At 38.9% G+C, this 144,179-nt stretch overlaps 3 protein-coding genes across 14 annotated transcripts; 2 read left to right on the top strand and 1 right to left on the bottom strand.

Moving 5' to 3' along the window:
• Positions 1-936: 936 nt before the first annotated feature.
• On the top strand, positions 937-35,054 carry CCDC80 (coiled-coil domain containing 80). The gene is made up of 8 exons (XM_059064244.2): positions 937-1,952; positions 2,357-4,254; positions 12,564-12,720; positions 22,602-22,738; positions 24,541-24,689; positions 30,764-30,867; positions 33,363-33,443; positions 34,549-35,054. The coding sequence occupies exons 2-8, from the start codon at positions 2,368-2,370 to the stop codon at positions 34,893-34,895; spliced, it is 2,862 nt and encodes a 953-aa protein (XP_058920227.1). The 5' UTR covers positions 937-1,952; positions 2,357-2,367; the 3' UTR covers positions 34,896-35,054.
• Positions 35,055-38,243: 3,189 nt separating this feature from the next.
• SLC35A5 (solute carrier family 35 member A5) lies at positions 38,244-66,258 on the bottom strand. Of its 12 annotated transcripts, XM_067034647.1 has the most exons (9): positions 66,097-66,183; positions 65,886-66,000; positions 64,925-65,073; positions 60,076-60,174; positions 58,562-58,695; positions 55,968-56,035; positions 49,468-50,248; positions 48,116-48,187; positions 38,246-40,906 (listed from the first exon to the last, which is right to left on the bottom strand). In XM_067034647.1, exons 3-8 carry the CDS (start codon positions 65,052-65,054, stop codon positions 48,119-48,121), a joined length of 1,281 nt encoding a protein of 426 aa, XP_066890748.1. In that variant the 5' UTR covers positions 65,055-65,073; positions 65,886-66,000; positions 66,097-66,183; the 3' UTR covers positions 38,246-40,906; positions 48,116-48,118. The 12 variants fall into 12 exon arrangements, with proteins under 12 accessions (XP_066890747.1, XP_066890748.1, XP_066890745.1 ...); XM_067034646.1 differs by having other exon boundaries at positions 38,244-40,906; positions 65,886-66,106; XM_067034644.1 differs by having other exon boundaries at positions 40,330-40,906; positions 65,730-66,152.
• Positions 65,825-96,363, top strand: ATG3 (autophagy related 3). Its single transcript, XM_059064495.2, has 12 exons — positions 65,825-66,698; positions 69,554-69,595; positions 73,210-73,259; positions 76,950-77,020; positions 78,370-78,477; positions 83,401-83,450; positions 85,506-85,587; positions 89,235-89,269; positions 89,515-89,670; positions 90,446-90,573; positions 92,597-92,665; positions 94,304-96,363. The coding sequence occupies exons 1-12, from the start codon at positions 66,627-66,629 to the stop codon at positions 94,383-94,385; spliced, it is 945 nt and encodes a 314-aa protein (XP_058920478.1). The 5' UTR covers positions 65,825-66,626; the 3' UTR covers positions 94,386-96,363.
• Positions 96,364-144,179: the final 47,816 nt, after the last annotated feature.

Genomic DNA, 144,179 nt, shown 5'->3' on the forward strand with positions numbered 1-144,179 from the left:
CCTGAAGCCCACCTTTGTTCTGGACTCACAAGTATCTGAGAAGGCTCCACAGGAGGACCTTCCTTCTTGGCACCGCTTGGTCTTCATGCTGTGGACTAAGAGCCTGACACTCAGCCCTTTACAGATCTTCAATTCAGTGCTGGGAGCTTATGTGAAGGAAAAGTCAATGACCAGTCGGAGATGGGACTGATCAAAGGGAGCAACCGGGGACCAGGTTTTATTCAGAGAGGGTAGCCATTAACATGGCCTAGCTTTCAAGGAACCTCCTGAAAACCTTGGCTCACCACTGTCCATGGCAGTTGATGCTGACTGAATGCACTTGGAGAGGCTGGAAGAAATATCTGTATAACCCAAGGCATCTTCCCTCCCAACGAAAAGCTGAATCCTCATGGCAGATCCAGGCGATGGATGCACAGAGCTGCCTCAGTATCTCCTTTGGAAACCCAATATGGCTATTTCTAAGGATTGCCTAAAGCCCTCTGGACACCTGAAGCCTCCAGAGAGCAAGACATTGTGACACACACACACACACGCACACACTCATGCACATACACTCGTGCCCTCTGAGGAAGCTCTTAACCTACCATCTCTAGCCAGAGCCCAGAATTGGAGGTCATAATGGCCTTTCCCTGTGTAATGGCTGCCCACAATCTCAGGGGAACAGCAGCCATTGCCTGCATTTCTAACCTTTTACCAGCTTCCTTTCATGCCAAGGAGAAACTAGGAACAAGAACACAGTAATATGATCCCCAGTTAGCATAAAATAAAAACAACCCAGCCATGTTTTCCATGGGCTTTTCCAACCTCAAACGAAATGCATAAAGCAGGGAGAAAGAGATAAAAATACACGCATGGAACTATAAATGTACATACTGTCTGTGTATGTACAGCCAATCATCCTGACGCAAATGAGTATCTGTCTCTAGGAAAACCAAGCAGTCAGATGTAGAAATCTGAGGATTTTCGCTTTCCGAAGTGCAGTCTGCGTACAGACAGGAAGGGATAGTGCCCTGATGACTCAGTGGGGAAGGGGTTAAGTCCTCAGCCATCCTGTTCTAAAGTGATTTATGATGATGTGCAGTGTTTCAAAACTCGTCCCCACCCCACCCCGCCACCCAACCCCAAAGAACAGCCCCTCTCTCTCCCCCAGTCCAGGCTCAGGCTCACCATGCTGAAATGGGAAGGAGGCGGTGTTTTGCTGATCTGTTAAATTCTTAGTGAAGTTTCCTTGATTTCCAGTGGCTGCTGTTGTTTGAGTTTGGTTTGGATCAAAACTGAGGTTATCCTGGCATTGCTGGGACTGAATCCAGGCAAGAGGAAGAAGAAAAAGGAGAAGGAAAAGAGGAGAGAAAAAGGTGGGAAGAAATAAAGGGAGGAGAGAAGCGTAAGGAAAAGAAAAAAGTCCTTTTTCAACATCACATTCCTGTGTTTTCCCTCAGCCTGGAAACTATATTAATCCCAGCGCTTTTACGCTTGGAAACAAAGGGACTAAGCCAGACTGTGGGGGAAAGGGTGATAAGAAGGATCCTGGAACTCGAAAAAGAGAAAGAGCGAGATTCAGAAATAGCTGGGGCTCCACTTTAAGGGGCGTCCAGTACTGTCGGCCGGGGGCATTGGCACACACAGACACACAAGCCTGAGCAGAAAGAAGCTGCAGACAAATGGAGATGCAAAGACTTAAAAGGACAGCTCCTTTCACCTCATTCTACTTGTCAAGAAGGTAAAAAGGCACAGCCAGAAAGAAAACAAGAAAGCTCAGCCCTCAGGTCCAGACAGGCGGTGGTCTGCGTGTGGCTTTGGGAGCTGGAGCTGCAGTACACCCCTTTGTATCGGACAGCCTTGCAAAGGAGAAAGAGAGTTGGGAGGAAAAGTATTTCATCTAGGAACTGTCCTGGGAGCACACTTCAGATTGCTTTTTAAAGCTTCTGCATTCCATCTCCATGAGCCACCATGTAAGTGTGTAATTCTGCCTGTCTTTGCTGTGTTTGTTTGTTTCTTTGTCGCTTATTTGAAGAAATGAAATGGGAATGTTGTCATAATTAATATGCTCAGTGTGCATTTTCTCTGGAGCATCAGACAGTCAGTTGAAACAGTGCAAGCATGTTGAATGGGTTTCCTGCTTAATATAACTGTCTCTGCTAAGCACTGACAAATTACAGGGACTTAAATGCAACAGGATCTCATCCGACTTTCCATTCCCTGACCTCCCTCCTTCTTCTCTAACCCCCCCTTCCCCTCCCCTTGGCCAAGATAAAGAGATAATGCCCAGCTCTGTTTGCAATTAAATGATTTTCTTTCTTTCTTTTTTTACTCTGCCCTCCCCTTTCTGTCTTTTGACCCTGCTGCCTCCCCACAGTGGATTGCACAATGACATGGAGAATGGGACCCAGTTTTACCATGCTACTGGCATTGTGGCTGGTGTGCGGATCAGAACCCCACGCGCATGCCATGAATAGAGGGAGCCGCGGAGGGCAGAAAGCACCTCCGGTTTCCCCCGTCAACAGAAGGCCAGCTCGGTTACTGAGGCACACGGGGAGGTCTCAGGGAATTGAGAGAAACACTCCGGAAGAACCAAACCTCCAGCCTCTCCAAAGAAGGAGGAGCATACCGGTCTTGAGAGTGGCTCATGCCTCGGCACCGTCAGCCTCCCTGGGTATCCACGGGGCCCCAGTGAGAACTGAGCGGAGACCAGCAGCCCGGAGCTCTCCCCGTGAGATGGTCCGAGATGAGGGGTCTTCAGCTCGGTCAAGAATGTTGCGCTTCCCGTCTGGCTCCAGCTCTCCCAACATCCTTGCCAGCTTTGCAGGGAAGAATAGGGTGTGGGTCATCTCGGCCCCCCACGCCTCGGAAGGCTACTACCGGCTCATGATGAGCCTGCTGAAGGACGACGTGTATTGTGAGCTGGCGGAAAGGCACATCCAGCAGATCGTGCTTTTCCACCAGGCAGGCGAGGAAGGAGGCAAGGTGCGGAGGATCACCACTGAGGGCCGGGTCCTGGAGCAGCCCCTGGACCCCAGCCTCATCCCAAAGCTGATGAGCTTCTTGAAGCTGGAGAAGGGCAAGTTTGGCATGGTGCTGTTGAAGAAGACGCTGCAGGTAGAGGAGCGCTACCCTTATCCGGTCAGGCTGGAGGCCATGTATGAGATCATCGACCAGGGCCCCATCCGCAGGATAGAGAAGATCAGGCAGAAGGGTTTTGTGCAAAAATGTAAGGCCTCCGGGGTAGAGGGCCAGGTGGTGGAGGAGGAGAACGATGGTAGAGAGGCAGGAAGGCCAGGCCTGAGCAGAGAGAAGGGGAAAAAGGAGCAGAGGAGACCACAAGTGCTGCCAACCAGAGAGAGTCGGCTAAAGGTGATGAGAAAATCGGCCACCGCTGCGGGGGCCCCTCCTCCACCGCCCACAACCCCACGGGCCACCACCCTGCCTCCTGTTGCAGCCACAGCAGTGCCTCGGGCCACCTCTCGGCTGGTGACGGTAACTGCAAGACCTACAACCCCCATGGGCTTTCCAACCACCCAGAGGCCCTGGACGCCCAGGGTGCACCCTTCCTCGGGGCATCACAGGGCCTCCGCAACAGCCGAGGTGGCCACTGCCAGGGGGCCCGTGGCCTCCAAGAACCTCTACCCTCCACCCAGGAAGGAGCAGCCCAGGGAGAGGCCGCAGACCGCCCGGAGGCCCAGCAAGGCCACCAGCCTCGAGCGCTTCACGGCTGCCCCCACCACCACCGTCTCCGAGCCCAGCACCAGGGCTGGCGCCGGCCGTTTCCAGGACAACCGCACGGACAGGTGGGAGTATGGCTCCCGGGACCCAAATGTGGGGCCGGGTCCTCACAAGCCAGCGAAGGGGAAACCTCCCCCAAAGAAAGCCCGGGACAAAATCCTTAGCCATGAGTACGAGGGTAAGTATGGCGTCAGCCGGCCGACCGCCTCTCAGCTGGAGGAGGAGTTGCAGGTGGGGAATGTTGCCCCCAAAAAAGCGAAGGAGTCTAAACAGCACGAAAAGCTTGAGAAACCCGAGAAGGAGAAGAAAAAGAGGGTGAAAAGTGAGAAAGCAGACAAGTTACTCAAGAGTGAAAAGCAAGTGAAGAAGGACAGGGCTGAGAAAAAGAGCAGGCAGGAGAAAGAGAACAAGAAGAAAAAGGCGGGGAGAACGGAGCAGGACGGGCACCTGAAACCCACAAAACACTTCGCTCAGAGTCCCAGGAAGTCGGTGACCGACCTGCTGGGGCCCTTGGAAGGCAAACGAAGACTCCTTGTAAGTAATCTTCTCCTTGGCATGGTTCTGTGGGCCGAGGCAGTGTTAGGGCTTGGTGTGTTATTTTTCTTTTTCTTTTTTTTTGCGGGCCTCTTACTGTTGTGGCCTCTCCCGTTGCGGAGCACAGGCTCCGGACGCGCAGGCTCAGCGGCCATGGCTCACGGGCTTAGTTGCTCCGCGGCATGTGGGACCTTCCCGGACCGGGGAACGAACCCGTGTCCCCTGCATTGGCAGGCGGATTCTCAACCACTGCGCCACCAGGGAAGCCCAGTGTGTTATTTTTCTAAAATCACATTGTTGGATGGCAGCCTGTGGCTGAACAGGTGCTATGTCAGGAAGATCATGAGGTTTGTCAAGGAAAGCCAGCCAGGCCAGTGGTTCCATTTGGTTAAGATATTCTATGAACCTCTATCCACACAGATCCGCGGCCCTAAGTACAGAATCAATGACTGGGGGATCTTAGCCATGAGCCCAGGGAAGAACCTGTACTCAGCTTCTTCCAAACCCATCAGACCCATTCCCACTTTACTGCTCTCTTCCACAGGACAGTGGAAAGATACACAGGAGGATACCACTGCCTTTTGCCAAGTGCAAAGAATAAAAGAAGAATAAAAGAATACCTAAAGTGGAATGCACTGGCCGTGGTCACAATTTAGGAGAAGCGTTTCTCTCTGCATGAGCTTAAAAACTAGAAGCATGTGTATGGGTAAATGGCAGGTGTCCTCCTTTCCCCCCTAATTAGGTATATATCAGCAGTTGGAAGACTCAAAGGGGAAAGTAGGGCAGCCTGGGTGGGGAGTGGGTATGACAGGAGTGGGGAAGGGTCCTTGCTGGTCTGCCCTCAAGAATATACTTTTAAAACCGGCTGGCTAAAATCTTCTCCCCTAAAGGCTGCCTCCCCACTGCTTTGCCACCATCCAAAGAATGATACCAGAACCTAGTCAGACCCAAGAGGGCTTTGGACAGGAATAAGCACCATCTTAAACGTACAGGCAATTCTCATCAGTGTAGAGAAAGGCTCCTCTTCTCTCAATGTCTTCTTGTCAAGAAGGGCACTAAAAAGGGGCTAGGGGCCCTTTTTTGCCACTAGCTTCTTTTTTTTTTTTTTTTTTTTTTTTGCGGTATGCGGGCCTCTCACTGTTGTGGCCTCTCCCGTTGCGGAGCACAGGCTCCGGACGCGCAGGCCCAGCGGCCATGGCTCACGGGCTTAGTTGCTCCGCGGCATGTGGGATCTTCCCGGACCGGGGCACGAACCCGTGTCTCCTGCATCAGCAGGCAGATTCTCAACCACTGCGCCACCAGGGAAGCCCTTTTTTTTTTTTTTTTTTTTTTTTTTGCCACTAGCTTCTTAATGTTACATTTTACTCCAGGCTGTCTAGGAGGAAAAGGGCATAATGCAGTTAATTCAGAGAAAAAGATCAGCAAGTTGATGTTGGGTAACCTGAGTCAGGAATAATTCTCTCAGCTAGCTGGGTGGAAGGGAGCTGTCCCATGCCATTGAGGAGAGCATCTATCCTGCTGAAGACACAAGGTGAGTCCATGCCCTGCATTCCTGCCACCGAAAGAGATGGCATCTCTTAGAGGGTCTTTTAGTTTTTCCAACTAAATTTGGATTAACGATCTGAGCAAAGTGACTCTGGTGTCCATGTATCTTTAGTGGTTTCACAAAGTTAAATGTGCATTTGAAATGCTATTCAGAGCAGAGTCCCTTGTGATGTTTATCATGGGTGGGGCATATCCCCAGATTCTCTTAGCTATTTCACCCATAGTGTGTGTATCAATGTATTAGAACAAAGCCTAAGTTTTGGTTGATTCTACAGGTTCGTGTGTGTGTGTGTGTGTGTGTGTGTGTGTGATGTGTGTGTCTTTTTACATATTTTTTGTATGTCGTTACCTCGTTTTTCACCAGAGCCTTAAAGTAACTATATAAACTGAGGTTAGCAGAGGATGGGCCGACTGTTAGAGTAGTTTAACAGCTGCTTGGTTATTCCCAGAGTACACAGGTTTCCAGTCAGAGCCAGAAGAATCACTGATTTCAGAGTAGAATTCTACCTAATACAGAAACTCTGGGGGCAAAGTGCTCTCTTTGGGGTATGGGAAAGCATTAGTAGTGTGCTCTATTGCTCTCTTCCTGAGTACCTGGGACTTTGTCCAGCCTACTAAAGCATATCACCCAACCCTGGCCATTTGGCCAGCAGGGCAGACATAGTGTTCCTCATGGACAGGTTTTAACCAGGGGGGAGATAATCATGGGTAAAATGTCAGGATTGTAATTGTGCACCCATCTGGCAAATACTTCCACCGCCCCTAGCTTGTCAGAAGAAAGGGGTTTTCATACTATATCCCTGATATTAGTCATGCTGTTCATTTCTCTCCCTTTCTCTCCACTCCCTTAGTCAGGGATTTGAAAGCCCAGCTGGGTCTTTTCTGCTTTTAACAGTATCCCTGATCATAAATTTCTAGCAAATGAAACTCAAACAACAGGTTCTGCTGATGTCATGTGAGGCAAAACAGAAACCAGCTGGGATTGCTCATGGCAGTGTTGCTCTTTGGGGTTGGACAGAGAACTGGGATTGTTATTAGAAAGAAAATACCAACAGGAGGCATTTCAGTCTTGCATTTCAGTCCCGCGTGTGCTCAGCTGATGATCATATCAGATCATATCAGAACTGTGTTCTCTGAAGAGTTAATGATGTCTAAAATAAGAATGGATTAGAAAAGACATGATAAAATAAACACAACATAAAGTCAAAAGATGGAGAGAAAAGTGTCTTTTTCACCAGACAGAGAGGAGACCAGTGTCTCTGGGTGAAAGATTTTGCTGGTGCCATTTATCTTTTTTCCATTCATTTTTCTTGTCAAGCATGGCTGATGTTATTCAGGAAGTTTCAGTGATTCAATTAATATTCATGAAGGCTCAGCAGCCTCCAAGCTGTTAAAGTACAGCTGACAACACAGCCCTCCAACTAGCCTCAACCTAACCCAGTGTGCTCAAACTGAAATGAGGTTTGCATTCCAAGAAATTGTGCTGGGCTTTTAGCTCACCTTTCCAGATTTTCAGTAACTTGGTGCCCAACTACAGTTAACCTACTGCTTTGCATTTATTTATATCATTCTTTAGATGTGAAAACATCACATAACTGCTACTTAACTACTTAGAGAAACACTGGAAGAGATGGTATAGGCTATGGTCAGGTGAACAGCATCCTAATCGTCTTCAAAAGGAGCTTCAGGTAGAGCCAGGTGTCCTATTCTTAGGCCAGAGCTCAAGCCTCCAAACCCTCTGCCTCTCAGCCTGTCAACTGAAAGGGGCACATCCTGCAAGGTGCTTTGCTGAGACTGTGGATTAATTTTTACAACAGTCCCATGAGGAAGGACCAATCAACTCCATTTACAGAGGAGGCAACAGAAGCTTAGACAAGTTGAGAAGTTTCCCAAGGTGTATAGCTAATACGCGACAAAGCCAGAATTAGAAGTGAGGTCTGTTTGATTTTTAAAACTGAGGGTCAAACAACTTCCCCGTTCTGCCTTCCCATGGGTGTGAGCTTATCATGGGCATATGCCATAAAGAGAAGGGGAAACTGAGAAATGAACCTGTTCATTAGTAATACGGATGTTTTAAAATTCATTTTCAACCTTGAATTACTCATATAAAGGGTGAGGTACACCAACTGTCAACGTTGTGTGTTGAGCACCAATGTAGAGTTTCTGTCTTTAATACCCAGCTAGTTCTTTGCACCTCAACTCACCGGCTTTCCACACAGTCAGTGGAGAACAGTAGATTGAATCCCAGTTAACCTAATCCCTCAGAGACTGGTTGGTGTTGCTTTGAGGATGACAACAGTGAGAATATAGATGAGCTGTTTATCCCTAAAACACTGGACTCCAGAGTGTAGCTGAAAAGCCATCATGTTGTGCCCTGAGATCTACCTACTTGTCAATGAGCAAAGAGGGCTCATCACGCCAAAGTACGTAGATTCAAGTTCAAGTTTAAGCATTCTTTGGCAACTGAATCTCCCGTAATTCAAGTACGTTCATACTTTTAACCTTACCTAAGAAATTTGGATATTGGGACAAGAATCTACTTATTTGGTTTAATTTTAGAAAAGGATATAAAGCTCCAGTTTATTAAGGCAGACTACCAGCTGGGATGCTATTTCTCAGAATCCTGTCCTAGTATTTTGAGCTTAACACAGTATTTGGAATAAGTTGAGACTTAAAATATCTTCCCCCTGACATCTTCACATTCCTGTTTGTGCCCTTTACTTATGCAACCTGGCTTCATTATACTCTGAGGCTGCTTGTGCCAACACACCAGTTGGAACAGAAACATAAAAAAGAACAACACAATTCTAAATTCACTTTACATGTCCTGATTTATCACCACCAAACTGAAAAGAGGCCAAGTGCCAGACAATAATGTTTACTGAGAAGTTCTAGAATGCTCTTTTTAGGAAGCGGGGACTGGATACCATTTTAAACACTGTTTGATAGAAAATGAATGGGACGTAGATGTCAACACACAGGCCAAGAGTCGCTGAAATACGTTTAGATGATCAGCCTCTTTTACTTTCTGTGCTGCAAACTCGAGGAGCAGATTGAACATAAGGGAGAGTGTCTTTACCAACGGTTCATGGGCTACATCTAGACTTTCATAACCAGGGAACCACTCCTCTGGCTGGAATGATCTGTGTAGCCTGAAGAACGTGGGCCAGAATTGTGCTTCTACTGTCTGCAGGGCAATGGTGGGGCTGGAGCTTCCGTGCCTTAAAGAATGGATCCTCTGGTTGGGGAGATATGACATAAACATAAAACAAAGTGGTAAAAGGAAATACATAAATTTCAGGTGAGCCGTGCAGACAATAAGAACAGTAATTAAAAGGAGAAAGTGAGCATTGTGGGCTAGAAGACATTTTAAGGAGGATGCTGCATTTGTAAAATGACTCAGATTCTGATAAGGTGGAAGGGTGGGGAGGACTTTCTGGGTGAGAAGGGTGACATGGGTGAAGGCAGAGTGAATTATTCAGAGGCAACATACATCTATGATGCTCTGGTGCACGCAGCCTGTATATATATTATATGTAATATATATACTAATGGGGCTTCCCTGGTGGCGCAGTGGTTGAGAGCCCGCCTGCCGATGCAGGGGACGCGGGTTCGTGCCCCGGTCCGGGAAGATCCCACATGCCGCAGAGCGGCTGGGCCCGTGAGCCATGGCCGCTGAGCCTGTGCGTCCGGAGCCCGTGCTCCGCAACGGGAGGGGCCGCAACAGTGAGAGGCCCGCGTACCGCAAAAAAAAAAAAAAAAAAAAAAAAAAAAAAAAAAAAAAAATATATATATATATATACTAATGTATATGCTTGATTCTCACTACTTTATGAGCTCATAGGGAAGTTGTTCCATAGTAAAGATGAGAAAACTAAGGTTCAGAATGTTAAGTGGCCTTGTTGAGGTTTCAGAATAGCCAGGGGTTGAACTAGGGCTAAAATGCAGGCCTTCCTACTTTGACTGCAATCACCCTTTCTCTGTGCCACTCTGTACAGATTCCTCTCATTTCACAATTTAGGCGGGTCTGGCTACAGGGTGAAGAGGTCATGTAAGGGAAGAGAAGGCCAGGTTGTGGAGGGCTGGAAGCTAGGAAGTGAGTCATGCTAAATGAATGTCACCTCACGGTGGGTTAAGGCTTCCTTGGGCAAAGGGCCTGAGGTGAAAGTAAACATCAGAGCCCTTTATTTATTTAAGTACAGTTCCCACTGGGTATCCAAGGCCTAAGGCTACTGTATTCAGAGATACATGGGAGAAGCTGCCAGGTAGGGGAGAATGAGGTTCTATTTGATTACATATTCTCTGAAATTCTCAATTATGCACAAGGGGGAGAAAAAGACCAAAGGGGGCTTTGAGGACTCTTAAAATCCTGTCATATCATGGTCTGTCCATGTACTGTAAGGGTCCATGAATGGAATGGAGTGTATGTATGGATTTGAAGTTACAGAGGCAGGTAATTATCAGTCATCTAGCATATATTCTAAATATGGGCCTATCCTTCTTTTAGAACAGGGAGTCCAGACTCATTACCAGTAAATCTTACCTTCGTTTTTTTACTCTTTTGTGTTCTCACCTAAACATTCATTTTATTTATTTTAAAATAGTGTATCTGTGAACAAGAAAAAGCCAGAAAGAAAATCCTAAAACATACCAACTAAAAACAAAACTCTTGGATATGGGCTACCATGAAAACCTAAAGAATTATTTTCAAATGTCATGTAGCTAATTAAAAAACTAACAAACAAAGCAAAAATACCATCACTATATCTTTTTATAGCCACCTTAAATCTTTTTTAAGGCTAAGTATGAATCAATGAATAAATAAGGGGAAATTTTATTATTTTCCTCTTGGGAAATTATTTTTGAAAACAAGCATTTCCTACTCGCCCTGTCCATCTGCAGAGGTATATAAACATAAAATCAAAAATAGATGAAATCATGTCTATTTAAGATAAATAACAATCTGAGAAAAACGAAACAAAACAAAACTTCATTCCGGAAAAACGTTTTTAATGTTCCACTCAAAAGCTATTGAACTCATTTTGATTTCCACGAGGGATAGTATCTCCTCAAGCACAGAGAATTCTTAGAAGGGAAAGTCTGCAGGCAGCAATAAACACATCTCTGACAGAGCAAAATAAACAGCAGGATGAGCTGGGACCAGATTTATTACCATTTTGATAAAGTATTCGATAAAGAGGTTAACAACATGGTGACTTTCCCTCTGCAAAATGCCAAGCTAATAGCCACAAACTTCAGAAATATTTTATAAGGTTAGATGGGTAAGTAGAAAAGTGGTTGACAAATTTGAATTGGTCAAATGAAAGAAACCGTATAGATGGTGGTCCAGTGGTTAGGACTCCATGCTTTCACTGCCAGTTCAATCCTGGCCTCTGAGCTAATGATGAGCCTGCAAAGGGTGAGTAGACAGTGTTTACTGCAGACATCAGCCTAGTGAGCTAATGGGGTTAGTAGAGAGGTCAACAAAGACCTGTTCATCATCAGCATAAAACTTCACATCCTTCCACTTCCAGGGTGAACAGCCCATGCCCACACACTCATGGATTGTGGTACACAGTTCTGGTTTCTGCTCAGGAAAAACCTGGTAAAATTGGAGAAAGCTCGGGAAAAGGCAGCAAAAACAATCACCAGAGTCAAAAGGCTTTTATTTCGGGTTCAATTAAAACACTGAGGCATTCTTAGGGAGAGGGTTCAAGAGGAGCCCTAAAAAAATAAGAGTATCCTCATTTTATCCAAAATAATGAAATATGTTTTCTCAGATAGCTGGTGACTAAAGCATCTCTTTCTATTGCTCTATCTTCTCTTTCCCCAGAAAAAGTCAGAGGTTCAAAGTGAGTGTGAGAGACACAGGGGCTAGGTGAAAAATACCAGTTTTGAACTGGAGAGAAGGCTGAACTGAAAGAGTAAAACCCATCCTGTTCGAGGACTCCAACATCAGACATCCACCACGAGCTCTATGCAGGCCCAGTGTGTGACAATGACTATATTCTGTGACAATACTGGGCCAAAAGGCTGTCCTAAAAATTATCTGCAAGGTTGCCTGATAAAAATTCTAAGCTATTGAATGTTCCATAGTGCCCAAGGCCTGTCTATGAAACTCAACCCCGTGAGACATGAAATAATAGTGGTAACCACTGAATTCATGAATGTCTGAGCAGCCAATTAAGATAATGAAGATCAAAATAGAGGAAGAAATGGGAATTCCCTGGCAGTCCAGGGGTTAGGACTCTGTGCTTCCACTGCAGGGGGCACGGGTTTAATCCCTGGTTGGCGAACTAAGATCCCTCATGCCGTGGGTGGTACAGCAAAAAAAAAAAAAAAAAAAAAAAAGAGAGAATACAGTCATTTAAAAAACAAATAAATAAAACATAAAACGAGAGATAGCATTTATTGAACAAATGTTGCATGCCAAGTATCATGTAATGCTTACATCAGCCTTGTGAAAGAAGCAGTCCTGTGCAGAGTTCACAAATGAGAAAACCAAGACACATGGAGACCAGTAATGAAGGCAAACAATAGTGGAAATGAATAGAAAACTCTAAGCTGTCTGGAGTCATTAAAAAAAGGCCTTTCCAAATGTTCTCTTTTGGCCTTAATTATACTATCTATTCAACAAAACAATCTAGTTTCTTCGTTTAGGTGTCAGTCACTACCAACCCTCTTCCAAATCATCCCTTTGGCTTTTGCCTCTGTGTGAAACTATCACCGTGAGTTAATATTTTCTTGCTTTCACCCTCCTCCAGCTGATCACCGCTCCCAAGGCTGAGAACAATATGTATGTGCAGCAGCGAGATGAGTATCTGGAAAGTTTCTGCAAGATGGCCACCAGGAAAGTCTCCGTGATCACCATCTTTGGCCCTGTCAACAACAGCACCATGAAAATCGACCACTTCCAGCTAGGTTCTCTGAAACACTTTATAATAATTATTGCTTTTCTCTCAGCTAAGGTGGGTCACACCTTATGGGAGAGGTCGGTGGGGAATCAAAAGGAAAATTCAGGTTTCAAGAGGGCTCTTTGCTTGTGGTAACAAAGGTCAGTCTGCCTAATTACTGATATGTAGCCATTCTGAGTGGTTCTGGTTTAAGTTTTGGGCACTTTAAAATGAAAAATATGCAACAACTCTATGGTTTGAAAGTCAGTAAGATGGAGGAAAATGGGAGAAGTAATAATACTGTGTGTTGGGGCAGCCAGAGAGGTATCCTGACACTTTCTTCTGGATCCTGAGTCTTCCTTCCTGTGAGCAGCACCATATGATATTCCTGCAGCCTTTATGCTGCAGGCGACTCCCTCACAGATGGGGTTCCTGCAGACCCTTGGGGGTCCTTGACTCTGGCCAGGCTTGGGGGGAATGAGCCAGGGCTGAGAGAAGCTGTGAAGCTAAATGAAAAATCACTGGAAATACAGACTGAATGGCGGCCATGTCCTTTTGGAAAGCAAAGGGATTTGGCTGAATGTAGAGTTTTCACAATTTTTCATACTAATGATGCGTGTGAGGCGTACAGCTCAGCGTTGGGCAGCTGAGGTCTAACTCACTGCGTTCTCATGGGAACATGGCAAGACTTACTGTGAGTAGTTATGCCTCATGGTCAGAAGCCCCACCTCTAACCCACCCAGTTTCTTTTATAACCATTACATCTCTAGAGCTTTATTTTTTAAAAAGAAACGTTTTTTTCGTGCATGATTTCTCTACTTTTGTTTATTGTTGTTTCAACTATAATGAAAAGCCTTCTTCTTGTACCATTTGCGTATCCTGCATATTTTTCATAAAACATATTTCATCTGAAAGCATATAAAACATATTTTTTCCATTAGTTAACTTTTGTTTTTCTGGCCACACCGTGGCATGTGGGATCTTAGTTCCCTGACTGGGGATCGAACCCACGCTCCCTGCAGTGGAAGTGCGGAGTCTTAACCACCGGACCACCAGGGAAGTCCCTCCGTTAGTTAACATTTAACTTCATTACATGTAACATGTTACCTCACATATTTTTCTGTCATGTCATCTTGGTATCATTGAACACATATCAGTCATAATTATGTCATGATAATGTCAACTTGATTTTAATATAGTCTAGCTTTCTGAATCATATTTTTTATTGTGGTAAAAACACTCAGCATGAGATCTATCCTCTTAACTAATTTTTAAGTGCACAATACAGTATTGTTTAGTATAGGTACAGTGTTGGCCAGCAGGTCTCCCAAATTTATTTGGGTTTGAAGTTTCAGTTATGCATTCTCTATTTTTATTAGCTCACTTTTCCCTGAGATAGTTCTAAAGGAAAATAAATAGCATTCTTTCCAATGTCCTCTCATAAATCATTGTGGATCAGTGATTGGTTTGTGGACATTTATCTCTGTGCTGTATGTATGTCTGGGAGGGAGAACAGAGAGAGAGAGAGAGAGAGAGAGAGAGAGTGTGTCCTTACCAACAATAACAATAATCATACAAACAAAAGACACAAAAGAAGTTCTAGAGTTAAATAAAGAGGTTCAAATCCACGGTCACAATGTATTTGTTGTGTGACTTTGGGCAAGTTACTTCCTAAGTCTCAACTTAGAACATAGTTATATACATTTCACAGGTGATGGTGAGGATTTAATAGAAATTATATGTAATTACCTGTCACATAAAATGTACTACTATTGTGGTCATCACCACCATTTGATCTGGCAGGCATCTGGAGATCAATGAGCTGTCACAGGGACTAGAGCACGTATAATTGAAAAATACTTGTAATTGCTTTCTGCTAATTACACAGGATTGACAGGGACCCCTCACAACTGCTTCTCAGAGTCAGGCTGCATTACTACTCTTGGTGACAAAACTGAAGCCCAAGAGGGACCTCCCTAATGGTCCTGTGGCTAAGACTCCACACTCCCAATGCAGGGGGCCTGGGTTCGATCCCTGGTCAGGGAACTAGATCTCGCGTGCTTGCCGCAACTAAAGATTCTGCATGCCACAACTAACGCTCCCACATGCTGCAACAAAGATCCCGTGTGCCGCAACTAAGGCCTGGCACAGCCACAATAAATAAATAAATATTAAAAGAAAAAAATTTTTAAATGGTATATTAAAAAAAAAACAACTGAAGCCCAAGAGACTAATACTTCAAAGCCACATATTCTGTGGTTAACTGGGAGTCAACCATTGGCTTCCTGGATTTTCAAATTGTAGCATGAGCCAGTGAGCTTGGTTATAATCCAGATGTCTAGAGAGGAAGTAGGTATTCAATCCAGTACAGAAACATGCTGGCTGGTGATGAAAGCCTTCCTCCACCAGGTGTTCCCAGTGTCAGATATGTTATGTACCAACTCACACAAAGAATTATCATTCCTCATTTCAGAGAAGTTTGGAAAAATCATTATATCTTCCACCTCAACCTCTACATGGTCCTAACTCTTACAAGCATTTGGTGCTGCCTTGGCAAAATTTTAACATTAATCCTGCTGTCTTTTAGACATCTGGATTGAATATGAACTGTAGAGGACTGAGATTTTCTTTTCTGCCTTATTGGAAATCAGGTATTGTGATTTGGGTGTTTGCCACTTACTGAATGGCAGCTTGGACATGATTTGGGGGCCTTTTATTTTGTTCCTCATCTAATTCCTGGAAGGCCTTTCTCTCCTTGTGTCATGTCCCAGGTTACCCTTATGGGAAAGGCTGTAGTACTTTCAGCCAAGACTGGGAGTCAGCCATGGGAAAACAGGAGTTGGCATGTGCCATGGTCTCAGTGAACCAATCTTCAGCCTTGACCGATTTTCAGCTGGAAATCTATCAGATGGCCTTACTTTCCTCAAAATAAATCAAGCACTCTCTACTCTTCCAGTCTTTTACTGGTCCTTAAAAGCAGAGGCCCACATCCAACTACAGTGTGGGCTGTACTCATCAGCTGGCCTGTCTTGCCAAATGTATTTGAGTTATAGATGATGGACCTACAAACACCAGGAAACTTACTTTAAGGTTTCAGTCATTATTCATTCTTAAGCAAATTCCAATGCAGAATAAGCCCATCTGGTTTTGCCAGCCCAGAGTATATTATACGTGAGGGTTTAGAATGACCTAACACAAAAAGAAAATAAAAATTAAAAAAAAAACCCAAACCAAAAGACGAAAAATAGAATGACCTAACACATAAAGGTATTCTTAATTGTTAGAGATATTTAAAGTATCAATCAAAGATAGGAATATTGGTATCTATGTTAAGAGAATGAATTATAGACAGAGTTTGTCAGGTGGGAAGGAGTTCCTAGCTAAAGGCATTTTATTGCAGAATGAAAAGAGAAGTGGGAGGAAAGCACAGTAGGCATGTATATATATATATATATTTATGTGCTTAGCAAAATGTAGAGATGAAAAATATTTTGACACTGATATTGATCACCAAATTTGAAGAGTTAGAACACAGGACATTTTTATGGGCAAAGGCAGTTTTTTGATAGTTTCTTTTGAAAGAAGAAAAAAAGGGAGGTGGAAGAGTTGATGGAAGTTTAATGTGGCAACAAGGAGAGACAGTGTTGATTCCTTATTCATGTGAGTAGAGAATTCCTAGGTGAATCTCTAACACAACTTTCCTAAGTGAGACTGATAGAATACATTTCAGCCTAAAATACTCTACCTTCGATCCTGTTGAAGAGAATTGTTCTTTATGGACAGCCTCACAACCATCAGGATCCATAACAATGCAGAAATGCTGCTTTCCCACAGGAGCACCTGAAAAATTGACCCTTTGCCCCAATTCCTCCTTTCTTCAGTGGTGACTATGCCCGGCAGCTGCCTTCTCTAGACCCTGCCACCCTGTGCCGGGAGACAAGGCTGGATGAGTGATCAGATTTCCAGACACTGCCTGTGGTCTCCCTCTCTGTTTATTCAGTCTTTGATTATCAATCACTCCGTGCCCTAGAGGCTGGAGAAGCTGCCCCCTAACTTGTCCAGTCATCCCATTCAACATCAAGTGTATCAGTGTCAAGATCAACCCCTGCAAGCAAGGGGTGAAAAACACCTGATAAGTCAAGTGTATAAAACAAGTGCTTGAAGAATGTGGTAGAGGAATAAGCTCTTCCAATTGAAGTCATCACAGTACTGTATGTTATCACAGAATTTTGAAAAGGAGGGGCCTTGAAACTGAGTAGATTTTTTTGATAGATGATGACTCTATCATCGGTACTTCTTGTTTTTATTCTTTTTTTTTAAACAAATGATACATGTTTTGGATTCCAAAGTCAAAGCTACATAAAAAGGCATACACAGACAAGTCTTACACCCGTTCCTGACCCTTTACCTTATTATTCTCTGCCCCCATAGGAATATTTATGATTCCTTGTTTATCCATTTAATGCTTGTTTGTGCAAACACAAATAAATATAAATACCTATATACCTTTTCTCTCTCTTTTTTTTTTTAAACAGGAAACTGTTTTATTACCTTGGCTAGGAAAGACCTTTTTTTTTTAAATTGAAGTATAGTTGATTTACAAAGTTGTGTTAGTTCCAGGTATACAACATAGTGAATATATATATATATATAAATATATTCTTTTTTCAGATTCTTTTCCATTATAGGTTATTACAAGATACTGAATATAGTTCCCTGTGCTACAAAGTAGTTTCTTTTTGTTTTCCCCTTCTTTTTTATACAAACCATAGTATACTATATACACTACTTTGCATTTTGCTTCTTTCATTTAAATATATTTCCTGGAGATCTTTTCTTATGAGTACATAGAGATCTTCCTCATTCTTCATTAAGCCATTGTGAGATTCTACCACAGGTTCTTTTTCCATTAGCCTTGATGGACATTTGGATTGCTTTCAGTATATTGTTTTTATAAACAATTTCAGAATTAACCTGTACACAAGTCACTCCATGTATGTGGGTATATCTTTACAATAGATTCTGAGAAGTAAGATTGTTGGGCCAAACAGAAAGTGTATCTAGTTTTGGTAGATATCACCAAATTTCTCTCCATACAAGTTGTATCATATTGCAGTCCCACCAGAAAAGTGTAAGAACGTATATCTCCCCAAACCTCTTTAATTGACTGTGCGATCAAACTTGTGAATGTTTTTAGGGAATGCAGTGTGTGAAAAATGGTATCTTAGTGTGATATAGTGTTAGGCTGCATTTCTCTTTTTATGAGTATGATCGAAGATATTTTCATATGTTTCAGGAACATTTATGCTTTGTTTTTAGTGTCCTTTGCTTATTTTTCTATTGTGTTGTTGGTCTTTTTAATCTCAGTTTATACGCATTCTTTATAAAACAGAAGGAAAATTCAGACTCCCTGGTCCTCTCCCCACTCCAAGATGCTGACCCAGTTTGGGGATGGGGTCCAGAAATCTGTTTTTAAAATGTTGCTCAAGTGATTCTGATTTGCAGCTATGTTTGGTCTAGAGCAGAAGGTTGGGTGTAGGATAGAAGGGAAGAGAGGGCTGGAAATATAGATTGGCACCCGATTTTAGAGGATTTCAAATACCAGGACAAAGAATTCAAACTTTATTTGGTAAACCATGTGAAGTCACTAAACATTTCTAAATATATTTTTCAAATAAATTTTAAATAACTTTTAAGGTTTAGTAGTCAGTCTGTAGGACAGAAAAGCACCTGGCAGGACACATTCCCCATAGACAAGACAAATTGGCAAATTGGTCTTTCTAGACAATTGAGACAATTGATTAAGGCAGAGGAATAGTGCCCCCCGGGGAGCATGAACCAGATAGATCTGGATTCAAGGATTGTAATTTTAACATGCACTCCAGGTTCATGATGAAGGTAGACGGTGACTCATACTTTGAAAAACTGCAAGAGGAAATTGGGAACTTCTGAAGCAATGGGAGAGCTGAAGTGGTCCCAGGACATTGGAGGAATGGCCTGAACTTAGGGATGAGAAGAAGGAAGAGGAGAAACCATGGATGTCACAGAGATGCAGCAGTCACAGAGGGAGGCTTCAGATACAATGCCTGGCACACAGTTGGTGTTTAATAAGTTGTAATTGGAGCTGAATTTTTCTGCAGTGTCATTGCTGTCTATAGTCAGACATGGAAGAACAAATACATGAAGAAACTTACTATTACCTGAAGATGACTGACTTGGAGTTGGAGTTCTTAAAGGGTGGGAAACTAGGCAGGTGTTTCTCTTCTAGGGCCAGTCCTCATCAGCACACAGCAGAGTTCATCCTCCCTTCTGTCCCTCCTCAAAAATCTTAGGTCCAGGGGCAGGTTGTGTGGAATGACCAATTCCTACCAAATGGGCTTGGATCTGTGAATCATTTTAGGTGGATCAGGACCATATGGACAATTTATAGGATGTGTTCTAAAGGATGTTTGCTTTAAGCCCTGCCACCCTTGAGGAGGACTAGAGATCTTTGGCAGAACTTGGATAAATTTAATAAGAAGCTGCCAAATTTATGTTGCTTTTCCAGACTGAAGAGAACCTCTTGTTTACCCAGACCTGATTTAGACAGAATGCAGAGCGTAACAGAGACCTGTGACAGGAGTAGGCAGCTGGAGACGGGAACTGGCCTCACGCTTACCCTCCTCAGAATTCAGCCAGAGGTAGACTCTGTCTTGCTCTAGAGTTGTCCCCATCCCAGTTGGATCCAGTGTTCGTCAGGCCTTTCATTGTTTTTCTTTGGCAGATTCTCTCAGCACAAACATTTCTTAGGGATGTAGATCTTTCTGTAGGCTGGAAGTGCAAAATGTTTTATCATTTTTAGTTTGATCAAATCATTTCAGAAAATATTCTAGTTGAAGGGAGAATTCAGACCATGAAGTTGGGTTTTTTTTTTTTCCCTCCATATCTTAGTAAAATAAAACTTGGTTTACATCTTGGTCTTGGGTCATCTCTATCCTTGAGTGTGATGCATTTTGTGAAAGTAGGGAGAGGACTGGATGGGAGTGAGGTCATGTTACCTGAGTCCTAACCTGCAGTCTGTTATTAACTAGCAATGTGAACTTGAGCAGATTGCTCCCTTCATGGTGTCTGTGATAGATTGGTTCTCTGGGAAACAGACTCTGAGATTTGCATGCAAGAGGTTAATGGGGAGTATTCTCAGGAATAATACCTATGACGGGTGAGGGATACAAAGTGACAGAGAGAGAATCTGAATGCAATTGGCCCTTCAGCGTTGTTCACTTTGAGGCAAGGGGGCAGCTGTTATATCTACTCCCTCCCACCCCTGCAGCAACCACTGAATGTGGGCTGTCTCTTTGTAAGGGTGTGATTTGAGGAAAGGCAGCACTTTTCTAAGGAGAGCAGTTTTCAGAGAGGGATTCAGCTGCTAACATTCACAACACCTTTAGTCCTGAAGGTAGGATCTGGCCAGCACTGCAGTTTCCACTGCAGTCCTTGGTTTCATCTTCAGTAATGTGACTGGGTTGGGCCAGATAATGTCTGTAGCAGTTATCTATTGCCACAATAAGGCTATGTAATAAAGACCCACACACCTTGGTGGCATACGACATTAAATAGTCATTGAGTCACAAGCCTGAAAGGTTCAGCTGATTTAGGCTTGGCTTGGCTAGGCTTGCCCATGTGTTTTCAGTCAGCTGCCTATTGGTTAGGTGGTTCTGCGGACCTTGGCTGGGCTTGCACACATGTTAGGGGTCAACTGGCTGTCAGTTGACCTGGGATAGCCCTGGCTGGGGTGAGACCAGAGTAACTTGGCTTGACTTATCCTCTACAAGGCTAGTATGGATGTAGTCTCATGGAAATAGCAGAAGCAGCAGGAATCCCAAATGTGCAGGCCCATTTCTAGCCTCCATTTGTGTCACTTATGTGAACACTGGCTAACCCTGACTGAAGCAAGATATATAGATGAGCTCAGAATCAAGAGGTAGGACACTTCAACCCATACACCATAACAGGGAGCTACAGCTACTGGGCAAAGTGTAAGTATAGGGAAGGGTGGAGAATTGAGACCATTTCTGAAATCCACTACAGTCTCCAATTTCCTTTCATCTCAGCCATTCAATGGTTTTTGTGACTTTATCTGTTAGGTAGATATAAATGTTCTTATTCTGATTCTACTTAGGAACTTGAACTCTGTCCAAGTTACTTATCTCTGAATTCAGCATCCAGCACAGAATCAGCTTAGGACACTGGCAGCAAATATTTTGTTCAATGAACAAAAGCAAAAATGAATGTATGTTATGGATTAAAAATAGCAATTCCTAGGTTCAAGATAAAATCTGGTTTGTAAAGTCTTAGAATCAGAACATTAGCTGTTGAGGACATTTACAAATCAGTTTTTTAATGGTTTCCTTCATTATTATTATTCTTGTTGTTATTAATCACAAAGTAAAATATGCTCCTTGTTAAAATTTAAATAATATAGACTTACATGGAGTAAACAGTGAAATTTTCTACCTCACCTCCTCCCACTCCCCAGAGGCAACCATTTTTATCAGCTGTATGTTCTTCTGGACTTTTTCTTATGCATATTCCCATATGGATGTATTATGTTTTCTTTTGCTTTATTTCCTTTTAAGAATAACATCATACTATGCATTTTATTCTGCAAGTTGCTGTTTTTATTCAATGAGCTATACTAAACAAAAACCAACTATATGAACCTAATAATTCTTTTAAATTAATTTATATTTTATTAATGATAGCATTCTCTCCCTTCTCATTATGATCTGCTTGGGAGAATGAAGCTTTTTGTTTATATACTTTCAACAATCCTAATCAAATAAACCAAAGTAACACTTAAATTGTAATTGTCCCCTTTATATCAATAAAAGAGTAATAGTCTGTGGTACTCAGCTGTATAACCTCTGTATCTGCAAAACTGTGTGTTTTTCTACTGTAGTACTATTCATTGAGTAGCAGTATTGATAATAACTGATAGATTCCCTTCTGTAATAGATCTGTTATCACATATTTTCTAACTTTAACTTTTGCACATTTTTTCAAAATACAGGGGATTATTTTGCAGATAAAAATTTTAATAGGGTTGAGGGAAACACTGTGACCTGTATGGGAGAGAAAAAGTAAATAAAGCTGTCCTATCCTTTCCAAAATGCTTTCCAGACATAGTAATTTGCCACGTTCATACTTCCCATTAACCCAGTAGCACCTTTAGGAACCATTCTGAATTCTAATATTCGTTTTCAGGGCTTGATATTTGAAAAAAATACCTCACACTAAAAACTTCCATAAATTCAGTAACATTTTACTTAAAATTGTATTCACTTACAAAATTATATTATGAATAGCTTGACTTTTTTTTGGAGCCAAATGACCAGGTTTGAACATAGGCTTTTTATTTTTCTCTATTGCAATGACATAGTTCATTCACTGAGTCCCAAAGTGATTCTCTAAGTGGGAGGAACAGACACTGATTTTAGACTTAAACAAATACCTAAAACTAAAATAAAATTTTAAATGAAATAAAACTTAACCAAAGAATCTGGGTCTGGTTCCCTGGTGAGTTAGGGTGATGACTCATCCCCAGAATGAGTTGGCAATCTTCTTCCAGAGATGACTCAGCAGCTTCACTCTCACGTTGCTCCTTCTGATTCACTATGACCAGGGTGGGCAGAGATGGCGGTTTGATCATCTTTGGAAGAGTGATTTTCAAAATGAGTTTATTCACTTGTTTCTGTATTTATTTGTTCACTTTGGAAACGCTTGTTCAAACAAAATGTTAGTCAAATGTGTGCAACTAACGAAAACTCTTTTAATTAACTTGGGATGAAGGCTCAGTGCCTCCACCCTTTGGTTTCCCACTGATTTCTGTTTTGTCACATCCATATTTATTCACATTTCATTTGCCTTAAGATAATGAGAAACCTATGCGTGTTGTGGATGATGAGGACTTGGTAGACCAACCTCTTATCAGCGAGCTAAGGAAGGAGTATGGAATGACCTACAATGACTTCTTCATGGTGCTCACCGATGTGGACCTGAGAGTCAAGGTATGGGTTCCTGTTTTGGATGATGCAGTGACATTCCTTAAGATAGCAACTCAATTTTTTGTCAATGAGTCTATTAGACATATGACTAAGCACAAGTTATTTCATAAATGGGAAGGTTTTGTTTTGTTTTGTTTTTTTGCGGTACGCGGTCCTCTCACTGTCGCGGCCTCTCCCGTTGCGGAGCACAGGCTCCGGACGCACAGGCTCAGCAGCCATGGCTCACGGGCCCAGCCGCTCCAGGGCATGTGGGATCTTCCCAGACCAGGACACGAACCTGTGTTCCCTGCATCGGCAGGTGGACTCTCAACCACTGCGCCACCAGGGGGAAGGTTTTGAAATGGTCCAAATAGTTCCCATTGTCCTGTAGAATTTGTGTCTAGAAATGTGGTCTATGGAAAATATTGGATTGGACGACCACCTATGGCCCAGCTACTTGACTCAGATTAAATTCTTCTGTAACATCAAAGTCATGCATTCACCAGACAATTGTTCAATAGCTATGATGTTTATCACCAGCCAGGCCCTGGTGATAAAAAGTAAAGAGTATTTAGCTTCTGTTTTCAGAAAACCCAGATTTAACATAGGCCTACTTTGAAAGGGCCTGGAAGTTTACCTCCTGATCCAACATGGGCAAGACAGTAGGGTTTTACACCTACTTTCTTCCTATAATAAGGACAGAGATTCTGAACCCTGAAACACTGTGCCATGTAGTCATAATCATATTAACAATAATAACTAACTTTATTGAGTGCTTTCATTATGTCAAGCACTCACCTCAGATGTTTACAATCCTTGTCTCAAACCTCTAAGATAAATAGCAAATATTATCATTGTTTCACAGAGGACAAATAGAGACCCAGAGTAGTTAAGTAACTCGCCCAAGTTCACCCACTTAGTGTTGGACTTCATACCCACGCAGGTTGACTCCAGAGCCAATGCTTACATAAAAATCTTTTTGAAAAAAAGCTGCCTGGGCTATTAGAATAGCTGATTCAACCTGCAGTATTTTTCTGGATCTGGAGAGAGATTCCCTTCAATAATTCATTCCACATTTGTGTTGTGCCACCTCTAATGTGAGAGGTTGGACTAGATGATCCCCAAGGTCTCGGCCAGCTTTCACATTCCATGATTTACTAAATTCCCATTGAGGGCACTTATGCTGATCAGCCAGCCCTCAAATCCACCCCAGGTTGCTGTTCTAAGTCCAGACAGCTTTGATGCAGGAAACTGAATTTCATTATCCCCAAAAAAGTTAGATCCAGCTTTTTTTTCTGAGAATACATAAGCAAACATGACCTAATTTTAAGTAATGCTTGCTCAATAAAATAGTCTCTGGGAATCACAAAGAGTTTATGTAGATTTCTGATGACCACAAAGCAGGCCTCCTTCTGGTGGAAAATTACCCTTATTGCTTAGGTCAGATACTCTAACATGTTATTCCATTTGTTTTCTTGTGTTTAGTACAGTGTTTCTGACCTTCTCTCCAGTTGTATAGTGAAGAGGAACCAGCTTAGTCCCAGAGGTAGTGAGCCTAGAATATGTGTGGTGAGGAAGGCATGGACCCTTCCCAGTTAAAAGAGTGAAGTTAAGACCTTCATGGAAGGTAAAGGCTTTTGTTTCGTGGATTTAAAACCTCAAAAAATCAGCAGAGGTACTACTGCAGGAGAGAATTTATAAATCAAAGAGCCCTCCAGGCTCTGATTTCCCCGGAGCCACCCTGAATTCTCTCAAGCTCTCTATCCTCTGGACATAGGGAAGAAACACCTTTATACATTATATACTTTTTATTTTTCCTTCAACAGCAATATTATGAGGTGCCTATAGCAATGAAGTCTGTGTTCGATGTGATTGATACCTTCCAGTCCCGAATCAAAGACATGGAAAAGCAGAAGAAGGAGGGCATTGTTTGCAAGGAAGACAAGAAGCAGTCACTGGAGAGCTTCCTATCCAGGTACATCACCTTTGGAGACCCCGAGGAGGCAGACAGGAGAGTGTTCTGAGTGAGCTAATGAAAACCCCAGAGAAACACAGAGCAGACGTGTGTGCAGAGTGACCTTCCCTGTGAGACGTCTCTCCTCTTCACGGCACTCTAGCCACCAGGCTTAGTCTTGTCCTTTTGGAAGTTGCTCTGGTTGCAGGGCTGGCTGGGGTCAGCTCCAAGCTTGAGTGTTAATTTGGTGGCTTTGGATAGGTCTTTTCTTTTATTCTGCCCTTTTTATTTTTTTTTATTTTTTGGCACAGATACAGAATTCTGAACTTCTGTGAGGGTTAGTTTATTTAGTCAGTCAATTTGGAGGGCTTTGTATACTGTACTTTTATTTTACATATTTATTGGGCCCTTTCTAGTTCCAAACAGGATTTGGAACACTGCTTGATTTTCTGCTTCCTTCCAACTCTGCAGAGAACAAAAGCTCCACTAAGACCTCAAAAGGAGAAATCCTCTTGCCAGCTCCCTGATTCCTTGGGGAGTATGGTTTATTGACAACCATTATAGGGAAACTCTAGTACATACACAAAAAAGAGTGTAAAAAAAATCACTCTACTTTTCCCCTTCTCCATCCCTTCCCTCAGTTGGATGAAAATTCTACAAATCCTTGGGACCTTAAGAGGTGTAAGGATGCAGAAATTTCACCTAAGCACCAATAATTCTGTGATTAGGAAATGGATAATCTGAATTCCTCTAGATACAGGAAGCTTGGGTCTTTTAAGAGATAACAACATGATGTGTAAAGAGCATAGGACTTGCCATTCATCCAAATTTTCAGTTTACAATTTTCTAGGTATGTTGCCCCTATGCTTCCAATTAACCCTATCTTAAAAATCTCTCACCCATGAGAATAATGACAGCAAGTAGCCCTACTTCCACTCCAGGGTTGCTGTAATCACCTTTTGTGCCAAGCACTTCTTCTTCCCTCCTGAGTTGAATCTTCACAACAATCCCATGATCTAAATACTATAACTACTGTCTTGCTGCAGACAAGACAACTCAGGCTAATGGAGATTAAATAACTTTCATCACTGAGCTAGTGTCAGTTCTAGAACTTAGTGGCCCCAGGATAATCTGGTTCCCAAAGTCCACACTCTTATCTAAACTCGTTTTGAAAATATAATGTGAATTATTTTTAGTGTGAACCCAGAGGCCCAGAGTTTGAAGTGAAGAAAGATACTCCTAAAACCACAGGATTTCAGAGCTGAAAGGAACCCAAGATTCTGCCTTCATCCAAATTTTCAGTACAGTGCAAATACCTGGAGTGGAGATGAAAGGTGCATGCCTCCCTAAGGACATAAAACTCATTCAGTCTTCAGGCCACTCTCCTGGCTGAGAAAGGGCTCTAGGGCTCTACTGGGCCGATGGCTTCTTGTCCAATCCTGGGGGCTCTGAAATATTAACTTTTAGTTCAAGGTCATCCTTCTAGATGGCAGTGATTTAGAAGATTGAGGATAAGAGCTTGCTGTTGTCCTTGAGGTATTTTCTTCCCCTCCCCTTCCCTTTCCTTCCCTTCTTTTTATTTCTTTTACCGTTCTCTCCTTTTTTAGGCAGAAAAGATTCTTTAGAAGTTTACTTTTGATTTTAACCAATAGTGTTAAAATATATCCAAGTTATAAATTCAAGACCTTAGTTTTCTCTTAAACTTTTAAGTTAGGCTTTTAAATCTTATCATTTTATTTATAACCTGGCAAATTTTAACTATCACTCTTAAGGGGCTTTGAATAATGTTTAATCTCACTTATGAACTCAGTAATTAAACAATGTCATTATGCCAAACAGCCATTTTACATTTCATATATTTCTTTCAATTCCTTGAAATAATCAAAGCCTTTCTGAGTACTTAAATGAGCCATAAGTTTAATAAGTTAATCTTGTAAATACAGTGAATCTAAAGTTTTCTCAGATGTTCTAATAACTGTATATGCTTAGTAAGATTTCAACCTAAAACTATACATCTAAACCAAACACTCAATTACACATTCTAGTTTGGAGTTTCAAGGCTATCATTTTAAGCCAAATTCTCTTAAGTTTCACAAGAACATAAATTATATAAAGAAAATCAGAAATGTATATTATTACTACGATTTTGATTCTTGGCAAACTTCCTCTTCTTAATTCTAAATCTTCTAGGGCTGAAAGAGGCATACCCACTGAACCAACCCATTAAACTCACATAGCCTGATCTCTAAAGCAGTAACCATCCAGTTCATTGATATTATTTATAACCAAGGATTTAGGCCAGCCATGAGACCTACAACTACAGACATTCTGAGGGCTTATTCTCACCATTTCCAGGCAGAGGGTCTTTTTATAATCATAGTGTCATGGGTTTCAAAACTTGAAAGGGATAACTGACATTATCTCACTTTTGTTCGCTCACAAAGCTTGCAGTGCTCATTCAAGTTGATCACTGATTTGAATTTGTATTTTTTTGATTCTTAAGACATTACACATATTTTGCATCTAAAGTCTTTTGAACTGGATAGGGCCCTACATAATGTAAATCTATTTTTCTTCTAATGTTAGAGCCTTGTGAGCTCTTATATTTACTGCTATTTCAGGAACATACATCTTTTATGGATATTCAGAATGGCATATGATTATAAGTTAGATGTCCTATGGCTATCTATGACCTGTGGTCATGGCATCATCGTGCTGACAATTATCACTGATCTTAAAAATTAAAGTAGAATAGTGTGTTACTAAAGGCATGAGTAACACAGCCCTGAAGTTGATTCCTGGTTTCTCCACTTATTAGCTGTGTGACCTTGGGCTAATTGCTTAATCTCTTTGGGCTTTAGTTTTTTCATTTGCAAAATGGGCATAATAAATTTATCTATTCTTAAGATTGTTGTGAAACGTAAATTTGATACTAAAGGTAATGAGCTAGAACCTAGCACAAAGCAAGTAATCAATAAATGGTGGTTATTAGTAGTATTCGGGCCATTTATTCAGGTCCTAGTTAGAGAACTTTGTCATCAAAGGAGAGCTAAGAGGAGATTTAATAAACACCTTCAAAACTGAAACCCAGGCAAAGAGAACTGAAAAAAAAATTTTTTTCTACCTAGCTGTTCTATAAATAAAGGAGTATCCAAATGGGAATTTTCCTTCATATTTGCTGAGCTGTTGGTGCGTCTATACAGCCTGGTTTCAGCTGACCAGACTCTGAAGCCAGTCTAGTTTTTAGTGATACTCATATGGTTCAGGCTACAATTAACTTTCTCTGAGACAGAAGCCCTAAAGAGTGGGCAAATGCACACTAATTTGGAAATGCCAGTTAAAAGAAGCAAACACATGCATAAGTTGTAGACTTTCTATTTACTGACAAAGTAAAGTGACGGAAAAACAATTTGTCCAAAATAAGGATCTGGGCCACATTCATATCTCTTGTTACTTCCCACAGAAGTTAGTTCCATTAACATTTGTCCTTCAGTGCTGGGAGCTGGGGCCTTGTATCTTAATGTAAAGGTCTGTGGGATAAAGAATCATCACTTAGGGGAAATGACCTTCTCTTGATTGTGTCTGGGACAGGGAGTCTCAGATCCCATCCTTCTCCAGTCTGACAGCATTCAGTGGTGCACACAGGTAAACAAGCCAAAATAGACCTCACCCAAAATAGCTCCCTCCAGGATACCCTGAAGCTCTGTGTGAGGCCAGGAAGGCTGGCCTGCTTTGGGTGCTGGCTGGGGTACCGGTGCTGGTCTGGCATGCCTCCTAAGGAAGCGGGGAAGATACAGGAGACCCTTTTCGTGATCCGAGAGCAGTCACTGTTCCGTTTCCCAGGAAACCTCAGACAGTCTCAGACTCTCCTCTCCCCTGCTTTATGCAAATACATTCATCTTCCTATCCTCAGTGGAGATTTTAGTTTTTCTTTCCCTTTGAAGAAAAACAAGCAGAGGAAGCTAATGTAATGTCACAGCAAGCAGTTCTTGGCGAGCCTTGCTACAGGCACCCATTCAGAGGTTGTATTTCATCAGACTATCATTTTCTCTCATTCATCCAAACCGCTATTCCCCTAAGAGGCCATTTTCTTTGGGACTGAAAACTCTCCTGTTCACTGTGAGGCTTGAAGGGGCACAGGGAGAGAAGCCATGAATAAAATCAACTGGCTTCCGGCTCCATGAGTGCACTGACATCCCGCAGTCACCAGCACTGAGGGCAGAAAGCAAAAAACCCTTCTCCAGTGAAGGTGGAATTTGAGACAAATGCATGCAGCGGCCCCTTGGATGCACACCCTCTCTCCTTCCTATCCTCTTAGGGACCCTGACGCGCCAGCCAAGCATCAGCACCTCTGAGGGGGTAGACTAGGGAAAGCACTGCACCAGGAGTCAGAGAAATCTGTATTTTGGTACCACCTCTTAGATTTACTAGTTAGGCAAGTTGCCTCACTTCTCTAAGCCTCGTTTTGTTATCTGTAAAATGGGGAAAACAAGTCATGCCCTCACTGAACTCTAGTGAAGATCACATATTGTATAGGTAAAAGTGAGCTATAAAGTGATACACAAACATAAGGATTAAATCGGTTGTTGTATGACATCATGATAGATAATGTCCAAGATCTGTTAATGGGGAAATGGACATTATCCATCTGTAGGACAAAGTTCTAAATCAAGAAGCCTGCAGATTAAGACATGATCTATATCCGTGCCATCACATGCCTAACTTACATTGATGGGTTTTAGAGTTTAATTCTTATAACACCTCTTTGAGGTAGAAGCTCTTTTTGATTCTAGAGCTAAGGAAAAACAGAGTGACATGCTCAAGGAACCCAAAAAAGTGGCAGTGACAAAATGTGGACCAAGCTTCCTGGCTGTAAGACAAAAACTCTTTCCACTGCCCTGCCGTGTTGGAGCTGTAAGAGCAGAAACAAGTTTATCATATAATCTAAAATCCTATGGCTCTAGGTTTAGCCCCATTCTACTTCATAGGTGTACTCTGTAAGTGGTGGTTCTTACTATGATGATAGGGTACATTTTATTTTATTTTATTTTTTTTGCGGTACACGGGCCTCTCACTGTTGTGGCCTCTCCCGTTGCGGAGCACAGGCTCTGGACGCACAGGCTCAGCGGCCATGGCTCACGGGCCCAGCCACTCCGCGGCATGTGGGATCCTCCCGGACCGGGGCACAAACCCACATCCCCTGCATCGGCAGGCGGACTCTCAACCACTGCGCCACCAGGGAAGCCCAAGGGTACATTTTAGAACTAGCATTTGCCTCTGGAAGAGCCACTGGCTATTGAGGAAGGTACACAGGGCTTTGTTTTCCCAGGAACCCTCCTTGAACCTTTAAGACACTTTCCTATTTTCCTTCTTCCTGTCACTATCATCTACTTAAAATTTAGTTCTTTTTTTCCATACTATTTCCTGTCCATATATTCACTGCTCCCTGCCCCACCCCAAAACCCTAGGGAACTCTACCAGAACCTGAGTTTTCTTCAGTTATTTTCTGATTCCCTTATTTCTGTTGCTACAAGTTAACATACAATATTGGCTAGTTTTCATTGTATCTGAGAGCTCCGTCTCTCCCTAAGTTACCTCATCAGGCATGGGGACCAGACTCATGCCTGATGACCAGACTCATGCCTGACACATCACGCCGATGTCACAGTAGGCAGACGGTGAAGGTACAAAAGAAAAAGTGCGAGAAATGTGGTAATACAGTTTAATATTAGGCTTTGAGGAGCTATGAAATATTTCTAAGGGTCACTGTTTTTTATTCTGGGCACAGGAAAAAAATGACAGCCGAAGTTACTCTGCGTTTTCACACTGGCCTCTTTTTTTTTTTTTTTTTTTGCGGTACGCAGGCCTCTCACTGTTGTGGCCTCTCCCGTTGCGGGGCACAGGCTCCGGACGCGCAGGCCCAGCGGCCATGGCTCACGGGCCCAGCCGCTCCGCGGCATGTGGGATCTTCCCGGACCGGGGCACGAACCTGCGTCCCCTCCATCGGCAGGCGGACTCTCAACCACTGCGCCACCAGGGAAGCCCTGGCCTCTATTGTTTGAAGCAGCAATTGTGGCCTTCTGCTTCTTTTCCAGGTTCCGATGGAGGAGGCGGTTGCTAGTGATCTCAGCACCTAATGATGAAGACTGGGCCTATTCACAGCAGCTCTCTGCCCTCAGTGGTCAGGCATGCAATTTTGGTGAGTGGGAAGCCTCACTGACTTGCTTGTCTTAAAGCATCACTGCTTTCCCATACCACTCTCTTCCTGGTCAGTTCTAAAATGGAACATTAGGTCATCCAAATATTCCCCAGTCCAGACTGTAGATTCCTAGACACTTACTCAGTTATACTGAGGATAAAGTTGCTTTCAGACTGGAATCTTAGTCAACTGGAGTCTGTTTTTCTTTTTTCTTTTTTCTCAATATTCTGCCCTCTCAGGTTCTTCATTAAAGTGTATGAAAATACCTGCTGCTTTACTTTAAGTGATCTGTATTATGTTGTCTTCTTGTTTGCTTTTTAAAAACTTGTCTCAAGATCAAAAAACTCAGGTATTACCATTTACTTAGGTAATAATTAGGTACCAACATTGTGTACTCCTCCATAGATTAAATAGCTTTTGTAAAACAGGAATGGCTTTGGGAATTAATGAATGAATTGAAGCACACTGTACTATATTGCCATTCCCTTAGAAAGGATTTTGATCTATAACTGGGCACCAGGAAGACAGCAAGATCTGTTCAACAGAACCTTATGCTTTAAGACAAGCAGGTCAAAGAGAAATGCAGTTTATTATTACTACCATTATTTGCAGTAAATTGCTCAGTGTTTTGAAAACTAATGTATGCTTTTTTTTACCAAACATTATTATCCTAGTAGTCAGAAAGAGCTAGTATCATTTTGAATATGGACATATAGAAAGGAAAGGAAATGCATAATACACAGAACTTATTACTAAGTTCTGTTTTGAACCAACGAGATAATAGCAATTTCAAAAGTGAAAGAGATGATAGCAATTTCAAAAGTGGAAATCACAACTGAAGTCTCATGTAAGATACACCTCTGCAAAGGAAGAATTTTGAGAGAGTCATTAGAGGGGGGAAGAGTGGCTAGGAGGCCACAGATTAAAAAATTCATAATCGGAACATAGATGAATCTGTATTATTTCAATACTTCTATTAGGAAGAAGAATCATTTATTAGTTATAAAACTGTGTTTGATTTATAAAAGGTGGTGTGGTGGTATAAGTCTTATAAAACATTACCAGAGCCTGGGCCCTTGCTATGACCCAGTACCTGAACATTATAAATACATTTCAGTTTTAAGATGTGAAATAATAACTCAAAAGAAGGCAGAAAATGAGACCATAACAGTAAAAACAATTAGAATATTTGTGAATTTTTATTTATACTCCTATTAACAAGGTTAATGCTTTAAGAACTTATATCAATATATGTAAAGAAGATTTGATTGTGTCAGTATTCTTACGCAAAATTTAAATTATGTATAGCCACCAATAGTGCTGGGTAAGACAGAAGTTTTTAGAGCAGTTAATGACCCTCCACAATAAGAATAGAAACAAAATCATGGTTTGCTAATTTTCTAAAGATGTCTTTGCAGTAGCTATTAGGTGATGTTTCATTTTGAATCTCTGCACAGAGCCCAAGTCAAACACTTTTGCAGTAGACAGGAAATGTGAACAAGTCATGTTTTTAAGGAATAATTAAATTCATGATCTTCCCTTTTGAAAACATGACTCAACAACATGTAGAACAGAAATGCTTCACTTCTCTGGGAGAAGAGTAAAGGCCACCAAGTTTTTTTGTAATAGCATTTTGCCTGGATTTCAGCTCTTCCTTAGAAGAGCCCTCCATGGTGGCTTTCAGTTTTCTCCCCTGGATAGTCAACACCGTCAACATTCATATTTAGTTCCAAGTTACTACCATGACTAGGCTTGGATTTTGTCTAAAACCACGAAATCTGAATAGGATGAATCTAGAGCCTCCTTGTCCTCCTGTGTTCTTTCTCCTGAATCTTTTCATATGCGCTTCATCTTCAAAAGAATTCCAACCAGCTACCAAGGCATGACCTTCTTTCCTTTCCTGAAACTTTAGCTGAGGCTGGGAAGCAAGCTGTGCCTGCTGTGCTACCCCTTTGAGTCTTCTAAAAAAGTGCTAAGAACCTGCCCTTTAAACTGACAAACTTTTCTTTGAGGAAGCCAGAATGATTTCTTAAACAATCACAACGGCTAGGGTCTGTAGTCTTTTCTTTGAGAGAAAATTAAATTATCCATGCAAGCTGTTATAACTTTAGGCGTGACTTTTTTCCAGAACACTAATCAGCTTAGATCATCTTAGATATTTTAAAGTTCTGATGGCTTCATTTTTGTTTTGTCATTTAGTAGAGTGAGAATCACAGTTTAAAAGCAAATTCTTCTATTTCAATCTGCAAAAACAAAACAAAACCAGACTACATCTGACCCTGTTGTTAATCCTAAAATCTGCAATTAGTCTTTTTTCAAGATTTTATAAGTATTTAAATATATTTTTAATGAAAAATCTTTAAAATTGAATTATTTTACCTAATCAGGTTATGTTTTATATTCTTTTTAAACTTAGAGATTTTTAATTCTCAGACATCCAGTCTTTGGAAGTGAAAGAAGACTTACAGATTCTACGGTTTTCTTTTTTCTCTTAGGTCTGCGCCACATAACTGTTCTGAAGCTTTTAGGTGTTGGAGAGGAAGTAGGGGGAGTTTTAGAACTGTTCCCGATTAATGGTAAAGTGTTGTTACTTTAAAACAGTATAAACTACTGATAAGTTCAGTTAAATTATGTTAATTTATATGTAAGCAGTTGGTATACCCCTCAGGTTAAGAAAGGTCACAAAATCCTCCCTCCTCATGTTTGCCCGTGTGTGTGTGTGTGTGTGTGTGTGTGTGTGTGTGTGTGTGTGTGTGTACACACAGGATGCATGTAGAAGAAGGGGAAGGAGAGCACAATCACTAATATTGTTTTTACTAAAAATATCATAAGTGACAGCAAAAATATCCATTTTTTTAACTGAAATAAGTAATTCTTTTTTGTCTGCATGGGGCTTTATTGGTTTACAAAGCATTTTCATCTATGTTATCTCATTTAATTCTCAAAATAGTTTTATGAGGCACAAAGGTCATATCTCACTGATTCCCTTGCAACAGATGAGGACATATACTAAAAGGCTCAGAGAAGCTGAAAGAAAATGACGGTGACTAAAAGTTTCAGAAAGTAAACCCAGTCCTTCCATCCAAGATCAAGCACTTTACCTGAGATAATGTGTATAAATCCCTGGCACGGTGCTGGACAGAGCAGATACCCAGAAAGTATCAGTGCCCTTCTCCCTTCCCTTTCTTCTTTTCACTAATGCTAATAGTTTAAATATATTCCCAGCTGGTAGATAATTGGTATTTTTCACCTTTGACAGTGAAATAAGAGTTTTGTTATAAAGACAACAGCATCAAAAGTAAAACTGTAACCGCAAAGAAGAAACTAAGCTAATTGGAAGTAAACCTAGAAATATAAACAATATAATCTTTGTTAGTGACAAATTTTTAAGCAGTTGATCTTGCCAGGATTAAATTAAGGGACTGGTTTTATACTTTGTAATATTCCTATAAGGAGACATTATGTGCCCCAAAGTTTGATACACTAATAATGTTGTAGAACAGCAGGGACATTTCTTTGCTAGTAGAAAAAACAAGCAGACTTTTTAAATTGGATTTTTGAGCTGAAGAGAAGAGACTCCTGGGTCCTCTCTCTCTTCTCACAGTGGTTTCTTCTCACTTTGATGCTTTCCTGAGTGCTGCCTCTTCAAATCCGCTAACAACTTTTCTAATCCTACTCTAGGGAGCTCTGTTGTGGAGCGAGAAGACGTACCAGCCCATTTGGTGAAAGACATACGTAACTATTTTCAAGTGAGCCCAGAGTACTTCTCCATGCTTCTAGTTGGAAAAGATGGAAATGTGAAATCCTGGTATCCTTCCCCAATGTGGTCCATGGTGATAGTGTACGATTTAATTGATTCGATGCAACTCCGGAGACAGGAAATGGCTATTCAGCAGTCACTGGGGATGCGCTGCCCAGAAGATGAGTATGCAGGCTATGGTTACCATAGTTACCATCAAGGATACCAGGATGGTTACCAGGATGACTACCGTCATCATGAGAGTTACCACCATGGATACCCTTACTGAACAGAAATATGTAACCTTAGGCCCAGCCAGTTTCCCCTGCAGCTGTTGAAGCCACATGTGGCCAGCTATGTAAAGGAGAGTTCTTCCACACTGCCTACATTCCCTGCCTTTTTCTTTCAGTGTTCTTCCAAGATTAAATAAATAGCAAACTTTTGCCTACTCATGAGTTGTTACTGAAGCCTTAAATCATAAAGATGTTTAAAAGAATTGTTTGTCTAACTGGAGAGGATCTGGTGCTGAATAATGTTATTGAAAATGGATATTTTCCTTTTCTTAATACAGTGGACGTGATTGGGAATACAGTATTCTATAGCATAAGTATTTATACCTCTCTTTTTAGTATTTTTAATGGGTAAGTGAAAACCATGACTGTTAAAGAAAATTAAAGATCACAGCACAGATATTTTCAGATGAACATCTGAGCAGATGGGACAGAGCAGATAGCTTCTTAACCCTTTGTGAAATGTTAGTCTAAAAATGATTAAGACAGCTCTGCTCTATACCGTGAATTTCTTTCCTGAAGTTTGATACTACAGGAGTCCAGTGATATTGGCTACCAAAGCCAGGGCAAGTACCAAACTCAGCTTTGTTATCATAGCCACTTCCTGCCCTGTTTCTGTTAACTTTTAGTGTCCTTTCAGGGAAAAGGAACTTCTAAATCACCACCAGAATCTGGCTGTGCAGCTAGAGGTGCTACTTTCAGAGTTCTATCAGGTACCATGGAATTCCCAGCATGGGAAACCTTGACTCTTTACGTTTGACTCCCTAATGGGCCCATTATCATACTGGCACCTTGTAAAATAAAATTACAAAGGAGATTATTTTTAGGGGTTCTTTTTGTTTTCAAAGGAAAATGTTACGAAATTAACAGTGGATAAAATTGTAACTGGATTGCAGAATATAATCCTTGTCTTTGAAATAGAGCATTTATTTTTTACATATGGCATATAAACTAAATATTCTCCCTTCCTCTCTCCCTCTTTCCCTTCCTTCCTTCTTTCCTACTTTTCTTTTTTTTTCAGCAAAGACCAAGTAATATTAACTAATATGTATGAGCTTGCCCTAAGGTGATCAGATTCCCCAGCGTTTGGCATCCAGACAGTGCCAGCCTCTATCAGTAATAGGGATGCTTATTTTTTGTCACTGTTATTAACAACTAATTCTCCAAATAGTCTTGAAATTGGTTATTAACTCTAGTGAGCCTAGATATTAATAACTGCATTCAGGCCACATGTGAATACTACTGGCATTTAACTTATCTGTGCCTATTTGTACAAGTTTGTCTTTACATCATCTGAACTTTGTTATAATTATAGTAAAAGTGGAATTTGTACCTCAATGAACCTGAGGAATCACTTGTTTTGTCCCTATTCTCTATGAAGAACATTCATTCTTACCTGTTTTACAGGTAACTGAGGTCCAGAAAGTACAAGTGACTTCAGAACACAGTTTTCTTATTATATAAACTATGCTCCCACCCGACCCCTCTCCCATGGTGGAGAGCTTTCCTCCTCTCTCCTTCTAGAACAATCTGTACCAGCTGCCTGAAGGGTGAAGGTGCAAGAACCAGGTTGATGTGCATTGCTCTTACATTTTTGCCAAGGTGAAGCACAGCTTAAAATTGCCAATAAGAATGGTTTTCTTTTTTTTTTTTTCTTTTTTTTTTGCAGTACGCGGGCCTCTCACTGTTGTGGCCTCTCCCGTTGCGGAGCACAGGCTCCGGACGCGCAGGCTCAGCGGCCATGGCTCATGGGCCCAGCCGCTCCGCGGCATGTGGGATCTTCCCGGACCGGGGCATGAACCCGTGTCCCCTACATCAGCAGGCAGACTCTCAACCACTGCGCCACCAGGGAAGCCCAAGAATGGTTTTCTTTATGATTGTTTCTGAAATTACATAGGGACAATTTCTAAGGGCCCCAAATTGTCTCAATTTCAGGAAATATAATAATGAGGGAGTTTCATCTCCCAAGGAAACTAGGTAGGGATAATAGAAACTTTACTTATAGAATAATATGAATAAGGTTCTAGTTCCTACACCCAAAGAAAGACAACACTTTTTCATAACCTGAGGTTACTTTTTCAAGAATTCTTCTGGTTTCAGTGACACTGAGATGATCATTAGCAAATGCATTTGAAGACTCTTTCCTCTAATGAGTAGATGCAGAAGTCGTGTATAATCATTTGGGGGACTGTAGTATAAGCCATAGCTCAGCAAAAGGACACATTCAGAGGAAGATGTTTTTGGTAATGTCCTCAAATTCTATAATCTGGAAAAATACAGAGTAAATCTCAGCAAATGGGAGGACTGGAGAATTAGGTAACCTGAATCTCTGTCTTCCAGGGGTATAGATCAGGTCGTTTGAAATCTGAGTATTGTTTTTTTCCTATAAAAGCATTTCCTTCCCAAAACAGCAACAACAAAAGGTAAGAAATAAATAAAATATAGTTTCTGAGAAAGTTTATGGTATTTAGAAAGAAAAGCACCCAGCTGAGTTAGGAAAATCTGGAAACCTCTGTAAAGGACACAGCTTCACCAAAGTTGCTGGTTGTCATAATTTCCTTCCATGAATTTCCAAGAATTGGTTTCCACTAGAGAAATCCCAGGGCTCTAAGGTGAATATTAATTCAGCAGAGAGATCCTTCTCCTGCCTGCTACAGAGGCTGGTGGCCCACACGCAGCAGAGTCGGTGGAGCCCACTGGTCTCATTTTCTGGATTATAGTTAATAATGAAACTCACACCTTCTCAACTCGTAGAGCCTTGAGGATAAAAATAGCTCAGGACCAGGGTGAATGATGGCCTCAGCTGACCCTGATTGATGATCTCAGTGCTCAGCACTGTAGGGAGATTCCAGAAAAGGAGAAGCCTCTTGAAAAGAACCTCTGTCCATTTCTGTGCCACCACGAATTCCCCTTTCCCTGCTGAGGAATCCTTTCTGCTCCATGGTTGCTCCGTACTTGATGGTTTGGTGTGTGTGGACAGAGGGTGTGGTTGGTGAGTACTCTTAACTCCAAGTGAAGCTCAGTTAAAATGCTAACTACTTCTCTTCAGTTCTCTCAGAGTTGGTGCAAAGCCCCTAATGCCAGACTTTCCTCTTCATTTTGTACGCTTATTAGTTATTAAGAACTCAAGAATCAAGGTTGGAGTGGTGCTTCCTGATGGCCTCAACCTGTCGATAGTGATGCTATCAGCCAGGAACGCCCAGGGGCACTCACCTGGGCCTGTATTACAGACATTTCCCCATAAGAACCAATGTTGTGGCTGGACTGGCCTTTGTGGCTCTTATTATGATTGCAAAGTGCACTTCAGCAACAACTATGTTGATGAAGAATTAATCAATAGCCGATCTAAGAAAGAAATGGAAATTTTTATTCGAGCCAACCTGAGGATTATAACCTGGGAGACAGTCTTTCAGAAAGCTCTGAGGTTTGTTCTACCAATTAGAGGTCAAAGCTCAGTTACATACTTTTTTTTGAGACAAATGGTTATTCATCATTTGACAGTTTACAGATCAATATGTACAAGATGAGTAGTGGGTCATGGGTCATAGTGGCCCCTTACGAAGTTAAGAAGGAATGTTATCTCCTAAGGAGGTCTGGTTAGTGCGAATGCATAATACACACTAAAGGGGAGGGAGGAGGCCCAAACAGGCAAAGAAGAATTTTAAGTTTTTCTCATCTTGCCATAAAATATGAATTTTATTTCATCAACCATCAGGAAACTTTGTAAAAAAACAAGATTTATTATTCACAGGTCCTGGAGGATATACACAGCAAGGCTGCAGGTAGAGAGCAGAGACCTGGGGTTCTGCCTGTATTGGGGTTGAGGGTGAGGTGCCTAGGGTTTCACAGGTTTACTTTTTATTGGTGAATTTAAACCTAAGAGTGGGAATTTAGGCACATGAAGGGAAAAGTAGGGTCACTCAAGGGTCAGTTATGTAGGTCACCCAGGGCTTTCCAACAGGGGAACTTCATGGGGGTTGCTGGATCTTTAGGTAGTTGTGTAGCTGGCAACATGTTTATTTGAGATGGATCCTTTGACATGGATGCCTTAACAATCAAAAGATTAATGTTAAGCATTTACCTTATTCTCAGAAAAGCTAATTGCCTGGCACTTACACAGAAGGTGATGAAGCGCAAAGAGCGAGTTGTAACAGAATTCGATGGGTGTTTTAAAAGGGCCACTGGACTTGGGAAAACTACTGGTCCTTGCCCTGGCCCGAGATGAGTCACTTTACCTCTGGGACTCAGCTTCTTATCTCCAAATGAGAGAGTGGGACTAGACATTTAAGTTTCTTCTAACTCTGTGACATTTATGAATCTTTCTTGGTCTTTAGGGAGTACAATGCTAAGCTCAGAGAAGCTCAGAGATTTCCTATGATCCAATCAATGTTAATTCTCAGAAAGCCCAGATTTTGTAGTTCAGAATCCAGTTCCAAATTGTTATGGGAATTGGGAAAGGTATTAAGAAACTTCACTGAAGTCTTACCAGCACAGTACTGCTGCTGTGGCTGTGATCCAAAGCGGTCATCACCTCTAACACACAGAAACCCTCATCATCACCTTAACAGCCAGGCTGGCGCTTCCAAGGAATTCAGGCTGGCAAGGACTGTGAGCTTCCTGAACATTTAAGGAGTCCCTTAATGTGGTCTCCAAATTAGGAAATTTGTGTTGCAGCATATGCTTGTGCTTCAACACAAATTTCCTAATTTGGGGACCAAATGCATCACCTGAAGCTTGGAAACTGGGCAGTCCCTGGGCAGACTTCAGAGACCTTAAATATTAGTACTTCCTTCTAGAAAGCAAAAGAATGGTCCTCCACCCTCCACTCCATGGGTTGATACATGTGCCAAGGAGGCTGGGTGAAGGGGTGGGGTGATTTTAAACAGCTAAAACTGACCCTGGGCAACATTTTCTTTGGCTTTCCTCCTCCCCCATAAGCATCCCTTTCCTCTCTCCTGGCCCTTTTCTCCTTTCCCTGGCCCCTCTCTCATGAACCATTCTGGCTCACAGATGACTACAACTGATTAGGTATAACTGATATGGTAAAGGTACCACCCTTTCTAAGGACATCTGCAGTGCAAAAGGAGATCCTTGAAGAAGGGCCATAGGGAACAGCTTGGCAAACCATTTCTGAAACATTGCTAATCCCTGGAAGCAAGCCTCACTTTCCTTCCCAAAAATGTTAGAGAAAGAGTAAATTCCTCCTGTGGATTTCACCATCATTCTGTCTGTCTCCTTTAGTCCTCTTTTCTATCTCTGGCTTGCTTCTTTTTGTGAATACTCTTTAGAGAGCCAAATTAGAACAGGGTAGGCAGAGGCAGGAATATACCCAAATTTGGCAAGACTTGATCAAGAATGGCTGAAAGCCTTGAGGTGTGAAGAGAACCATCTAGTCATTCCAGGTCTTAATCCAAGATACTCATTTTCAAGTTATGCTCGTTATATGATGATTCCAACATTTATTGTATTTATATTATTTTCTATGTACTTTGCTAGAAACCAGTAATACAAAACTGACATCTTCCAGTACAGATTAGTAGAGAACAGCCATGTACACAGTCAATTATAAGATAGTATATATAATCAATGATGGGGGGAGAGGTATAAAGAAGGGACCAGGGAGATATAAGTGATGATAGTTCTTCAATCTTTTGGAGACTACAATTATTACATTGCTCTTCCTGTCAGCCTCGACATGATTTGAGCAAGTACCTCATATTGACTCCACTATCACCATAGTCAATGGCTTTTGGATACTCACAGTGTAGGCACTTCTTCTTCTGGGAACTTCTTACCTCTCCCAAATTTAAGAAGTTGTCTGGGGCTTCCCTGGTGGTGCAGTGGTTGGGAGTCCGCCTGCCGATGCAGGGGACGCGGGTTTGTGTCCTGGTCTGGGAAGATCCCACACGCCGCGGAGCGGCTACGCCCATGAGCCATGGCCGCTGAGCCTGCGCATCCGGAGCCCGTGCTCCACAACGGGAGAGGCCACAACAGTGAGAGGCCCCGCATACTGCAAAAAAAAAATAAAAAAGTTATCTGGATGTCCATGAAAGGATGGTGGCACTAATATACATTCATTCATAAACACTACCCCCTCCCTGAAATAAACTGAAATGAACAATAAGCATGAATTTATAGAAGAAAACTTCATCAAGATTGAAACTAGGGAACAGCTTTAATCTCAAAGCATGAACTTCGAGTAATGTGTGTCTACTTACTATCCCCAACTTGGGGAAATTGAGCACTAGGAAAGATAAGAAATACACTTGTAGTCTATTGCTCAGGCAAGGATCAGCCGGAGCTGAGAGGCCAAAGTTAAGTGACATGGCTATGCCCTGCCCTTCTTTCCCCCTAACTTCCTAATTGGAGGAAGGAGGTTTGGAGATAAGGTTATATATATGCAGGATGCAGCTGGTTTACAGCTAGACTGGGAAAAGCTCTATCTCTGGGGACAGGATGGTATCTTTTTCGACTCTTGGCCAAACTAAGGGCAGTGGGGTTTATGATGTGCTGTTTAAAGTTTGAAACTTCCCCGGGGATCCCCAGGGTTAATTTCTTTAATGATGGTTTCCAACTGGCCTAATAGATTACGTAAACCTGACTAATTAGCTGGCTAGAGAGGCCACGAAAATCCTGGGAAATTCTACTTTGAGCTCTCCCGACGTCAAGATTCCTCCCACAGATCTTGGTAGTTCCAGCTGGAGACAGTGGAGACAGTGCGGTCTCTGTGTAATAAGGACCCTGGGGAGCTCAGGCTTCGGCTCTCTTGGAACCCCAGTGTCTACACTCTCCTTTTCTTGCAGCACCATGTCCTTCGCCCTTAAATAAAAAGTCCTACGTGAGTGTCCTCTGTGGAGTCTGGTGAGTCCTTTCAAATATATGAACGTGGGAAATCTTTGCAGCAGGGCAGTGTGTATAAATTTTACATACAAAAACTTACAAAGTATGACACGTTAAAATATTTTATACAATATGTTAAGTGTAACATATTAAATGTAAGAATATATACAAATATTATATAATTATATATAAGTATACAGTATAAAAATTCTAGTAGCAAATTTCACAGTTGTAGAGAAAGTGTGTGCTGCTTTCAAGGCACTTCACTTAGCCTGACTTCTTACCAAAGCAGGGGGCTCAGTCTCAAACAGAGGAACAAACTAAAAGTCAAGTGATACCCTCTCCTCACAACAGAAGACAGTACTACCCCTATCTCTATGGAACTGGCACTCAAAGCAGGCATTTCAACCGAGATAGAGGAAAAGTACACACCCAGAAAGTTCCCTCGTTGCAATTTTCTATGGTCCTGCTTCCCTTCCACCTTCTTAAAACAGCTTCTAGCTTTAACACAACTTCAAAGATGCCATTCAGAGTCCAGGTAAAGAGCAATTGGGTAAGGGAGATTTCACCTACACCATTTTGTGGGCAATACTGGGACTGATTAAAATTTTGTTTAAAGATGAGTACACAGAAATCTTAAAGATCTATACAAAGGCATCCATGCACCCACGCTTAGAAATCAGCTCACCTACAAAAATGGGGAAAAAATGCATATATGCATACACACACACCTAGACATACATACACACATACATACATACATATGTAATAGAGCAGGGAAACAACTTTTTGGCAACACTAAATGATAAAAAAGGAGATTTCTAAATGGAAAAAAAAAGGTGACTTAAGAATTATTTTTCAGACAAGCCATTATTTATATTAAATAGCTATAGGAAGTAATAAAAATGCAAAACCTCTGAACAATAATATGACTCGAGAAAACCTGCAGTAAGTAGTTATTAGACACCAAAAAATATTAAAACCTCAGGAAGTGTATCAGTCGAAAACACTTTCGGAAGAGAAAAATCTATTTTAAGACAGCTCCCAGCTGAGAGATGAACTGGCATTTAAAGTTATGAATAAACAAATTATGTCATGAATGAATAAAGTTTAATTAGCTGTGATAATTGGGAATACAAACTAAAAGGCAAACTATTAATTCTTGAAGGAAAAGGTGCATAATAAAACATTTTTAAAAGAACTTCCAAATTTCATCATATCCATGACAACATCAACTCTAAGAGACACCACTATTTCATGTCCTGCTAAGAAACACACTCAATTAAACATATTACTTTCTTGTCATTTAGAATTTTCATTTTATATCTCTTTTTAAAGAGGTTTTAAAGACTTTGCATTTGACATGTAGCATTTTCTGATTACATAAAAAGGGAAACTTTAAGTTAAATAAATTAAGCTATTTCTAGAATATCTTCACATTTTGAGCCAGAATCTCTTGAATCACTTTTGACGCAGTCGTAGATGTCTGAGGTTTTCCAGGCAGATAGTTCCCTGCACCACTGGGAGACGTGATTATGATGAAGCATTTTAAGAGAGTTTCTCTGCTGTCTCCAGGGTCTTCTTCCAAGCTATTGACACTCATTCTGTAAAATTTGATGCTGGCATGTTCTTGATCTTACCAGGAGGTACCAATGAAAGATTTTCAGACAACAACCAGAACTCTTATCCTCTCCTCAAATGGCTTTTAAGTGGTTTGTTGACTGAAACATCAAGAAGTTGTATGCACGTGCCAAATGCCTGCATGTGCAGGTAAAGACAATTTCATTACTGCCAGGAGGCAGCAGCTATATTAACATGCCATTGCTTAACACACCCCAATTTCAGAGATGGTAATATGAAAACATGAGTCCTAGAAGAGACGAAATACAGCGTAGCAGACCTAGATAAAATTCTCAGAGCTTATTAAGAAAAACGAGGAGTTGGGAGGAAATATAATAACTTAAGTTCCTCATCTTTCAATGAAAGGAGTCAATGACCATATTTTAATTTTTGAGGTTGAAACAATTATAAATAAGGTTCTATGTTTGCTTTTAAAAATGCAGAAGTAACTAGTAGCAGTGAAACAGACTAGAAATGCAAGTTGAACAAATCTAAAATATGACTAGAAACTTTCAAACTGGTTCAAAATATCAAACCACCATCAACTTTCTCAAAAAAGTTTTTACACAAAAGGATGAGCCAAACTACAATAATAAATTCAATAAAAATATGCAAATAACAACAGTAAGAGCACAGATCTCATTTTCCAACCAAGTGTATAAAAACTAGAAATTAACAAAAGTATGAATAAAATCCTCAATGACACTACTCTTGAATCGAAACAGAATTAGAAAAAATAACAATGATAATGCAATCTTTTAAAGTCTTTGGGGATTGGCCTGGAATCTACTTACTCCAAGGAATTTTTCTACTAGTTATAAACACGTTCATTAACAAGCAAGAAAGAAAACAAATACATTTGAAGAAGATGAAAAAAGAACAAACTTAAGTAAAACAGAACATAATTTTAATAAAGTAAAAATTAGAAACTGCTCACTAACCGATTTTTTAAAAAACCAAGAGACACCATTCATACACAAAATCAAAAATGAGAAAGAAAACAGAACTATCGTAAGAGAAGAAATAAGTGAAAGAATTATGAGCACAATACACAAATTCCTGTGCAAATAAATATGAAAATCTGGATGGTTAATTTTTTAGCAAAATATTGAATATAAATGATCAAGAGTGAATCAAGAAGAGGAGGAAGAAACAAAGAATGTTGTAGGGAAAAAAGTACTCCTCAATAAAGTGCCAAGCCTAAGCAATTTTATTTGTGAGTTCTTTCAAAGCTTCAGGGAACACATAAAGCTGACGTTTTTAAAATCTTTCCAGGGCATCGCGGCCAATGGGAGTTGGCAGCCTCACGCACACCACATCCGTATGGGATTGTTAGGGCCATGGGTTGATAAATCCCAGCAGGATTAAATGCATTACCAGCATTGTCAGCAGGTTTCAGTTATCTTGGCAGAGACAGGATGGTGCTTGAAGCAAGTAAAGTAGCAAGTGAGGACAGAAGTTCTGCAGATCTGTTAGGGAGTTTATTGTGATTCCATTTGAGCAAAATATCACCTTCTCACTAAATTCCTATTTGAATTGAAAATTTACTGCTTTTATAGCTTTATACTTTAATTGTAAATTTGTTTTGGTTTTCATATAAAAACTATAAGAAGTTTACACTTTATGTTCATATGCATTTAAATTACAGTAAAGTGAAAAAAAGGTCAATACTGGTCTATGAGAGGTTTTTTTTCCTTTAAAGGAAGGATATATATTACTCAGTTTTAGAAAGTCTGCTCTCGGCTTTAGAGAAGGAAAACCACTCTGTCCTTTGGGTTTGACTTTCTCTGCCCCTTCAGCATACTAGAATGGTAAGAGTTCGCAGGAAAAATCAGGACTTAAGTAAAAGGAGAAGTTGCCAAGGAGGACCTGGGCTGTGTCTGGTCAAGGTTGGGCCTGTACAAGAGCAAAAGGTTTCCCTGCAGCCCCACATAGTCTAACCCAGGTCACCGGCAACAGGGCTTCCACATGGGGATTCAGATGCAAAAAGCCTTAGAGTTATAAACAAAGTAACTCTGCCCTGAGTCTCCTCTGCATATGGACCTTGAAAACCTATGGCAGCAGGACACAGTTGGCCAAGCATTTGGGATCTGCGTCTAAGTCATCTTTCCCTCTATAACCAACAGCCACATCCTGCTTCCCCTCAGGATTAGGCACATTGCAGGATAGAAGTTTGACCCTAGGACCAGTGACAGAGCTGGAATCAGGTCACTGTAGGCCATACTTGTGGTCCAGCACATTAGTTGTAGGTCAAAACTGCTTAGAATCTAAAAATAGGAAGGGACTTTAGAAATCACTTAGTCCAATTTCTATACCAATGATGGAATCTCTTCTAAAACATAATGCTGATACAATCTCTCCTTAACACTTCAGTGATCGAGAATTTACTACTACTCTCTATTACTCTTCAGGAAGGCCTTCTCCATTATTGGAAAGTATCATTTGTTAGGAGAGTCTTCCTTATAAGGGAAGTTAACCATCACCCTATAACTTGTTCTTTAGAACAGGAAAGAAGTCTACTTCTTTTTCCACAAGACACTCGTTCTCCCCAGATGATGCACTTGATCCAAAAGCATCTAAGATGATAGGATATGGTTTCTAGACCTCTCACCTTCCAGTTACTCTATTAAAACAGTAACACCTACAAAATACAGCTGTCCCTTGGTATCTGTGGGGGATTTATTCCAGGACCCACTGCGAACCAAAATCTGAGGATGCTCATGTCCCACAGCTGGCCCTCCATATCTGCAGTTACACATCCGAGGATTCAACCAACCGGTGATTGTATAGGACTGTATTTATTGAAAAAAAATGCATATAAGTGGACCCGTACAGGTCAAACCTGTGTTGAGGGGTCAACTGTACTCCAGTGCATCCACACCAGAACTTCACATTTTAGTCCCAGCTCCTTCCCTCTCTCTACTTAATTTGTAAATTAACATGAGTAAACCTTCCTTTGGGCAATAAATGCTTTCCTGAAAAGGAGGGTGAAAAAGCAACTGTAAATGAGAAAATCAATCTCCATGAATTAGTGGGATCTGCTATTTAATATATCCCATAGGCAATACCTTCACAAGTAATACTGTTGCAACTTTATGTGTTTCGTAAGTATGTTTTGTATGCTGTATTTCCTAAAAGTGAGGTCTTCCTATAGCTGATTTTCTTTACCTTAAAATGAATTGCCATAATAAAGTAATCTTCCTGTTTCACATTACTCTGATGGAACACCTATGATAAGGTAAAGTTTTGCTATCCTCAGAAGTCAAGATCTACTGAAAAAGAGACAGTTTTAAAAGTTCTTTTGAAATTACGGTTTGAAATTAAAAATACTCTGCATTCCACCTCATATAACAAAGTGGCAACACAAGGTAAGTGTTTAATAGTTATTTTATTTATAAATTTCCACCAACTCTTGCCATTCATATTGTTCCGGATATCACAGTTGGATTATGTAATAGTATTATCTTATATTTATCGGTATGAAAATTAGGGGAAAGAAGAGATGTACAGACTGCATGAAAACGACAACTTAAAGCTCACCTTTACAGTGAGCTATTAGCTGAAGCCAACAGTTGTCCTATCACCATCCAGCTATATGGCCTTGGGCAAGTCATTTCTGTTTTCTCATTTTTAAATTATCTTTCACCTGACTTCTCTACCTCATAGACTCAACTGGATGCATGCAAAAATACCTCAAAAAATACCATGCAGTTTAAGGGTGAAATATGGTTACTATAAAGTGCTTTATTTATTACTGGCCTTCCTCTTTTTAGAGTAATACTATTCATATTTCAATAAAAGTCATTTGTTTGCAAAGTGACTCTTTTAAAAGAACTCTTCGGCAATAGTCTTACTGACAACCTGGCATGATTCTGAAGCCTGTGTCTCAAACTTTAGGAACAGAGTATGATATAAAGATATAAAATAGTCATAAGTTCTACTTAATAACTAATAAAAGTGGCTTATTAGTTCTCCAAAATAGAATAATCCAAGAGTCACGTGGTCAAATCGAAGAGAAAAAAACCCAACATGGCTGGTTTAAGTGATGTAAAATACAAGTGATAACTGTGGGGACTGGAAACCAACTTTCACCTAAACTGAAGCTTATTTGTGTAGAAAGACATTGAAAGACAACCACTAAAAATAAGATTTCCTACAAATTCCTAAAAATTAAAATTGAGATTTTTGTTGAACATTTGCTTCTTTGGCAAAACATTTAGCACAGACTACACTACTCTCAAATCAATGTTGTGGCTGGTTATTAAGGTCCTTCAACCAAATTTTTAGAGTCTCATTGCTTTTTAATTACAAAATGACTATCTCCATGGCCTCAAAATTCAAGGGTCAACCTAGGTGATATTTATAATGATAAAAAAGGGAAGACTATGGCATGCACAGTAGAACTACACAATTCTGAATATCTGGCAAACTGATTTCTATTTGTATATTTATAGGGTACAGCTAACATGATTATTACAAGTTTTCTGGAATGGAGGAACAAGGAAAATAATCTGCAAATATATCTTGACCTACTAAGTACCAGGCCATTAATGCAGTCTCCATACTATTATTCTTACATCAGTTCCTTAGAACTTTTAGCCTTTGGGTACTCTAAGGAATTATTTAAGGAGCAGTTAGATATATGCAAAGAGTTTTATGCTTTAGAAATGTTCTTGGTTTATCAAAGTGGAAAGATAAATATCACACATGCTGAAAATGTGAAAATAAGGTTTGTGAGAGCTGCCAACTATTTGGGTACCAGTTAGAAAGTATCTTCATCTGATTCAATATCATTCTTCGGTTTGGTAAGTCTCTCCAGTTCTTCTCCATCCTAAAAGGAAACATGAAATCAGTAATTAATTAGGATAAAACTAGAAATGTTCCATTTTTAAGGATTACTAAGGAGAAACCTTAGTAACAAATCATGGATTTTATTTAATTAAACTATAATCTTGTTAAATGAAATTAAATAAACAAGTTCTTGGAAAGTTAACCGCAGGCATATAATGAGATAAAAAATTGGAATGCACTTCAGTACATTTGAATTTCAAAGTTAACAAGAGCAAAGTAAGGAGCGGCCTCTGCTGGTCTTGGAGGGAAATGACTAAAGGCTGCAGAAATAGGTATAAACTAGGCCTTGTTACCTACATTGATTTTCTTTTACCTAAAAAAGTAGGGCAAGCAGTGTCATTAGACTGTTGGAAAAGAATACAGGATTTCTAAATCTATATTCTAACTGAGATCAGAGCAGGCTTCTAATTTTTTCATCTTAAGAATCTGCTGTAAATATCATCACTTCAGAGGCATTACTGAGGGAAGCTCTGCCATGAACTCTAATAATAGGTTAACTTTCCCGAAGAGTAAAATGTTCATTGTGTGAACTATCTCATATTTTGCGTGTTCCTGAAAACTTTAAATTTAAACCTAGATAATGGCCTCCATTTCATGTTTTATTTAAATATATATCTCCTAACTTGAGCCTCCAAGAGATCACTATGCATTTGCAGCGATGCTTTTGGGAACCTTGGGAACCACCATCTTACCGAGATAAACAAGGTTGCCCTTCTGGCACACTCTGGTTTATGAATAACTGCAGGGAAAACAAAGAAGCCAGGCTTTTGACTTATATTTAATAAGACTTACTAATGTCAAAGATCAACTTTTCTTACGAATGAAGCTTGTTTCCCCAACTACAGTGGAGTGGAAAGAGTAATGAATGGATTAGGAGTCAGACCTCATGGGTTTGGTACCAGTTCTTTCACTTACTATCTGTAACCCAGTTAGCCTCTATGAGTCTGTTTCTTCACTTGTAAAACTAGGAGACTAGACAAGATAACCTGTGATGCATCTTCTGGTTCTGTGACTGTAATATTCTATGACACAACTAATGCATGAAGTCCTTGAGACTGTGATTTATACTTTTTCTCAACCCCTGAGAGCATTATCCTGAGCCCTTATACATAAGGAGTCCAACAAATGTTTGTTGAATGATAAGTCACAGAGATCCAATATGCCCTGTGACAAATCAGCACTGATCTATTTCTTTTCTTGTATAACTACACTTTGAATTTGAGAAGAACAGGCAAAAATGCAGCATCCTCACAAACTTACCCCACTGGAGCGCTCCCAAAGACTGCCACTTAGATCTCGGATCCTTTCTTGCCTAGGTGCGTATTCCAGACCTTGAGGCTTGCTGGCATTATAAATAAATATGGAGAGAAGAACTGATGGGGCTTCTAAGAAAAACTCCAGGGAGGGCCTGAAGTCAAAGACCAAGACAGACACCGTTGTGATGATGACAGTGGTGACCTGGGCCATCAAGACATGGAACATGTTATCCAGGAACTTCAGAATAAAGGCCACCGAGAGGCCCTGGAATGCAGTTACAAAAATAAGGGCTACTGAAAATGCATTGTGGCCATAAAAAAACCCACAGTTCTTAACCTGATCACGGTTGCTACTCTGAAGGCCCAGGGTCAGCCCATTAAAAAGAATGCCAAAGAAATACAGTTTGCTGTTCTGTACAAAGATGCTTTCAGTGAGCTGGTTCCCTTCCTTCAGTATCTTTTCATTATAGATATTGGCCATCGAAGAAATAAAACACTGGACTATAATAAGAACATGGCCCAAGCCAAGACGGATATGACTGAAAACCCTGGCCGTGGTATTCCACTGAGCTTCAGAAAAAGTCCACTCCTTTGCTGTGCAATTGTCTTTTCTGGAGCACTCACTTCTGAAAAGAAGACAGGAATTGGATGGGCTGAAGAAGGCATCGTGATGAAATCCATGTCCTGCCAGGTTATGCTGTGAGGTCTCAGTCCCAGAAGTGAGGGCCACAATAGACAAAAGTAAAATCAGGAGGGAAGCCCACTGTATCCAGTTTAGATGCCTCCTGTTCAAAGATGAAAAAAGAGATTTTAATACTAGTCTTTTTTTCCTCCTCCCCTATCAACTGTGTCTACTGAAAACTCAATCACTTGAGTACTGGGTTGCATGAACCATACTGTTTTTGCCAGCATTCCCCACAACTGAAGTTCAAAGGAGACCTGTTAGGGTGTGTCTGCTTCTTGAACTTATTTTTTATCTGCTTTTATAGTAGCTGTCCCTTAAGGCCATTCAGTCATTTCTCCTCATTGTAAGTTTCCTTTTAACCTATAGGTTTAACTAAGCCTCCTTTCTACCTTGGGAGCTGATCTTGGTTGTTTGGTACGATCACTTTTTAATCTCACGATAAAGTAAGTTATAGCAGGGATTCTCAATCTAGTTTCCATGAACCAGAAAAAATATGATGAGCTTCTGATATCTGTGAATTCTTGCAGTGTGTGCCAGATCTTCTACATAGGTGAATTCCTGGCCTTCCCCACCCCCACCAGGTGATCCTTGAAAGATCTGTCAAATTTTCAAAGGTATTCATGACCCAGAAATGATTTAAGGAGGAAGCTAGTTCCCAGATTCATGGCCTGATCATAAAATATTATACAGCAAACTGTTTGATAAGGCAAGGAAAAAAATATTTTCAGTGTTTCAGTTGATGAAGTCCTAACAATGCTTTCTTTCTTAATTTATTTTGCCTAACAACAAACTTTTCAGATATGGAGGATGTGATGATTATTATTCCATTTTGCAAATTCATGCAGTTCAACAGACATTTAATAAGCAGCAACTATGTGCCAGGCATGCTGGAAAGAGAAAAAAGACTTGGTGTCCATCCTCAAAGAATTTACACTTTAATAGGGAGTGAGCCATGGAACTAAATGATGACAATATAATGTGTGACATATGATACACAGAACAATTGGGGTACACTGAGGAACAACACCTGAGTCTGGAAATAGAGTCAGGTATTGCTTCGAAGAGGAAATGACACTTAGGCTGAAAGATGAAAAATAAATTGAAGTTTCTCATGTGAAAAGGGAGTCGGCAATATACCCAGGAAGAGGCAAGAGTCTATACAAAGGCTACAAGAAGGTACATTGACTAAGGAAAGAGGGGTATGGGACTCAGGTGGGGGCATCCAGGGAGGCTTCTGGGGGGGACAACATCTTCAAGTTTGAAGATCGATTAGTCAGGTGGAGAAGAGGCACACCAAGAACAGAGAGTAACATGAGCAAAGGGAGATGTGTAAAGCAACAGGTGAGAACTGAAGTTGTAAGAAATGTGGAGCCTTTGTTGAGCACCTACAATGGGTCAGGCAGTTTCTGTTCTAGGGGAGAAAATGGTTCTCAGAGGTTGACTGACTTCTCTAAGGTCATGTATTTATGAAAGAGGAAGGAAGGAGTCTGAGCCATGGTTTTGTAAGTTCTCCTTCTGGACCAATGCACCTCTTAAGTATAATTCTGAGTTCCCATGATGCCTGTACAGGAATATGTGTCTGATTTCACCAATGCTTCTATAGAGCTTCATGCTGTGAAACTGCTAACTGCACAGATAGCACACACAGACAGCAGCACACCTGTGCTCCCTATATGTCTTCTTGTGTACACACTTTCACATAACCAGATCTAACATGCATTGATGAGACCAACATAGCCCTATAGTCCATGAGGTCAGAAACTGTCAGCTAGTCACATACATTTCGGAAGGTGCGGGTGGTACACATTTAGTAGTAGAAAGCAAATGGAATGGAAACCGAAAAGACAGAGATGAAAAATGGGTGCTCAATTTATAAAAATCATTATATAACCAAGTACTGTACGTCAAGATAAATGAGGCAATGATATACTCTACAGGTCCCTTAGAAGTTTTCAATTCTGACGGCTACAGATTTTCCACTAATATTGACATGGAGAAAAAAGAATCCAAGGAAATAAAGCCTTAAATAAGCTAACCAGTACCTACTGCAAATAATTACTCATTCAAGATAATGTTCTAGGAAGGTAAAAATTATTAAGGATTAGGGTGAAAATAGATTTTCAGCAAAGAAAATAAAACAATAAATCATCCTATAAAGTCAGTTGTGGATCTGCACTCTTATAAATGATGACTGATTAGGCACGAACGAGCTTGCTCCTTACGGTTTAGGTGATGCAACAGTAGAAACTCACTTAACCTCTCCACTGCCCCAGTAAAACATTCAGATTGATGCGCAGAGCTGAATGCCTCTGGCTGGAAGGCTGCTGAACCTGAAGGCCTCTGCTCCCAAGTGAACTGTTTGCTCACAAAGAGTCTCTGTTCCAAACCTTGTTTTTGCCAGGTGACCTCATTATTGTAATTATATATTTTAATGATTACAGAAATCATAAGTTATGAGTGAATGAAAAGGATTGCTGTTTTCATGAAAACTAAGTTGAATGCTTTGGGAGGATTAAAGGCAAATCTCAAGACAAAAAAACTGCCTTTGAATTAGGTACAGGTAAGTTAGTTTAAGCTTAGGGAATGAATAATAAAAATCCAGAAGAATCTACTTTAAAAATATATTTAAGGCTTGCTCCATTATAAAGAAATTGAAACCAGAAACCACAGATGATGTGTAATGAATGTAGGTTCAAGCAAGAGAGAAGCCAAAGAACTCCAATCAGCAAAGCCCACACGTATGCAAAGGAAAGGTCTTAGGCTCTTCATCAAAAGAATTATGAATCGACACTTACATACCTTAAGTTAAATTGTCTTAAGTATATATATTTTTTAAATGACATCCCTACTTGAGTTTTCCTAGTAACTCAACAATTAGGTTCAAATTGTGTCAGATAAGAGCATTTCTACCATATCTGGTGGTAAACCAAGGCAGAGCAAGAAAATATTTAAGTGGAAAGACATAACTTTTTTCAAGAAATCATGCATCATACCTTTCTAAATAGCACAGAGAGTGACCAGGGGCAGATTTATCATGGGAAATTATAAATATTTATCAAGTGAATGAATGGTTTTGGAGAAATGCTTGTTATTACTGAGTGGCACTTTTATTTCTTCTGCTGGTTCAGAAAGTAAAGTTCACCGTAACTTCTAAGACATCCAACGTTATGTTTCAAAATGTGTTTTTAAATAATTTTTTCCCTTCCCTTTGAAGAAATCAGAGAAACTTATATACATTCTTTAGGTAAATATAAGTGCTGGTCTTCGTTTTGCTCTCTAATCTCCCAAATCTCAATGTTCAGGCTGACATTATTATTCCCTAAAGCCTAGCAAACAAGATTATACAACTTTGCCAAGCCTTAAGAGCAAACCAATAGGGCTTAGAGGCATGCCTGCCACATTTTCACTTTGAACCAGTAACTCTACTTCAAGAAGGAAACCTATGCATTCACATGGGGTTTAGAATAAGACATTTGAATGGTGATACTTTTCACTTTTTCTCACTTTCAAATTCTTACAAGAGAGTTTTACATTAGTCACTGGACTCATTTTTTTCTACCTGTATAGCCTTATATCCTTTACCTGTATGGGAAAGGTATTTGATGGCTCTGCTAGTCAAGTATAAGACAAGAGCTTTGATATTCTAAATGAGTTATTTATGGCAAACAAATTAAGAACTTGTGATAGAACTCAAGCTATTCTTAGGTCAAAATTTGATTGCCACGGGCAAAAGACCATCAAATAACTCACAAAGAGTAGATTAAATAGGGAAAAACTAACTAACAACATACACTACCACCAACAAAAAGATCAAAATAGAACAAAGTTGATTTTAAAACATAGTAATAGGTAATACTTAAAAGGCATTCCCATAAAAGACATTATTAGATTTATTATCACGTTTTAGCTCCACTATTTACAGTAGCTTCAAGTGCTGATTTGTGAATTAGTCAAAGACCCATTCTGGGAACTAAGCGCTTGCGGAAATAATCAAAATGGAGTGATTTTACTGTTTCTTTAATCTAAAGAACTTCTAAGGATTCAAAACAGAGTGGTATTAACAACAAAGCAAACACATGCCTGAGAATCAATATTACTGCTTTGAATATTAAGAGGTAAAATATGTAAAAAAAAAAAACAGTTTGAACTGTAGTTCATAACGTTGTTCGCCCCTCTGCCCCCAGCCTATCTACCTAGACTCCCTCTTCTACAGCCAAAGGGAGCTGCCCGAGGGCTGCAAAATGCTTAGTGTCTCTGGGTTCCAGGCACAGACTCAGCCTAACTGCACCTATCTCATGGGGTCATTGTGGGGTTAAGTCGAAATAGGGTAGAAAGGCCCTGAGGAGACCTTAGTGTTTTCCAGTCATTGGTGGAGAGCCTCCCCACGCAGCTGCCCGCATGGCCGTCGGGCCACCCTGGGCAGCGCTTTTCCAAGTGCCCCTCACCTTGGCCCACAGCCCTGCTCGTGCTCTGGGGTCACTAAAAAAAACAGAACAACCACCTCTGGGCATAGCTAGAGCTACTGGCCAATTTCAAGTCAGGAAATACATATCTTTAAACTTCTCTTTGGTAAATTCGGTTATTAACTTAATTTTGACATAATACTTATGTATTATATAATAACTTAAGTATAATACCATGTGTACTCATAAACTGTCACTTAACAGGAAAAAAAAAATTTTTTTACTCAAAAAAAAAGGTAAAAAAAACAGCCCCAAACAAAACAAAAAAATTACATGTTTTTGAGACCATCGCTCCGCTATTAACAGTATTATTTTATTGTGTGTCAGAGCCAACAATTATTCCTTTATGGAAGTACATCCCTAATTTTATCACAGGAATCAATATAAAAATATTATTGCTTACATATGTTTTCTCAGAAGCCAACTTTTATCCTACAAAGTGACTTTCGTGCTGATTTTAAAGACTTGAAAATGTTCTTTTGGATTAGCATTTTTTAACTTGCCAGTTCAATTAAATTATTCTCACAATTCATATCAGTACCAAGCCCTTCATCCTTCTGTACACATCAATTATGAAAACACACTATGACATAGCACATTGAGAAACAAATTAAAAAGAGAATGTGAATGTAAAATTAAAATAAAAACAATCACAACAAATATAACAAAAAGTTAATTTTATTTTCATCATCATCATCATTAAATAACAAATTAAACTGGAGTTAAGTACCCAGATCCTGTAATCACCTTAGGACATTCTGGCCTTTGCTTTGCAGCAGAGCCTATCTGGACTAAAAATGTTTATTTTATTCAAACATTCTCCTGGAGATGAATTAGTGATAGCACTTGGAAAGTTTAATAAGTTCACTCTTATTAATTGTAATTTTAACTAGATTCCTCATGCAAATCCTCTGCCAGTTAAAGCTTAAATCACGTAGTCATCTCAAGGAGTTTAATAAGGAATTTGCCACTTTTTATCACCTCCAAACTCCAAATAACAAATATATTAATCTTACGAACTTCCTGGTTCCCTACAGAGAATACAGAGAATCTGCAAAAAAAAAAAAAAGCTAATGAATTCTTTGTTGAAAATCTGGCACTAAAAATTAAAATAAAAAAAAAAACCAATCATCTCTTTTTTTTGAGATGCTAAGAAAAAACATTTCAAACATTGAATCGCAGAGGATTTAGACAGGCTAACACTGCAGCTGCTTTCCAGATGGGTTAAACAACTTGCCCAACACACAAAGCAAATTAGGAATAAAATCCCGGCCTTGGGATTCAGAGGGTATATCATCTGAAACAAGGTGGTGCCATTTTAAAGTATGATATATGCTTTCACAACAAGTTACTTACTTCAGCACTATCCTGAATAGAAGAGCTGTTGTTATAATGCTAAAATTTGAGAAGATAACAGCCATGGCCTAGAAAGAAAGAGAAGATAGAGTTACAATCCAAGCAAAGCACTGACCTCAGAAATCTCCCAGCTTGGTGCAAGTTCACCTGACAAAAAAAGCTTTTTGGTCAAAACCCAGAGGGGTTATTAGGGCAGCTACTTCACTAGAGGATTAAATTCTATTTTTATTGCTTGTTAAACTTACGTAGATATGATCAAATTATTGTACAGGCTTTGAAAATGTGTTGAAACTCAGCAAATGCCTGTGTAGTAATCTTTATGTGCAGATCTGGAAATACTTATAAACTCTATAGGTTTAGGTCCAGAAATAATGGTTACAATGATTATAAAGCATACTTTTTCAAGCTCTCAGAGACTTAACACTGAGTCTGTGGGTAGAGAGAAAGCAAGTACTGATAGGCCCATTTATACATTAAGAAGATGGAGGTATAGGTTTTTAAGCGTTTTTAATGCTCTAGGAATTAAATCAATTTACCTGGTTGAACTGTAGTGATTCAATACCAGTGATTCACTACCAAACTTATATTCGACAGTCCTTCGGATTTATTCACATTGTTCTAAACACTTAGAAAGGTGTTAGCCAGATTTTATTTAGGTTTGTTTTTGTGAATTTAGTTAAATTTCATATGAGAATATTAATCTGAACAGATATACATTTTGGCCCAGAAAATATGAAATTTATCACTGCCCCCATAATTGGATCTGACAATAATTTCTAAAAACAAATCCTACTGCCTTCTTCCTTGTTGTCACTTTAAATTGACCAAACCCTAAAGAGTATCCACAATCTTATACAACCAGCAAACACGACTAATATGCAGCTGAATTAAAGAAATAAGAGTAAAATCCAATAACTAGCAAAAATTCCAAGAATACAATATTGCTCTTTTTCTACTGAATTTTTATGGGAACCAATATTTTAAGGTTTTCTTTGCAGACGAATGCTTGTGAACCCCTGGTTAGGAGACAAGTAAGAGGAGATAAGTAAAGTATGTGGCTGGTTAAGAGTGGGGAAGTGGCAGCTCTGATCAATCACAGTTATAGCACTGCAAACGTATCTAACAAAACAGCCTGCTGGCCTGGGGAATTGTGTCCACTCTGTCCAGGCAATAGTATAGAATAAATAAAATATCACAGCTCTTTGCCCCCAAACTTCCATGCATCTCTATTTAATTCTTTCCAACTAGGCTTGGGCATAGCACTACACAGAATATGTATGCCAAGTAATTTATTTTGTAGTATCTGTGGTTGTACACAATCAGGAAGGAAGAGCAAAGCAATAAGCTGTAAGAACAGGAAGTTGCACTCCTGCTTTGGTACTAGGGATTTAGCAAAGGGATATAAATTTAGAGCTAGTCTGTTGGATACAAATAAAACACAACAAATATAAACTTATTGAATGTGAATAATTATGTTGTTGGGAGGAATTCTCAGATCTGAAAAACAAAGTGAAAGAATTTAAGAGAGGACACATTTTAAATGGAATGAACTTTTACTAATAAAATGGACCACAGAGCTGAAAGCAACTTCAGGTGATCCCCTGGCCCAGGTCCTTGCCTTTGGGCTGGTATGGTAACACTATTCTATTGTACAGAGCAGTTTGGCCTTGCCTGGTTTTAAACTTTTCAATTGTACAAAAGAATCAAACTCCTGTTTTCTACCTCAGTGCCCTCTTGATCCCTCCTTTTCATCCCACTTCCATACTGATTTGGCTATACTTAAGAGGCTTCAAATAGAGGACTAGTGTCAACAGAAATTCTATTTATGATCAAAATGCCTGAACTTGCTCTTTAAAGAAAATTAAAACACATTTTCTTAAATGTGGCAACAGAAACCTTCATTTTATAAAGAAAATATAGAGGGGAAAATATACACGTGATCCAAACTGAGTAATAGGTAAAAACAGAAGACCAAACTTTAATTCTGATTACTAACAGCTCTCTAAATTGGCAGAGGGGATGCCAGGAGAGATGAGAAGTATACCTAGTATTACCAGTTATGGATAGCATTTAGACTGGGAGGATATTATCTCTATCCTTAAAGAACTTGGTTAAATGACAGGACTAACAAAACGAAAATTATATCAAAAGAATATATATACACCACATTAAAACAAGTGTAAGAAAGAGCGGTACACTGAGTGTATAATTTTCTGAGTTAATCATGGGAGTCTGCTTGAAGGTCCTGGATGTTGAGATTAATATTAGAGGTGGGTGACCACAGGATGGCTCAGAAAATAGGCAGACTGGTTAAGGTTACACAGAGAGAGATGGCTCTAGATCCAGTGGTCAGGAAGCAGCTCCCACAGATCAGTCAGCACAGTTTAATAGTTATCTTTCACAGCAGGAGAGTCTGGCAAGTGGATTGGTAAGTCAGTGCTCAGATGATTCTGCTCAAACCTCAGGAAGGCCAGTGAGGCAATGAGAAACTAACAGTGCCAAGGAAAACAATTTTTTTAAAAAAGAGAAAGGTTAGCTCCAGGATTCATTTCTCTGTCTTTTCAATGCTGTCTTCTTTGTCATTATTTACTTACAGGCTGAAGATAGGAAAGGACACAGAAGACAATCAAATTATCCAGGAAATAAAGAAAGGCAGGAATGGACCACTTCATGAAATTAGAGAATTCCTTCCAGGAACCACATCTCAAGTTTCTATTTCGATGATCTTCTAAAGAAAGAAATACCGCAATAAATATATGAGCTTGATGAGAATGTACGTATTTTTAGAGAAAGTAAATTGTATTTAATTTCTGATATAATTCTTTAAAAGAGACTTAATGAACGTGCTTTCATAAGTGACTATTAGCCTTGAGAAATCAAGGACTACACAAGATTCCATTACGGTCTTTCTTCACCCCACCACCGTGCCCATCTCTGACAACAGCAACACTTTAGGAATACTGATTTTCTTAGTCCCTGCTAACTTGAGATAGACGTATTACTGAAGAAGGCAACTCAGGACACACTTATGTTCTCTCTTACTACTCTTGAGCATAAAGCCAAGAGAGATCAACAAGCTAAAATAAGTGGAACAAAAAATGTAGCATTCATGCTGGGATTTTTTTTTTCCCGGGGCCGGTGCGGTGGTGCTGCGGTGGGTGAGGGAATCAGGAAAGGGAGATACTAAATGAAAGTTTATATACAGGGGAGTAGAGAAAATTAACTTTTACTCATCCTAGTATGAGCTATTCTCCTATCTCTAGGTTTACAAAAACTTAAGGAGGTACTATAATGGAGAATATAAAATAAAATGAAAAGATAGAAAACAATTTAAGTCTAACCCCTGTAAATACTTCATAAATTTCATGAGATTAAGAAATATATTCCACTAACTAGAAACTCTGCAAAGATTGAAACCTCTGAGAATGAAAAGACATCTTTTTGAGCTGGCCCTTTAATAGTGTAAATTCTATGTCTACCTCATGTGGGAAGGTGGATCAAAGTAGTAGAGAGAGCTAAGGTTCAATAACTGGAGAATTAATAGCCACAGAAGGGTACATACTTTTGATGCGAGGACGGATACGTACCCTTATTTGATACTATTTGTATGCTTATTTGATACTATTTGATAGATGATGAAACTGGAGCTCAGAAAAGTAAAATAATCTGCCCTAGAATACAGTCTCTCTGACTCCAAAGCACTATGCTGTCCCCCTAAAGGCAATGGGGACTGTTTTGCAGTATGCTACATATCACGTCAGACAGCAGTGATTTAGATAATCCTGAAATTTGAATAAAAACTAACTCATTGTGTGACCCACCACAGGAACAAGTCAAGAGGCAGCACAGTGGACGGGATGCTAGGACGTGTGGGTTGGAGTCCAGGCTCTGCCCCCTCCTACCCAGCACCACATTAACACTTACTACTTACTATCCGAGTCTGCTCCTCGCCTGCAAAACATGAGTAATCATATTTCTATTTATATCTTAGTATCCTCATATATAAAATTAATGGGCTAGGCTAACTGATATAAAATGTTCCTTTCAGTTCTAAAATTTTTTGATTCTGTGATTTTTAACCAGTATATAGTACCATTTCAAGACTCACCTTTCTTTAGAACCCAGAATGACACAAGCACACAGAAAACCAGCTTCACCAGTTCTGAGCACACATTCACAGTAGTTGGAAGATAATCATATTTGTTCTCTGAAATGTAACAGAAATGATTTTTAATTATAAATTTTGCTCTATATAATGCTTACATACAGTAAATAATTTAGAGCTGTTTCTAAACTTAAAAGTTGGAGCTTTAATACTGGTTATATTAAACTTCATCCAGTTGGTTTTGGCTCTTTTGGATTTTTGAATCAATTCACCTGATGTATTAGCTATCCTTACCTCATTGAGCGTTTTATTATCCTTGAAATTGAGAGATATGCCTCTTATGTTTTCCTTCAAGTTCCTGAAAAATGTGTTGAGGAGGCTAGCGCTATAGGCGAAGAAAGCTTTGTGGCATGGCGTTAGAGACTACCTTCTAAGTTGGCCATTAACTAACAATCGGGGCCTGACTAATCAAACAGCTATCAATCTAGGTGGCTGAATTATTACCCAGCTCATGATTCCTCTTGTGTGACTTGTCTGCCTTGCTTAAATCAAGGTACACTCTGTCAGTGATATTCCCTTAACTCAGAGTTTTCCTATCTGTTTCATACCATGGTACACATGGAAAATAATATTTGTTAGGCACTCTGGGACAAACAGTATGTTGTGGCAACTGAAGAAGCGGCTTGAGGCAAGAGGCAACTGGCCCAGGGCTCTTCAGTGGACAAACACACTGACACATCCAAACCCACTGACCAATCAGGAAGCTATATCCCAACCTAAAAGTCAATCTAATTAGGAAATGAGGTTTGGTTCGTATATCTTGACTTAGCTGTTATTTCTCTCCTTTTTCTAAATGCTTACAAACAATTTGCTCTATGATTTTGCCAAGGACAAACATAAATTTTATTAGTTACTACTCTGAGGAATGCATTTTCTCAAAAATATTTGCTTGTTTCCCTTGGTTGTCATATGAAAAACCGAAACTGGCCAAGTACAAAGGAAAAAAGCTAACTCAACATTCTTGCTCCCCAGAACACTCTTTCTTCCTCTTTTCTGTGGTTTTCCCTGACCTTCACAACCTATGCATAACCAATCCTTTATTCATCCCCGATCCTGTAGCACTAGTGTAAACAGATAGGGTAGGGGGTCTCCGGAGAAAGAGAACCAGGCGTGGCTTTCTGGACATAAGAGAAGTCATTTTTGGCCTAAGCCATCTTGTGACTTAAGCCTGGCCATAATGCTTGTCCTTGAACAGGTCTCAGTAATTAAGGATCTTAAGGGTACAAAAGAATGCAGGAAAAAACTGTTATCCAGCAAGAGAAGTGACAATAGCAAAGATAATGTATCAGTTGTAAAGACTCCTAGTTCAGTTTCAATGGTAAAGATGAGCCTGCAGTGCTCAACCACCAGATCAACTAGAACTGGATGATGATGTTGACCTTTTCTGACCCTCCTGACTTCAATCAACTAAAGCTGGATTCTGTCAACCACCCAAGCCCCTTCATAAAATGCATGTACCCTTTAGCTTAAAACTTCCCCAATTTTGCTGTTTGGGAAGACACTGCTTTGGGAAAGCTCCCTGGTGTTCTCCTTACTTGTTACAAGTAATAATATGTCCTTCCTTCTCCCGATCTTTGTCTTGGTTGTGTCTTTTGGCTCAACACCTACCAAGAGGTGAACCCAGTTTTTGGGTAACACTATCTATAAACCTCTATAACAGTACTTGTAACATTGTATTATAGTTATTTTTTATGTTGTATGTCTTACCCTTAAAATGTAAGCTTTGGGGCTTCCCTGGTGGCACAGTGGTTAAGAATCTGCCTGCCAATGCAGGGGACACGGGTTCGAGCCCTGGTCCGGGAAGATCCCACATGCCGCTGAGCAACTAAGCCCGTGCACCACAACTACTGAGCCCGCACACCACAACTACTGAAGCCCGCACACCTAGAGCCCGTGCTCCGCAACAAGAGAAGCCACCGCAATGAGAAACCCATGCACCGCAACGAAGAGTAGCCCCCGCTCGCTGCAACTAGAGAAAGCCCGCGCACAGCAACGAAGACCCAACACAGCCAAAAATAAAAACAAACAAACAAATTAAATAAATAAATTTTTAAAAGTAAGCTTCTTACAAGACAGGGATCATGTCTTGTAAGACATCCTAAACCTGGCAGTTAAGTGTTCTGCACTTAAGTAGGCACTTAATTGCCTGTTAAACTTTCTCCATCATTCAAAGCTTAGTTAAAAACATCTCTTCCTCCCTTTTCTGAGCTCAAAGCTATACTGAAATCACATGCCATTATCCTCCAACAATACTTTGCTTTACTTTCTAGCATGATACACATGAGCAAACGTGCACGCACACAAATGGGGGGGACTTCATATCACAACTTTCAAACTCTTGTCACTGCTCTTTAACTCATTCTTGCTTTTCATCATTTTTGTTTTTCTCCTTGCATTTCTCTCATGGTTGATCCCAAATTGTATCACAGCATCATGTGTGACCTCTCTCCACTCTTCTGCCCACACTCCAACCTTATCTATGCCACATTCATCCTTATTGGTTTCCCTTCACTCCCAGAGAGAGGAGCCATGGCCCCACTCTTCATCCATTCTCCCCATTAAAACCTTCCCTTCTCTTCAGAGGCTCTGCTCCAACAATTATTTCCTCGGGCTTCAGTATATCTCCTTTATCTTTCAATTAACTGGCTTCCTCTCCTTTCCTACAAATATGTTCAAAACTCCAACCGAAAAAATAAAATATAAGATCCTCCCTCTCCAGCTACCATACCTCCTCCTAATCTCCATAAAAGTGTCAATATTCATTATCTCCACTGTACTCACTTTCCACTCAGATCTTGCCCCAAGCAGTTTGGTTTCTGATCCCATCACAGTACTCCAACTACCTAGTTCCTGAGATTACCAAACATCTTCTAATTACTAATTCCAAAGAGTGGGTTTTAATCCTTATCTTATCCTCATGTTGCAATTTCCTCCCAGTCAAACTCCCTTCTGTAAGTCATGTGCATTTAGTTCTTTCATCTCTCTAATTCCTTGTTAATGTCCTTCTGAGTGTCAGCACTCCTGTTAAATGCTGGCATTCCTTGGAGTTCTATCCTTGGCTCTTTGTTATTTTCTCATTTTGTGTGGTTACCCTGAATGAGCCCTCCGCTCCTTGGGTTTTAAATGTCAATTTAATATAAATGTTTCCAAATCTGTATTCTGGAACATTTAATGCTCACTAAACATATCCATATGAATAACTATCTTTTATTTATTCATACACTTAACTGGCATTTCCTTGACATGTGTGAAGTGCTAAACACCACAGAATACAGCAGTAAACAAGGACACAGCTCCTGGCCTCATGGAAGGTACAAGAGCTAAAACTGTTAATTTCTCTGAGCTCTGTCCAACCTGCTCTTCCTTCCTTAGTCTCCATCTCAGTTGAGAACATCATTGATCTACCCAGCATCCAAACCAGAAACCTCTGAACTATCCAATACTTCATCTCCTTTAATCTCCACATTCCACACATTCTCCAGGTCTTGTCTTTTCTATGTTTAGAATATTTCTTGAATCTATCCTTTCTTCTCTATTCCTACTTCCAAAGCCTTGGTTAGTTTTCATCATCTGTGGCTTGAATTTGTAATAACCCCCTAACTGGCTACTTCTCTTTCCCTTTAGTCCATTCTCCATCCAGCTACCATAATAGTCTTTCTCATCTTACCCTGCCGTTTATATTCCTCCAAGTATTCCTTGAACCCCAGATTGTAGGGCCTAGAGAATAAAGTCCCAGATGCTTAGCATGACATATAAAGTCCTCAGCTCTCTGATGATTACTGCCCTCTCTGGCCAAGCACTCCTTCCCCCCTCATCCAAGTCCTTAAAACTTTTTGCTCAGTAATTCAGAACTACACATTCTCACAATCTATCCTGCTTTTTTAATACATCTGTTCATTTTTACAGGCTGTTGCTTCTGTTTTGAATACCTCTGCCCACCTTGTCTTCTTGTGGATCAACTGTCACCTTATCAGGGAAGTGTTCCCTGACTGCTTCATGCTCTCCCAGACAGAATATATCACTTTCTACATAAAACTACCTCTGTATCTTTGGTATAGAACTGCACTTATTATACTGTATTTTCATGATGCACTTACATGTATTTCTCTTCTAATCAACTGTGAATTCTTGAGAATAAAGCCTATATCTTATGCACTTTGAACCCTGCTAGTAATATCTAGCCCAGCGCCTGGCAGAGAAATGTTAACTGAAAAAGAGACTTATGTACACATCTGACTCCCCAGGCAGACCATTAACGATCATGATGTCATGATTTTACGTGTACTCAATAACTAGTGAGAGGTTCTCAACACAGTTTTGTGGAATTAAACTGTTTGAATACAAATTATTACATTAAGAATAATAAAAGATTTCCTGAGTATGTATGTATCAAAGTTAATAACCTGTACTGCTCCATTGATAATGTACTTAAAATAGTACCTCACAAACGCCAGGTGACCAAATATAGCTCCTATTTCAAATTAAGTTATAATATATATTGCTATAGGCCTAGAAACCCTGTTGATTAAACCACCAGTCAGATGTTATGATCTGTTCTGCAAAGGTTTTGATCCTGTACTTGACTGACCCAAATTTCACTCAGCATCAAAAATTTTTCTTGGTAAGGAATGAAAGTTTAAAGAACCAAATTTAAACATGCTTTATCACTGACATGAAGCAGAGTACTTTTAAGGATATTATCCCCATCTTATATACAAGGGAAACTAAATACAAGAAAGATAAAGTGTGATTAGATGGCAGTGCTCCATACATATTCCAAATCTTAACTTACCTTCATTGGCTGAATATTTTACAAGTAGGATTCGACTGGAGCTTAAAGCAATGAATATGGCCCCCAGCAGGAATGTATACATTGCTGAAGAGGAGCTTAACACGGGATGACCACAATAATTGCTTTCCATTCCACTGTTTTTTAATTGCCTTAAAAAGAAGAACAAGTTCATGAGCAACCCTGCTGGCAGATTAAGCATAATGCAAATACCACTTCTTTGTGAAGAAAAGAAAAGGAATTTTTTAGATGTTTGGTTATGCCTATACCCAAAGCAAAAAAGTTGGGGAGTACAAAAGAAACTATGGTTAAAAGAAAGGAAAGAGTCAAAATTTGATAGGAGGGGGAACTCTAGAGATTGAAAAGGCAAGAGCCAGGTTAGAAGTGCTGCCAAAGGTAGGACATTTTAGGACCGCAGGATTCTGCAGAAAAGCAATTCTTTTAACTTTCATTCTTATGAGCAACTTTGCTCTAGAAGATAATTTCATATTTGTATTTTTCTCCTCAGTAGCAGTTTTCCCATAGAAGGAAGAAAAAGAGCTTGATGGGAAAGATTTCGTTACAATAATGACCGAAATAGAAATATCTGAAACAGTGTTAATTTATACTGAACTACCGTTGGAACTATAAGACGACTTAGAAATCAATGACTCTAAGGCCCTCTTTTGATATGTTAAGACCATTAAACTCCAGGTCGGGTAACAACGCAAAGCAACCCAGAGTAAGGATAGTGCACAGTGCCTGGGGTATTGGTGAGAGATGGGCTGGAAATACCAATGCCCACAGCCCAAGTGGGGCGTAAACCTACCAAGGCCAAAGAAACACCTCCCCTTCTCGGGAAGAGCAGCTTTCCTTCCACGATCTAGGAACGCCTTCTTGTCACACATGCGCAGGAGGCATCTCGTCTGGGGCGCCCTCCCCTCAAACGCACGCGCACTTCTTTATCCCGGGGGGGCGCGGTTACCTCGGTCCCTTGGAAGAGCTTCTAGTGGAAGAGCGTACATCCTAAAGCTGAGACAGTAACTGTCTAGGTCCGCAGCAGCAGCAGCGGTAGCTTTTAGGGTCCATACGCGGAGAATCTATGGGAGAAAAAGAAAGGCGAATAAGCCTTTGGACCCGACCTTCCTATTCCGGAACAAAAAGCACAGTAACGACCCGACTGGGAAAAAGCGGACCTGGCGCCCACTGCGCAGGCGTGCTCACTGTTACGCTTCCGGCGGGAGGGGAGAAGCGACCCGATCCCGCCCCAGCGCGGCCTTTCTCGCGTCACGTGCCCGGAGACTCCTGTGTCACGTGAGGCCCAGGTGGCGGCGGAGCTACGGCGAGAGAGCGAGAGTAAGAAGCGGAAGCCGGAAGGGGCGCGAGTGAAGGCTGGCAGAGAAGACTCCTCCCGAGAGGGCGAGGGGTGCGCGTGCGCCCTCTTCTTCCAGCGCAGACCCGCCGCCCTCGCTCGCGGCCAGGTGACAGCTGGGCCCGGCCTGCTGCGCGCTGCCTGGGGCGCGAGGAGCGCGCGCCCTGCCCTTGCGCGCCGTGCCGGCCGCCCCTCCCCCTCGTCCCGTCCCTCCCGTCGCGTCCCGTCCCCTCGGGTGCAGCAGGCCGGTGCTGAGGCGAGTCGGCGGCAGCAGGGACATTTTCTGACTCCCGACCACTGTCCCGGCTGCCCTTTCCTCTCCGACGCGGGGCCGGCCGCTACTCCGGCCCCAGGATGCAGAATGTGATTAACACGGTGAAGGGAAAGGCACTGGAAGTGGCTGAGTACCTGACCCCGGTCCTCAAGGTAAGCCGGGCTTGCCGGGGGCTGTCAGGCTCACGCTTGGCTCTGCAGGGACCGAGGACCGCACGCCGGGGGAGTCATGGTGTTGTCCGGTGGGGAGCGGTGTAGGAAGCTGGCAAGGGTGGTACGCGGGAAAAGGTGCAGCCCCCTCCTGCGTTCTTATCTAGCTGTTCTCTAGGGTAAACTTGGAGCGACGCTCTGTGCGTACTTCACCCGCCAGAACTCAGCTCGTCCGGGTACATCGGGTTGGAACGTAGTCCGCAGCTAAGTGGGTTTCAGAAAATTAAATCCTAACATTGGAAGTCTTTTTAACTTTTTAAACAAGAGTTTTGCTTATTTTAAAGAAATGAATCAGTGTTTGGTACTAAAGTGACATGTTCCTTTTTTTGTTTCAAATTTCGTAGTAAGTCTTTTAATTAGGAGTTTGAAATAGTAAGTTGTGAATGAGGTCGCAGCTTATTAGATTTCAGTGGAACAAGGTGAAATTTGCAACATTATTTCTTCCAGTACCGTTGAACCCAGTTTACAGGCAAAACCCCCTTTCTCAAGTTTTAAAATAGCTGAAACTAGTTCATCTTGGACGTCAGTGATAACACGGAGCACCTTGACCCTTCTAGATACATAATTTTTTTTACATTGGCAATAACAGCATTTTTAAACTAAAAATTGTGACACATTAGCTTTTACAGCAGTGACTGACTTTCTTATTTTCAAAGATAAATTTCTAGAATTGAATTCGAGTTTTTCTTTTATAACCCTTTATGGTAAGTTTTTTGTTATTGTATCTTTATTTTTCCTTTCTGAAAAGCGAGCAGTGATAGTAAGTGAATAGCGATTTCTTGCTTAAGTGTTTTTTTTTTTCTTTAAGCTTTTATTAAAATTTTACAAATCTTAGTGTGGGATGAAATATCCATGGAAATGTTTGTTCCTCTCTATTCAAGAAGTTACTCTGGTGTTCTAAGAAGATTTTACTTTTCTCCCTTTCCATGACAAAGCGAAATATTAGTCCTATAGTTTTTAAATACTTATTTCTAAGAATGGTTTTAAAATGATATCTTGTTGGGCCAAGTTAAAAAAAAAGTTTATAAATGAGAACTCGAACACTTGCTACGCTTACATTTGTTTACTGTGAAACCCATCATAATTAAGATTATTCAGTCAACTTTGAAAATAATTTTTTTGACATTTGAATCGAATGATTCTTTTGCATATTATGTCATCTTATCAGAAACGTCTAACTTACTAGGCATACAGCATTTAAATAATACACAATTATTAAAACTTTTTAGTTTCAGGGAGATAGCAAGAGAAAAAAACCTCCCAAATAAAATATAAAACTGCTATTTTGAACTTATAGGATTATGTATTGAGAAAGCATTCTACTTGTTCACCAAACTGAAAGGATGTGTTAGCTTGTTAGTATGTATTTTTAGTAATAAGGAAAGCAGAATTAATGACCCTATCCTTGATCTTCCCTGTGTACACTGTTGGTTTTACAGAGTGAATTCTTAGTGGTATGCGGGCCTCTCACTGTTGTGGCCTCTCCTGTTGCGGAGCACAGGCTCCAGACGCGCAGGCTCAGCGGCCACGGCTCACGGGCCCAGCCGCTGCGCGGCATGTGGGATCTTCCCAGACCAGGGCACGAACCCGCGTCCCCTGCATCGGCAGGCGGACTCTCAAGCACTGCGCCACCAGGGAAGCCCTACAGAGTGAATTCTTGTAGTTTCCTACTAGACATGGGAAGGCAAGGAGAAAAAGCTAAATCCCTGAGATATAGATGATGATTTATCCCAACGAGTAAAAATTAAGAAAAATCATGGTTTGGAAGGCACATGTATAGTAAAAGCCAAAGTCCTTACAATGATCTTCAAGCCTATACTTGTTTGGCAGAGGGTCCTTACTACTGGCTTTTAAGCAAAAGCCCTTGTTCACTTTTGCTTAAAAGCCAGTCGGACCTCTATGTTATCCATCAAGCACTCTCTTGCCTTGGGTTTTGCATTTGCTCTTCCTTCTGCCTGAAATGCTCTTCCCCCAGACAGCCTTGTGGCTGGTTCCTTTCCTTAAGGTCTCTACTCTATAGTCACCCATCAGTGCGTTCTTTGTTCTCTTACCATCCTATTTTAAATAACCATCTCTCTCCCTCCACCCCTGACCAGTTTCCTCTCTGCCCCATTTTTCTCTTTGATATTGATGACCAGTTGGCTTTTCTCCCTGAACTAGAGTTTAAACTTCTTATGAGGACAAGGAGGGGTATGGTCTATTTTATTCATTCTGTGTCCCTATTACCTTAAATAGTGCTTGGCATATAGTAGTTATTTGGTATTTTTTGAATCAATAATGTTCATAAATGAATCTTCATTTTTGTAGATTTCTACCACAATTTGGTAAGTAACATCCTTGCTTTAGAGGAGAGAATATTGTATAATATCTTGGTGGAGATGAGAATAATGGGAAAGTATTAAATGATTTAGGACTTCTAGATTTGGTTTCTAATGTTACTCAAATGAGACATTGGCTGAATTGTAATATATGTAAACATCTTTAAGACATTGTTCTGTAAAATAATATTTCGTCATTTCACAAAATTATTTTGAGGTTTAATGTTTGTATAAATCTTTGAATGTTTTTCCAAAGAACTTTGCTCTAATATAGCACTGATCACATTATATTGTGATTATTTTCATGTCAGTTTCCTCTGTTATACTTACATATTCCTTGCGGTCAGGTACCAGTGACAGATTGTTTTTTTGCACATGCTCCATTACCTAGATGGGTACCAGGCAAATAGTTGCCCACAAACATTTTTCAGTTGAAAGTGATAGATAGTGTAATACTGTTATTCTTTTTACTTTCTTTAGGAATCAAAGTTTAAGGAAACAGGTGTTATCACCCCAGAAGAGGTGAGTATTGAAGATAACAGTATAAACCTATTATATTCTACAATTACATAAAACTGGGTGGCTTTTGTGTTTTATAAGAAAACATCTTGAAATTTAATCTTGATTTGAGTAAAATTAGATCCTGTTGACTATATTAGCAATTTTGTAATTGTAATTACAATTTTGTAATAATAATTACAATAATAGCAATTTCTATTTGCCATAAAAGAAAATGTAACTTCCCTCTCTGTCATTTCTCGTATTTTTCTGTAGTTTCTCTTTATTTAGAGATGAGGGTGGGAGAGGAAATGGAAAAGATTCCTATGGTGACTTATCCTTCACTCATATTTGTATTATATTGAGCTGTGCCGTGGACTCTGGTGTTTGTTGTCTTGCTTCTTTCTACCCCAAACATGAGTTTTCATGGCTTTCCATTTGGAAACTTTGTCTCAATGCTTGGATATTAAGTTTTCTATCAGTATTCAGCTTAAATATTTTATTGCTACATATTTAACATTGATTTTTTTTCCCACCATTCTTTCACTTTTTCTACTAACCAGACAATGATGAATCTGCTTAACGCTGAAACAAATGGCTCTTTTATAGGCCAGTTGTGTTTTATTGAACTTTTAATATAGAATTATGTTTTGAGGAATCATTTTACTTGTTCACTAAATCTGTATAATAAAAGTATTGTCTTTCCTTTAGGTAGTTTATTTTGTTGTCTTTAGAGAAATGCATTCTGGTCTAAAAATCCTTTTGGACTCCAGTTTTATGAATAGTTAAGGTTACATCAGACTTATTTTTTAGTCTTAATGAATGGCATATAATTTATTTAAGCTTCACCTTTAACTCTCATTAAAAGTACCAGTCATTGGCAATGGAACTTTATTGAAATGAGTCATGTTGTACCATCTGGTTGTAAATTCCAAGACCTCAAGCCAAGGAATTAACTGATATTTTAGTTTTCAATTGTAATGGAATCTCTTCAGTCCCAAATCCTTGTAAGTTCAAAGGATGGTGTGCTTAACTGACAGTTTTATCTAAAATTGTCTTTATGTTTAGTGAAAACAGAATAGTATGGATAAAACCTAGAAGACCTGCCTTCTAGACCCATTTCTCTAATTTCTCTTATTCTGACTCAGGCAAATCAATTAATCTCTCTAGGCACAGGCCTCATGTTTCCTCATCTTTAAGATGAGGGATTTTGACTCGACATTCTCTAAAGAACCCAGTCTGCCTTAGGCGTCATGAGTTTAATACTTTGAATGCCAAATAAAACTAAATTTTGAGCTTAAGGATATCATTAATGTTCTTGAAACTCAGTATCTAAAATAAAGAGCAGAGATGAAAGTGTGCTGCTTTTCTTGTACTCTTCGGCTTTATCTCCTCTATGTGAAAATGGCTAATTGGTAAATAGATGGTTGGATTTAGAGATACAAGTCTGTGGTTATTGAATAGAATTAAGCAAACCATTTTAAAACAGCTACTAATCCTACAATGAATAACTCTTACACTTAATTGTATCTGAAGTGATTTATGAATTTCCCCATGTTTAAACAAATGCAAGGCAAAAACTAGCTCAGCTGGGTACCAACCACATAATGCTGAATTGAGATAGAGTGCAATTTTGGGATTTAATTAGATTAGAATGAGTCTAGAGGAAGAAAACCAGAAGACAAAATGCTTTGGATCAGTACTCTACTGAGTTGATCTATTCATTTGTTTTCTCTTAATGTTTCTGGGCTTCTGGCTGTCAGCCTCTAACTATCTTTTTGTTTTCATTGAGAGGTGTGAAAGTATTGTGTTTAAAAGTAAGGACAGGCATTATCTAATATGGTACTGTATGACTAAAAATACTTTAATATGCAACATGTGTATGACTTGAGTAAATAGAGTACTAGTAATAGAGGATAGCTTGAAGAATAAAGTTGCTCATCAGAATGTTAATATTGATTCTACCTTGTTAAAGTTATTCAGTCTTATCCAATATTTAATCACTAAGAGAAGGCTATTGTAAGCAGTATCGAGAATTTAGAAACTTGAATCTTTCGTTTGAACATAGGAAGCATGTAATAGTAATAATGGCCACTGCTAATGAGAGCAGATATATACATGTACTAAATATCATTAGTAGCATAGCAATTCTATGTTCTTTTATATTTTTCCTTATCTTCTAGTGTTTTTGTTATTTTTTCAATGGATGCCAGCAGGGGTGCTGGGGAATAAAATATTAGAGTCTTGTGATCTTAAGGCCGTATCATTAAAGAATTTTTAAGTTTTTAATTCTTCGTTTTGCTTGCATTTTGTTAAATTAATACTTTTTTGGTGATGATGAATTAGTTCCCAATAGCTGTAGAGTTATGCAGCATCTGGTTGCAAAGACCCAAAATCCTTAAAACCTGGGGGAGAGGGTATTGCTTTCATTTGGGTTTTTGTCTTTACCTAGTCCCTTTAAGTAGTAAAGAAATTATTTAAATAAAAGAACAGAAACATTTTATAAAGTTACTGTTGGGAGTATGCTGCTAAATCTTATCTTGTTAATCTATCTTCTTAAAAGAAGTTACTGTCAGAATTCTTATTTTATAGAGTTTTATTCTCTCAAAGCAGAATATCATACATAGACATACTTTTCTCAGAAAGACATTAGAAGGTTAAATATAATTTTTTGCTGTGTAATAAACCCATGAACAATACATGATTTAAAGTTAGAGCTGTTGTGAAATAGTAATTGGGGAAGTATGTGTGCATATAGCTTGAGTTGGGACACTGCAGTTATGTTTAACAGACTTTCATTTTCTGCTCTCAAGAATAAGCAGGATTTCTGTCTTGCGATAAGATCAGTCCATGCTCATGTATAATGGAAATTCTCAGAAGATTAAACCCTTTATTCCTGAGTCTGTTTTTCATTTCTGAAGAAAAACAACAATTTGTACAATGTTCAGCCTGCCCAGAAAGTCCAAGATGTGTTAGAGGATTCAATTTCTTAATTGTCTTGGTGTTTTCTGATTCAATCCAAAAGCTTCTAACTTTTTCCCCATTGTTTGCCAGTACATTTCTCACTTTTATTAATGATTCCTTTAATAGTGTGAAAAAGCTTTCAAAATTAGATGTTACTTAAATCTTTTTTAAATGAGGAAGAAAAACTGTGTGCACTGTGATGTAATAAACTATTCTTACATCATAGACCTGTAGTTATTTAGTAATTTTTTCAAAGATTTTCATTGACTTTTCAACCATTAGCAAGAATCACTCTACATTTTATTCATCCATAAAGTGGTTTTTGGCATTTTAAAATCCTGTTGTGTTACCCTTATTCATTTCATGGTACTGTATACTTTTGGCATTATCTAAATCCAGTGATTACAATTGAATAAAAAAATTAACAGCACTCAATATTTTTTCTTCCAAAATTAATTTACATTTTCATGGATGTTAAAAATTTTGTAGTTTTAGTAAATACTCAAAAATAAATCTTTAGGCTGGTAGAGCAAGTTGGTGCTGTTTGCATTTTAATTGATTATTTTGAATCAAGGTTACACAGGATGATCCCTTTGGTATTTTGCCACCTTACATTCAATGATGTTCAATTTTTCTTTTTTCCTTTTTTCATATTTCTTCTAAATCTTCAATAGTTTGTGGCAGCTGGAGATCACTTAGTCCACCACTGTCCAACATGGCAATGGTAAGTACTCTTGAGTGAGGAACAGAAAGTTTATAAAAGGTGTGATTTCATCATTTTGGCAGTTTACAAAATAGATTAGTGCATGAAAATTAGAATGACCTGTTTAACCCTCCTCTAGTAGATTTTTCTATTAAATAGTGCTCCAGTGTTGCTAAAGTAAAATAAATGAAGAAAAACTGAACATTATGCCTGTTTTGTTTTGCTCTGTTAGCACAAAAGATGGAGATTTTTGAGATAAATGCCTTACTTCCTTTACCAGTATTCCATTTCTTTATAGTGTCTAAGTCTGTTCTTGTGGTGGGTCTTTAAAAAATAATTTTCAGAAGTTTAATAACTTTGTTTAGCTTTTTTTTCTGTTCATAAGCATAATATTTAACATCTTTATTGGAGTATAATTGCTTTACAGTGTTGTGTTAGTTTCTGCTGTGTAACAGAGTGAATCAGCTGTATGTATACATATATCCCCATATCCCCTCCCTCTTGCGTCTCCCTCCCATCGTCCCTATCTCACCCCTCTAGGTGGTCACGAAGCACCGAGCTGATTTCCCTGTGCTACACAGCTGCTTCCCACTAGCTATCTGTTTTACATTTGGTAGTGTATATATGTCAGTGCTACTCTCTCACTTTGTCCCAGCTTACCCTTCCTCCTCCCCATGTCCTCAAGTCCATTCTCTACGTCTGCGTCTTTATTCCTGTCCTGCCCCTAGGTTCATGAGAACCTTTTTTTTTTAGATTCCATATATATGTGTTAGCATACGGTATTTGTTTTTCTCTTTCTGACTGACTTCACTCTGTATGACAGACTCTGGGTCCATCCACCTCACTACAAATAGCTCAATTTCATTTCTTTTTATGGCTGAGTAATATTCTGTTGTATATATGTGCCACATCTTTATCCATTCATCTGTCGATGGACAGTTAAGTTGCTTCCATGTCCTAGCTATTGTAAATAGAGCTACAGCGAACATTGTGGTACATGACTCTTCTTGAATTATGGTTTTCTCAGGGTATATGTCCAGTAGTGGAATTGCTGGGTCATATGGTAGTTGTATTTTTAGTTTTTTAAGGAACCTGATTAGCTTATTTTTCAAATTAAAATGTATTGAATTTTTTTATGACATTAATAAATGCAGAGTTTTGCAGAATTGTATGGTTCTTTATCATAAGACCTTCTATAAGGTTCAAAAGTTTCTCCCCTTTTTAGGAATGAGCTCAAAAGTTGAGAGATTCATGTTACCAAATAAGGTCTTAATTGGAAATCTACTTGTAACAGACTTTTCAAATTTTTATTTTCCTCATTAACTTTTCTTTTAATTATAAAGTAATTTAAGCAACTAGCAGTTCTCGTAATGTGTTTTTTAAATATCTGAATAATAACAGAATGTTTTAAAACAAATTCAGTTTCATTACTTTGAGTACTTAGGATAACAGCAACTGGCAGTAGCTGCAAAACTGATCCCAATACTGGCAGACTATTTTAATTAGGCTAGATTTGTTTGGAATTATCATCTTGTTTGGATATGAGTGGTTCAACTTGTTACATCCTGTTTTTCCCCTCAGTGACACTTTTTCAATTGTAGTTGAAAGGTGGAGTTTTGATTTGGGAGCAGGGGTTCTAGAATTAACAAGATTCTAATTGATAATGTTTTCCTTAATATCTAAAGAGCTTAAATAATTAAACTATTTAAAATCACAGTTAGAATTCTCTTTCATCTGTGGCCTATTCTATTACCCTTAATTTTTTTTTTTTTTAACAAGTCCTTGCCCCTCTGTGAGTTTCATGATTCTGTCCCCTCTTTGGGGACCGTGGGCCTTTTGGGATCTGTAAAATAATAAAATGGGTTCCTGGACTGTTTTCAATATTTCAAAAAGTCAAAGAGAAACTGCATTTGTGTCATGAAGCCTTTGGCCAGTGCCCAACCTGCCCTTAATTTTTATGCTTAACACATATCCAAAATAGTTCTTACTGCTTTTGATCAATTGCTCTTTATCTTGTAGAACATTGTTTTTTATGTACCAAGGAAGGCCAAAATGTCAGGTTCATTTATTTTTATGTCCTTGTCTTTCCTATGTGTATTTCTGTTCCATGTTTTAAATTATGTTCATATCATAGAAGCTCTCTGATTTTAGACTTTTTTCCTCCCTAATTGTTAAAACTATATTTAGCTGTGTTGTGGTCTACAATATATATGTATATTTCAAGTCATATAGATATATAAAATTTAAGGTAATAGTCATTTTATGGAAAAAGAACTAAATAAGGATTTTCTTCAATACATGTATGATAGATATACATTTTCTTTATTCAGATTTCTTTGTTGAAGCCCTTAGTAGTCTAGTTAGTTTAGTTATATAATTTATAGTATTGTTATAGGGATTGGTATATATGGACAGGATCTTCTTTTAGCAGGTAGTAGTTTATAGTTCCATTTCATAAATTGTGATGGTTTAAATAATTTTATTGTAACTTAGAACTCGTTATATCACACTCCAACGTCTATACTTCTGGCTAAATTGTTGGGGCCAAAGGAACAATTCATTTTAAATTAATGCTAGAAACAGACCATTTCTATGCTATACGTTCATGTTTACAGGTGCCATCATGACTATTATATTATCTTCCCGCAGAACTTGAGGCATTACCATGATGTTGTTGAATTTGACACTTGGAAATGGCCTAAAGATACTAGAAGCCTGCCAAATGGTTTTAGGACATTTCCTGGCTTTATCTTATGCTCAAATCTATGGTTTGAAGTTTAGACTGAAGCTTAACATGGCAGCGGAACTCAAAATTTATGCTCATTTATATTTGTGACAGTTACAACACATCCCTCTAGCTCTGACCAATTCCCCTAGGTGACCCACAGAAGAATCTTTGAACAAATTTCTTAGTGAGATTTTCCATAGTAGCCCCCCAAAATCAAATAGCTGGCTCTGACCCACAGAGGGAGCAGTGTTCAAGAGCAGGAGCCCTAGAGTCACTTGGCTCCATCCTGGCTCCTCTACCTTCTGGTTTTGTGACTGCGGGCAGCCTGACTTCTTTAAGCTTTTGTTTACTTACTTTTAAAATGGGAATATAAATATTACTCACTTTTTAGATATCTGAGGATTATATAAAAATACTGCGTGTTAGAGTTCTAGGTCCTATACTTAATAAGCACTCAATAAAAGGATATTTTGTTTTGTTACAACCATTATTATTCTCAACATTATCATCTAGTGATTCAAAGGATCTTTTATCTCTTAGTTCCAATTTTAATACAGTGGTAGGAATGTGGACTTGTGAACCACCTACTTTGTTATGTAATGTCATGGAGCTATTTTTCTGCCTCCTCTTCGTCTTCAGATGAGCAGTACTTTAAGATTAAAAATCTGAATGAGATTATATTTGGCTAGAGGCAAACACAATAGTTGCATAATATAGTTCTGTATTATTCTACCTTTTTGTCTAATATTTAATCCAAATTCTTTTGGTCTGTCTACATTTCTTGGTACATTTCACTTACAATAAATATTGCTGTGCTCTTCATTGCCGTGACATATGTCACTTATGGCATCCTTCCCAAACCAATCCTAAAATAGTTTTCTCAGGGGTGTGGATTGTGTAGTGTTGAGATTAACATGTGATATCTTCTGTCTTTGTCTTTTAAAATATTTTTTGTATTTTGGTGCTTTTCACCCTTTTTAAAGGGCTACAGGGGAGGAATTGAAAGTGAAGGCTTACCTACCATCAGGCAAACAATTTTTGGTCACCAAAAATGGTAAGAATTATGTTGTATGTATTAGTTAATTTTGCGCAAAGAGTTATATTTTTAAAAACACCTTAGAACTTGCTGATCTTAATTCATGCCTAAAGTGGTACTTGCAGCTTCCCTCAGACAGAAATTTGGAAATTTAATGAAACTCTGGATTTTCTATGGGTAGAGTATTTTTTCCATACTTGATTTTATCTCCTTCCTTTTTGTTATTTCTTTTTGCCAAAAAAGTCTAGTTTTAAGATATGAAGGAAAAGAGCTGTAAGCAAAATTGGACTTTTTTCTCATTGGACTTTTTAAGCAGACTTCATAATCATAATCTTTTTAGCTATTTTAATCATCTTTAGACTTAAATTTTTCATGGAAAGTATAACTGATACTATCTTTGACATCTAAAATCTCAAAGCTAGAGGTTTTATTGTCCATTGTGTCATTGAAAGATTGCCTATAGGCACAAAAATGTTTCTGAAACAGGTATTTATGAAGTTAATGAAGTTATTTATGAAGCTAATTTGAAAACAACATCAAAAGGTTGTTACAGTCCCTATCTAATCACATAACAGTACATTGATTTCTATTCTAATTTGCTCACTCATTATAGGAAAGGAAAAACGTGTACAAAACATCAGTTCTTTATTTCCTACAGTATGTTTTTTGATAGGATTGGTCATCTTGCTTATTTAAAAAAAATCAGGAGATTAATAGCATTTTGTTGACCCCATGTCGTAATGTTGTTACCTTATAATTTTTCAATTTTATAGGCTTATATGAATTATAATACCTGTTAATCGATGCATTTGCTATATGAAAAACTTGGCACCAATTTGTGTAAGAGAGTAAAGTTTAGCAGGTTAGTGAACTTTAAACTGGTTTATGCATTATGAATAGCTGGAGCTTAAATATGAATTACATGTTGAAAGTTACTTCAGCATTGCAAACCAGAGGTCACCTCTACCACCTCCGAGTATGACAGGTGGTGCTTCCATGTTCTGAGAATAAAACTGTTAAAATAGTATATTATTCATTAGCCTGAGGTTGAACAATGTCATCTCTGACTTCAGCTTTGTTGATGTTCACAGATCATCAGGGTAGAGAATATATAGAACACTCCCAGTAGAGCCTTTGTATTTGTCTTCTAACAAAGCTATTTAGGGAAAGATAAGTGTGGTCAAATAATTTTGTCTGTGGGTTGAATGTAACTCTTAAATTAAGTACTCCTATTAGAAGTAAAATATAATATTTACCTAATATTTTGGTGGCAGAAATATATTTTATGGTGTAAACTTTCTTTTTTTTTAATGGATTTATAGGAAGCAGATTACGTACTAGTAACTGTTTTTGCCATTTTTTTATAGTGCCATGCTATAAGCGGTGCAAACAGATGGAATATTCAGATGAATTGGAAGCTATCATTGAAGAAGATGATGGTGATGGGGGATGGGTAGATACTTATCATAATACAGGTAAGAGGAGAATAGAATGGCATGTATTTAGTTTAAATTGTTTTAAACTCCTTTACAATCTTTTATAACAGCCTTGATATTTAAAAAAAAGGCTACATAAAGGCATATTATGACTTAGTTTTAATAAAGAAAATATGTTCTGAGTTTAAATCTAGGATACTAAAAACAAGGTTTCTCCCTCTAACTCCTAGAGAGTAGGAGGTATATCAAATGTAGTGCTAGAGCAGGGTTTCCCAGTCTTAGTACTATAAGCATTTTGGGCAGGATAGTTCTTTGTCATAGTGTTTTCTGTGCATTGTAGAATGTTTAGTGGTATCTCTGGGCTCTACCCACTAGATGCCTGTCACAACCTCCCAGTCGTGACAAGAAAAGCCTCTAGACATTGCCAAATATTCTGCGAGGGGCAAAATTGCTACTCTCAGTTGATACTCACTGCATTAGTCAGAGGGCTAAATAATCTGCACAGGAAAAAGTACCTCATTAAGTCTGTTTTTCCTCTTCTCTGAATAAAAGATACTGCCATCATTTCCTTATGATGATATAGAAACACATTTAGGAATTGAGCTCCTTGATTTGAAGCTCTTTTGTTCCTTAATGAGTTGAATGTTGTTTTGTCAAGGCCTAGAGAAAATAGATTGAACAACTTCTTAAAATAATTTCAAAAATCATCCTCTTTTCTTCACTGAGTAGTGCTGTTGGAATTTTTTTTTTTTTTTTTTTCTTTTCCCCCTGGATCTTTCCAAAATCTTTTAGCTGCTCTGCTTTAGTCTTCATATGACTGGGAGATGTGAGTAGCATATCTGTAGGAAATTGCCTGTTGACTGAATAGAGCCATTGGTTATAGCACTGTATTTCTGATATCAAGTTAGTGAGTTTCTCAAGTTGTCTAGTTGTATTGTATTCCATAACCCCTACCCCAAAATCCAGGTACATATTTACAAAGGCATTCATCACAGAGATAAGCAGGTGCCAGAATGATTGGATTGACAGAAATCTATTACAGAAATTCTACAACTAAAGAAATGTTTGCCATGTTGACAGAAGACAAGTAGCATCATTTTCTTACATAGAAAGCAACATAGTATTATACTTCAGTTAATTTGGTGTACATAAATTCTAAGTAATGTTTATGAAAGATACCCTTAGAATTTTAGGTTTAAACTATATTCTGATTGGCTTAAAGCAGTGCTTCCAGCTGACTCACAAGGCTAGGTGCCTGGTTCTTTATTCACCTCAGTTACCTTTGCTTCATCACTGCTTTTCTTCTCTCAGGTTTCTTTTATTTCTGTTAGCTCTTGTATTAGTCATGGTTCTCCAGAGAAAGCATGGATATAGATATAGACAGGTTTGTTTTGAGGAATTGGCTTACGTGATTGTGGAAGCTAACAATTCTGAAATGTACAGGTCAGGCCAGCCAGCAGCCTGAAGACTCAGGGAACAGTTGATTGCTGCAGCTGCAGTCTAAGGGCACTCTGGAGGTGGAATTAATTCTTCTTGGGCACCCAGTCTTTTTCTCTTAAGGCCTTCGACTGATTGAATGAGGCTCACCCACATTATGGAGGGTAATCTGCTTTACTCTAAGTATACTGATTTAAATGTTAAGCACATCTAAAAAATACCTTCACAGCAACATCTAGACTGCTGTTTGATCAAACTATGGGACACAATAACCTACCCAAGTTGAGTTGACATATGAAATTAACCATCACAGCCTTATAGAGTATTACCTTCATTAGAATTATTTGAGCTTTCTTTTTCTTTGCCAGTATGTCCTACTTTTAGGAGAGTCTGATTTAATGAGATACTACTACATTATATTTAAACAGATTGAAGAGGTTTATTTTCTTTTGTTTCTATGTAGTAGATTCAGTGAATTGTTTTGTAATAGCAATTTATTATGTTAATATTTGGGCTTTACTGTTATAAAATAATCATACCTATTATAAAATAATTTCTAGAAAAACTACTGTGAAGTAAAAGTTTTATGCTAGAGCTGTGGATTGTGACATTTTCCATTTGTGAAAATGAGTCATCCTTTGGTTTGGATATATTGAACAGATATATCAAAGCTTTAGAAGATTAACAAAGGAGCAAAGCATATTTTGTGTTTAGGGTTTTTTTTTCTTTAATATTTCCCATCCTTGTTGAACTATTTAATTGAGAACACTGATGGGTATTTTGAATTAGAAATATTATTTAACTGACTTATGATTCTTCCATCTGCTTAATGTCACTTTCATTGAGATAAGTAGGTTCCAAGGTAGTTGCTTAATGAGGTGCACTGGACAGAGCATTGAACCAAAAAGGTGTAGGTTGAGTCCCAGATTATTCATGTAACTGTCTGTGAGATTCATGCAAATTACTTTCTTTTGCTGGAGACTTCATTTCTTTATAGGGAGAAATCATTACCTTATAGAATAGTGTTTGTAAGGATTATATAAGATATAGAAACAGTAAAATAGAAAGTCCCATATAAACCTGATATGCTATTACTACCTCTGAATGTCCTGGATTTCTGAAGCAAATAGCATATATTTTTTTAATTTTTAAAAATTAATTTATTTAATTTATTTTATTTTTGGCTGTGTTGGGTCTTTGTTGCTGCATGTGGGCTTTCTCTAGTTGTGGCAAGCAGGGCCTACTCTTTGTTGCAGTGCACGGGCTTCTCATTGTGGTGGCTCCTCTTGTTGCAGAGCAGGGGCTCTAGGCACGTGGACTTCAATAGTTGTGGCATGTGGACTCAGTAGTTGTGGCTCACGGGCTTAGTTGCTCCACGGCATGTGGGATTTTCCCGGACCAGGGCTCGAACCCATATCCCCTGCATTGGCAGGCAGATTCTTAGCCACTGTGCCACAAGGGAAGCCCCTAAAGAGCATATTTAGTATAACCAGTATCTTGTTGAAAAAATTTCATTGCAGGTTTAAATGTAAATACTGGGTTGGCCAAAAAGAGCCTTCGGTTTTTAAATAAAAATAAAAGACACATTTTTCATTTTCACCAAGAACTTTACTGAACAACGTATTCACCCTTCTCTTCCACTACCTTCTGCCATTTTTCAGGCAACTTCATAATTCCATCTTCCCAAAACGTTATATCTTTTTGAGCAAAGAACTGTTCCAGGTGCCTTTTATAGTCTTCCAGGGAATTGAAATTTTTCCACTAAGAGAATTTTGTAAAGACTGAAATCAATGGAAATTCAAAGGTGCAATGTCTGGTGAATAAGGCAGATGAATCAGAACTTCCCAGCCAAGCTGTAACAGTGTTTGCCTGGTCATCAAAGAAACATGTGGTCTTGTGTTATCCTGATGGAAGATTATGTGTTTTCTGTTGACTAATTCTGGACGCTTTTCACTGAGTGCTGCTTTCAGTTCATCTAATTGGGAGCATTACTTGTTGGAATTAATCGTTTGGTTTTCCAGAAGGTGCTCATAATAGAGGACTCCCTTCCAATCCCACTATATACACATCACCTTCTTTGGATGAAGACCGCTTTTGGTGTGGTTGGTGGCGGTTCATTTCGCTTGCCCCACAGTCTTTTCCATTCCACGTTATTGTACAGTATCCACTTTTCACTACTCATCACAGCTTGTTTTAAAAACTGAACGTTTTCATTATGTTTCAGTACAGAATCACATGTGGAAATACAGTCAAGAAGGTTTTTTCCAGGGACTTCGCAGTGGTTAAGAATCCACCTACCATTGCAGGGGACTTGGGTTCGATCCCTGGTCCAGAAAGATCCCACATGACGCGGAGCAACTAAACCCATGCGCCGCAACTACGGAGACTGCGCTCCAGAACCCACGTGCCACGACTCTGAAACCCGCGTGCTCTAGGGCCCCCGTGCCGCAATTACTGAAGCCCGTGCACCTAGAGCCCATGCTCCATAAGAGAAGCCAACGCAATGAGAAGCCCGCACACCACAAGGAAGAGTAGCCTCTGCTTGCCGCAACTAGAGGAAAAAAAAGCCCACACACAGCAACAAAGACCCAATGCAGCCAAAAAAAAAAAAGATTTTTCTGCTTATCTTATGTGGAACCCAAACATCAAAGTGATTAACATAACCAAGCTGTTGCAAATGATTTTCAACGCTTGATTTGGATATTTCGCATATGTTGGCTCTCTCCCACGTGGTATAACGTTGATTGTTCTCAGTCAGTGTCTTGAATTGATCGGTATCAACTTCAACTGGTCTACCTGATCGTGGAGCATTGTCCAGAGAGAAATCTCCAGCACGAAACTTCACAAACCACTTTTGACATGTTCGATCAGTCACAGCACCTTCTCCATACACTACACAAATCTTTTGCATTTCTGTTATGTTTTTACCTTTCTTGAAATAATAAAGCATAATATGCCGAAAATGTTGCTTTTTTTCTTCCATCCTCAACAGTAACATGGCTACACAAAAATTCACCAATTTTGATGGGTTTTTTTTTTTAATGCATACTGATATGACAGCTGTCACATACAATCTAACAAAATTGTTTGGAATGAAGTTAAAGATAACTAAGTGCTATTAGAGCCATCTTATGTCAAAAACCGAATGAACCTTTTGACCAACCCAGTATGACTCCTGTAATCTCTTAATCTGTTCATTTTTCTGAGGATAAATATTTATTTAGATAGACTCACAGAAGGAAAGTAAATAAGTGACGAATAGTAAATGAGGAATGATAGAGTAGGCTAATTTATGGTAAAATATTAAATTGGTATTTAAAATGTTTTATTTTTAATGTGAAAGGTGCCTTTGGGATTATTTATTCCTATTAGAGTTCATTTGTAAAAGTTCTGCTAACATTGCCTCCTCATTTCAAAGAACTTTGAGAATTTAGGTAATATTAAGTATTTTTATATTTCTTAAATCAGGTAAATGGAGGATGTTTACAACTTAATTTTAGTTATATTCTGCTGAATTTTAAACAGGTATTGGAGGAATAACCGAAGCAGTTAAGGAGATTACACTGGAAAGCAAGGTACTGGTTGTTTGCTTATGTTTCTAAATTCAGTGACCTAGTTATTTGCATGTATATTTATTTTGAGATTATTCATATCATTTTTATGCAAGCTCTAATTATTTATTATCAAGCTCTTAAATTCCATTTATTTTATTCCCTCTCATTTTTCTACATCAACATACCAAAACACTGCTGTTTCCCAGTGCTTCTCTTTTCTTTAATCTGTCAAATGGTTAAGAAGAACATTTTTTGATATTGTAACTGGTTAAAATCTACAAATTTTTTTTGCTAATTGGGAAGATTTCTAGACCATTTTAAAAGAAACGGCTTTTTAAAGTATAAGTAGCAAATGGTCTTCAAGTGGAGGTTTTGAGGGGATTTATTTACCTGCTGATCAGTAGCTGCTGATGGTATCGTGTTTAAATTTGTAGTTTAAACATTAAGTAATTTACTCATTTCTTCTGTAGTTTCTTAATTTACTGCTAATTTGAGGGATTCTTGGGGTTTTTTTTGTTTTATTTTTTGTTTTGAAAATTTAAAGGAAACTTTAGTTTATGTCATCCAGAATTAACATTTTAGATGAGTGGAAGCTAAATGGGATTTATTGTACAGTTTATTTGAAGGAAGGGTAAAAATATATAATTGGGTAGAAATTTTCCTCTTGAAAGTTTTCAGTTAATTTAGACTATCTGTATTACATTAGCTTTTCCATTTCTAAAGAAAGAATGATTACATTTGTCTTCATATTTTTGATACAGTTGTTTGAAATAATATTAAAAAAATATGACATGCCTTCACCCTTATCTTTTCTTAACTATTTTGTTCACAGTCAGATCTCTTAGAGGATAGAATATTTGGACAGAATAATTGTGTTCCTTTTGTCCTTATGAAACATTCAACTACAACAGTTCCTAGTTTAAATACTCTTCTTTATGTGTTTTTGTCATTTGGATCTTTTGGGATTTGTTACTGGGGCTTAACAGAAGGTGTGAGAAACCAAAACAATATTTTTTTTCTCTGTGTACAATTTTATGCTTGCTAGGGATTTAAGGTTCAGTTCATTAGTCTGAGAATTCATCCTTTTGAAGTTTTACTTTTTGGAGAATTTGAATGATAAAGGAAAAATTACATAAATGGCTTTGCTGCTTCAGAAGCTCTTGTTTACTCCAGCCATTAGTATGTATGCTTCAGACTTTGGGAATGATAAATGGCAGAGGAGTGTGGATAGCATTGTTTGATAGGTTTATGGTAATTCTTTTAAGAATTTTTAATAAATGCAATAATGGTTAATATGGTACTTTGTATCCCACTTAACATTCTTATGTCCTAGTAAAGGTTGAATATTTAGAATAATTTACAACTAGAATATATCTTCCCTGTCACTTCCTGTTTAATGTAGAATTTACATGATTATTTATAATTTAGTGTTTAGAATACTTGCTATCCAGAGTAAAATTATAAATTAGGTGACACTAAATGTCCAATTTTTTTACCTACTATGACTGCAGATTTTTAGAATATTAATTTTGTGAAAATGATAATTGTATATTAGGCTTGGCTTTGGTTAGCATTTCATTCTAGTGCAAATATAGTTAAGAACTGAAATCCTATGTGTTCTAATGACTATAATTGCTTAATTCAGTCAGGAATGTTAACAGATTAGAGAATATGATATTTATTTATAATAATAAATTTAACTTATAAATGTATTGTAATTTATAGATATATAGTTTTTTCTCCTTTAAGTGTGTAAGTTAACTTTGAATTGGTTTTCTAATACTAATGAATTGCTTAACTAGAAGTATTGTTTTGTTGGAAGTGCAACTGGCGACTTTTTTAAATGACTTGGTACTTCTATGATAGTTTTATATTTTTCAGTCACAGCACTTAGTACATCACTCTTAAACATTGGCTTATGGGTTTGTCATCTGAAGGAGGAGTTTCTTGAGCATAAGAAATATCTTATCACTCTTATTTTTACAGTGGTTAGTTAGCACTGTGCTGGTGTATGGGTGCTCGGTATTTGAACTAATGAACATATTTAAGTGACTTTAAATATAATCAATTTCAAAGGACAGTATAAAACTCCAAGATTGCTCAGCATTATGTGAGGAGGAGGAAGAGGAAGATGAAGGAGAAGCTGCAGATATGGAAGGTATTCGTGTTCTGGATTTGCTTTAATCACAATAGAATATTGCTTTTAGAATTTATGTAACTGATGTGAGTTAAGAATTCTACTCCATTATGTTCTAAATTTAACATTTAACAGCCTAGAGAGGATTTGTTTAGTTTAAATTTAATCAGCACAGAACTTACCTTGGTCTTGGACTCCTCTACTTCACCCAGAGCATAGCCATGATAGCATTATTTCTGCTGAGATCAGTACTGATCATAAATCTTTAATGCTGGGTACAGCCATAAGACACAGATTCTTAAGCTAATTCTTAAATTCTTTCAGAACAGAACAAAATTTGTTCTGGCATTTAGTATTTTCTTTTTCCCTTTTGATAACATCTTACTACTAAAACCTTATGATAGTGATTCTTAATGGGCCCTTTTGAACTACATGGAATCCCCCAACTGCTCCCTGAAAATCTGAAGTGCCTTCCTAGGATTGCTAGCTGAGACTCACTGCATTAGTGAATCATTGTTACAAGAGGATTGAAACCCACTGTACTAACAGAACACAGTAATACAGGTCTAAAAGTATACTGCTATTCAAAGCTTCCTATTTCATTAGCATGATAATCTTTAATACAGGTGAAACCTCAGATATTTAAAATTAGATGAAGGAATTGCTGTCATCAGGACAACCTCTCTGTTAAATCCAATCTGTCTTTATTATACTTACCTTCTTTGCATTATTTATTTGATTCTGTTAACCATTTCCTCCTCTTTTTTTTCCTCCCTGATTTTTGGACACAGGATTTTCCTCCTCTTTCCTTGACTGTTTCTTTTAAGTCATCTTGCTGGGCTCTTTTACTTCTGCTTCACTGTTAAATGTTACTATTTCATGGGGTTTCACTTTTTTTTTTTTCTGCTAACTCCCAGGTAGATTTTTATCTACTCTTATGACTTCTGTAATTGAATACTGTGGTCTGGCACAGAATTGTTTACAACAGGAAAAATTGTGTATAAATTACATTAGATTCCCTATGAGAGTTTATGAATATGTGTATGTATATAGAGAGGGTTAGTTGGAAAAAGGAAGAGGATATAAAAAAGACAGGGCAGATATTTTGGAGGCTGTAAAGTGGCTAAATCCCCCCAATACATAGGATTTAGTGAGAGAGAATGCAAAAGTAGAAGGTAGTGTCAGTAGGGTTGAAGCACCATAATGGCAAGTGGTGTTCAATGATGAGGAGGTGACGGCATAGCCTAATCAACCAGAGTAGCCTTTACTTAAAAGTACCTTTTTCAGTTTTGTTTCCTAAATTACTTTTGAGTTTCTGTGAAACCTAGCTGTATATCTGTTCCTGAATTCTAGTAAGAGCCTTGTCCTTATTTCCACTGTGTACTCCTATTCTTTGCGGAAATCCAAATGAGTTACTTGTAACTGAAATTGCTCACAGCAACCTCATATACCATTTCTGTGCTCAAGACATCCATGTCTAAACCCCCAACCCAGATCTCCTGAACTTCACATCTACTTGTTTAGTTTCATTTCTACGTGGATGTCTCATAACTGTCAGAACCACCTTCTTGTACAAATCCTCTTTCTGGGTTCCATTTGTCTCTGAATGGCATACAGTTGTTCCGGTTGGAGTGGGGAACCTTATGAATAAAGCACTGTTTTTAGAGTACAAGCTGTGGGACTGCCTTAAATATCTGGCAGCCTTTTAGTATGTTACATTTCCCTTGAATAGAGTTAAAGAAACAATTGCTATATATGGAATTTTGCTTAAAAACAGTGTTGTTGGTATCTAAAATAACAGTTTTCATCCATCATTCATCAAATATTTATCGAGCAATACAGTATCTATGTATCAGATACTGTATTTGGTGCTGGAGATAAAGCAGTAGACATGATCTCATGGAGCTAATATTTGATTTAGGGGACACAGACAAAAAACAGTAGATAAGCAAATCATATACTGTCTTAGATGGTTATAAGTGTTAGGGAGAAAAATAAAGGTGGGAGGAGATAGGGAGTCGTGTAGTACGATGAGTGTTGTAATTTTTAAATAGGTTAGTCAAGGAAGAACCTCATTGAGGATATGCCTTTTAAGTAAAGCCTGACAGGAAGTGAATGGACAAGCTATTTGGATATCTGAGGAAGAGTGGAAAGGCCCTGAAGTGGGAGCATGTGTGGCTTGTATAAAATACTGCAAGGAGGCTCCTATGTCTAGAGAGGAGAGAGGGGAGAGTAATAAGGCATGGAGTCAGAGAGGTAACCCAGGGACCAGATCGTGTAGGGCCCTGCCTTTAACTCAGAGTGAGACAAAAAGCCATTAGAGGGTTTTTCTAAGTAGAGGAACAACTGAGAATGAGATTTAACATCTCAACAGAATCACTGTGACTGCAGTGTTGAGAATAGAGTGAGGGGATAGGGACAACAGTTAGGTGGCTATTTTGATAATCTAGGCAAGAAATGACTGTGACATGGTCTCGAGTAGGAATTGGAAGTGATGAGAAACTGCAGCTTCTGTACGGGTTTTTTTTTTTTTTTTTTTTTTTTTTTTTGCGGTACGCGGGCCTCTCTGTGTCGTGGTTGCTCCCATTGCGGAGCAAAGGCTCCGGACGCGCAGGCTCAGCGGCCATGGCTCACGGGCCTAGCTGCTCCGCGGCATGTGGGATTTTCCCGGACCAGGGCACGAACCTGTGTCCCCTGCATCGGCAGGCGGATTCTCAACCACTGCGCCACCAGGGAAGCCCTGGACATATTTTTGAGGGTAGGGCTGAAAAAAGATTTGTTGCTGGATTGGATGTGACATGAGGGGGAGAGAGAGTACTCAAGTGTGATTCCAAGGTTTTTGACCCAAACGTCTGGAAAGATGTCATTATTGAGATGAGGAAAACTGTAGGAGTGAATGGCTTTGGAGGGGGAGTCAGGAGCTCAGTTTTTGACATGTGATATTTGCTCTGCTCCTTAGTCATTCATTGGAGTCATAAGTAAACAATTAGGTATCCATGTTTGCAGTCAGGGAATAAATTTAAGAGTCATCAGCATTTAAAGCCATTGGGACTAGATCAAATCATCAGTGGAGTAAGTGTGGATAAAGAAGAGACAAGTTCCAAAAACTTGAGCCCGTAGTTACTGTAGATGATGAAGGGGCACCAGCATAGGAGATAGTGAAGGATAAGCTCATGAGGTGGGAGGAAAGCCGGAAAATGTAGTATCTTAAAGGCTGAGGAAAGAAAACGTTCCAAGGAAGAGGGAATAAATCATGCCAGATGTTCCTGAGAGGTCAATAAAGTTGAAAACTGGGGATTTACCACTGGATTCAGCCAAGTGGAAGTCAGTGATAACTTTAACAAGCACGTTTTTATGCAATTCTATAAATAGTCTTGTTGTACCCTATGGAGTCACCTAGGGCTCTACAGTATTATTGTGCCAGTTGGTATTAGTAATAGACTGTTGTAGCACAGACCAAGCCTTAAGCCTGCTAACTTTCTCTGGCTTTGTCAGGTAAAGTGTCTGCTGCTTTAGAAGTATAGAATTAGCTCCCTCATGTTTATTCAATATCTTCAGTCAGAACAAAAGCAAAAACCCAGGTTTTGAATGATACTCTGAAGTAATATGTAATTTGGTTAAGGAAATTACTTCAAAGTTGATTAATCTTTTGTTGCCTTTTTAAACAGAATATGAAGAGAGTGGATTGTTGGAAACAGATGAGGTTTGTAAATTAAGTTTTTTCTTTAGTTAATTTTTAATGAGTAAACTTGGGGATTAGTGTTCTTAATATCTTGATCTATCAAATGAGTTTTTAATATGTGTACATTGTTTACAGTATATAACAGTTTTAAATTTTGTTATATCTGCTGTTGAATAAAAAATATATGAGATGGGAAAAATAGATTTTCTAAAACATGACATTCATAGTGATTTTAATGGTTGTAAATTTTTCTCCACTATTACCAGGCTACTCTAGATACAAGGAAACTAGTAGAAGCTTGTAAAGCTAAAACTGATGCTGGAGGTGAAGATGCTATTTTGCAAACCAGAACTTATGACCTTTACATCACTTATGATAAATATTACCAGACACCACGACTATGGTTGTTCGGCTATGATGAGGTAAAAATAAAGAAAAACATTTTAATGTAAATATTTTAAATTTTTGTGTTGAATTCTTTTGTCATTAGGCCCATGGATATATACTTTTGCCTTTTAAATTTTACAAATCATTTGTTTCATAATTTTGTGATAAATGTTAAGTTTGATTCTTATTTTGAAGAAACTGTGAATTATTCATTGTAACAACACCACTGCTAAGGATTAAACAGAAATAATCTGTTACATTTATTTCTTGGTCCCTGAGCTTATTTCTCCCTTCAGAATGTGAGGAAAATTGAAGTTGGTTTGTTGTATTAAATTTTGTTTGGGATTATATCTATTGGATATATAGACATTTGCAGAATGATCATATTGCATGTAGTTTTTTTTCCTTAAGAATTTCACTTAATTGAATTAAAGGGTAACTGAAATAAAATTAACTTGTTTAACCTGTCATTCTAATGACTATAAATGGGAAACAAGAAAGTAAAACAAAATTGGCCTAAAGTTTGTTATAAAGTTATAAAATGTTTTGATAGCCATGAACCTGCCTTTTTGTGAGATCTTTTCTGTATTAGATGGTGGCTGATGTCACATAGTCTTGATAGACAGACTCTCTCCTCCCTCCCTCCCTACTTGGTGTAAACAAATCCTTTGCCCAAAATAATCTGGTGATTTTAAATAGTATAGAATTCAGAACTGCAAGTGATGTGGGAGGTGGGGATAAGTATAAACCCTGAAGTTTAGGCCTAAAAGTTTTTAAACAGTAATTTCAAAGCACTTCTTATGGTTTTAGCAACGGCAGCCTTTAACAGTTGAGCACATGTATGAAGACATCAGTCAAGATCACGTGAAGAAAACAGTGACCATTGAAAATCACCCTCATCTTCCACCACCTCCTATGTGTTCAGTTCACCCATGCAGGTGTGTCTGTGTGTGTGTGTGTGTGTACTTCATGGATTTACTACTTGGGAGTCCGTATAAACATGGTGGCCGAACAGAAAAAATTTACTTAATAAAATTCTCTTTTGTCTTCCTTAGGAATGTTTTTGTGCTTAAATAATATATAAGACAAAGAAAAAAAAACCTTACCAATTTCCTTTAAGTTTAAATTCATTAAGAATAATTTTTGTCCTTTGTGTGTGTTTAGTTATAGTATAGATCTTTGTGATTTCACTCCTGTTATTAGCTCCAAGAATACTTTGGAAGATCCTTTTTAGATTAAAAAATACTAATCATTTAGACATGGTTTGCTCTATTGTGATACATCTTTCTGCGAACGTGCAATGTAAAGTTAACCTTGGGCTTTTTTTTCTAGGTGACCTATTTATCTCCTTTTATTGGTTAGTGAAGGGAGATGTATGTAGAATTTCTATTCCTTTACTTTTCAATTAAGAGGTTTTCAGCCCTACCAAATCAAGTACATTTTATAATTTGGGATTTCTTTGTATTAATGTATTTTCACAGGGCCAAATAAGTGAAACTGAACCTATATATATGATCTGTTTAGAATTTTCCTTAAAAAAAAAGTTACATGCTAAATTCTTTCAGTTATTTCTAATGGGTAACTTCTACAAATCATTGAGCAATTTTGGTAACAGTATTTTTCAGATAAAAACTCTTGATATTCCATTGACTAATTAGAGGCAACAGTCTTGTTTTTAAAAATCCTTTAATATTTTCTTCTCATTTTTAACAACCTTTTTATTCCAAAAATCTATCCCATAGGAAGTCTAGTTCATTTTTCAAGTTTATGTATGTTAAGAGTGTTAATAATGCTAACTATGAAAAGTATTTCAAGAGTCATTAGTTTAAAACTAAAACTATCTAAAATTATCTAATCTAAAAGGTTTTCAATTTTGAGAGTTATTTTTTTGGTTCCTCTTACGGCTTGAGAGTTTAGGACAGAGCTTATCAAACTGAGGCAGGTCTCATTCTGAAGTATAAACTTTACTCAGTGGGAAAAAGAGATAAGTAATTTAACTGGTGATGTTAAACAGTTTAGTAAATGACCGTATTATGGAATACAACGTAAATAAGGCAAAAAAAAAGCTGGGGGCCTGTAAAATGAGACTTCAAGGGCATTTTAGGCCTTGCCCTTGGCTGCCTCAGATTATGTCTTCATATTCTCAGGGCCAATACATTTATTCTCATCTTCTAAGTTGACTGCCTCTTTCATAAAAGTTGTACTCATAAAAATTGAAGTGGTGTTATTTAAGCCAGCATATGTGTAAAAGTTCATTTCTTTTGTATAGTGCCCTTTTCTCAATTATATGCTCAGGCAATTACTTTGATGCCACCTTTTTCTATAGCATAGGAGATTCACCAGTTGGCCACAAGAAAATTAGTGGAAAACTTCAGATAAATATTCTTCTTTATATAAAGCCAAAAAAAATTTTCTAAATAGAATCAGATAATTTTAATCTAAAAAAATATATATATAAACCTCTTAACTCTGACCAGTTGGCTTTTCTTTAACTCAGTTTTGGTTTACTCTCTGTTAAACATTTAAAGAGTCAAAATCACAGCCTTATAAATATCTTTGTGTTTTTCTTAGCCAGCCGTTACCATGTAGCTTTTTTGAATTTGCCTGTTTAGATTCTTTTTTGTTTCTCAGAGCAGGAAGCCCTTGCTCTGTATTTATGCCCTGGCATGATTTCCCTTTCTCTGATTTTCTGCCCTACCCCCCTTCCACCCCCATTATAGGAAAGCTAACTAGTCCCATTGTGTTCATTTGTGACTACCATGGCTACAATAAAACTGTCTGCATGACTCAACAATCTGGCTTGTTGGGGAGTGGGGAGGAGAATATTTTACAATAGTACTGTTATATATTAAAATGAATTCACAGACTGTAATAACGTAGGTTTCTTCGCAAACAAAACCTTTCTTTTCCTACTTTGATCCAGTTGATCTATACTAAAAAGATGTGTTCTTTTGCTTTTAGGCATGCTGAGGTGATGAAGAAAATCATTGAGACTGTTGCAGAAGGAGGGGGAGAACTTGGTGTTCATATGTATCCTTACCTGTGTATGCGACTAGAAGCAAATTGCTTCTGGGATTTTTTTCCCCCCTTTTTGGGAAATTTAGTATAAACTTTAAGGCACAGTAGTATAACTTATTTTAGCCCCGCATATCTGGAAGTCTTAGTGGGAGTCATTAATTTATTTAGAAAATGTTACATTGTGATAGTTCTGGCCTTGTTCAGTTGATAAGCACATTTCCCTGTGTGCACCAGTTAGCTAGCTCTGCCTTGTTACAGAGCTTCAGAGCAATATGTACTTCTAGGTAGCAGCTTGCCAAGTGCTTTTGTTTGTTGAGGCAGTGGCTGAGAGTATGCAATTCCACAACTGTGAACTCTTTATGGAAAAGAAACTCAAAGTGCTTGATCTGTTGATGAAAGATGAATAACCTGTGAATTAAAGGATAACACGTGAATATCTTTTCAAGTATATTTCTGATTTAACATGTTATCAAAAACGTACTTTTCTATCAGGTAAAAGTAAATTAGGTTTTGTCAGTCTGAGGTCTCTGTGAAGCAAAGAAAGAATTCAGATTAAATAAATAGGTTAATTAAAAAGTAAAGCACCTGAAATCTATTTCAGGTAGTCTTTAAATATAGTATTTTCATTTTTCTCCAGATAAGAGCACCTCTTTATTTCTCTGGAGTTGACAAGAGGAATTAAGTAAACTACTGGATCCTGAAATACATGTACCCATAGCATGAATTCATCAAAAGCAGTCAAGAGTTAATGATTTAAATACCAAATAGCTTGAATTAGTTTGATGCTAGATTGACATTCGACTTGGTGGTTCCTGCCACTCAGTGTTAGATGTAGACTGAGGGGTCACCACTGTCTTGGAACTACAGATAACCTAAGCATTGCTAATAGAATGTGTGCCTCAGAGAAACATTGGGCTGATTTGATGCTGAAACAAACCAAGAACTTTTGGTCCAAACCAGAATTACTCTTAAAATTCTATTATGCATAATTTGAGCATTTATCTGTGTTTTGGAAGCTGTGTAGCAACTTGGAAGACTCTATATAATTCATAATTGTCATCAATTCCCCTGAGAAAAATTAATCTCTTAATGTTTCTAAGTGCAGTGGAACATAGAAAAAAATTCAGGAATTTATTAAAGACAGTCCAGTATAGCAGATTTATTAAAGACTATTCCAGTATAGTATATGGCAAGTACATACACTAACCAAGAATCATTCCTTATGGAGGGTTTTTACTTATTTTTCGTTCTTTTCCTTCAGTATTTTTATATTCTTTACACTGTCTCATTTTCTAACATACTCTAGCAAACTTATAGGCAATGAAATGACCATCTCCCACTCATTTAAACATGTACAACCTTGTCCTTATTTTTATATTAAAGTATTTGGTCTAATATGAACTTGTACTCATTAAAAAGTCTTACATGCAAATATTAAATGCGGCCGGGTCAGTCATTCTTATAGAGAGCCTCATGTTGAATAGACACCAATTGCATGAATGAATTTTTTTAATATAATATACTTGATTTAAGATTTTATCTTCTGTATTTTTTCTGAGGAGTTATTGCTTAATAAAATGGATATTTACAATGTTAGCTTAAATCATAGAACTATTTACCAATCTGTTTTCCTTAGCTAAAGACCTTTAGGTATCTTCTAATTTTCTTGAAATTTGTACAAGCTGTCATTCCAACAATAGAATATGACTACACAAGACACTTCACAATGTAACAAAGAGAGCATAGAATCTATCCAAATTATTGGTTCTGATTTTTAAAGAATTAACCCATAGATGTGACCATTGACCATATTCACCAATATGTACAATTTCTCTAATAAAGAGAATTATACGTTTATGCATTAAATAAAAAGTTCCTCTACCAGCCTTATTTGTTTAATAAAAATGAGTGTAAAGAGACCGTTTTTCTTGCTTCTTACCAAAAGATGATAATCTTTAAGTGTAGAAGTATCTCATACAGAATGATGATAAGAGTATTTTTGTTTCACACTTGAGAAGGTATATAAATGTGTAATAATGTGAGAGCTGGGGCTAGAAAATACTGCATGCTAGACTCACCTTCCCTTGTTCGTCTTTGTGTTCCTTTTGTTTCCTCTCTCTGACCATCTCCCTAAGTCTCCTATCTGCTAGTAGTTAATATTGATGAAGTACTTACTGTGTGCCAGGAAATGCGTTAAGTGCTGTTACTTATTTTGTTTCTGGATTATTTTACTAAGTTGCTATCACCAAAGTTATTTTTTTAATTAAGGATTCAGGAATATTTTTCCTATGGTGATTGCCTGATAGAATATTAGAATTTAAAGGGATCTCTTTGTTGTATCACATCAGTTTACAGATATGGGTCTGAGAGTTCAGAAAGGTTAAGTGTGGTTCTACTCAGGGACACGCGCTGAGAGCCGAGGAGTAGAACCCAGGCCCTTTGAGGACTCCTCTTACATTCTCTTCGTACCCCACATTGCCCCCTCGTCCCTTTTCTTTCCATCTTGCACAAAGTGGGAGTGGCTAACCCTGCCTCTAAGGAACCTTCGTTTCTTGGTTTGTTTTTGTATTCCTCATCATTCAAGAATACTCACCTTACCTTCAATGCCCCTTTATGTTTACCCCTTTCCAATTGTAACCCAATTTTTGTGTTTAAAGGAACTCTCCATAATGAAAATCTTGATAGAATTAAGGTGGTGTTTGATATGGCATAATAGATGTAAACATGGGTGTCATCTTAGCATACACATCATATATCCTGCTTGCTCATGTAGGCAGCAAGCTACTCTCTGGCTTTATTTAAATTAATCTTCTGAACTGATTTTACTGAAATATCCTATTTTTGAATACCTGTAATCTAAATGATACGTAGTAATAGGTATTATCACATTGTCAACATTTTTCTCCCAGTTAAACCTTATTTATAGTACAGATACCTTCAAATCTTTTTTTTTTAAGCCAACAGTCATATTTATCTCCATCACCACTAGGTGGCATAAATCAGAAGATCTTTTTTTCCAGTTGAAATCTGCGTGGGTGCCTAATGCATAAAACAAAAGTGGATTTTTTTTTAACATCTTTATTGGAATATAATTGCTTTACAATGTTGTTAGTTTCTGCTGTATAACAAAGTGAATCAGCTGTATGTATACAGACATCCCCATATCCCCTCCATCTTGCATCTCCCTCCCAACCTTCCTATCCCACCCCTCTAGGTGGTCACAAAGCACTGAGCTGATCTTGTGCGATGCAGCTGCTTCCCACTAGCTGTCTATTTTACATTTGGTAGTGTATATATGTCAATGCTACTCTCTCATTTCATTCCAACTTACCCTTCCCCCTCCCTGTGTCCTCAAGTCCATTCTCTACATCTGCGTCTTTATTCCTGTCCTGGGTTTGTCAGAACCTTTTTTTTTTTTTTTAGATTCCATATATATGTGTTAGCATACGGTATTTGTTTTTCTCTTTCTGACTTCACTCTGTATGACAGACTCTAGGTCCATCCACCTCACTACAAATAACTCAATTTCGTTTCTTTTTATGGCTGAGTAATATTCCATTGTATATATATGCCACATCTTCCTTATCCATTCATCTGTCGATGGACACTTAGGTTGCTTCCATGTCCTGGCTATTGTAAATAGTGCTGCAGTGAACATTGTGGTACGTGACTCTAAAAGTGGATATGTTAATAGTATAAATGTGTTTTTATGAGTTCAGATGTCTAGCACTCATTAAGAAAAATGGGGTTGTTTGAAAACAATGAAGTTGTTTTAATGAACTTAGAATTGGGATTCAGATTACACACAGCAATCTTACAAGTCTTTGCACCTAGTTTATTTTTTATATTAGCTTTGTGGCATTTTTAAACATTCAATTTGCATAAGTAGTAGCAAATGGTAATGGTTTTTTCATTTGTTTGTTTTATAACTTTTTATTTTGAAATAATATTAGATTTACCGAAGAATTGCAAGTCCTATACACCCTTCATCTGGCTTCCTATAATGTTAATATCTTATATAACCATGACACATTTATCAAAACTAAGAAATTAACATTGACAATACTACAAAACTACAGTCTTTTTGAGCTGTTTGTGCATTTTATTTTTGTTCTTGCCTCTTTTTATTGAAGTATAGTTGATTTACAATATTAGTTTCAGGTATACAACATAGTGATTCAGTATTTTTATAGGTTATACTCCAATTAAAGTTATTATAATATATTGGCCATATTCCCTGTGCTGTACAGTATATCCTTGTAGCTTATTTATTTCATACATAGTAGTTTGTGCCTCTAAATCGCCTACCCTTGACTTGTCCCTCCTCCTTACCCTCTCCCCACTGGTAACCATTAGTTTGTTCTCTTTATCTGTGTGTCTCTTTCTGTTTTGTTATATTAATTCTTTTTGTAAATTTTTTAGCTTCCACGTATAAGTGATATCATATAGTATTTGTCTTTCACTGACTTATTTCACTTAGCATAATATCCTCCAGGTCCATTTGTGTTGTTGCAAATGACGAAATTTCATTCTTTTTTATGGCTGAGTAGTATTCCATTGTGTATATATACTACATCTTCTTTATCTGTTCATCTGCTGAGAAACACTTAGGTTGCTTCCATATTTGGCTATTGTAAATAATGCTGCTGTGAACATTGGGGTACATGTATCTTTTTGAGTTATTTTCATTTTCTTTGGCTATATACTCAGGAGTGGAATTGCTGAGTCATATGGTAGCTCTATTTTTAGTTTTTTGGGAAACCATACTGTTTTCCACAGTGACTGCACCAGTCACTCACACCAACCAACAGTGTGAGAGAGTTCCCTTTTCTCCACATCCTTGCCAACATTTGTTGTGTTCTTTTTGATGATAGCCATCCTGACAGGTGTGAGGTGATATCTCATTGTAGTTTTGGTTTACATTTCCCTGATGATTAGTGATACTGAACATCTTTTCATGTGCCTGTTGGCCATCTGCATTTCCTCTTTGGAAAAATGTCTATTCTGTTCTTCTACCCATTTTTAAATTGGGTTTGGTTTTTTGATGTTTAGTTGTATGGGCTATTTGTATATGTTGGATATTAACCCCTTTTCAGTCATATCATTTGCAAATATTTTCTCCCATTTAGTAGGTTGTCTTTTCATTTTGTCAATCGTTTCTTTGTGGTACAGCCATTTTAGAGAGGAATCTGGTAGTACCGGGTCACGTTAAGTATGTCTCCTCAGATTCAATTATCTTGCTGAAGTGGCTAACAGAACTCAGGGAAACAAAACATTTATCAGTTATTAAAGGACATGAATGGTACAGATGAACAGCTAGATAAAGGTTGAGGTCTAGGAAGGTCCTGGGTCCAGAAGCTTCTGTTGCTGTGCATTGCGAGTGCATCACCCTCTCAGGGTGGATGTGTTCGCCAGACTGAAAGCTCTCCAAACACCATACTATTGGGATTTTATAGCAGATTCCTAACATAAGCATGATTGATGATTAACTCTGTTTGTAGCCCTTCTTCCCTCTCTGGAGGATGGGGAGGTGGGGCTGAAAATTGTAAGCTTCTAATCATGGCTTTGTCTTTCTGGTTATGAGCCCCGATTAAAGAGTCCACCTAGAATTACCTTGACAGAAGAAAAGATGTTCTTTTTTTAAAAAAAACCTTTATTTTATTTTTTAAAATATATTATTTTATTTATTTAGTTTTGGCTGCATTGGGTCTTGGTTGCTGCGCACGGGCTTTCTCTAGTTGTGGTGAGTGGGGGCTACTCTTCATTGCAGTGCACAGGCTTCTCATTGTGGTGGCTTCTCTTTGTTGGGGAGCACGGGCTCTAGGCACGCGGGCTTCAGTAGTTGTGACACACGGACTCAGTAGTTGTGGCTCGCGGGCTCTAGAGCACAGACTCAGTAGTTGTGGCGCACAGGCTTAGTTGCTCCGCGGCATGTGGCATCTTCCCGGACCAGGGCTTGAACCCATGTTCCCTGCATTGGCAGGAGGATTCTTAACCACTGCACCACCAGGGAAGTCCGAAGATATTCTTAGTGCTCTTATCACTTAGGAATTTTTAAGGATCTTAAGAGCCCTGTATTAGGAACTGGAGACAGAGACCAACATATATATTTATTATTATATTACAGGGAACCTATAGAATGTTCATTGCTGTTTTGTTTACGGTGACAGGAGTTGGAAGCAATCTGGGGGTTAATCATTGGTAGGGATACCAGGTACTGTACAGCAATTGGATACATAATAGATACACATGAAACAACATGGATAGATCTTAAACATATTGTAAGTTTTAAAAGTCAGTTATTTCCCTTGTAGTTTCCTCTGTTTTCCGTTTTTATTTGGTTATCCTGTTTGACATCTCAAACATAACATGCCTAAACCCAAACTCCTGATTTTATATTCACTGCCAAACAGCAACTACAACAACTGAACTGCTAACAAAAACCCACTCACTTCTTCCAATTTTCCACATGACGTCACTACCAGCCCCCCCACCCCCGCCCAGTTACTGAGCCGAAAATCCTGGAGTCGTACTCTTTCTGTCCACCCCTCTCCCACTAATACATATCACATCTCTTAGCGGCAAGACCTGTCCTCTCTACTTCCATGACACATCCTGATGCCTGGGGTTCTGTGTATTGAACCAGCAACTCAAGATTTTAATGAAGGAGGTTGATTCATGGATCACACTTTGGAAACTCTTGAGAAACATTCTCTTGCCCTTAGTTGAGTAAACTTTTCCTTTTTGATAAATATTGGGGTTTCTTAAGGAAAAATAAGAGGAAGATATTTTGGGGGAGCTTTTTAAAATAAAAATCATTTTTGTGATTCCATTGTTAATAGTGAATCAACTGGTCTCAAAAGGTAATACCTTTCCAGATTTATCTCCCAGTACAGCTGATAGCATGAAGTTTATATTTAGGGAACAGGAAGTAGCTAAGAGCTGTCTCTAGAGCCAATATTGAATTCCCAGTTCCCTTTAATTGTGGCCTTGGTTCTGAACCTCCAGACACCTCACCTACAAAGAGAGGCTAACGTTTTCTAGCCACAGAATCGTTAGGAGGGTTGAAAATGATACATGTAAAGCACTTAGCACAGTGCTTGACATTCATGCTGTAGCTAGTGTGATGACGATAATGATTACAATTGCTGCCACTCTAGAACTTCTGGTTTTGAGGTCAAAATTATCACATCCAGTAGAGGGCAGTGGAATAGCACAAGATTAAGCATTTAAGCATTCTGGATATGGCAGAGTTATCAAAAACTGCTTCTCCCACTTTCTCTTTGGGTTTTTTATTTTAATGGGGGGAAGGAGGTGGATGATATTGGTCAACATCTTTTATGTTTGAGATCCTCACCCCTTCATTTATTGAAGAACAATGAGATCCAGTTTACCCTGTGTTTGCGTGCAGTTATTTGCAGTTTCAATCACCTGACATTTTCCCTGAGATATGTCCTTCATATCTACCTTTCTAAAATGAGAATGAATTAAATTTTTTTGTTTTATTGATGTATAATTGATAAAATTATAATGTATTTAAAGTATACAGTGTGATGGTTTGATATATGAGTAATTTGTAAAGGATTCTCACAACACACCCATCATCTCACATATTTACTTTTTTTTTTTCTGTTTTTGGTGAGGACGCTTAAGATTTATTTTCTTGCCTAAATTTCAACTGTACAATGCACTGTTATCAACTGTAGTCACCGTACTATCCTTAGATCCTCATACCTTATTCATTTAATAACAAAGTTTATATAACCTTTCACCAACCTCTCCCCTTTTCTCCCAAGCCCCTGGAAACCACCATTCTACTCTTTATTTATATGAGTTTGCCTTTTTTAAAAAAAAAAAAGATTCTACATATAAAGGATAACCTGAGGTATTTGTCTTCTTTCTGGCTTATTTCTGGTGAAATGCCCTCCTGATTAATCCATGTTGTTGCAAATGACAGGGTTTCCTATTTTTTTAAAGGCTGAATAATATTGCTGTGTTTGTATTAACAGTAGTTGAGGAGAGACCACGATGCAGGTGAGACAGCTGTGAAAAGAGAAAGAGAAGAAAGGAGACTTGGGGAGAAAGAGTCTCATCTTGCAGTGCAGCTCCAAGAAAGTCTCAGACAGATTAATGGGGATCCAGGAGCACAGATTGCCTATTAGAGAAGCACCCCATCTGCCAGGAATGTCCTGGTTCTACTGCTGTGTGCAGATCCCAAAGGTGTGGCAGCTGGAAGCCATCAGCTTATTACACTTCTTGCAGGAGGCTCTCTCCAGAAGGGAGATTTGAGTGGCATGCCTCCATGACAACCACAATGAACACATTTTGAAAATGCTAAAGAAAATTGTTGTTGTTATGATTATTATTATTCCCCTTGATATTGCTGCTGCTACAACTACCACTACGGAGCCCAAATATGTTCATTCACTAAATAGAGGTCAAAAGCCTCTGCTGGGTTAGATACCAGTGGACTCCAGAATTCCAATCCCCATATACCATATCCCCTTCAAAGAACATTTGGTTTGTTTTGAAATCTTGGCTATTGTGAATAATGCTGCAACAAATATGAGAGTACATATATCTCCTTGAGATAATGATTTTATTTCCTTTGGATATATCCCAAAGACATGGTATTGCTGGATCATACAGTAGTTCTATTTAATTTATTGAGGAATCTTCATACTGTTTTCCATAGTGGCTGTACCAGCTTACATTCCCTAACAATGTACAAGTGTTTCCTTTTCTCTGTATCTTCACCATCATTTGTTATCTCTGGTTTTTTTGGTAATAGCCATCCTAACAGATGTGAGTTGATACTTCATTGTGGTTTTGATTTGCATTCCTCTGATGATTAGTGATGTTGAGCATCTTTCATGTACCTGTTAACAATATGGATGTCTTTGGAAAAATATCTATTCAAGTACTTTGCTCATTTTTCAATTGGGTTGTGTTTTTGTTTCTGTTGTTTTTTGCTGTTGAATTCTATCAGTGGTGATAATGGGCATCCTTGTCTTGTTCCTGATCTTAGTTTTTTGCCATTGAGTATGATGTTAGTTGTGGGCTTATCCATAAATGGGTTTTATTATGTTGAGATACCTTCTATCTGTACCTAATTTGTTGAGAGTTTTTATCATGAAAGGATGTTGAATTTCATCAAATGCTTTTTCTGCATATATTGGGATGATCATGTGATTTTTATCCTTCATTTTGTTAATGCGATGTAACATTTATTGATTTGCGTATGTTGAACCATCCTTGCATCCCAGGAATAAATCTCACTTGATCATGGTGTATGATTCGTTTAATGTATTGTTGAAATTGGTTTGCTAATATGTTGTTGAGGATTTTTGCATCTATGTTCATTGGGGATATTGCCCTATAACATTCTTTTCTTGCAGTGTTATTGTCTGGTTTTGATGTCAGGATATTGCTGACCTTATAAAGTAAGTTTGGAAGTGTTCCTTCCTCTTCAAATTTTTGGAAGACTTTGAGAAGGATTGGTATTAATTCTTCTTTAAATGTTTGGTAGAATTCACTAGTGAAACCAGACAGTCCTGGATTTTTCTTTGTTGGGAGGTTTTGATTATTGATTCAGTCTCCTTACGCATTATTGTTCTGTTAAGATTTTCTGTTTCTTCATGATTTAATGTTGATAGTTTGTGTGTTTCTAGTAATTCATCTATTTCTTCTAGTTTATCTAATTTGTTGGCATATAATCGTTCATAGTAGTTTCCTATGATCCTTAGTATTTCTGTGTTATCAGTTGTAATGTCTCTTTAATTTCTGATTGTGTCTTCTCTCTTTTTTTCTTAGTCTAGCTAAAGTTTCTTTGATCTTTGCTATTGTCTTGCTAGTCTCTATTTTTTTTTTCCCTGTCTGATCTTTGTTATTTCCTTCCTTTTGCTAAATTTGGGCTTAGTTCTTTTTCTAGTTCGTTGAGGTGTAAATTTAGGTTGTTTATTTGTGCTCTTCTTTTTAACTTAGCCATTTATCACTAAAAAATTCCTTCTTATTATTGCTTTTCCTGCATCCCATGGTTTTTGTCATGCTGTGTTTTCAGTTTTGTTTGTCCGGTGGTACTTTTAAACTTTTCTTCTGATTTTATCTTTGACCCAATCGTTCAAGTGTGTGTTGTTTAATTTCTATGTATTTGTGAATTTTCCAGTTTCCTTGCCTGTTATTGATCTGCTTTTATTCCAAGTGGTTATAAAAAATACTTGGAATGGTTTCAGTTTTCTTAAATTTGTTGACTTGTGACCTAACGTGATCTCTCCTGGGGAATGTGCTCCAGGTGCACTTGAGAAGGATGTGTATTCTGTTGTTGTGTAGAAAAGTCTTGTATATGAACTTTCATTGATCTATAGTGTTCAAGTCAGCTGTTTCTTTATTGATTTTCTGGATGGATGTTCTATCCATTATTGTAAATAGGATATTGAAGTTCCCTACTCTTATTACATTGCTGTCAGTCTGCCTTCAGATCTGTCAGTATTTACTTTTGATACTCTGATGTTGAGTATTTATAATTTTTATATCTTCCAGTTGAATTGATTCTTTTATCATTATATAATGACCGTTTTTGTTTCTAGAGACAGATTTAGACTTAAAGTATGTTATCTGATATGAGTATAGTGACCTCTGCTTTCTTTGGTTACCATTTGTATGAAATATCTTTTACCATTTCTTCACTTTCAGTCTCACATGTATCTTTAATTTAAAAGCAAGTCTCTGCAGACAGTATATAGGTAGATCTTGGTCTTTTAAATTCATTTGGCCACTTTGTGCCTTTCGATTGGTGAGTTTAATATTTTAAGTTAAATTATTGATAAGTGATGACTTAACATTGCCATTTTGTTGTTTTCTGTTTATCTTTAAGTTGTTTTGTCCCTCTGTTCCTCTCATGATTTTTTATAGTGATTTGCTTTGATTTTTTTTTTTTTGCATCTTTTGTGTATCTGTTATATGTTTTCTTGTTGGTTAGCTCAAGACTTGCATAAAAATACCTTGTAGTTATAACCTTCTATTTAAAATTGATAACAAAACTGCAGATCCATACAAAGCACTGTCCTTTTACTCTTCCCACCTCCAGCACTTTGTGTTCTTGTAGACATTTGGTTTCCTTTTATATTGTATACCCACAAACAAATGTTTAAGCTTTATATTAGGGTTAAAAATAATTTATACACCACCTTGACTGTGTTATAGACAGCTCTACATATGTCTATATATTTACCTTTGTGAGATTTGTGCTTTCACATGCTTTTGTGTTGCTGTTTACTGTGTTTTTATTTCATTTGAGCAAGTCACAGCCAGGAGGATACCTCTGGGTGTGGGTCCAGCATGCATGTGCATTTGCTGCAGCAGTAGTGCAGCAGAAGTCTCAGGCACAGGCTCCTGTGTAGCAGCTGCAGAGATAGGGTCCAGGGTGAGTGCATGTTTGTGGAAGAGGGGTGTCAGCTCTGGCACTGGAAACTGAGGGATCCAGCAGTGTACATATGGCTCTGGCCCTGGAGAGGGGGCAGCATTGCACAGAGGCAGCTTGGCCCTTAGGGGGCGGATGCAGCTGCTGCTTGGGGCCCAGCAGGGAGTAGGGGACAGCGGGGGTGACTCTAGGCAGCTCCATCAGCTGGGTTCAGCATAGGTGTAGACAGTGGGAGTCTTTGGCAAAAGCTAGCGTGTCCTCAGCAGTGATTAGGGCTGCTGAGGTCCTCTGGTTCTCTTTTTGCCCCATAGGTGATGGTCACACTCATCCCTCTTAGCAATAAGCTGTGCCACACTGGGGGATGAGATGACACAGGTTTGCTTGCTACACTTCTCTGTGTTACATCCTTAGTTTTTATGCTCCTCAGGATTTCTGAAGCCACTTTATTGTATTCTAGAGTTGTCCTAGAGTTATTTTCCTCAGTGTGTAGTTGTTGGGGAGATGAGCATTGGATCCTTCTACTCTGCTATTCTACTGACATAACCTGTTTTTAACTCTTGGGTAAATTCCTAGGGGTAGAATTGTTGAATCATAAGGTAGACATATGTAGTTTCATTCAAAAACAAAAAATCCTGTCAAATCTTTTTCTAACATGAGATACTTTTTTTTAAACCCACTAAGATCCAGGAAGGTTTTTTATTCAGCAATAAATAACCATAACATGAGCCCACTGAAGCTCCACAACCCTTTGAGAAATGTACAAGTTCCTCCCTTTTTACAGATGAGAAAACTGAGGCTTAGTGAGGTGAAGCAACTTGTGTCCCACATCACGCAGATAATGAGCAACACAGCTAGAATTTGAGTCAAAGTGTGTCAACCTCAGAATCCACATTCTTTGTTGATGAGATGATCAGCAGGTCAGTCTAGAGGGTGTAGAATGTTTGGGTTGGGAAAGAATGGGGGAAAAAAGTGAGAGAGATAACCCAAAGAATGAGCTTAGAGAGGGAGCAGGGGAAGCTAGAAGGTATAAGCAGATTTGCTATTGGAATTAAGATCATTGAAGGCTACTCTTTTCACCACGGTCAGCTAGGGAAGCTCCCACCTATGCAAACACCAGAAGGGAATCTGGTGCTTGGGACTCCATATCAGGTAAGAAGGCCTGGGAGGGCTCTCTTCATCTTCCTACCTCTTCAACTAGAACTACCGTATGATCCAGCAGTCCCACCTCTTCAGTATATATATGAAGGAAAGGAAAACAGGGTCTTGAGATATCTGCACTCCTGTGTTCGTTGTAGCACTGCTCACAATAGCCAAAATATTTAAACAGCCCAAGTGTCAATGGATGAATTAATAAACAAGATGTGCATATATACATGGCATATATATATGTATACATATGTATGTATACATACATATGTATACACACACACAAACACAGGAATATTATTTGCCAAAGAGAAAGAAAGACATCCTGCTGTTTGTGGCAACATGGATGGAATTTGAGGGTGTTACGTTAAGTGAAGTAAGTCAGAAAGAGAAAGAAAACTACTGTATTATATCATGTTATACATGGAATTTACAAAGCTGACTCAGAGAAACAGCCTGGGATTGTGGTTACCAGGGGTTAGGGAGTGGGAGAAAACCGAGATGTTGTACAAACTTCCAGCTACAAGATGAATAAGTTCTGGGGATCTAATGTACAGCACAGTGACTATAATTAGTAATACAGAATCATATACTTGAAAGAGTAGATCTTAAACGTTCTTACCACAAAAAAGATGAGATACTATTACATTCCCATCATGAATGCGTGAGATATCTAGTTGCTTCAAAACCTCACCAACATCGATGTTGTCAGTTTTTAATTATAGCCATTCTGGTGGCTGTAGTTTTGATCTTAAGGTTTTTTTTGTTTTGTTTTGTTTTGTTTTTCGGTACGCGGGCCTCTCACTGCCGTGGCCTCTCCCGTTGCGGAGCACAGACTCCGGACGCGCAGGCTCATTGGCCATGGCTCACGGGCCCAGCCGCTCCGCGGCATGTGGTATCTTCCCGGACCAGGTCACGAACCTATGTCCCCTGCATCGGCAGGTGGACTCTCAACCACTGCGCCACCAGGAAAGCCCGATCTTAAGGTTTTAATTTACATTTCCCTGATGACTAATACTGTTGAACATTTTTTTCTGTTTGCTTGCTGGCCATTTATATGTATTCTTCTGTGAAGTGTCCATTTAGATATTTTGCCTGTATTTATTGGGCTGTTAGTCTTTATTTTTCATTTGTAGTTCTTTATAAATCCTGCACCGGAATTTTGGCATATGCATGTTTTTCAGATATTTGCTTCTAGTCTGTAGCTTGCCTATTCATTTTCTTAGTTTTGTCTTTTGAGGAATAGACTTTTTAAGTTTGATGAGGTCTAATTTTTCCATTTTTTCCTTTGCTTTCTGTTTCCTTTTGAAATAACCTTTCTACCCTTAAATATGAACCTATTTGTTTCTTTTCCTCTAAAGACTTTATCATTTTATTGTGTCTAACTTTAGGTCTATGTATATGGATGAGGTATGTGTCCATGTTCAGCTCCCATCCCCACCCCATCCCCTTTGTTTAAAGGACTTTCCTTTCTCTGTCGTGTTGTTTTGGCATCTTTGTTGAATATCAAATAATCTTAAAAGTATGAGTCTATTTCTAGATTTTCTCTTCTGTACTTTTAATCTACTTGTCAATTCTTATGCCAATACACCTGGTCTTGAAATCAGGTAGTGTATGTCCTCCAATTTTTTTCTTCTTTTTCCCAGATTGCTTTGGATATTCTAGGTCCTTTGAATTTTCATATAAAATTATAAATAAGCATGTCAGTTTCTACAAGAAAAATCCCGTTGGAATTTTTACTGGGGGTGTTGAATCTTTAGATAAATTTGGAGGGAATTGACATCTTAACAAGATTGAACCTTCTACTCCATGAATATGGTAAAGCCCTTCATTTATTTAAATCTTCTTTTATTTATCTCAGCAGTATTTTGTAGTTTCCAGTATAGGTGTTTTGAACATCTGAAATTTATTAATGAATATTTTGGTTTTTACATAATTGTAAATGGTATTCTGCTATCTGATTCCTGCTAGTATGAATAAAAATACAATTGATTTTTTCATATTAATGATATTATTATGTAACTTTATCACTTAACTAAATTGACTTATTTCTAGTAGTCATTTTGTAGTTCTGTAGGATTTTCCATGTGAACAGTTATGTAATTTGCATATAGAAATAGTTTTGCTTTTGCTTTTTAAACTTTATGCTTTTACTTATTTTTTCTGTTTTATTACAATGATTAGGACCTTCAGTACAATGTTGAATCAAAGTGATATGACTGTGCATCCTTTCCATGCTCCTGATCTTGTGGCAAAAGCATTTGATATTTATCATTAGTTATGTTAGCTATAGGATATATGTCACCTTTGAGGTGACAGTTCTCCATGAGTCTCCTGTTGCTACACATCTTGCAAGCAGATGTACTAAGCACTATTTTGTTCTGGACTACCTTTTCAAGGATATTTGTATAGCAAAAAGCCTTGGAATATATGGTGACTCCCTCCAGAGCAAAGGGTGGATCTGCTTACTGTCCAATATGATAATGTCTCCCTCTGGGGCAAATGTTGGGCAGCGTTGCTTGCAGCCCGTTACAAGAGATTTGACTTCAATAAACTCAGTGTTTCTCTTCTGTAATGTAAGCTACTGTGTGTGCAGTTGGCACCTAGCCCTCATTGTGTCATCCTGTGAAATTGGGGCTTGAGAAAGTAGCTCAAGAAAATGATAATACTCTAGCTACTGCTATTGTTAGGAGAAATAAACTGTCCTTTACAGCAGACCTAGGAGATTTGTGTCTTCTGCCAGTATCCATGACAGGCTGATTTGTTAACTTGTAAGTAGAGTAAAAACTGTTTACAGTTCTTGACAATGACCTCTGTCAAACTGTGGAAAGTCCCTTATATTCATAGTTTTATAAGTTTTTTTTCAAAGATCTGATTCTCAGGACTCCCTTTCTCTCTCAAATTGTAAATCATTTAATATAGTAAATTTAGAATTTTTGGTATACTTGGCTACCATGCCTGTTGCCTTGCTGAATAATGATTATCAATGTTCCACCACCACATTAACTTTCAAATTCAAATAACTTACTCTTTGTGACATTGAAGGGACTCTGAAAAAAAAAAAAAAGTACTCCAAGTAGGGCTTGCTTTTCCAATAAAAAAATCTTAGACTTTAAAAATCATGAATGAGTTGAATTTTGTTAAATGCTTTATTTTTATCTATTGAAACTATATATATACTTTTCCCCCTTTTTTGTGAATTACATTGATTTTTGAATGTTAAACTAAACTTAATACACACTATTTGGTTATAATGTATTATCCATTTTATATATAGCTGAATTTGATTTGCTAATATTTTGTGGACATTTTACATCTATGTCCGTGAGGTATATTGGTCCGTAATTTTTCCCTCTACCTCTCTCCTTCTTCCTTGCTCTCTCTCTCTCTGTCTCTTCCTCTGCCTCTCTCTATCTTTATTTCTCCTTTTTCTATATTTTATAATATTCTTGTCAGGTTTTGATATTTTGGACACACTGGCCTCATAAAACTAGTTGGGAAGACTTCCTTTCTCTGCTATGAACCGATAAGATTTATGTAAGATTTTTTCCTTAAATATTTGATAGAATACACTAGTGCAGTCATCTGGGTCTATAGTCTTCTTTCTGAGAAGATTTTGATAACAGATATAATTTCTTTAGTATATATAGGCGGGCCTATTCAGATTTTCCAGTCATTTTGTGTCTGTGTTTGTTAGTGGTATTTTTCAAAGAATTTTTCCATTCATCTAAGATGTCAAATTTGTATAAACTTATTCATTATATTTCCTTTATTGTCTTTTTAATGTATGTGTGATGTTTGGGGATAACTTCTTTTTTATTTCTTATATTGGAAATTTATGTTCTTTCTAGCTAGAACTTTATCGATTTTGTTGTCTTTTCAAAGAACTTACTTTTGTCTTTGATAACTTTCCCTGTTGTTTGCTTATTTTATTTCAAGGTATTTATATCTTCTCTTTATTATTTTCTTCCTTCTACTACTTGGTTTATTTTGCTTTTCTTTTGTTAGTTTTTTGAGCTCTAAACTTAGTCCATTAGTTTTGACCTTTCTTCTTTTCTAAAATAAGCATTTAAAACTATAAATTTTCCTCTAAGCACTGCATTAGCTACATTTACAAACTCTGATATATTTTCATTATCATTCTATTCAAAATAGTTTCTAATTCTTTTTATGATTTCTTCTTTGACCCATAGACTATTGAGAAGTCTGTTGTTTAATTTCCAAACTAGGGAGTTGTTCTAAATATCTTACTATTGATTTGTAATTCAATTCAGTTGTTGTCAGAGCACATACTCTGTATGTTTTCAGTAATTTTAAATTGATTGAGACTTGTTATATTCCAGCATTGCTCTACCTTAGAGAACACACCATATGCACTTGAAAAGAATATATATTCTACAATTGCAGGATATACTATTGTATAAAAATCAGTTAGATCGGGGCTTCCCTGGTGGCGCAGTGGTTGAGAGTCCGCCTGCCGATGCAGGGGACGCGGGTTCGTGCCCCGGTCCGGGAAGATCCCACATGCCGCCGAGCGGCTGGGCCCGTGAGCCATGGCCGCTGGGCCTGCGTGTCCGGAGCCTGTGCTCGGCAGCGGGAGAGGCCACAGCAGTGAGAGGCCCGTGTACCGCAAAAAAAAAAAAAAAAAAAAAAATCAGTTAGATCAAAGTGATTGATATTGTTATTCAGATCTGCCTTTACTAACAATTGCAAATACATAACAAATATGTCATTCACTTCAGGCTATGTAGTATGTATGAAAAGGAGGGAAGAGAGGGGGAAAAGCACCTTTTATCTATGAGTTTGATATTTTAGAACTCTGACTTTATTATAATTTTATATTAAAGCTTTCTCTGTATAGTTACTAATTATTAGAGCTACTGGTTGTGATAATTATGGTTAATTACCCATACCTGATAATAGAAACAACAAAAGGTCCATCTTAAAAATTACATAAAGGTAAGGGGTTGTTGGTGGACCGAGTGGGAGGAAAAATAGTTAAGAGCAGGAAGAAGTAGATCAGAGCTATGGTAGTTTGAGACATAATGTGACGTGCTGTTCCGTGAGTCTGTTGGGCTTTGGCAAGTTTGCTACACCATCCTTTTCCAGTGAAGAAAAATAATCCACCATCACTGAGTTCCCACAATGTGCAAAACATTGTGCAATGAACTTTACACATGTACATTCATTTTATTAAGTAGATATAATTTTCACCATTTTTCAAATAAGGTAACTAAGAAAGGTTAATTAAATTGTCAAGTTTATGTGGTTAGAGAGCATAGCAGAAGACAATGCTTTGTGTTCATCAACATTTAGTGTAATGTTTTTCCTTCCTAGACATGAAAAGTTTGCTTCCCATCTCCCTGGCAATTAAGTGGGGCTGAGTAATAGTTCTTATCAATGAGATATGAGATGTAGCAGTGGAAAGTCCCTCAAATGTCTTTAGTCTCTCTCCTCCCCTTGTACTCAGATGATGAAACTATGTATGGAGAAAGCCTGTTGAGTCACCACTGAAGGAGTGGTGCCCTATTGTTGCACCAAGCAGATACTTGAAAAGTGAGAAGCAAACTTTTGTTAAACACTGAGATGTGGGAGTTGTTTGTTAGTATATTAAAAAATCTGTTCTGATTAAAATAAAGGGAGCTGGAATTTAAACTCAGATTTATTAAACTCTGAAAGCCATTGTTATTGTACTACCTCTTCTGTTTCCCCAAAGGCATAGGAATCAGTGTGGATACAGAAGGAGTGCGTAGACATCTTTCATTAGCCAGAGAGGTTGAGCTGGATATGTATATTAAGAACCTAGTAAGCACTAGTTGACTACTTTTTAGATTACAGAAATTGGGCTTTTTATTTGCTCTGTGTTACTTCTAATTACTAACCACACATCAACTGTACACTGAAAAAAAATTCATTCTTGCATAGGTCTTTGTTTTTAATACAGGTCACCTGACCTGAGTAGATATTGCTGTTAATGGATGTTACTGTACTCCCCAACACTGGCTTGCAAAATTTTGAGTGTAAGTATATATATGCGTTTTTAGAAGCCTAGACACTAAAGAGCTGTGGTGTACAATATGGTAGCCACTAGCCACATGTGACTATTTAAATTTAAATGAATAAACAAATTAGAATTAAACTAAATTAGAAATTCAGTTCCTTAATTGCACTAGCCACATTTCCAAAGCTTGATAGTCATTTCTGGCTAAGTAGCTTCCATATTGGACAACGCAGATTATGGAACATTTTCATCATCTCAGAAAGTTCAGGTAGACAGTGCTACTGTAGAACTTTCATCAGTTTTCAAAGGAGTCTATGACTGCAAAAAGGTTAAAAACCACTTAATTAGTATAGGTGTTTGCCTCACGGTATATAAAAATTGCTTTGTCCCTAAGAGGTGGGCTATGCCTGTGTTGATGATTCTGTGGTATGAAATATAACGTCCCAAAGCATAATCCCCTGATCCCCTCAGGTTGTGGTAAAGGGAAGTTAGAGGCTTTCTATAGGGGGGAATCTCAAGTCACTTTTTTCTGATGTTTGCATGGGAGAAATCAAGGAAGGGCATTATATTAGTGTGCTTGGGCTGCCATAACAAAATATCACAGACTGGGTGTCTTAAACAACAGAAATTTAGTTTCTCACAGTCCATGATCAAGATGCTGGCAAAGTCTGTTTCTGGTGAGGACTCTTCTTGGCTTGCAGATGGCCACCTTCTCACTGTGTCCACACAAGCCCCTTCCTCTGTAGTGTGCAGAGACAGTGGGAGAGAGAGAGGGAAATCTCTTCCTCTTCTTATAAAGACACCAGCCCTATCAGACTGCGGCCTCATCCTTATGATTTCATTTAATCTTTATGGCCTCCTTATAGGTCCTGTCTCCAAATATAGCCACACGACGGGTGGGGCTTTAACATGCATTTGGAAGGCAGGGGAATGGGGGGGGGGGACACAATTCAGTCCAAACAGGTATTTTCTAGAGATGTGAATCACAGTTCCTATAGCGAATGGCAGGAAATGGGTAATTTCCTCACAGAGTAAGTGCTAAGGGGACACTGAATAAGGAAAAACTTAGTAGTGTCAGCCTGGGGGTATGGAAGGCTTTTGAAGGACATGAGTGTTTCTCATTCGTTTATCTATTTGAGAAAGAGTTATTGAACATCTACTGCATGCCTCGCCTTATGTTTGGCATTTGGAGCATATAAGATGAACAGGATATGATAAATGCCACTGACCATGTCAAGTCAGCTGGTGGATGTGCAAATGTGCACACTCAGATCTGGGCAAGGTGCTGGTAGCCTGGAATCTTGAGCTACTAAGTTATGGATCATGTGTAAGCTGGGATCTGTGGTTCAGTGTTAGTGTTTTTGTTTTAGATTTCCTGTGATTTCTATGTGCCACAATTAGAGATCATTAGAGATTAGCTCAGAATAGTTTTGCAGAAAATCTGGCCCCCTGGAGGCTTGTTTTTCTCTGATTAGTCCTCCAGCCTCAACACACAGCATTGCACCTCAAAATACTAGAAAGGAGGGGGAAAAGGCTCCCAGAAGAAAGCCTTACTTGGGCAAGGAAGCAAGTATGGGCAGAATGATAATTTAGTCAGGCCCTTTCAGTGTCAACTAATGTTTAAGGACCGTATGTTCTAGACTTTAGGGTAAATTTAATTCCCTTACTTTACAAACAAGTGAATGTAAGCCCAGTGAAATTAAAAAGCTTGCCTACACAGAGTGCTAATGACAGCACCCAGAATAGTATCCTGACTCAGTTCTTCTTAGTGCTACTTGGGGGTACTGGTGTTTATTTTGTATTCACAATGTTAGTACAGAAATTGAAAGTAAGCCCACAGAAAATTTTACAGCAATTTGACATTGCCACAACATCCAAGCACTTAATCATTTTTCTATTAATTAACTTTTATTGATTTTACAAAAGTATTGATGACAACAAATTGGAAAGAAGAAAACTGGTCTTCCACCACAGTTAGGTTGTGAAGCACTGCTTTATAAACTGTGCCAATTCTCAAATAGAACCTGGAGGATTGGTTAGGTTGATTTAATCCATGTCTGGGGGCAGCCTAAACACTGGGAGACTCTGGCATACCCAGGAGAACAGCGCTGGGTCTCTGTCCTGCTCCATCCTGCTCTCCATCCATTCCTGCCCACACCAAACATCAGTCTCTCCCAAGGGCCTATCATTAATTCCCTTCTTTTCTTTCTCTGCACTCCCTTGAGTTCTCATTTACTCTCTCAGAGTCGAATTTATAGACATGTCTCCCAAAACTCCATTTCCTGCCTCAGCCCCTCTCTCTGACTCCAGTCTCTCATTTGCATTGTCCTGTTCCTCCTAGTAAACTCATTTCAAGTTTATAAAGCACAAAATTCTCTTCTCCCCAACCCAGTCACAGCTCTTTGCAATCACTAAGCTCAGGCCCTCAGTTATCCTTACTCCCTTCCAGTTTCTCAATGCCCTATCTAATCATGCATCATCATTCATCAAAAACCCATTTTGATTTTTCCTTCAGAATATTTCTGGCACCTCTCTCTCTTTTTACCTCCTCCACATCCATGGCAGTTCAGTTCTCTGATTGCCGTGGCCTCCTCACTGGTCTCTCTGCTTCCATATGCCCTTCCTTTTAACGCATCCTTCAGGCATCCTAAAATGCTGTTTTAGTTGGTAGAAATTTCTCCCATTTAAAAACCTTCAATGCTTGACTGTAACATAAATTCCAAATCTTTAATAAAGGCCCTATCCAATTTCCTGGTCCCAATCCATCTTTCCAGCCTTGCCTCTCACTCCTCCATCATATACCTTCTCCTTCCAGACAAGTGGTATCTCTCATGCTTTAAGATATTCCCTACATTTTCTATACTGCATTTTTGTTCAAGCTATTTCTTCAGGCTAGCGTGTTCTCCCTCTCATCTCTGCCCACTAAATGCCACTCTTCCTTTAAAGACCAACTCAGATCTTACCCTTCTCTCTTTCTCTCAGCATTGTCAGAAGTGATATTTCTGCCTGCTTAACTGTAGAATTTTGATTGTGCCTCCGTTGTGGCACTTATTTCATACTATTTTGCATTATAGTTATTTGTACACATGTAAAATCTTTCCTAGATTACCTGCTCCATGGGGACAGATTTCATATATTTATGTGTGTAACTGGTATGTTGAATAAACATGACACATGGATTATAATCAAAACATAACTTTTTTGTAAAGCAATTATACTCCAATAAAGATGTTAAAAAAATCATAACTTTATTTTTGTCTTTCACCATTCCTTCAAACATTATGAAGTAGCAGCAATCTTCCCCTTACTCTGGGTAAAGTTCCAACAGGCCCATGGCTGTTCCGATCTTTCTTGAGTAATAGATTGTCCTAGAATCATTTTTGCAAAGAGTTATAATTCAGTAGTCACTATGTTCAATCTAACGTGGAAGACAAAACCCTTGACTTGACATTAAGCTTTCTCTCTTGGCCTTGCTAGGATGGGCATGCTGTCTGTTCTCTTCCTGCTTACTTCATTCCTCACATTGGATTTTAACAAATTGCAATTATCCATTTATATGCTTATTTGTCTCATCTTTGGCCAATAGGAGCCTCTTTAAGTTGGCTCTGAATCCTTTTGTATAACGCTAGTAATCTTTCATAGCTTCCTTGCTCTTTTTCTGACAAGATGTTCCAGGTTTATTTTGTCCATTTCCTGCCCCAAGTCCTGAATTGACTGGTTCTCCAAGAGGCCCTAGTTTATGGTTGCTGGTTTTGTTTGTTTTGTTTTGTTTTTAAATTGGAAATATTATGTCAAGACCACATTTTGAGTTCTAGAGATGCTCACTGCTACTGGGTTGTCGTTGTTTCTAGGCCTCTTCAGTGGGTAGAGCTTGGAAAGATCTCCTTCCCTCCCTCTCTCTCTTTCTTCCTTCTTCCATCTTTCATCCCTTCCTCCATCCTTCCCCCCTCCCTCCCTCCCTCCCTTCCTACCTTCCTTCCTTCCCCCTTCCTCCCTTCCTTCCTTCCTTCCTTCCTTCCTTCCTTCCTTCCTTTCTTTCTTTCTTTCTTTCTTTCTTTCTTTCTTTCTTTCTTTCTTTCTTTCTTTCTTTCTTTCTTTCTTTCTTTTGTTCTTTCATTCTTTCTTTCTTTTCTTCCTTTCTCTATCCATCTATCTCCTAGCTCTGTGCTTATATATATACATATTTTAGGATAAAATACTTTATACCTCCAATTAAAATTTGGGAATGCTACAGCGTCTTGGACCTCGATATTACATCTGTATTTCCTTCCTGTCACAGAGACTTCTGTTCTCAGAGACAGAGATTGGAACAATTAGATTATCCTATACTTACTTACTTTATCCCATATTACATACATAATAGTCTTAGGATAACAATATTTTTTATTTCAGAAATTTTTTAAATTATATTTTTTAGTTTCTCTTGCTTTGATTTTTCTTCACCAGAAATTTACATTAACTGTATAGTCAAGGACTTTCCTGGTGGTCCAGTGGTTAAGAATCCACCTGCCAATGCAGGGGACACGGGTTTGAGCCCTGGTCTGGGAAGATCCCACATGCCATGGGGCAACTAAGCCCGTGCGCCACAACTACTGAGTCCATGCTCTAGATCCCGCAAGCCACAACTACTGAGCCTGTGTGCCACAACTACTGAAGCCCGTGAACCTAGAGAGCCCATGCTTTGCAACAAGAGACGCCACTGCAACGAGAAGCCTGTGCACTGCAACAAAGAGGAGGCCGCGCTTGCCACAACTAGAGAAAGCCCGTGCACAGCAACGAAGACCCAGCACAGCCAAAAAAAAAGACTGTATAATTGATCTTTTTTTCCTACTTTCAATACTGTTACTTTCTCTCAAATCCTTTTTAACCTATTCATTTCTTTTGAATTTAAAATCTTGTCTAATTTTCCACCTTCTATTTTATTAAGGCATTATCTGTTGTGCTCATTCACCCTTGTGTTCCTTCTTGTTTAGTCTGTTTCTAAAATAAATTTCTTTTAGTTCTAATTCTTTTCTGAATTGTCACCTCATTTTGAGTTTTTCTGATCTAAATTATGTTGTTCTTTCATGTCTTGTGTTATTTAATTTCTTTTAGCTCTTTTTAATGATCTGTGAACATGTCTTTCCGGCATGCTTTCTTTTTTTAAAAAAAATAAATTTATTTATTTTTATTTATTTAGTTTTGGCTTTGTTGGGTCTTCGTTGCTGTGCACAGTCTTTCTCGTGTTGTGACATGTGGGGACTACTCTTTGTTGCAGTGTGAAGGCTAGTCACTGTGGTGGCTTCTCTTGTTGCAGAGCACGGGCTCTAGGCTTACGGGCTTCAGTAGTTGTGGCACACAGGCTTAGTTGCTCAGCAGCATATGGAATCTTCCCGAACCAGGGCTCGAACCCGTGTCCCCTGCATTGGCAGGCGGATTCTTAACCACTGCGCCACCAGGGAAGTCCCCTGGCATGCTTTCATTGTTGGTAGGGAAGTTATTTTGTTCTTTTTTTTTTTTTTTTTTTTTAATTTATTTTTGGCTGTGTTGGGTCTTCATTTCTGTGCGTGGGCTTTCTCTAGTTGTGGCGAGCAGGGGCCACTCTTCATTGTGGTGTGCGGGCCTCTCACTGTCGCAGCCTCTCTTGTTGCGGAGCACAAGCTCCAGACGCGCAGGCTCAGTAGCTGTGGCTCATGGGCCTAGTTGCTCCGCGGCATGTGGGATCTTCCTAGACCAGGGCTCGAACCCGTGTCCCCTGCATTGTCATGCAGATTCTCAACCACTGTGCCACCAGGGAAGCCCTATGTTGTTCTTTATTCTCTTTTCTTATAATGGCTTTGTATGGGATTTGACCTTAATACTTTCCTGTTTCTTAATTAGTTTTTCCAAATTTTTAGAAGGAGGAATGATTCAAGGTAGCTTTTCTAACTGTAGAGAGCTCTATTGTCTGTTTTTGTTTTTCCTTCAGAGTTCAGAAATATTGTGGCTTGCATTTTGAACTCATTTTCCTCCCCCACCTTCATATGACCCCTTTCTTCTCTTCACCTTTATCACCCCTGTCATCTACTTTGATGCCACCCTTAGTAGTTACTGCTTAGAGTAGGGCCATTGTCCTGGGATACAGCCATGCCCTGGGATACAGCCATGTGGGTAAGTTTTGCAAGTTCATAGAGACTATGCTTCTTCAGCCCTCTTACAGCAGGCTCCTGTGATTACCTGCTAATGGAGTAGACATGCCCTCCCAGTTTCAGCTGCTATTTCCTCTAGGCCCACTGTGTGCTCCAGTGAGTTCCTTGGCTATTTTGGGGTTCTATTATTCTCAGGTCTGTCAGATGCCCTGTTGCATCCCTCTACTTCCTCTTGTACAGAGCTGATACCATGCAGATTTATGCCTGTGTGTAGTTTGTCCTCGTTTGTGGCCTGTGAGGCAGTTTGTTACCTGGGGTTTTTGGGTTTGTTGCTTTTGGAGTTTTTGTAAATGCTAAGAGTTTTTGGTTTTGCTATGTAGTTACTCTGTTTTTTTTTTTTTTTTTTTTTTTTTCGGTACGCGGGCCTCTCACTGCTGTGGCCTCTCCCGTTGCGGAGCACAGGCTCCAGACACGCAGGCTCAGTGGCCATGGCTCACGGGCCCAGCCGCTCCGCGGCACGTGGGATCCTCCCGGACCGGGGCACGAACCCGTGTCCCCTGCATCGGCAGGCGGACTCTCAACCACTGCGCCACCAGGGAAGCCCACTCTGTTTGTTCTGATGTAGGAATTTGGAAACATTCCAAAATCATGCTGCTACCACCCCCATCTTCCCAAAATGTACAATGAACTCATGAATTACATTGAAAACATAAAACTTTCTAAAATTTATTCTGTTTCTCTTAATAAATCTCTTTCAAAGGGAGGCAGTCCCTTTGATTCTTTACAGTTGCCTTTCTTTTTTTAAAAAATAGTGTTAAAAAATATGGTTGCTTGCTTATTGAACTCTGTGTCCCTCTTCTACCTGTATATGAACCTTTTCTTACATATAAACCATATCTTTACATAGATATACTATGATTTTTATGCTCTCTCCCTCCCTCCCTTCCTTCCTTCCTCTCAAACCAAAACAAAAACTAATAAAAGGGCTGCCTGTGTTTTCCATTATTGACTTATATTCAGGAGGAACTGCATCAGATGGTGTCCAAGCCCCACCTATATCTTTCATCCTCACCACTTTGGTGCAATTTGCTGGCACCTGCACTTTTTTGCTTACGGGCTTTCCCTAGCCACCAGAGCCTGCTTCATTTATCTGAGTAGCAGGCTAGACATGCTAATGTCCCTCTTGAGAGTAGTCTTCAAGTAACAACTGATGAGAATGATATATTTGGTAGACAAAAAAATGACCTGTTCAAAGAGGTGCACATCCTAATCCAGTTAAAAATGGAAGAAGGTAGTCATAATTATAGGGAAATTTGAAGATGTTATGCTGCTAGCTTTGAAGATGGAGGAAGGGGACACCAGCCAAAGAATGCAGGTGGCCTCTCGAAGGCGAAAAGGCAAGGAAATGGATTCTCCCCAAGAGCTTCCAGATGCAGCCCTGCTGTCACCTTGATTTTAGCCAGTATGACACATTTTGGACTTTCGACCTCCAGAACTGTAAGATAATAAATTGTATTATGTTTGTGGCAATTGGTTACAGGAGCAATAGGAAACTAATAAAATGGTTAAATACACCATCTTCCTCAGTGCTTGAGTGGGGTGACTCTGAGGCATATGTTTTGTGTTGGATCTCAGAGTTCCTGGAGGTGGGGATTAAGTGCCTTATCTACAGTGGTACTTTTCTAGAAAACAAACCACTTATTTGCTTCCTCCCCATTCCTCCCCAACTTCTTCACTCCCATACTGTGTTGGGAACACCACCAAAAAAACCGCTTACACTCAAGTCCTTGAATTGGGATTTGCTTCTGGGAAAATGCAATCTAAAACAGAGCTTGAGATGGTTTTGGTGAGAGACTGATGTAGGTACTTGTTTAGATTCTTCAAGTTTGGATTGAAGAAGAGAGTTCTATATTTATCAGAAATTTTTATCATTTCCAAGGTGCCGGGATGGAAGGGCCTTGGGAAGTGGGTGGGAGTCTGAGACTCAGGTGGTAACAAAACATAGTCCCTGCCTTTCTCCCCCCTGTCTTTGGGTGAGTTCATTGTGCGGTTCTTCAGTGCTTAGAGTAAGGCTCTGTGTTTTGAGTCTCCAGAAGTGACACCTAGGGCCTCCATGGTCACCAAGGACTGTGAATCTGAGGTGGAACTTTAAGGCAGATACTATAGATTAACTCACTCTATACCAGGGTTTCTCAACCTTGGGACCATTGACATTTGGGGCTGGATAATTCTTTATTTGAGGTCTATCCTATGCATTGTAGGATGCTGAGCAGCATCCTTAAACTCTACCCACTAGATGTTATTATCACCGCCGCCTCAGTTGTGACAACCAAAAGTGTCTCCAGACATTGTCCAATATCGTGGAGGGACAAAATCACCCCTCAGTGAGAACCATTCCTCATGTAACTCCAACTCCTTTTCATCCTGTCTTCTGGTACCCTGGAGGCAGCAAGTGAAGATCACATTCCCCAGACTCTCTCATAGTGAGGATTCTGTGTGTGAGACTCGGAACATGGCAGTGAACATCACGAGGCAGCAGACAAGTGATTTTTATGACAAGCACTGTCATTGAGGTATTTGTTTTGCTTTGTTTCTAGAACAGTAGTGGTGATGGCCTAGTCTCTGGCTTCACATGTGTTGAGTGCTGTGGCAGCAGTGTGATTTTGTTGTAACAAGCCTACTGGATAACTGGATATTTCTCTTTGCTGTATTCCTTCTCATTATGTAACCTCTAAGTTGGTTTCCTGGCACTTCAAGAAATTTGAAATAAATGAATTCTTTCGATTAAACTAACTAGAGATGATTCTGCTATCTGAAATGTGATCATTTTTACCAGGACTGTGTACAGAGAGCATCACAACCTAAACTGTGGCTTTGGCTTCATGAAGGAAGTAGGCGGAAAGATACTAAGAATTTAGACTTTGAAGAGTAGAAAGATTGTGAACCTAGTTATATGACATCAAACAATCCTTAGATGGCAGAACCCATGCTGCCCAAGTTCGTTACATTAACCAATATGTTAGGGAAAATTCAAAATGTTAAAGTGTGTGTGCTGATTCTTGCTGCTTTCGGTGAAGTCCTGCAAGATACAGATCAACTCAAACTATAGGTGTAAGAAACTAGCACTTGGCTAAGAGAGGCCATGGGCTTGTTGCCTGCAATCTAAATAGACTGAGCCTTTAGTAATTGGGAATCTTGCAGAGTTAAAGATTCAACTCTGGGGCTTCCCTGGTGGCGCAGTGGTTGAGAGTCCGCCTGCCGATGCAGGGGATACGGGTTCGTGCCCCAGTCCGGGAAGATCCCACATGCCGCAGAGCGGCTGGGCCCGTGAGCCATGGCCGCTGAGCCTGCGCATCCGGAGCTTGTGCTCCGCAACGGGAGAGGCCACGGCAGTGAGAGGCCCGCGTACCGCAAAAAAAAAAAAAAAAAACAGATTCAACTCTGGTGTTTACCCAAATGAGTTGAAAAGTTATGTCCACACAAAAACCTGCACATAGATGTTTATAGCAGCTTTATTCATAATTGCCAAAACTTGGAAGTAGCCAAGATGTCCTTCAGTTGAATGGATAAATAAACTAGGGTATATCCAGACAATGGAATATCATTCAGCATTAAAAAGGAATGAGGGGCTTCTCTGGTGGCGCAGTGGTTGGGAGTCTGCCTGCCGATGCAGGGGACACGGGCTCGAGCCCTGGTCTGGGAAGAACCCACATGCCGCGGAGCAACTGGGCCCGTGAGCCACAGCTACTGAGCCTGCGCGTCTGGAGCCTGTGCTCCGCAACGAGAGGCCGCGATAGTGAGAGGCCCGCGCACCGCGCTGAAGAGAGGTCCCGGCTTGCCGCAACTGGAGAAAGCCCTCGCACAGAAATGAAGACCCAACACAGCCAAATATATATATATAAATAAATAATTATTTTTTTTTAAAAAAAAGGAATGAGCTACCAAGCCATGAAAAAACATGGAGGTAACTTAAAAGTATATTATACTGAGTGGAAGAAGCCAATCTGAAATGGCAGCATACTGTATGATTCCAACTATATAACATTCTGGAAAAAGCAAAAAGGTGACCACAGTGTTTGCCAAGGGTTAGAGGGGAGGGAGAGAGGTGAATAGGCAGAACACAGTGATTTTTAGAGCAGTGAAACTACTCTGTATGATACTATAATGGGGGATAAATGTCATTATACACTTGTCACAACCTATAGAAGGTACAACACCAAGAGTGAACCATAATATAAACTGTGAACTTTGCGTGATAATGATCTGTCAATGTTTGTTCATCTGTTGTAACAAAGTTTCTACTCTGGTGCAGGATGTTGATGGTGGGAGAGGCTGTGCTTGTGTGGGGGAAGGGAGTATATAGGAACTCTCTACTTTCTGCTCAATTTTGTTGTGAACCCTAAAACTGCCCTCAAAAATAAAGTCTATTTTAAAAAATCAACTGCTTTCTTACCCCAAGAGTAAAGGCTCCTGTTTAGCCTTAGAAGGAGATAAGTTTCTGATCGCAAGTTTTTTCAAGCAGGTCCCATAAGAGTTGTTTGCCTGATAATGGGAGCTAGCTCATTGATAAAAATCAGATTAAGAATTAACTTTCCACTTAATCCTCTTTCAAGTAGTCTCAGGATAGCTCTCATTAACTGAGAGCTGGAGGGTGGACAAAAGATAGTGGCCAGTAAGTTAAGTCTTCTGGCTTAAAAATTCACAACTATACCAGCTCCTTAACTGTGGTTATTTGTGCATGAAACTTACTGAAAAATAATAGAAGGAAATCCCACTAGATTTTTGAGGGAACCCCAAGACTAGCTTATAATAGCCTGTGACTGATAAATATCAACACTGTACTTGGACCCCAACTTGCACAAACAGGAAGTAGAATGATGAAGCTGTGCATTCCCCAAAGTCATCCTTTCCAATGCCCCCCTCAACTGTGGTCCTAAAGGAAAAAGGACCAGTGTAGTAGAGGCTATGATGTATGATCCAGATCCCCTTTAGGACTGAAGGACAATTCTTGAGCTGCTGAGAGTGTTCTCAGCTGTCAGTCTTGTCTGAGAAATTGCTGAAGAGAAATACTTCACTGAAGGACACACCACCTTTCCTGAAGACAGCCTACATCCAATGACTTGTTGACACAGGTATGTAAAGTCCCAGTCTTCTCAGCCAAGCTCAAATCTACTCTAAGGGGCCAATCCAGTTTCAGACGTCCCCATGGTTGGCGGAAGCCTTTGCTGAGACCGTATCACAGCCTGGTGTATCCCTCTGCTTAATACTCCTCTCTTCTCTGTCCTTACAGTCAATGATCCCTAGAGCACTCTTTAATAAAATTCCTGTGTGCTCATCTCAGCCTCAGAGACTGCTTCCCAAGGAACTTAATCTTCGAAAACTAGAAAGAGACTTTAGAGGGCAAAGGCTAGGGCAATTGGAAGCCCAAACATAGGAACTTGTGCACTGTTGCAGCGGGATATCCTCACTCTTGTCAGTAGCTACCTGTATTTCCTTCATACCCTTTTCTGTATAGAAATGTGCATCATTTTCCTGAAAGCTGAAAAGAAATCATATCGACATTTTTGCCTTTGGTTTGAAGTAACCTTCTATATAATATGGAACAGTGATACAACATGGTCTAGAAAAGATATGCAGAAACTTATGTTATTTTTATCAAAATGGACAAAATGTTACCAGATTAGAATTTATTATTGTCATATAATAATTTAAACTATGGATACTATATTCTTTCTTCATTTGGGGACACCAGTTGCTTTAAAAGAGGGCCTCCTTTATGTTATGTTTTATCATTGGAAATAACATTTCATTCAACAATCAAAAATGCTTATAAAATCTTTTTTAAACACAATCATATAAATGTTGGGAGCATATGAGTTGCCTTTTAGTTCACAGATCATAGAACCATGAGAAGCTATGTACAAATCTGATGTGGAGAATATGTGTCCTCCAAATACCTTGACTTTGGACGAATTAGCAAGGTGAGATGTTGATATTGTCCCTTTTGGAGAGGGATGTGTGTTCTTCCAGGGATGTTTAAGTGCTCAAAGTGGTGGATGTGGTAGATAAAGCTTTGGCCCTTCTTCATAATGGAATCTAGAAATTTAGTTGTGTATTTTTTCCTGCCTAGATAGAAAATTTCATTTCCAAATCTTCATTGCAGGAAGGTGTGGTCATATGATTAAGTCATGTTCAGTGTGTTGTAAGTGAAAGTTTGGTATTAGATTTCCAGAAAATCTCCTTCAAGAGTCTCAGATCCCCAAGGTCTGCTCCCTTTGTCCCCTGCCTCTTTCTTCAAACCTATAACTCAGACATGATGACTGGAGCTGAGACCATTCATCTTATATCTTGGACCCAGAAGATGGATGTCAGAGTTAAGTTAGTGAAACAAACAAACAAACAAAACAGGATACAGGTTGCTGATTAATGAGGAGCCGTAATAGTAACCCTGTCCTGCCTACCTCTATACTTCTCTTGCATGTAAAAGAAACAATGTTCTATTTCATTAAAGCCATCACTGTTTTGGACTTTTCCACTCTATACAGCTGCATTCAATCTAAATTGATATAAAACTCCAGTGGTGTAATCCTAAAATAGCCTTTTGACCTGTCATCACTCTTCCTAGGGAAGATTAGGGGTGTGCTGCCTAGTGGCCTCCATAGTTACCAGGTACACTAAGCTTCACAGGAGATGAATTAGGCTTGAGAACTTCTAGCTTCTTATGGTCTTATGGTCCATCCTCATCCACACTATTTCTAAAAGCAATTCCATGAAAGTTTTATAGTGAAGCAAGTTTCCTTTTATATTAGTAGAGAATATTTACTGGAGGATAACATTTTGACATTTACTGGCAATTTGTGTGATGGAGCACAAAATTACATCATTCATTACTTTTCTATTGCCACTGTAATAAATTATCACAAACTAAGTGGCTTAAAACAACACAAGTCTATTCTCTTACAGTTCTAGAGACCCAGATATCCCAAATGAGTCCTACAAGACTAAAATCAAGATGTCAGCAGAGCTGGTTCCTTCTGGTGGCTACAGAGGGGAGAATCTGTTCCTTGTCTCTTCCAGCTTCTAGAGGCAGCTGGCATTCCTTGGCTTGTGGCCACATAACTTCAGCCTCTGCTTCTGTTGTCACATTTCCTTCTCTTCCAACTCTGACTCCTTCTGTGTCCCTCTCAGAATAAGGATCATTGTGATTACATCAGGCCCACTTGGACAATCCAGGATAATCTCTTCATCTCAAGATCCTTAATTTAATCAAATCTGTGAATTAGCTTTTGCCATATAAGGTAGCAGGGGTTCCACAGTTCCAAGGTTTAGGATGTGGACACATTTGGGAGGCTGACTCCACTTATCTAGACATCTTGATTAGAAATCATTTAGGAAAGGTGTTTTTCTATTTAAAAGCAACAGAAATTGTTACATATGGTTACAGTTAGATATGGTTGCCTTTTAAAAAAGGCAGCGTCCATAAATCAAAAACTACTATTAAAATGTTTAAAGGCAAAAACAAACTATTTGATGAAAATATAGCAGGCAAAGTGACAAAAGTATAATATATTCAATATATGAACTATAACATTTTTTAAAACAATAAGAAAATCACTGACTCCAATATTTTCATAAACAGTTAATTGTGCAAGAACAATTCACAAGTGATAAAACACCCCCTAAATCTGTTCATCCTCATTAAGCATAAAATTCCAAAATAAATGGAAAGTTTTACTTTTAGAATTATGATGATCATAACAAGACATTACTAATGGTAAGAATGCAGTTAACCAAATCTGGATGCTTTCATAACTTGCCCCTAGAAATATATGTTGGTCTTCCTTGGAAGTTATGTAGCACTAAGTATAAAGAGTGCTAAAAATGTTCATATGTTCTACTCAGTAATACCACTTTTGGGAAAGCATCCAAAATGCAGCAGACCAAAAATGCTTATCTTTATCTTTATGTGAAAAATTAGAAAAACCTAAACATCCTACAATAAGAAAATGACTAAATAAATAGTGCTGTAATTATAAGATAGAATATTATTCAGCTATTTAAATGTATGCTACTAGAAAGTATTTTTTCCTAATTCACTTGGAGAAACACCTATGGTAAGGGCAGGGAAAGCAATCTTACAAGGCAGCTGAGCAGCAGCTAAAAATCTGCTCAGAAGTCAGGAGAACATGCCTCCCCTGGACCTGATCTTTCTGAGTTTCCTTTCAAACCATATGTGTGAAAATTTAGATATATAGGGCTTCCCTGGGGGTGCAGTGGTTGAGAGTCCACCTGCCGATGCAGGGGACCCGGGTTCGTGCCCTGGTCCGGGAGGATCCCAAGTGCTGCAGAGCGGCTGGGCCTGTGAGCCGTGGCCGCTGGGCCTGTGCGTCCGGAGGCTGTGCTCCGCAGCGGGAAGGGCCCCAGCGATGAGAGGCCCGCGTACGGAAAAAAAAAAAAAAATTTAGGTACATAGTTATCTGAGTTTATTAACACTGACTCCAATTAGCATTAAAGGGATAAACAGGCCCAAAATTCAGTCAGTTACCATTGATATGGCTCTACCAGACGTTAGAATATGAAATGCTGCACTTCTGAACTGGTTGGTGAATGGCAGCTAGTTGCTGCCCTGACCTGAGCCCTTGAGTACTCCCCGCATCCCTGGCCCCCTGGGATCCTTCCTTGGGACCTATTCATTTTGGGAGCTCTTCATTATTGAGCAACTGAAATGACGGGCACAACTGGGCCTTCAGAAAGCTGCTGGAGATATATATGTATATATATATTTCATTTCAGGACAAACTTCTCCCAAATTCTTTCTTTGACCTTACTCCAAAATAGGACTAAATCCATTTCCTTTGCTTGGAATTACTATTTACTTCATCTGCATGTTCTTTTTCTCATAAAGCCATGTAAATAAGGAGAGGATTCTACTGCTAAGACAAATGCGAGTGCAGCTCTGATAAAGCTTTATTTGGTCCAATTCTCACTGTGCTCTTAGCTACTTTCACTTTTGTAGTTAAAAGGATGTGAATTTTCCAAGTTTCTGCCTGCTTTCTATGTCTGTTTTTCACTATTGTTCCCATTGGTTTGGCTGACCTTCACAGTCTCTCCCAGATTGACTAATTTAATACTGCGATTTCTACTAACTAACTTTCATGCCTTCACACTTTCTGCAAAATAGATCCCCTCTCTGCAGAATATCATCTATTGAACAAGGGGTATGGGAAAGCAAAATAAAAAGTTGTATATTCAACATTGTCATAACTATGCAAAATTAATGTGTTAGACTGGGTACTCCAAAAAGCAGACTCCAAAACAGGATAAAATATGCAAGAATTAGATTAGGGGAACCGCCTGTGAGAAAAAAAATGCCAGGAAGAACTATTAGACCACAAAGCAAGTGTGATCCTGAGTGACTGCAGGAAATAGGTTGGGTGGAAGAATCCTAGAGGGCTGTGAACCACAAGAAGGTTTGGCAAGGCTCTAGTGAAGTTCTTAAGTGAAAGTAGGTCATTGGAAGTATCCTGTGTCCCTCAGAAATAGACCTACCTTGCTATTTCAGTTGTGCTCAGTCACTGGCTGGGAAGCAGAGCCTCCAGGCACAAATAAGGTGATAAATCTCAGTGTGCAGAACCTGGGGGCTTTTGGTCAATTACACCCTAATATTTGGAAATCTACAAGGTATGCCACCTTTCTTTTCCATGTAAACCCCTTAGTCCCTCTTGGAAGAACAAGTTCATGGCTTCAGACCCTAACATTTTGCTGAGATCTGAAGCTGTAGGCACATCAAAACATGTGGACATCCACAAAAGTCAAAGAGAAAACAATCTGCAAAGCAATGATGCATCCATAAATTGGCTTCATGACACAAGTAATGAGATAAACATACATATGGCACAAAAATATGAGCATACACAAATATAGTACACACAGGTTCCTGGGATATAAGAGAAGTCAACTCTCTCCCTGCCCATGCTTCAGAGATACAAATAAACAAGACATAGGCATAGGCACTGTATACTTTTTGTCTGAGTGGGAGGAGAGAAAGGAAAATACATTTATCAGGATCCTGGTTTTGTGCCAGTCACTGTGGTAAGTGGTTTCACATTTGTTAAACTTAAAATGTATGTTACTATTTTTGTCTCTTATTGAATACCCATAACAAGGTTCCAGGTAAGTGTGATTATTCCTGCTTTACAGAGGAAATAATGGGTTTCAGAGAGGTAATAGATTCAAAGTTAAGTAACTTGTCTAAGGACACACATCTAGTAAATAACAGAACCACAATACATTTCAAGTCCACCAATACAGAAGTAAGGGGAGAAAGGTGTTTTCGTGTGTTGTCTATATATACATTTTTTATTGCAAGGAATTTTTTTTTCCCCAAAGCAACTTCAGTCTTCTAATTTTTGGAGCTGAGGGTATTTTATACTGTTTTTTTTGAATCAACCCTATCCACCTCACAGTATGGGATTGATTCTCTCACCAAACATACACTTTAAAGAGCCAAGGGGAAGAGCTCAGTATCAAGTCAGCATCCTTGCCCATCTCAGGTTCTCAGGTGTGGTGCCAATGACTATGATCCTTTACTGTATCCCAGTTTCAATAAGTGGCCCCTGCCTTGGTTACCTGTCCAGCCCTCTAGTCTTGTTGTGACTACTTTGACCCCTTCCAGTCTTTTGGAGGGTTACAGCTCCTTCCCTGAGGGACAAGCCCAATGGCTGGACCCTTTTTTAGATCTCCTGTTCTCAGGCCCCTAATTCTTTCTGCCCTTTACTTCTGTGGTCTGTTTGTGAAGCTGATCCATCCCTGTGAATTTTCTGGAATTCAGACCTTTAATCTATTACATTTCTCTGCTAATCAAAGCTTTGTTATGACATTTCTGAGTCTCATTCTCTATGCAACAGTGACTACCATTAACAAATACACATTTTCAAGTTGTTCCACTATCATTATTTTTTGGCTTATTAATACAGGGCTTCCTGGTATCCATCTTGTCCAAATGAAAACCCATCTTTGTTTCAGGAATAATTAGAGATATAATTTACTGATCGCTTTATATACGTTAGCTCAGTTAACCAACATAAAAGATAGATATTATTACTATCTGTGTTCTACAGAACGGGAAAAATTTAGATATGGAGCAGATTTGGTTCTCTGGAAGCAGACATCAAAATAGATTAGGGATCAACACCTGTGAAAGAAAGGGGGTGTAAGGGAGATTGGACAGAGGAAGAAGTCAAACTGTGATATAAGCCTGACATAATCCTGGCTGACTGAACGGGAAGCTCTGGGTCAAGTGTTGCCCAACGACATCCCATGTGGAGTCAAAATGGCCAGCCCTTTATACACTTGCCTTGCTCCATCACTGGATGCAGGCTGTCATGGGAAATCATGACCTTGGACAAGGGAAATCTCAGCTGAGCAGACCTTGGAGAAGCATATACCTGGATACAGTCTGCTGGCTGCATTCCCCAACAGCTAAGAGCAAATATGTCCTTGAAAAAGGATCTGAGTGGTACGTCTCTGTCTACCACAGACTCTATGAACGTAAGAAATATATGAAAGAGTCCACAGCTAGTAAGTGGCAAAGATTTGACACCAAGTCTTTTGTGGCTCAAAAGTCCATGCGCCCCACTAGTTTATAATTGGTTTCCAATATTCACCCAAACTAGTTGTATCAGAATCACTTTTAAAATAGGAATTTCTTTAAAATATGAATATTTGGCCTCAATCCTGTGAGATTCTAATTCAGCAGATGTGGGTGAGAGCCAAGAATTCCACCTAGTTAATAAAAAGTGCCCAGGCTGGTTCAAAAGTACAGTCAAATATAGAAACTATTGCTATCATTGATGAGGAGAGGATGCCAAGTAGAAGAATGGAAATGGTTTTAAACACTACATTTCTGATAGAAGCTACCCAATGAGTTTTGGAGTGTTAAAAAAATTCAGAATCAAAATTCACCCCCTGGGCTGATGTTATCTAAAGTCAGTGGCAAGACCACGCCAGGACCCTGCATCTTATTATGTGATTGCTGTTTCTCTGATCACCCTTGGGTAAAAATATTGAAGAAAATACAGCTGCTTCATAGTTCGTGAAAGCAACTGCATCTGTAAGTGAACTGAAGAATTTGCCCTGTAAGGAGCTCCAAAGATGTTTGCAAAATGAATTTGAAGATTCCAAATTCTATTTTGCTTTTTGTCTTTCACTATAAAATCGGAGATAGGTTCATGTTTTTGAAATTGTTTCTAAAATACGATGCAATTACTTTTTAAGATGTAGTAAATTCTTCAAATTTGCACGTTTAAATAAAAGTATAATTTTCTGATCAAACAGTACATAATTTTAATGGGACAAGGGTCAAGATAGAAGCTTAATTACTAGATGAGGTATAAATTTAAAGCAAAATTGATTTGTTGCTGAACTAACAAACTTCTGAGTCAGGCTTCTTTCAATTCTTCTTTACCAGAATGAAGATAGGAGTCAGATTCTGACTGAGGATTCTGTCTACAGTGGGGCTCTAAGGTCTCCAGCTCTGGAGGGACAAAGGACCAGTCATGCTGATAAAAGTCACAAAATAGATACCTTTTAAAAAATACATTAGATGTTACATAAGGTTTTTCCCCCAAATTTATCTAATTAGCCCAGACATTTTTATATGAAAAAATCTTTACAATAGTGAATCATGAAGGTTTTATGCTGAGATAAACAACTCAACTTTATAGGACTTCTTTCTGGTTTGGGATAATAACCTGAGATCCTTGGCCTTGTGGTTTATGGCTTTGACTTCTGAGACCATTTTAAAGGGGCAATGAGCCTTAACCCGGCTGGTATAGGTCATTTGCATTCCACTTTGAGCATGGGAAAGAAAGTTGTATAAATATTACATAAATACTGTAATATTTGCAGGATGTTTACTCCAGTAATGGAAGTTCTAAGAAGCTATGTGTAGTTGCTCTGTACTACAATGTGGTGATTGAAATGCCTGAATATTTATGTCCCAACACTGAAGGCTGATATGAGGAAATTACAGTGCTGGTTGAGCCCTTTAAAATCAGGAAGAATGACTTTTCATCTTTGTTCCTCCAACCATTGCACATTTATCTGAATCAGTGAATACATGATAACTGTTTTTTAACCTTATATACTTAAAACCATTGAAATTTGGCCTTGGAAGAAAATCACCAGCCTCTGAGAGAAAGACTTACAAAATCAACTTCTGTCAATGACCACATATGTCACAAATCTAGATTTTTCATTTGGAATCTCAAATGGGTGAATTTAATTAGCTTCTGTGATTAGAAGCTAAGCTAATTATTACAAGTGGCCTTGGAGAAAACAGTCCCACATTGATCCTGTCCTATCTTGAACTTTTCCATTTCTTCCTTTATTGTTTCTATTCTATTTAATCCAGATAATAACCACGTGAAGAATGTTGAAAATGGAAGTTTCCTTTAATTGATATTCAAGGTGTTATTCAGCTCAGAACTTTATTATTTAGAGAGAACATGTAGCCAGTACTAATGATGATCTCGTCCCATTGATATTTATCTACAGACTAAAGACAGTTGCCTTTCCTTCATCTGTTGAGGAAAGGCTTCCTGTCACTCATTTTCTCCATAACCTCAGAAGAATCTCCACTGGTTTAATAAGCATTCTCATCTTATAATGACATGATTTGGGGGAAGATAAATCTAAAATCTCTTACATAAAAGAAGTTTCTTCTGCCTACTCCTTAGGGGTATGCATACCCCAGTTTGTAGATCACTGGTCTAAAGTGTAAGACATATTAAATGAAGAAATTCAATTCTACCAAAAATAAAAATGCATTGCATTTGAGAACTATTATGCTGGGCACTGTAGTGAGAAAAATGAATCAGACAAATTGTAATTTAATGTAAAGCAAATGTGAAAGGGAACAAATGATAAAAAAATAAATGTATGAAAGTTTATAGTATCTATACTACATATAACATTGTTCCCATTAAACTTCAATGACAACTTATTACTTATTAAATTAAATATTAAATAATTGTCATTATTAACAAATTGTTACCATAACTTATTAAAAAATTATCATTAACATTGACACCAGGAAAAAAAAAAAAAAAAAAAGAAGTTTCATAACCACAAGCTGTGGAAAGGGGGGGAAATGTATACTTACCATAAGTACTTTTTACCATGAATTTCCTGACCTTGATTTGATTAAAATCTCAACCTAAAGATTTCAACAATATAAATTTCATTAGAGTTTAATTGTTCATTCACTGAAGTTTGAAAGAGAAAAACCTAAATGTGGGGCAAAAAGGGTGGTATGGAAGGAGAAGTTAAGGACTGCGCTGCTTAATGGATCAGAGCATTTGAAAGTGAACAGCCAATTTGAAGCGAAAGCCACACAACAGAGTACCGTCTAGTCTTTCTGTTCATTTTGTTTCACAGACTATTTGGGCTCTTCTTACTGTTCTCTCCCACCTCCTCTCTCTTCTCTATTTATTTTATAGATGTCACTGGAGTAGGTAACCTGATCCAACTCTGAAGAATTCAGGGGAGGAAGGGAAGCTTTCTACTTGAGCATCCGTGATATAAACAGGAAATGAAGACATCACCTACCATGCTTGGAATCGGGAAATTGTTTTGGGTCCTCTTCCTAATTTCACTTGTAGGCATCTGGAGTATCAATGGTAAGGCACTGACTTCTTATATTTCTCAGGGAGGGTTGGAGGCAATGCTTTCCCTTGCTGATTGTAGTAGGATGTAGTGTTTATGTCAAGTGGATAATGGTAGATGAAACCAACTAGTCAGACTTGCTCACTGAAGACATTATAGGACATAAACCAAATTAGAAAACAGTATTTAAGTCACAGTTTGGCTGGTTTTCTTAAAAACATGTTCTGATGGTAAGAAAAGAGAATTGGGCTAACATTAGAAATAGTTCAGTAGAAATTTATCCCTCCTACTAGCAAAAATGTTCTGGATGTCATACAGAAGGTGAATAAATAGCTTGTTCTTTCCAAACTGAAGCTAGAGGAGTGTTGAGGTACTCAGGTGGGTAGGTTAGGTGTTGGATAACTGGGGTTATATCTGATTCCATGCTTACTCTGGAATAATGTGGCTAAATAAAATCTCGCTACTTGCTTCAGTGGGGAACGTGCCTTGAGAATACTGAATGAGACGATGCTGAGAAATATGAGATCGGAGCATTCTGTCTCTGCTTCTAGCGTGTTGAAAAAGAATGTTCCTACTTGGGTGTCATATGATATAGAAAACAGCTTGGATTCTGCATGGATGATATTTGGCTGCTTTTGCAAAGACTTTATGCAGGCAAAAAAGTGATGAGTTCACTTGCTCCCTTACATGGTCACAAACGCCCACATATTGCAAAGGGGGAAGGGCTATAAAAAGCTAGCAGAAGTTTCTGATTTCCTGGTTTCAGATACCTTGCCTTATTATCCCCACAAGCACACATACTCTTAAATTTTTCAAATCAGAAAATATGGTCACTGAAATCCTGTAAATGTCATCTTCAATTCTCAAACGGTGTGGTTTGGAATGTCTTTGTGATGCCAGGATGGCACACAACCAAGTGCAAAATAAAAATCCCCTTCACTTAGGCGTTTTTATGTTTCTAAGTATTTGGTATTATGTTGATGAGGTGTGGGATGGCTGACTGGATTTTTCACTGTAGCAACAGCTGAAGTCAAATATTATTAAACAGAAATCATACCAGTTTGAAGAATATATAAACTATTCTCTGTGAAATGAAGTAAAAGAATATGCAGTGCTGCATCACACTGGGAGTATGATACAACTCTGTTCCTCCTCTCAATGTGCTTACAAAAACAGACTTGGGTGTTAGAATTGGGTTCATTGACTGGCTCTGCCACCTACTGTGTGACCTTGGTTTAGTTTCTTATCCTCTCTTATCCTTAGTTTCCTCTTTTGTAAAATAGAAATAATAATAATTGTACCTAAATTATGGGGCTTCTGTGAAGACTACAAATACAGTAGATAAAGTGCCTGGCATAGTAAATGCAGATAATAAAAGCTTGAAAAACATTAATGGTATTTTTGCTAATATTCTTTACACCAATCAACCCATACAATATTCAATTAAGTGGGAAGCAAGTTTTAACATTATCATTTAAAATAGTTGAGGTTTTGAAGCTAAAATAAAATGAATAAATGAAATATATTGTACAATGTGTTTAGCCCAAAGTATAGTGACATGAATTATTTGAAAAATGAAATGGAAAGCCTTAGATAAAGTACTGGTCAGGTATCTTATCCAGCAGTTTTTGGATTGTAGCGTTACTTGAATTAAATTAGGAATAGAGGTTGGTGAGATTTCCCATGATTTGCTTACTGAATTCTTTACATTGGCATAGTTTCAAACTGTTTAGAAATAATTTTTAAAGATTTTTTTCCTTTCCACTTCAAAGCAATGTGAAGTCTGTGTGCCTCTTCCCAGGAATGAGGCTGCATCCATAATAAGGTTGTAAAAAAGGTAAAGTTCTCTACAAACTTCCAGCTTAAGGTCTTTCTTTATAATGAAATTATGCTTGCTTGCCTTTTGCATTTCTCAAAAAAAATTAGGGGGAACTCTGTCCCTTTGTATCTAGCATATACTTTCTGTCTGGATGAAAGTAATAAAAGTTTCAGCACCTACACATGGAGAGATTCTTCTGGCAAGAACTAGGCTGCAGGTGGAGATGGCCCTTGTCAGTCACCTGCCTCATCCCCAATGAGAGGCTCCAGCTGAGAGGTCCTGGGACATTGTTCAGCTGAGCATCAACCAAGGATCCCAGCTTCAAGCAGCCAGGAGCACTGCAGTTAATGTCTGGCTATAGCAGAGATTATATATGATCCTGAATAAAGGCAGGAGGAAATCTCTGATCACTGCTTATTGTAATAAAAAATCATCCTAATCTGGTCTAGTACCAGAGGCCACTGACAGTTTGGTGCCTTTGAAAACACAGTGGTTGGGGCCAAGTCTCCACGTGGGTCTTGCATGTGTTCTCCTTCTCCTTTATGGTAGTAGTTCAGTGAGATCCATGGATCCATACTCCACATTCCTCCCAGATTCTGTTTTTCCACCATGAACAGGCCATATCCTTGGGTCAGAGAAGAAACACTGGGGCAAAATTGCTCTGAATCTGTCTCTCATTCCTTCATATTCTGGTTTTGTAACACAGTGTCTTTATCAGGCTTATTTCTCTGGCTCTACTTATTTGTTCTTATTGAAATATGAACATTGTATGCCAGAGATAGAACTCTGCCTTCTGCCAAATGCCTGTGTATTGTTATTACAAAAATGCCTGTCATAAGATATGACTACATTTTATGTAAATGTCTAGAAATACATTCTGCAGCTACAGGATTTCCTGGATTGGGGTATGAAAAGACCAATTCTTGTGTTGATCACAGACTTGAATAGACTTTCCTAACACTGAGCTTTTTAATTAATGATTGCTTCCTCTGTTCCACTGTCAAATTTCCTCTATTGTAATGTTGAAGACAGTTTATCTTGATTCACTGGGACTTTCCTACTTAATTTCCATCATTTGTGAGTTTCACCTTTACTTAGAGTTCAGAATTTGTTGAAAGAAAAATGTTCACAGGCATTTGTAATCAGGTCCAAAAATGAAATCAACATTTTTCTTTATTCCTTGGAGGCCCAGTGGTGGAGCAGATACCATCGATCAGAGACTCTAGATTACTAGATTACTCTCCCATCTCTGCCATTTACTGGTTCTGTGACTATAACCTCTCTGGTTCTCCTTCCTCATCTAAACAATGGGGACAATAATGATATCGAACTTATAGGGTTGTTGTGAGTATTGAGTGAATTAATTCTGTAAAACTCTTAGAACAGTGACTGAAGTTTATTAGCTAAACTTACATAGTAAGTGCTGTGTAAGTTTAGCTAATAATGTTTTAGGTTTCTTTTCCCTTTTAGTCCCAAACTTAATTAGCTTGATAGTCCCCTTAAAGTAGTATTGGGAGATCATCTCTCATTTGGGGTTGACAAAAGTTGTCTATAAACAACTCTTGATATCATTATCTCCCATCATCCCCATCAACAAGAAATGAGAACAGAGTTTGGGAGTCATGAGGTTTGAGTTACTTTGTGTCAGTGAATTGTTGTATCATAAGCAATTTGCTTCACTTTTCCAATTTTCTTCACTCCCTTACCTAAAATAAGCTCAATATTTTCCACCTTTCCGGTGTCCTCTCATGATTATGGACTCTGATCTCCATACTTATCTCCATAGAAGAAATTACTTATGTGCCTGTGTCTGTGTGTACACATGCAGGGAATCATGTTAGTATGCTCAGAATCTAAACATGTACAACGTGAGGTTCACTTTGAACACAGTCCAGGCAAGTGATAGAGGGGCCATCTAGGCAGTCATAGGGAAACATTAGGTTTAGCTGGTAGAGCTCTTTAACTCCTCCTTTTCTCCTTCCTGATAGCCACATTTATCTTATAAGCATAATCTGGAACTTGCATGTATCACAAACAGCCCATTGTCCAGAAGTGGCTATAAGGAAGGCTGGGACACTTAGGTTCTACCTGGGTGGTGGTGGCCCCATTTCTTTTTCTTCTGGGGTATTAGGAGAATTAATATTGGGGGACAATTGGCAGTTTCTGCCCACATAGGTAATGTTAGGTATCTTCTAGGGCTTTGAAAATGCCAATGAATCTCAGTGTGATCTCTGTAGTAGAATGTATTAGGAAGGTGAGGAAGTATCTGGAAAAGAAGTAGAGATGGACTTTCCTCATGTTCCTCCAACAGCACATAACCCATGGTTACTCTGAGCATCACATGTAACCACTCAAACACTGAAGGCAACATTTAGAAATACTCATGCTGGTTTCTTATAAAATGCCAAAGGCTCTCTTGAATGCTACTGTCCACAGCTTCCAAGGTATGTTTTAGGCTTTTCTTGACCTGATTTTCTTCCTAAAGTCACTGTGAGGAAGGTGGAAGTCCTAGCATCTCTGAAGGAGAGACCCGCCTATACCAGACAGTCTTCCCTACCCAGAACTATTCCCTAAATTGTCAACATGAATCATTTTTCTTTAGGGTCTATTGAACTGGCTAAAAACGTTTGCTATTCCAGAGAGATAATTACACATTGGCCAATGAACTCTCCACCAGAAACTCATCCTTATCACATAGGACAGGTAGAACTCTGAAGGATTGGAGTGAATCCTCTGGTCTGGGAAGACAAAGGCATGACCAGTAGGGTAGAACTGCAGGGGGACATTTGTCATTTGGTGGAAATGTAATGAAGAAGTACTCAGAGAAAGCTTGAGAAAGTACCAAAAAGCAAAGGATTTTTACTTCCTAGTTTTGACCAAGACTATCCTTCTTCATTAGTATAATTCTCAAGAATTTCATGTCTCATATGAAAGGACTTTTTTCTATGGGATATAACACCTTTTCTATCTCTATATTCATTTGGCTGGTGAATATACCACATCACTGATCCATGATCACATCACTGCTGATACCCCAAAGAAGTGGGAAGTAACTGTTCAGAACAGAGGCACTTGGGGCAGACCTTCTGGGTTTCCATCTTGTCTCTGCCTCCCATAGGCCTTGCACCCTTGGACAATTACTCAACTGCTGTGTTGCTTCCCTAAATTCACCCTATCCAAAAAATAGTAATGCCTGGCATTTATTAGTATTTATTGTGAATGAACCAGAGTGCTAACAACTCTTCCTATGTGTTCCCATTCACTTTCACAACTATTCTACCAGAAAAGAACTTGTGGTTTGGAGTTAGCCAGACCTGGGTTCAAGTCCTGGTCCTGTCTCTGCCTCCAGCCAGCTGGTGATCTTGAGTAAGTGGCTTAGCTTCTCTAATATTTGGTTTCTCCCACTTAAGATAAAGATAATAATAGTAACTACCTCATAGAACTGCTGTGATGATCAAAGGAAACAATATATGTATGGTATGTAGAAGTGCATAGCACATAATAAGAACTCAAAAGATATTAGTCATATCCCTATTTTCCTCCTGTTGGGAGCACATAGGATGGGTTTACGGTACTTTAATAATGCAAAATATGCTGCAATTGTGGGCAAGTGCCAATCAATATGAAGCAGTGATTCTGGAGGTTACCTTCCAAATGTGACTTAAACTATCTGACCTGATGATCACTAAAGCTCTCTGCTTGTACTATTCTTTAATATCTCAAGGAAAGGAAATGACACAGGTACTTTAGATGCTTTGCTAACTGTTAGATAAAGCCATGGCAAATACTAGAATGACTACATCAAGACAAAAAAATTTCAGAATTATCCCCAACTGTATAAAAGCAAGAGATGTATGGCTTAAAGTCTTAGATTGCTCAATACTACTGGATTAAAGAGATAGTCTTCAAAATATTCTCCAAAATAGTCATATCACATTATGAGAAATTCTAGCCCTAGAAGAAATTGTTTTAAAATGTGCTCTATAGGGACTTCCCTGGAGGTCCAGTGGTTAAGAATTTGCACTTCCACTGCAGGGGGCACGGGTTCGATCCCTGCTTATGGAACTAAGACCCCTCAGGCCATGCGGTGCAGCCAAAAAAAAAAAATTTATTTAAAAAATGTGCTCTATAAATACCATATGAAAGCAAACTTAAAGAAAGGTTTCACATACCATTTTAAGATTTTAAAGAGAAAATAGTGATAGAAGATGAATGTGAAAAATCTCTATTCATTTCATGGTCTTTGTTTTTTTCTTTTTTAAAAAAATTAATTTAATTATTTTTTTTATACAGCAGGTTCTTATTAGTTATCTCTTTTGTACATATTAGTGTATATATGTCAATGCCAATCTCCCAATTCATCCCACCACCACCACCACCCTCCCCACTATCCCCCCTTGGTGTCCACACGTTTGTTCTCCACCCCTATGTCTCCACCTCTGCCCTGCAAACCAGTTCATCTGCACAATTTTTCCAGACTCCACATACATGCATTAATATACGATATTTATTTTTCCCTTTCTGACCCACCTCACTCTGTATGACAGTCTCTAGGTCTATCCACATCTCTATAAATGACCCAATTTTGTTCCTTTTTATAGCTGGGTAATATTCCATTGTATATATGTACCACATATTTATCCATTTGTCTGTCGATTGGCTTTTAGGTTTTTAGTAGTTAGTAAGTTTCACAAATTACTTACTCCCTTCAGCTCCTGATGTTATTTACACCAGCAGCTACACTTGTTAAGCTGGAAGGTACTGGACCACGCAGTTTTTTGTGGTTGGCACACCGTTCTGATGGGCTGATCTGGGTATTTGGATGACCATGGAGTGTCACTTCTTAAATATTTTGAATATCACCCCTGAATGGACATAAATCAAGCCTTTATGCATTACATACTTGTAAGGTCTAGTTTTTCTTTAGTGGTTAAGTTATAACCACTAAGGGTATGTTGAGATACATACATCCTTCACCTCAATGTCTTTAGTCCACATACCTAAGGACTCAGCTGTGTCTGCTCTGTGTCTTAGTGCACAGAGAGCATTAGAGTGTGAACAGGAGATCTTTCTCTTCATGAAGCTCTCTCTGTTTAGTCTCATGCTTTCTCACTTTCATACTTTTTCTAAGGCCATCTCCTTTTGCCATCCCATCAAGAAGGTCATAGACAAGATCAGAAGAAAAATGCATAAAGGCATATTTACTCATAATAGAGTGATGCATGTCACACAAAATAGCATGGGACATTTGGTAGGAGAAACATCAAGTGGATGTGTGTTGGTGGAGTGTGTGGGGGGGACTGTCAAGTTTGCATAAAGAGGCAGGGGCAAAATGCCATTTGATGAAGTCTGGACACTTTCCTGCAGGCACTGAAGAATCTCTAAAGGATTTTAGGTTAAAAAGTCTTGCAGTTGGATTTTCGTCTTAAGAATGTAAACTGTGGGACTTCCCTGGTGGCGCAGTGGTTGGGAATCTGCCTGTCAATGCAAGGGACATGGATTTGAGCCCTGGTCCAGGAAGATCCCACATGCCACAGAGCAACTAAGCCCATGTGCCATACTATTGAGCCTGCGCTCTAGAGCCTGTGAGCCACAACTACTGAGCCCGCGTGACTCAACTACTGAAGCCCACGTGCCTAGAGCCTGTGCTCCGCAACAAGAGAAGCCACCGCAATGAGAAACCTGGGCGCCACAACGAAAGAGTAGCCCCCACTTGCCACAACTAGAGAAAGCCCACGCACAGCAATGAAGACACAAAGCAGCCAAAAATAAATTAAAATTTAAAATAATCTTAAAAGAAATAAGAATGTAAACTGTGACAGTGATGTGGAGAATGAATTGGGGTGTGGGAAGGGGAACAAGGCCAAGTTTGGAATGTAGAAGACTAGCTGGTAAGCTGTGACAATAATCCTCATGAAGTAGAATGAGACCCAAGTTAAGGCAGTGGCATGAAAACAAATTTGAATGATATTTTGGATGCTGAATTAACTTAACCTGGTGGCTGATGGAGTGGGGTAAGAGACAAAGATGGCACCCAGGTTCTGGTCCATGTGATTAGGTAGTTAATGGTATTTTATACTGTGATAATGGGAGGAGGACCAGATCTGCCCTGGAGTGGGGTTTGGGACAGGAGGAGATTCAACCTCCTCCTTGAAGCATTTCCTGATAACCCAGACAGAAGGGCTCTCCTCTTGGAGATTTGAAAACTCTGAGAGATTGTATCTTGTTCAATCTTTAAAAAAGAAAAAAAATCTTATGGGAAAATTGAAGAGCCAAGTGAGCCTCTTTCTGCATCCCCTTTGCACTAGAAACTGTCCCATAACTAAATAGTCGTGAACAGTGGGATGTCCACACCCCTGGGTGTGGCCAATAAGGGGGAATATTGTCTGTACAGAGCTTTAAAGCAAATAAAAGTTGGTCTACTTTTAATGATCACCATGTACCAGCTGAAAAATATCAGTGATAAAATGTTCCCCCACCCCCAAATATTTTGGTCTAAGTTCTAAATAATTACCATTGTTACTCCTAAGTTTTAATACTATGTATGTAAGTTTCAAATTAGCACATTTTCAGTACTTCCCCTTTAAGAAACATTGCATCTACATGAAAGTTAACTCAGAGAACTTCAAATTCCGCTATATGTGTTCACTTCAAGAGCAAATTAATAATGTTCAGAATCACATATCTTCCCTCTTTGTTTCCTGGTGCATGAGGAGAGGGGCTTAAGAGTGCTGCTTAAAGGAGCTCCAGAGATGGGCGCGAGCCGCGGCTATCAGCACGGACCGCAGAGAGGGGCATGAGATGCTAAGGCTGCTGCTGAAGCCACCAAGAAGCCTGTGTGCGAGCACAGGTCACTCTCCACACCTCCCCTCCAGGGAGCCTGTGCAGCCCGCCACTGCCAGGGTCCCGTGATCCGGGGACAACTTCCCCGGGAGAACACACGGTGCGCCTCAGGCTGGTGCAACGTCATGCTGGCTTCTCCCGCCACAGGTTCACCCCGCATCCGTACCCCTCCCTCCCCCCTGCCTGAGTGAGCCAGAGCCCCTAATCAACTGCTACTTTAACCCCATTGTGTCTGAGCAAAGAACAGATGCCCTCGGGTGACCTACACGCAGAGGCGGGGCCATATCCAAAGCTGAACCCCAGGAGCTGTGGGAACAAAGAAGAGAAAGAGAAATCTCTCCCAGCACTCTCAGGAGCAGTGGATTAAATCTCCACAATCAACTTGATGTACCCAGCATCCGTAGAATACCTGAATAGACAGCGAATCATCCCAAATTGAGGAGGTGGACTTTGGGAGCAACGATATATATATATATTTTCCCTTTTTCTCTTTTTGTGAGTGTGTATGTGTATGCTTCGGTGTGTGATTTTGTCTGTATAGCTTTGCTTTTACCATTTGTCCTAGGGTTCTGTCTGTCCGTTTGTTTTTGTTTGTTTGTTTATTACTTAAAATTTTTTTTCTTAATTATTTTTTATTTTAATTATTTTATTTTATTTTATTTTATTGTCATCTTTCTTTCTTCTTTTCCTCCCTTTTATTCTGAGCCATGTGGAGGACAGGCTCTTGGTGCTACAGCCAGGTGTCAGGGCTGTGCCACTGAGGTGGGAGAGCCAAGTTCAGGACACTGGTCCACAAGAGACCTCCCAGCTCCACATAATATCAAACGGTGAAAATCTCCCAGAGATCTCCATCTCAATGCCAAGACCCAGCTCCACTCAACGACCAGCAAGCTACAGTGCTGGACACCCTATGCCAAACAACTACCAAGACAGGACCAAAACCCCTTCCGTTAGCACAGAGGCTGCCTAAAATCATAACAAGGCCACAGACACCCCAAAACACACCACCAGACGTGGACCTGTCCACCAGAAGGACAAGATCCAGCCTCATCCACCAGAACAGAGACACTAGTCCCCTCCACCAGGAAGCCTACACAAACCACTGAACCAATATTAGCCACTGGGGACAGAAACCAAAAACAATGGGAACTATGAACATGCAGCCTGTGAAAAGGAGACCCTAAACACAGTAACTTAAGCAACATGAGAAGACAGAAAAACACACAGCAGATGAAGGAGCAAGGTAAAAACCCACCAGACCTAACAAATGGAGAGGAAATAGGCAGTCTACCTGAAAAAGAATTCAGAATAATGATAGTAAAGATGATCCAAAATCTTGGAAACAGAATAGAGAAAATACAAGAAACGTTTAACAAGGACCTAGAAGAACTAAAGAGCAAACAAAAAATGATGAACAACACAATAAATGAAATTTAAAATTCCCTAGAAGGGATCAATAGGAGAATAACTGAGGCAGAAGAATGGATAAGTGACCTGAAAGATAAAATAGTGGAAGTAACTACTGCAGAGCAGAATAAAGAAAAAAGAATGGAAAGAACTGAGGAGAGTCTCAGAGACCTCAGGGACAACACTAAATGCACCAACATTCGAATTATAGGGGTCCCAGAAGAAGAAGAGAGACAGAAAGGGACTGAGAAAATATTTGAAGAGATTATAGTTGAAAACTTCCCTAATATGGGAAAGGAAATAATTAATCAAGTCCAGGAAGCACGGAGAGTCATACATGATAAATCGAAGGAGAAACACACCAAGACACATATTAAACAAATTATCAAAAATTAATTACAAAGAACAAATATTAAAAGCAGCAAGGAAAAAACAACAAATGACACACAAGGGAATCCCCATAAGGTTAACCAACTGATCTTTCAGCAGAAACTCTGCAAGCCAGAAGGGAGTGGTAGGACATATTTAAAGTGATGAAGGAGAAAAACCTACAACCAAGATTACTCTACCCAGCAAGGATCTCCTTCAGATTTGACGGAGAAATTAAAATTTTTACAGACAAGCAAAAGCTAAGAGAATTCAGCACCACCAAACCAGCTTTACAACAAATGCTAAAGGAACTTCTCGAGGCAGGAAACACAAGAGAAGGAAAAGACTTACAATAATAAACCCAATACAATTAAGAAGATGTTAATAGGAACATACATATAGATAATTACCTTAAATGTAAATGGATTAAATGCTCCAACCAAAAGACACAGATTGGCTGAATGGATACAAAAACAAGACCCGTATATATGCTGTCTACAAGAGACCCACATCAGACCTAGGGACACATACAGACTGAAAGTGAGGGGCTGGAGAAAGACATTCCATGCAAATGGAAATCAAAAGAAAGCTGGAGTAGCAACTCTCATATTAGGCAAAATAGACTTTAAAACAAAGAATATTATAAGAGACAAAGAGGGACACAACATAATGATCAAGGGATCAATCCAAGGAGATATAACAATTGTAAATATTTAGGCACCCAACATAGGAGCACCTCAATACATAAGGCAAATACTAATAGCCATAAAAGGGGAAATCGACAGTAACACAATCATAGTAGGGGATTTTAATACCCCACTTTCACCAATGGACAGATCATCCAAAATGAAAATAAATAAGGAAACACAGCTTTAAATGATACATTAAACAAGAGGGACTTAATTGATATTTATAGGACATTCCATCTAAAAAACAACAGAATACACATTCTTCTCAAGTGCTCATGGAACATTCTCCAGGATAGATCATATCTTGGGTCGCAAATCAAGCCTCGGTAAATTTAAGAAAACGGAAATCGTATCAAGTATCTTTTCCAACCACAATGCTATGAGACTAGATATCAATTACAGGAAAAAATCTGTAAGAAATACAAACACATGGAAGCTAAACAACACACTACTTAATAACCAAGAGATCACTGAAGAAATCAAAGAGGAAATCAAAAACTACCTAGAAACAAATGACAATGAAAACACGATGACCCAAAACCTATGGGATGCAGGAAAAGCAGTTCTAACAGGGAAGTTTATAATACAATCCTACCTTAAGAAACAAGAAACATCTCAAATAAACAACCTAACCTTACACTGAAAGCAATAAGAGAAAAAAGAACAAAAATCCCCAAAGTTAGCAGAAGGAAAGAAATCATAAAGATCAGATCAGGAATAAATGAAAAAGAAATGAAGGAAATGATAGCAAAGATCAATAAAACTAAAAGCTGGTTCTTTGAGAAGATAAACAAAATTGATAAACCATTAGCCAGACTCATCAAGAAAAACAGGGAGTAGACTCAATCAACAGAATTAGAAATAAAAAGGGAGAAGTAACAACTGACACTGCAGAAATACAAAGGATCATGAGAGATTACTACAAGCAAATGTATGCAATAAAATGGACAACATGGAAGAAATGGACAAGGTCTTAGAAATGCACAACCTTCCGAGACTGAACCTGGAAGAAATAGAAAATATAAACAGACCAATCACAAGCACTGAAATTGAGACTGC

The sequence above is a fragment of the Kogia breviceps genome, chromosome 5, assembly GCF_026419965.1.
Source record: "Kogia breviceps isolate mKogBre1 chromosome 5, mKogBre1 haplotype 1, whole genome shotgun sequence".
NCBI lineage: Eukaryota > Metazoa > Chordata > Mammalia > Artiodactyla > Physeteridae > Kogia > Kogia breviceps.

Bases quoted from the DNA above. Each gene is read 5' to 3' on its own strand.
- ATG3 (XM_059064495.2), top strand. From the start codon at position 66,627: ATGCAGAATGTGATTAACACGGTGAAGGGAAAGGCACTGGAAGTGGCT. The intron at 66,699-69,553 runs GTAAGCCGGGCT...TACTTTCTTTAG, and splicing joins ACCTGACCCCGGTCCTCAAG to GAATCAAAGTTTAAGGAAAC. The intron at 92,666-94,303 runs GTATCCTTACCT...AAAGACCTTTAG, and splicing joins GGAGAACTTGGTGTTCATAT to GTATCTTCTAATTTTCTTGA.
- SLC35A5 (XM_067034646.1), bottom strand. From the start codon at position 65,054: ATGGAAAGCAATTATTGTGGTCATCCCGTGTTAAGCTCCTCTTCAGCA. The intron at 58,696-60,075 runs GTGAGTCTTGAA...TTCTTTCTTTAG, and splicing joins ATTCTGGGTTCTAAAGAAAG to AAGATCATCGAAATAGAAAC. The intron at 48,188-49,467 runs GTAAGTTTGTGA...GTTTCCTTTTAG, and splicing joins TTTGGGAGCGCTCCAGTGGG to GATGGAGAAGAACTGGAGAG.
- CCDC80 (XM_059064244.2), top strand. From the start codon at position 2,368: ATGACATGGAGAATGGGACCCAGTTTTACCATGCTACTGGCATTGTGG. The intron at 12,721-22,601 runs GTTCTCTGAAAC...ATTTGCCTTAAG, and splicing joins AATCGACCACTTCCAGCTAG to ATAATGAGAAACCTATGCGT. The intron at 30,868-33,362 runs GTGAGTGGGAAG...TTTTTCTCTTAG, and splicing joins TGGTCAGGCATGCAATTTTG to GTCTGCGCCACATAACTGTT.